The sequence below is a fragment of the Carcharodon carcharias genome, chromosome 5, assembly GCF_017639515.1.
Source record: "Carcharodon carcharias isolate sCarCar2 chromosome 5, sCarCar2.pri, whole genome shotgun sequence".
NCBI classification, from domain to species: Eukaryota; Metazoa; Chordata; class Chondrichthyes; order Lamniformes; family Lamnidae; genus Carcharodon; species Carcharodon carcharias.
Window position 1 is genome coordinate 34,859,718 of NC_054471.1, and position 144,179 is coordinate 35,003,896.

The window sequence follows — 144,179 nt, forward strand, 5'->3', positions numbered from 1 at the left end:
TGCCGGAAAAACTCAGCAGGTCTGGCAGCATCTGTAGAGAGAGAAACAGAGTTAACATTTCGAGTCCAGTCTGACCCTTCTTCAGGTAGAAGTGTGATAAGTGGTGGTGGCTCCAGGCTGCTTCTTGTGGTGATGGTGCTGGTTTCTTATTATTGTGTTTTACAACTGGGGCTTTTAAGGGTCAATCACATAACGTGAGACAAAAGCCAAATATAGACCGGGGTTGGCAGTTTCTCTTATCTAAAGGACGTTAGCGATGCAGTCAGGTTTTTACCAAGGCCTGGCTGCTTTTACAACCCTTTCTCCTGTAAATCGTAACATCAACTCAATTCAATTTGACTACGTCCCATGCAGAGATTTGAATACACCACCATCAACATCATCTGCATTATTAGCTTTTTGCACACATTTATGTGTCTGGGGAAGATTAGAAAAACCAGCATTGAGCCCCTTGGGATGGTTAAGGGGAGAGATTTTAGGCATTTAAAAAATTATGAGGGTAGAGTAAGCTGTAAGAACCTAGCCCCACTGGCAAGCAGGTTGGTAACCAAAGATCCATCGATTTAAAATAATTGGCTAAAGAACTAGAGAGGAAATGAGAAGAAATTATTTCACACAGACGGTTAAAATCTAGAACATTCTACCTGAAAAGGTAGTGAAATCAGATGCTATGAGAACTTTCAAAATGCTGTAACTGGAGAGAACTTATTTGCAGGATTGTGGGGAAAAAGCTGTGGTGTGGGACTAAGTTGGACAGCCCGTTCAAAGAGCTGGTACAAATATGATGGGCCGAACAGCCTCCTCTGTGCTGTAATATTCTATGATTCTATCTAACAGCAGCTGCTTTGAGCCCTAGGGCTAACCATGGCTCAGTTGGTAACCCTCTTACCTCTGAGCCTGAAGGTTGGGGGTCCCAAATCTTTGAATGATATAGCATGAGTGAGGCCATTCTGCCCATTGTGACTGTGTCAACCCTTTGGTGGGGGGTGGGTGGTGGGGGGAAACTATCCAATTAGTCTCTTTCCCCATACCTGTGCAAATTTCTCCAACTCCCTTTTAAAAGTTATGATTGCATCTGCTTCCACCACCTTTTCAGGCAGTGCATTCCAAGTCATAACAACTCGAACCATCAAAAACATTTTACTCATTTTGCCATTGGCTTTTTGCCTAGTCTATTGGATGGAGTGCTGCAATGTTGGAGGTGCTGTCATTCAGATTAAATTTTAAACCAAGGCCCCAGATACCCTCGCTGATGAACATAAACGATCCCATGGAGGCGATGGCATTGTGGTATTGTCACTGGACTACTATTTCAGAAGAGTAGGGATCTGGGTTTGAATCCCACCACAGCAGATGGTGAAATTTGAATTCAATAAAAATCTGGAATTAAGTCTGATGATGACCACGAAACTATCGCTAATTATTGTAAAAAAAACCCACCTAGTGCAAACTAATACCCTTTAGGGAAGGAAATCTGCCATCCTTACCTGGCCTGGCCTATATGCGACTCTAGGCCCACAGCAACCTGGTTGACTCTTAACTGCCCTCTGGACAAGGGCAATTAGGGGTAGGCAATAAATCTGGCCTATCCAGTGATGTCCACATCCAATGCATAAAAAAGTTTTTGTAGAAGAATGATATTTATCCCTCACTCAACGTCAATAAAACAGATTGAGTGTCTAGGGAACTTTGCTTTGCACATTCAGCTGCCACATGTCCTACACGACAACACTGACTGTATTTCCAAAGAATTTACATATGAATTAGAAGCAGGAGTAGGCCATTCTGCCCCTCAAGCCTGCTCTGCCATTCAATAAGATCATGGCTCATCCAGATGTAGCCTCAACTCCAATTTCCTATCTACCTTCATATCCCTTGATTTTCTTATCAAATAAGAATCTATCTAGGTCAGCCTTAAAGATATTGATTGACCTTGTTTGCACTGGTCTCTGGGGAAAGACTCAAGACACTGTGAAAGAAAAAAAATTGTCCTCATCTCTGTCTTAAATTGGAGACCCCTTATTTTTAAACTGTGTATCCTAGTTATAGTCCCTCCCACAACAGGAAACACCCTCTCAGCATCCACCCTGTCAAGTACCCTCGGGATCTTATATGTTTCATTAAGATCACCTCTCAGGCCTAACCTGTCCAACTTTTGCTCCTAAGATGACTCTCCCATCCCAGGTATCAGTCGAGTCTACCTTTTCTGAACTGCTTCTAATGCATTTATATCCTTTCTTAAACAAGCAGGCCAAAACTGTACTCAATACTAGTGATCTCACCAATGCCCTGTACAACTGCAGTAAAACATCCCTATTTTTATATTATGCTCCCCCTTGCAATAAATGACAACATTCCACCTGCCTTCTTAATCACTTGCTGAACCTGTATACTAACTTTTTGTGATTCATGTACCAGGACACCCAGATCCCTCTGTAATTCTCCAATCACTCAATCACTGCAATCACTCTCCATTTAAATAATATGCTGCTTCTCTATTCTTCCTGCCAAAGTGGACACATTCATTGACTGTGAAGTGCTTTTGGGTGTCCTGAGTTGGTGAAAGGTGTTATATAAATACAAGCTTTTGTTTTTGGCATCTCCTGTGCACTGTGCAATTTTCCCGTCGTTGAGATATTGTGCTTTAGGACAATGCAGGCATATAGTGCCACTGAGCCGTTTAGCGATCTGGCATCTGACACACACATATTTATTTTCCGACATGATTTCTGAGGGTGAATATTGATTTCATTTAAACACGTGAGGACAGTACAACCATACGTGTTAAAACACCTCTACAAATTCCAGGCTCAGGCTTCAAAGGTACCCAATAGGTTGGTAACCAGAGGTTGTTGGGCCTGATGTGCAATACCCTCAAAGGTGAGTTAGCGTCTCCAAAGAAAGTCTTCATAGTCACAGGGTTGGAGGCTTTGCATTGTAATATTGGTAATGAACACTTTTATGTGAAATTACTCTTCTGCGTTAGTTTAACCAAGGGCAGAATTTGCCACTGGCGAGCAAGGGGCGAGGCCTGCTCGCCAACGCATAAAATGACACAGGATGACATCGGGCAGGACCCCCGACGTCATTCCGCCCCCATTTAAATTTTCAGGAAGGCGGGGGCAGAGCCAAATCAGCCATGCGCCTGCCAACTTGTCAATGGCCAATTGAGGCCATTGACAGGATCATTAAAACAATTAAAGGACCTGCCCATCCAACCTTAAAGTAGGCGGGCAGGCCAGGAGCCCCAGCGGGGAATAGATAAAACATGAAACCTCGTCCAGCGGCGGGATGAGGTTTCATGCAGGGCTTTAAAATTTTTAATGAAGTTAGTATATAATTTATGAACATGTCCCATCTCATGTGACATTGTCATACGAGGGCAACATGTTAGGGAATTTTTTTTTTCTCTATTTTTAACATTTTTCAGAGTGTAAGTGATCTCCCTGAGGCAGCACTTAGCCTCAGGGAGACGTGAGCTCTTTCGTGCGCATGCGCAAAAGATCGCACTCTCGCTTTTGGGGAATCCCTCCCCGCCCGCACAGGGAACGCATAGCGCTTCCCCGGCGGACGTCATGCTGGGCGGGCCTTAATTGGCCCGCCCACTTAAAATGGCGGCAGGGCCCCCTTCTCCGGCGGGGATTGACTCGCCGCCGACCGGAGATTGGGTCGGACCCGCCCACCTGACAGGCAGAAAATTCTGCCCCAAAGCTTTAAATATTTAAAGTAAACAGGTTACATCCTTCACAGGCAGAGGAACTTCACATATGCTTTCGTTCCCAAGCTTAGTAATGTCATAATCATTTGGGAATCGGAGCTGAATCAAACTTCATTTCCAAACTGTACTGAACTCAAGCCTATATAAAGAGACAATTCACAAGTTAGGAAGAAAAAGCAGAATATAATCTCTACTGGCGCATGACCACAACTGACCTCTTAAAACAGCTACAGGCTCCTATCGTTGTGGCCTGCATTGGGAGTCATAGCAACTAGAGAAGGGAGTTTTTCATTATATTTTTATAAATCAAGACATCTGGCTCTTAGTCAAGCGGTGGAGCATGCATCCGTTTCCTATGTGGTTGTGAATGTGTGTGAGCGTGTGCATTCTTTCTACGTGTGTGTGTATGTGTCTGTGCGGGTACGAGTGTGGAGAGTTTCACATTGGATTTGATGCTGGACACCTCCTCAAGGAGAGGGAAAAATGGGTGTAAAGCTCTCACTCTTGCATCCTCAGGAAGGCAGTACAGAGTAATACTGACAGGACCCGAGAGCAGGCTGTTTACCTGTGACCTGACCTTGGTTTACTCTTCAACAGCAAGCTCTTCCTGCTCCATCATTAATGAAATAAAAGCAAAATATTGTGGATGCTGGAAATCTGAAATAAGAACAGAAAATGCTGGAAAAACTCAGCAGGTCTGGCAGCATCTGTGGAGAGAGAAACAGAGTCAACGTTTTGAGTCTGCGTGACTCTTCTTCAGAGCTAAAGAGTAGAAATGTGATGGCTTTTACACAGTTTAAGAGGGGGTGGAACAGGTGGAGCAAAATAGAAGGTCAGGGATAGGTGGGAGCTAAGGAGAAATTTGACAAAGGTGTCATGGACACAGGACAAAGGGAGTGTTAATGGTAATGTTAAAGAATAAAAAGGTGCTGATAGTGGCATAAAGGTAAGACAGCAGAATGTGTTAATGACAGAGCAAGGATCAACAGTCTGTGAAAGCACAAGAAGTGACAGATGACCCTGAATTGCAGCTCCTCACACCCTGTTGCCTATAAGGACCCCATTTTCTCAGTTCCTTTGCCTCCGTTGCATCTGTTCCGATGATGCCACCTTCCAAGATGGCGCTTCTGACACGCTTTCCTCTTTTCTCACCCGAGGTTTCCCCCACACTGTGGTTGAGAGGACTTTCAACCATGTCTGATCTGTCTCCCAAACCTCTGCCCTCACCCCTTCCCCTCCCTCCCAGAAGCATTGTAGGGTCCCCTTTGTCCTCACTTTTCACCCCACCAGCCCCTGCCATTTCTGCCAATTCCAGCATAAAGCCACCACCAAATGCATCTTCCCCTCACCAACCCCCGCCACCCCCCCGCTCCCCCCCCCCCCCCCCCCCCCCCCCCCCCCCATAAGCATTCCGTAGGGACTATTCCCTCTGTGACAACTTGGTCCACTCCTCCATCACTCCCAACTCCTCATCCCCTTGCCATGCAATCGCAGAAGGTGTAACGCCTGCCCCTTTACCTCCTCCCTTCTCACTGTCCAAGGTATCAAACACTCTTTTCAGGTGAAGCAACGCTCCACTTGCACCTCCTTCAAGTTGGTCTATTGCATTCGCTACTCCCAATGCGGTCTCCTCTACATTGGAGAGACCAAACACAGACTGGGTGACTACTTTGTGGAACACCTTCACTCGGTCCACAAGTGTGACCCAGGCCTTTCTGTCGCTTGCCATTTCAACACACCACCCTGCTCTCTTGCCCACATGTCTGTTCTTGGCCTGCTGCATTGTTCCAGTGAAGCCCAGTGCAAAGTGGAGGAACGGCACCTCATCTTCCGATTAGGCACTTTACAGCCTTCTGGACTTAACATTGCGTTCAACAACTTCAGACCATGAACTCTCTCCTCCATCTTTACCCCTGTTTTAATCTATTTATTTGTTTATTTTTTTAAATCTATTTTTTTTAAATTTCAAAATGTTAACTCTCTTTCCTCTCTCTGACATTAATGAAGATCATTATCAGTCGTTCCTTGGGCCTGAATATTCAGGCGTAGGGATCATACCTGCTTCCAAGGACCACTCCTGTGCTCATAAATGGACTTCCCTGAAATTCTAGGCCATGGACTCCTGCTGGAGGAGACCTCCAGGCTTTCATGTTCTTAGGAGGAAGGCTGTTGTAATTATGAGAATACATTGTACTGGAGAGTTCATTCTAACAAAGCACCAGGGAAAGAGTTTCTGGACGTTCTGAGGCTGCAATCTGAGAACTGGAATTCATAAGTGAGGCCTGCATTTAATGAAGGCAGCAATATTGTTGGGGAGGATAAATGGCAGCAGCCTGATAGTGGTGGGGGTGAGGGCAAGTTTTCAGCCAGGGTCTCTGATGATTGCTATCCAGAAAGGAAGGCTTAGATTTATATAGCATCATGTCCTAAAGTTTAAACAATTAAGAACGTATGGAGTATAGTCGCTGCTGTGGTGTAGGAAATAGCACAGCAAGATCCCAAAAACAACTATCAAATAATTGACCAGAAAATCTATTTTTGGTCATGCTGGTTGAGGGGTACTTGGTTGTAAAGTGCTCTGGGACATCCTGAGGTCACAAAAGGCACTATCTAAATGCAAAGCTTTCTTTCTCTCTTGCATGTTTATTCCTTATTTTCCCCATTCCCCCTTCTCTCCTGAAGATGCCACCTCAGGCTGTGACAGGGTTCCACTTGCGTCATTCACCTCTTGCCATCTTCCAAACCCCGCAGGGCATTTTTTATGTGCCAACTTAGTACAAATGTTAGTCAGCTGGGATGTGAGGGGGCAATCACATGGCATCGTAGTCTGAGCCCATGCTCGTGTGGCATCCACACCATAGTGAGCAGGCTGATTTCCTTACAATCTCTCTGAAGTAAAGTAGCAACTTGCCAAAATCAAGCGCTTTTTACCTATCAAAATGCCCAAGGCGCTTCACAGGAGTATAATCAAACAAAAATTGATGCCAAGCCTGAAAGGAGGAGACAGAGGTGGAGGGATTTAGGGAGGGAATTCCAGAACTTCGGGCCTAGGCAGCTGAAGGCACAGCCACCGATGGTGGAGCCAAAGTAATCAAGGATGTACAGGAGGCCAGAATTGGAAGAACTCAAGAGTTCTTGATTGTTGTAGGATTGGGGCAGGTGACAGAGGTGGAGTGCGCAAATAATTTTTATTAAAAAAAATTTGTAATTCAAATCCTCATCCACCTCTGGAGACGGTGGCCAGGAATTTTTTAAAATTCTTTCATGAGACATGGGCATCACTGGCTGGGCCAGCATTTATATTGCCCATCCCTAATTGAGCTTGAGAAGGTGTGCCTCACCGTTTCAACTATTAGTTAACAGTACAAACATATCGTGCCTGTGGGTGTCAAACCATCTTATAGCCTGTAGTTGAATAATGCAGATCTGGGAGGCCCCATAGCTCCAGACTTGGTCTGTGTCAAATAGCTTGATCTTAGCTGGGGGTGGCAGTCGAGATAGTCAAAACTGCTGGGAAAAGAGGAACTAATAAACAAAAACTAACCAACCTCCATCGAGTTCACCCTCTACCATCCTGGTAGTCGCATGATACAATAATATTGGAGTTGTTGACTAACCACAGCAACAATCTCTGTCAATTAAATCTACAACAGACCCAGACATGATGTGAGGAAACCCACAGCCAAGGAGAGCTTTCAGGACCATTGGTCTGAAATTATTTCTTCCTCCGCAAGCACATGTCTCTAAATCAGGATCAAGGAATGTTTAGATATTAAGGAATGTTTAGAAGAAACGTTAAATTCTCAGCCTACAGAAAGAAAGGAAATGGAAGGAAACCACCTACACAATATTACATGTGGTGGAAACAGGTGACCCAGAGCTCAATTTCAAGTTAAGCTCATATGACAAGGGGTCAATGGTACAAACTGGTAAAATTCAGGACTGATGCTGGGAAGGATTTCTTCACAAGAAGAATGATCAGATTTAGAGACAGTTGGATGTTGTGATTGTTAGAGCTCTGCTCAAACTAATTGAGCTGAATGGGTTATCCGTACCTATCTTTGCCATCTTCCTGCCAGGAGAGGCCACGGGTCAAGTGCATTCTTAGTCGAATGCCTTACTGGCACTTGATATCTAGACACACTCATAGGGAAAGGACAAGAGGATGATCATTGCTCCTGGAGGAGTTACCCCAGTGTGAACTGGTGCTTTTGGGCAAGATGGGGAGAAAATTAATAGAGGAACCATCAATTTTTGGCCACATCAGCTTGGTACTACCAACCTTGTTGTTGACTCAATGAGGACCCTGGTGGTGCTTCTCTCACACACACACACACACACACACACACACACACACACACACACACACACACACACACACACACATATATACAAAAGTGTTCTTTATTTAATATAACTATTCATACTAGTATAGCAATTTCAATGTCCACTGTCCTTCAATGGCTTTAGCACAGGCCTAGGAATGTTACAAAGCCCCAACTAGCAGCAAAGCTTCAGGCTTTTAGTCCACATCAGTCTATCAAAAATAATCAGCTCTTCAGGACTGCTCCAACAGGCAGGCCAGTTCCTTGTGGGAAATTTAAGTCCCAATGCTATATCACGGCTTTCCTCACAGCCAGGTCTCTGCAGTAAGGGGCAGCAGCTCCTTCAGTAGGCACAGGGTGGTTCTTCAACTGGAGCCATTGGACTCATGGGGGTCAAGGTGCTCAGGGAGCGGAATGCAAAGCTCGACGGGTCGTACAAATATCGTGGCGGGGGGCAGCTGCCGCTGATGCTCTGGGGAAAAGACAAAGTGAAGACACGGTCAGCAATGAAGTCCAAGATGCTGTTAGTTTGAAGAAAATAGGAAGATTTCACAAGCACCTTATCAGATCTCAGGTGCCCTCATACAATGAATTACTATGAAGTACAGGTATCTCTACAGGGTAAACATAGCAGCTATTTTGCACACATTAATAAAAGGAATCAATTCCTTGTTTTGCTGGTTGTGATAGCCAGAAAATACTCACATTTATATAGTGCTTTTCACGAGCATCAGGCATCTCAAAGCACTTTACAGCCAATGAAGTGTAGTCATTTTGAAGTGTAGTCATTTTGGTAATGTAGGAAACAGGGCTGTCAATTTGCACACAGCAAGCTCCCATAAACAGCAATGTGATTATGACCAGATAACGAGGGCTAAATATTGGTCAGGACACCTGAAATAACCTCCCTGCTCTTCTTCGAAATAGCGCCAAGGGATCTTTTATATCCACCCAAGTGAGCAAACTGGGCCTCAGTTTAACATCCCATCCAAAAGGTAGCACCTGTAGCACTGCCTGAGTACTGCACTGAAGTGCCAGCCTAATTATTGCATTCAAACTCTGGAGTGGTGTTGGAACCCAGACCCTTGTGATTCAGAGGAGAGTGCTACCAACTGAGCAACAAGATATCTGAACTAACTGATCTTCTTTAAATAAAGGCATGGGGTCTTTCCCAATCTTTAACATAGGTCAGATGTAGACTTAGTTTAATCTCAGCAGGATGGCAGCATCTGTGGAGAGAGAAACAGAGTTAACGTTTCGAGTCCGTCTGACCCTTCAACAAAGCTGAAGCGCAGTAGGAATGTGATGGGTTTTACACTTTTGAAGAGAGGGAGTGGAGCAGGTAGGGCAAATTAGATGGTCAGGGATAGCGCGGAGCTCAGGAGAGATTTGACAAAGATGTCATGGACACAAGACAAAGGGAGTGTGAATGATAGCCTTAAAGACTAGGCAGGTGCTAATAGTGGCATAAAGGTCAGATAGCAGAATGTATTAATAGCAGAACAACATTCTCTGAAAGGAAAACACAAGAACTAGTTACAGACTGGCCCTGTGTGGGGAGCGGGTTGGGGAAGATGAGGTGCTGTTCCTCCAGTTTGCATTGGGCTTCACTGGAACATTGTGGCATGCCAAGGGCAGAAATGTGAGCATGAGAGCAAATGGTGAATTGAAATGGAAAGCAGCAGGAAGGTCGGGGTCATTGCTTGCAGGCTGAGTGAAGGTGTTCCACAAAACAGTCACCCACTCTGCCTTTAGTCTCCCCAGTGTAGAGGAGACTGCATTGGGAGCAGCAAATACAGTAGGCTAAATTGAAAGAAATGCAAGTGAATCACTGCTTCAGCTGGAAGGTGATGTTTGGGGCCTTGGAAAGTAAGGAGGGAGGAGGTAAAGGGGTGGATGTTACACCTCCTGCGATTGCATGGGAAGGTGACAGGGGAAGGGGATGAGGTGATGGGAGTGATAGAGGAATGGACCAGAGTGTCATGGAGAGAACGGAATGCTGACAAGGGAGGGGATGGGAAGATGTGTTTGGTTTAATCTCTCATCTGATTCAGGAATACACCTAACATTACTCCATCAATATTGCACTGTAGAATCAGACTAGATGATAGATAACGGGACATGAATTCACAAACTTCTGATTCAGACATGGAAACAGAAAATTTATGGCAGAGAAGGAGGCCATTTGGTCTGTTATGTCTGTGCTGGAATATATATTGTGCAGCAGGACACAGGGTGAAGGAGTGGGCAAGGAAGGTGAGAGGGCATTCAAAGATAAAAGACAGTGTCAAAACAGCCTAGGAAGTGAGAACAATCAATGGCAATTAACCTCAACCTTTAGCTGACATCTGCAGTGCATGTTTGTGTGTGGTGTCCATGTGTATAAATGGTGTATGGATGTGTGTCCCTGGTATGCCATGGGGTTCCACTGGCCCCTCATCCCCCAATTTTCAGCCTCAGTCTCACGCTTAAATCTATCTATGGCCTCACCTCTCCCTGTATTAGTGGTTCACTAATGTCCTTACCTGGTCTAGCCTACATGTGACTGCAGACCTACAGCACTCTTAAATGCCTTCTGAAATGGCCAAGCAAGCCACACAGTTGTATCAAAACTGCTACAAAGCCTACAAAAAGGATCAAAAGTGTGCAGATCACCCCGCATCGACCTAGGCACCAGAAATAAGAACAAACCAGCCGCATCGATCCTGTAAAGTCCTCCTTACTAACATCTGGGGGCTTTTGCTAAAATTGGGAGAACTGTCTCGCAGACTAGTCAAGCAACAGTCTGACATAGTCATACTCACAGAATCATAGCTTACAGATAATGACCAGGCACCACCTGTTCACTGATGCTGTTTGGATCTGCCAAGGTCACTGTGCTCCTCACCTCATTACAGCCTTAGTTCAAACATGGTCAAAAGAGCTGAATCCTCAAGGTGAGGTGAGAGTGACTGCCCATGACATCAAAGCAGCATTTGACCGAGTGTGGCATCAAGGAGTCCCAGCAAAACTGAACTCAATGGGAATCAGGGTGAAAATTCTCTGCTAGTTGCAATCTTACCTAGCACAAAGGAAGATGGTTGTGGTTGTTGGAGGTCAATCATCTCCGTTCCAGGACATCACTGCAGGAGTTCCTCAGGGTAGTGTCCACAGCCCAACCATCTTCAGCTGCTTCATCAATGACCTTCCTTCCATCATAAGGTCAGAAGTGGGGATCATCCCTGATGATTGCACAATGTTCAGCACTATTTGTGACTCCTCAGATACTGAAGCTGTCCATGTCCAAATGCAGCAAGACCTGGACAATATCCAGGCTGACATTTTTCAAGTCACATTTGCGCCACACAAGTTCCAGGCAATGACCATCTCCAACAAAAGAGAACCTAACCATTGCTCCTCAAAATTCAATAGCATTACCATCACTGAATCCCCCACTATCAACATCCTGGGGGTTACCATTGATCAGAAACTAAACTGGACTAGCCATATAACTACTGTGGCTATAAAAGCAAGTCAGAGGCTAGGAATCCTGCAGCGAGTAACTCACCTCATGACTCCCCAAAGCATGTCCATCATCTACAAGGCACAAGTCAGGAGTGTGGTGGAATACAAGATGCACTGCAGGAACTCACCAGGACTCCTAGGACAACACCTTCCAAACCCACAACCACTACCATCTAGAAGGACAAGGGCAGAAGATGCATGGGAACAAAACCACCTGCAAGTTCCCCTCTAAACCACTCACCATGCTGACTTGGAAATATATCGTTGTTCCTTCACTGTCACTGGGTCAAAATATTGGAACTCCCTGCCTGACAGCACTGTGGGTGTACTTACATGACAAGGACTGCAACAGTTCAAGAAGGCAGCTCACCACCACCTTCTCAAGGGCAACTAGGGAATTGGCAATTAATGCTAACCCAGCCATCAATGCCCACATCCCATGAAGGAAAATTTAAAAAGTCTGTTCCTACCGACAACACAGACCCACCAGAGGTGGTGACACAGTGATATACAGTCAGGGGAAAATTGCCCTGGGAGCCCTTAACATCAACTCTGGACCCCATGAAATCACATGGTATCAGGTCAAGCATGGACAATGAAACCTCCTGCTGATTACCACCAACCGCCACCCCCTCAGCTGATGAATCAATGCTTCTCCATGTTGAAGACCATTTGGAGGAAGCACTGAGGGTTGCAAGAGCACAGAATATACTTTGAGCAGGGGACTTCAGTGTCCATCACCATGAGTGGCTCAATAGCACCACTGCTGGGTGATAAGGAAGAGCTAGCATGGATTTCTAAAGGGAAAATCATGTTTAATTAACTTACTGGAGTTTTTTGAAGAGGTAACTGTGAGGATCGATGAGGGCAATGCTGTTGATGTGGTGTACATGAACTTTCAAAAGGTATTTGACACAGTGCCACAGAAAAGACTTGTGAGAAAAGTTATTGCTCACGGAATAAAAGGGACAGTAGCAACGTGGGTACAAAATTGGCTGAAAAATAAGAAGCAGAGAATAATGGTCAATGGATATTTTTCGGGATGGAGGAAGATTTGTAGTGGAGTTCCCCAGGGGTTGGCATTATGACCCTTGCTTTTCCTGATATATATTAATGATCTAGATCTTGGCGTGCTTAGGAGTGCTGTAAACTGTGAGGAGGACTTCAAAAGGACATAGACATGTTGGTGGAGTGGGCAGATAGATAGCAGATGAAGTTCAATGCAGAGAAGTGTGAGGTGATGCATTTTGGTAGGAAGAACATGGACAGACAACATAAAATAAGGGGTGAAATTTTGAAGGGGGTGCAGGAGCAGAAAGACCTGGGTGTATAGGTGCATAGATCATTGAAGGTGGCAGGATAGGTGGAGAGAGCAGTTAATAAAGCATGTAGTATCCTGGGCTTTATTGATAGGGGCATTGAGTATAAGAGCAGGGAGGTTATGCTGAATTTATGTAAGACACTCATTAGACCTCAGCTGGAGTATTGTGCACTGTCCTGGGCATTACATTATAGGGAGGATGTGAACACATTGGAGACAGTGCAGAAGAGGTTTACAAGAATGGTTCCCAGGATAAGAAACTTCAGTTACGAAGATAGATTGAACAGATTGATAGAGATGGTCAAAATCATGAGGGGGCTGGACAGAGTAGATAGGGAGAAGCTGTTCCCGCTTGTAAAAGGATGAAGAATGAGAGGGCACAGATTTAATGCGATTTGCAAAAGAAGCAAATGTGTCGTGAGAAAAAACTTTTTCACACAACGAGTGGTTTGGGTCTGGAATGCACTGCCTGCAAATGTGGTGAAGGCAGTTTCAATCACGGCATTCAAGAGGGCACTAGATAATTATTTGAATAGAAACAATGTGCAGGGGTACAGGGGAAAAGGCAAGGCAATGGCACTAGGTCATAGTGCTCATTTGGAGGGTAGTGCAGACATAATGGGCCGAATGGCCCCCTTCCATGCCGTTAAGATTCTGTGATACGGTCTGAGCTGGCCAAGTCCTAAAAGAGATAGCTGCTAGACTGGGTCTATGGCAGGTAGTGAGGGAACCATAAAGAGGGAAAAACCTACTTCACATCAACCTCATCAATCTACCTGTTGCAGATGCATCTGTCCATGTCAGTATCGGTAGGATTGAACATCGCACAGTCCTTGTGGAGATGAAATCTCACCTTCACATTCTGGATACCCTCCATCATGTTGTGTGACACTACCACCATGCTAAATGGGATAGATTTTGAAGAGACCTAGCAACTCAAAACTGGGCATCCGTGAGGCACTGTAGACCATGAGCAGCAGCAGAGTTGTACTCAACCACAATCTGTAAGCTCATAGCCCGGCATATCCCCCACTCTACCATTACCATCAAACCAGGGGATCAACACTGGTTCAGGAGGGCATGCCAGGAGCACCAACAGGCATGCCTAAAAATGAGGTGTCAACCTGGTGAAGCTACAACACAGGATGACTTGCATGCTAAAGAGCTTAATCAGCAAGTGACAGACAGAGCTAAGCGATCCCACAGCCGATGGATCAGATCCAAGCTCTGCAGTCTTGCCACACCCAGTCATGAATGGTGGTGGACAATTAAACAATCCACTGGAGGAGGAGGCTCCACAAAATATCCCATTCTCAATAATGGGGGAGCCCAGCACATCAATGCAAAAGATAAGGCTGAAGCATTCGCAACAATCACAGAATCTTAACGGGCTTCAGCCAGAAGTGCCGAGTGGATGATCCATCTTGGCCTCCACCTGAGGTCCCCAGCAACACAGATGCCAGTCTTCAGCCAATTCGATTCATTCCACGTGATATCAAGAAATGGCTGAAGGCACTGGATACTGCAAAGGCTATGGGCCCTGATAACATTCCAGCAATAGTACTGAAGACTTGTGCTCCCTTAGTCAAGCTGTCCCAGTACAGCTGCAACATTGGCATCTACCCGGCAATTTGGAAAACTTCCCAGGTATGTCCTGTCCACAAAAGTCAGGACAAATCGAATCCAGCCAATTACCACCTCATCAGCCTACTCTCGATCATCAGTAAAGTGATAGAAGCGGTCATCAGCAGTGCTACCAAGCTCACTTACTCAGCAGTAACCTGCTCACTAATGCTCAGTTCAGGTTCCACAAGGGCCATTCAACTCCTGGCACTTGGGTGGCATGAATGTTATCTGCCACTTATCTGAATGTTGTCCAGGTATTGCTGCATTTTGACATGTACTGCTTCAGTATGAATGGTGCTAAACATCCCCACTTCTGAAGGAACGTCATTGATGAAGCAGCTGAAGATAGTTGGGCCAAGGACACGGCCCTCAGGAACTCCTGAAGCGATGCCCTTAGACCAAGATGGTTGACCTCCAACAACCACAACCATCTTTCCGTGTGCCAGGTATCACAACCAGCGGAGAGTTTTCCCCCTGATTCCCATTGACTCCAGTATTGCGAGGGCTCCTTGAAGCCACACACGGTCAAATGTTGCACTGATGTCAAGGGCAGTCACTCTCACCTCAATCTGGAATTTAGCTCTTCTTTTTTGTTTGGATCAATGCTGTATTGAGGTCAGGAGCTGAGTGACCCTGGCAGACCCCAAACTGAGCATCAGTGAGCAGGTTATTGCTAAATAGACTAAATGCTTTGGTGCTAAATAAACAGTGGGAAACATTTAAAGAAATAATTCAAAATGTTCAGTAAAAATACATTCCATTGAAAAACAAAAGCTCAATGAGAAAGATCCATCTGTGAAGAAGGCATATGGGATACTTGCCTTTATTAGCCACGGCATAGAATGTAAAGGCAGGGAGGTTATGTTGGAGCTGTATGAAATGCTAGTTCGGCCACAGCTGGAGTACAGTGTGCAGTTCTGGTCACCACACCATAGGATGTGATTGCAATTGAGAAGGTACAGAGGAGATTCACCAGGATGTTGCCTGGGCTAGAGCGTTTCAGCTATGAAGAGAGACTGGATAGGCTGGGGTTGTTTTCCTTAGAGCAGAGAAGGCTGAAGGGGGACCTGATAGGGGTATACTAAATTATGAGGGGCACAGATAGGGGAGATAGGAAGAAACTTTTCCCCTTAGTGGAGTTGTCAATAACCAGGGGGCATAGATTTAAGATAAGGGCAGGAGGTTTAGAGGGGATGGGAGGAAAAGCTTTTTCACCCAGAGGACGGTTGGAATCTGGAACATACACCTACTGAGGGGGTGGTAGGGGCAGGTACCCTCACAACATTTAAGAAGTATTTAGATGAGCACTTGAAACGCCATAGCATACAGGGCTACAGGCCAAGTGCTGGAAAATGGGAGTAGAATAGATAGGGGCTTGATGGCCGGCACAGATACGATGGGCTGAAGGGCCTGTTTCTGTGCTGTATAACTCTATGACTCCATGACTTACCAAGGAGGTTAAGGGTAGAATTAGTTTCAAAGAAGAGGCTTATAATATTGCAAAGAGTAGTAGTAAGCCTGAGAATTGGGAATGTTTTAGAAATCAGCAATGAGTCACCAAAATGTTCATAAAGGGGAAAAAAAGTAGAATATGAGAGTAAACTAACCTTGAATATAAAATGCAGATGATAAGAGCTTTTAAAAGTATATGAAAAGGAAGGCAGTAGTTGAAGTAAATGTTAGCCCCTTAGAAGCAGAGAAAGGAGAAATTATCAAAGGGAATGAGGAAACAGCAGACATTGAACAAACATTTTGTGTCTGTCCTCATAGTAGGAGATACAAGTTGTGTATCAGAAATAGAGGGTAAAAGGCTAATATGAGTAAGGAAATTAATGTAATTGATATCAGCAGAGAAAAAGTACTGGAGAAGCTCAAGGGGCTTAAATTTGACAAATATCCAGGGCTGAAAGGCCTGCAACCTCGAGTTCCAAAGGAAATAACTGCAAAGATAGCGGATGTGCTGGCTATGATTTTCCAAAATTCCCTAAATTCTAGGAAGGTCCCAAAAGATTGAAAGCTCGCAAATATGACACCGCTATTTAAAAGAGGAAGAATGAAGACAGAGAACTACAGACCAGCTAGCCTGACGTCAGGCATTGGGAAAGTGCTGGAATCGGTTATTAAGGAAGTCCTAACTATGCACTTAGAAAAGCATAGTATGATTAAAACAAGTCAACATGCTTTACGAAAGGGAAATCTGGTTTGACAAATTTATTGCCATTTTTGAGGATGTAACTAATAGGGTAGATGAAGGGGAACTAGTAGATATAGTATAATTGGATTTCTAAAAACCATTTGATAAGGTGCCACAGAAAAGGTTAATACATAAAATAAGGACTCATGGAGTTGGGGATGGCATATTAGCATGGACAGAGGATTGGTTTATGGTCAAGAAGCAAAGAGTAGGGATAAATGGGGCATTTTCATGTTGGCAGGCTGTAACTATTGGAATGCTGCAAAGATCAGTGTTGGGGCCTCAGCTATTTACAATCTATATTAATGACTTAGACAAAGAGATTGAGAGTAATGTATCTAAGTTTGCTGATGATACAAAGGTAGATGGGAAAAATCTGTAATTTTAAAAAGTCTAACGATGACCATGAAACCATTGTCGATTGTTGTAAAGTCCCATCTGGCTCACTAATGTCCTTTAGGGAAGGAAATCTGCTGTCCTTACCCGGTCTGGCCTACATGTGACCCCAGATCCACAGGAATATGGTTGACTCTAAAATGGCCTAGCATGCCACTCAGTTCTCATGGGCAATTAGGGATGGCAATAAATGCTGGCCCAGCCAGCGATGCCCACATCCTGTGAAAACAATTTTTTAAAAGCTGTGAGGAGGACACAAAGAGGCTGCAAAGAGATATAGACAGGTTAAGTGAGTGGGCAACAAGGTGGTAGATGGAGTATAATGTCGAGAGTGTGAGGTTATTCTCTTTGGTTGTAAGAATGCATGAAACTTCTAAACGTCAATGTTCAGAGGGACCTGATTACATTCGTACAAAGAACACAAAAAGTTAGCATGCAGGTACAGCAAGCAATTAGGAAAACAAATATCATATTGGCTTTTATTGCAAGGGGATTGGAGTACAAGAATTTAATCATACAGAGCTTTTGTGAGACCATACCTGGAAACATTGAGTGAACCTTAGCTGTACTGCCTCCGATTCAAGTATATCCTTTATTAAATATGCAGTCCAAAATTGCACACAATCAATCCCTGGGATGAGGGAGTTATCCTATGAAAGGCTGAGCAAATTGGTTCTATATTCTCTGGAGTTTCGAGACAGGTGATCTCACTGAAACATTCAAGATTGTGAAAGGGCTCGACAGGGCGCATTCTAAGAGGTTGTTTCCACTGGCTAGGGAATCTAGAACAAGAGGGCACAGTTTCATGATAAGGGGCCGGTCATGTAGGACCGAGATAAAGAGAAGTTAGTTCTTTCAAATGGTTGTGAACCTTTGGAATTCTGTGCCCCAGAGGGTTGCAGATGCTTCATCGTTGAATATCTTGAAGACAGATCTTTGGTCTCTCAGGGAATCAAGGGAAATAGGGAGTAGGCGGAGAATTGAAGCTGAAGATCAGAAATGATCATTTTGAATGCTGGAGCAGGCCCAATAGACCATATGATCTTCTCCTGCTCTAACTTCTTATGCTTTTATGCTCTTATGTTGAAGGCCGAGTCTTCAGCTGTTCAGATCCTACATTCTCGAATTCCTGCCCTAAACTTCTCTTCATCTCTCATTTCATCTGAAAATCCATCTTTTACTCAACCCCCGACTTTAATCTGATAAGATTCCTGTGAAGGGCCCTGGGATGTTTCTCTGAATTATGCCAGTCTCCTCAGAAAATAACTTCCAATTGGTGTTTACTTTATAGAAGGTGGGAATCCTTTAAAGATAAACCTCCTGTCACTCAAACTGGCCACAATATTGGCAACATAGGCAATGGAAAATGACACAGTGGCAATTAGCAACACTCAACTCCATAATTTCCAGACTTATTCTTTGTAGTAGAACATCTGTGATTCACTCAGGAACGCTCAGTAAAGCTTTCTACACATTTCGACACATGAATAATGAGCATTTAAAAAATGTTTACAAATCATGGGTCTCCCAAAGTGCCACAGTGCTGCATGAGGGTGAGCAATTGTTAAGTTAGGAACATAGGAACAAGAGAAGGCCATTCAACCCCTCAAAGTTGTTCCAACATTCACTTAAATCCACTTTGATTCTACAAGGAACCTCATGTAACAAAAAGCTGTTAATCTAAGTTTTGAAATTTTCAATTGACCCCACAGCCTCAACAGCTTTTTGCAAGAGGCAGTACCTGATTTTCGCTACCCTTTGCGTGAATCCAGCATTACCCCCCTACCCCCCCCCTCCCCCCCACCCCCCCCCCCCCACCCCGATTGGTCTAGCTCGAATTTTAAGGTGGTGTCCCCTTGCTGTGGGCTCCCCCCACCAAAGGAAATAGCTTCTCTCTATCTACCCCATCCACGTCCGTAATCAGCTCTAACACTTTGATTAGATCACCCCTTGAGAGTTGAGTCTTACTAGTGGAAACAGGCAAGCTTCACTCCACAGCTAACCCCGCTATGCCCGACCTGAGAATATCAGATCTGGGAAGGTGTTTCATTCCGCAGCACCCACGTGCCTCACAAAATTCACTTGAGAAAGAAAGTGCTTTACTGTTGCTAGGCTGCTGCTGCGAATCTACGTGGATGCCTGGATTATCTTGTTGCACAACAAAATGAGACCCACTCAATTAAGCAAAAGAACCCCCTCCCAGCACTGAGCCCGAACAAAATTAAATTTCACCAGCCTAAGCATTAGTAAAGCAGGAGGCAGGCCGCTTATTTTTTTTTATTTGGCTTTTGTGCTAATGGTTTACAAATGTTACAAGACTTGGTCAGCAGCCATCCCAGGCTTATTCACACGGTGATTTGATTACCAGAGTCATTGTGGCACAGGGAAGGGAGGGTGTGGAATTTGATCTTAAAGCTACAATATCACAGCTCATACTAATTTTTTAAAAAATCTCTTCAGTGCTGGCAGGAGCTAGGTGTCAACCATGTTATTTGGCAGTATGCTCATCTCTGAGTCAGAAGGTCATGGGTACAAGCCCTACTCCAGAGACTTGTGCAAAAATCTAGGTTGACACTCCAGTGTTGTACGGAGAGAGTGCTGCACTGCACTGCCAACAAACCCAGAGCTCCCAGGGATGACAAGAGAGATAGAGAATAAGGTGAAACACAGAAAGTGTGTTTGTGGCGGATGTCCGGTGGATAATACAATTGAGAAGTAGGCCAAATATCGAAGATTCAGAGGGTAAGTGCAAAAGCAAATAAGAGAAGCAAAGTGAGAGTATGAGAAGAGGCTGGCAGTTAACATAAAAGGGAATTCAAAAGTCTTCTATAGGTATATAAATAGTAAAAGGGTGGTATGAGGAGGATTGGGGCCAATGAGGGACAGAAAAGAGATTTACGAATGAAGGCGGGGGTCTTCAATGAGTACTTTGCATCTGTCTTTAATGAGGAAGAGCCTAAGTCATGGTGAAAGAGGAGGTAGTTCAGACACTTGAAGAGTTTAAAATTGATAAGGAGGAGGATTAGATAGATTGGCTGCACTTAGAAGTTGAGGATAAGGACTTCAAAGGACTGGATAAGATGCATCCAAGGATATTGAGGGAAGTGAGGGTGGAAATTGCAAAGACACTGGTCATAATTTTCTAATCTTCCTTAGACTCAGGGGTGGTGCCAGAGGACTGGATAATTGAAAATGTTACACCATGTTTAAGAAAAAAAATGTTCAAGGATAAACCCAGCAACTACAGGCCAATCAGTTTAACTACAATGGTGGGGAAGCTTTTAGAAACAATAATTCAGGACAAAATTAATAGTCACTTGGGCAAATGTGGGTCAATTGAGGAAAGCCAACAAGGATTTGTTAAGGCAAAATCTTGTTAATTTAACTTGCTTGAGTTTTTTCGATGAGGGTAATGCTGTTCATGTGGTGTACATGGACTTCCAAAAGGCATTTGATAAAGTGCCACACAACAGGCTTGTGAGTAAATGGAATAAAAAGGACAGTAACAACATAGATACAAAATTTTGCCAAGCGACAGGAAACAAGAGCAGTGGTGAACTGTTGTTTTTCGGACAGGAGGAAGTTTTATAGTGGAGTTCCCTAGCGGTCAGTGTTAGGACCCCTGCTTTTCCTGATATATATTAATGATCCATACCTTGGTATACAGGGCACAATTTCAAAATTTTCTAATGACAGGAGACTTGGAAATATTGTGAATTGTGAGGAAGATAGTGTAGAGCTTCAAAAGGACATAGACAGGCTGGTAGAATGGACAGACTAGTGACAGATTTAATGCAGAGAAGTGCGAAGTGATTCATTTTGGTAGAAAGAACGCAGAGAGACTGTTTAAAATAAAGGGTACAATTTTAAAGGGTACAATTTTAAAGGGGTGTAGGAGCACAGGGATCTGCATATTTATGTGTACTTTTTCACAGAGCGAGTGGTTAGGATCTGGAATGCACTGCCTGAAAGTGCAGTAGAGGCAGATTCAATCGGGGCATTCAAGAGGGAATTGGATCATTATCTGAAAAGGAAAAGTGATCGAGGCTACAGGGAGGTGGCAGGAGAGTCGCACTGGGTGGATTGCTCCTGTAGAAGGCCAGCAGAGACACCACAGGCGAATGGCCTCCTTCTGTGCTGTAACCCCACTCCCCCACCTTTTCCCCTTAGCCCTGCAAGTTGTCTCTCTTCAGATAATTTTCCAATGCATTTTGAAAGCCATAATTGAATATGCCTCCACCACAGTCTCAGGCAATGAAACTCTTGTTTCACTTTAAAAGTATGACATTAAAATCAAAACCTTACACGGTTAAAATGGGAAAATCTCATGAGGAATGTCTTCTCAAGCGAAGTGTCCTATCTTCCCCTTGCTATTGTCACTCATTCTTCCGACAAAGGTACTGTCCATCCTTTACCTTAACAGTGTGTGCGGGTGAGATAAGAGGCAGAAAGAGAGAGAGTGAGAGGCCATGACAGTCACAGGGAGTGAGCCAGACAGAGGATTAGGAAAAGATTGGAGAGACAGAGAGGCAGAGACAAGAATGAGCAAAGATTGAGAGAGAGATAGGAGAATATAAGACAGTGAAAGAGAGAGGGGAAAGAGAAATAAAGGAAGAGGAAAGGGAGAATAAGACTAGAAATTGAAAAAGATGGACAAGGAGATAGGGAGAAGTACAAGATACACAGGCAGATAAAATGATAAAGATAAAGGAATAAAAAAAAACAGAAAATGAGAGAGTTCAAAATTCAAAAGGAAGGATTATCAAAAGGTTCGATCTATTTGAGAATTCACCAGCTACAAAGGAACTTTGAGAAGCTCCAAGAAAGTACTGATTGGAATGAAAGATGATATCGAGTAGTGTTCAGCCGTGCAAAGCTAAAAAATCAAGCTCCATCTGGCTAGTTATTGAATGTTTGCTTAAAGCTGCAATGCATGCCCGGTGAATTTTAGGTCATTAACCCACAGAGGTTCCCTTTGTAAATTCATTGTACTTTCCACACAGCTCTCCTATTTGGAAAGTGAGGGAGGAAGAATTATCACATCAGAGATTCAACCCATGAAGAGAAAAAAGAAATAATAATCACCAAAGAAAGAGAAATTAAAGTGTGTCTTGCCTGCCTGAAGATGGCATAGAGAGCGGGGGAGAGAGTGAGAGCGTGGGAGCGCACAAGTGAGTGGGAGAGACCAAGTGAGCGTGAAAGAAAGCACAAGAGAGGGAACAAGAGAGAGCAAGAGAGGCAGTGAGAGAGTGAGCGAGCACAAGAGAGTGAGAGTGGGAACGAAAAAGAGCAAGGGAGACAGCAAGAGCAAGCGAGAACTAGAGTGGGAGAGAGAATGAGGAAGAGAACGAGTGCGTGCGTGGGAGCGAGAGGGACAGCATGAGTGAGAAGGAGTGAGAGTGAGAGAGGGCTAGAGTGCAAAAGAGACTGGAGAAAAGAGAAGCAGTGATGGTGAGCAATGGGAGAAAGGAAAAGGGCGAGAGGCAGAAGCAGGAGGAAGACACTGTGGAAGGAAAAAATCTGGGGGGAAGAATAAGAAAGCAGACAGAGAAGAGAAGCTAGGAAGAGGCAAAAAGAGACAAGGAAAAGAGGGAGAAGGGGAGAGAGAGTAAATGGGGAAGAAGTGGAGAGACAGAAAGAGGGAGGCAAAAAAGGAGAAAGGGAGACAAAGGATGAGAGAGGGAGATTTTGGGAAGAGATAAAAATGGAAAAGGAAAGAAAATATCAGGGAGAAAGACTAGGGACTGAAATAGAAATTAATGGACAGATAAGCTGAAGAGAGCTGAGGAATATAGTGAGTAATCGAAGTGGTGTGAGATCCTTCAGTCTATCTGCATCAATTAGGGCTGATTAGGGCTTTCCCCCACTGAATCCAGGCCAGGTTCAAAATTAAATTTGCCTTTTATACATAGATTTAGAAGTGGTAAACACTGAGTGACTCTTAAATTTATCGACAAAATTAAAATTGCTTTACATCAGCCAATTATAAATAGCATTTCAGTGTTATTAATTTGGAACTTTGTAACTGCTGTCTAAAGCTCAACACCACATCAAACACTTTAAACTTTTCTACTCGTGTTATTTTTATTTGTTGACAGGTTCTGATGAAGTGCCACTGCCCTCCCTCTCCTCTGAAAAGTTGAGGTCATCCAAAACTCTGCTGCCTAAATCCTAACACAACAAGTTCCGTTTACCCATCACACCTGTGCTCGCTGACCTATGTTGGTTCCTGGTTGAGCCACACCTCAATTTTAAAATTCTCATCTTCGTTTTCAAATCCCCACCATGGCCTCATTCCTCCCTAACCTTTGTAACCCCCTCTTAACCCTCCAAGATACCTGTGTCTCTTCAATTCTGGTCTCTTCAGCACCAACACCTCCGATTTTACTTGCTGCACCATTGGTGGCCATGCCTTCAGCTGCCTGAGCACTAAAACTCCGGCACTCCTTTCCTGAACATCGCCTCTCTTTCCTCTTTTAAGTTGCTCCTCAAACCTTGCCTCTTTAACCAAGCTCTTGGTCTTTGGCACTTTATGTGGCTCTGTGCCAAATTTTGCTTTATCATGCTCCAGTGCAGTACCTTGGGACATTTTATGGTGAAGAAGTTATATGAATTTAAATTGCTGTTGTTGATCATGACTAACAGTTCCCCTTCCTGATCCATACTTTCCTTGAAGTGATTTCACGATTTCCTGTCAGGGATTGAGAGTCGAAGAGACAACAAAACTGCGTGGCAAAGAGGAAGATATTGAGAAAGTAGTAATAGTGGAACATACTGCAGTCTATCAGGACCAATTAGGACTAATGGTTTGCTCCTTGCTTTCCCTCACTGAATCCAGGCACTGACCCAGACAAGATTTACAAGTGCAGAATGGCAGATGAAATTCAATATAAATTAAGTGCTCATTGGAGGAAATAATGGCAATGTCGGAGCTCTTTATCCAACTGCACAGACACACACACGCACACAGCGATTCTCCACAGCATCTGCACAATTCGCAATTTCTGCTTTTACCCCGCAATAAATGGAACCAAACTCGATAAAGAAGGGGCTAAAAGAGAACATAAGAATACAAGAAATAGGAGCAAGATTTGCCTTTCAGCCAATCGAGTCCACTTTGCCATTCGGTAAGATCATGGCTGATATTCTCCTTCAACACCTGCACTATCCCCGTATCCCTTATGTTTTTAATAAGTAGGAATCTATCGATCTCATTCCTGAACATGCTCAATTACTGAACCTCCACAGTCCTCTGGGGTAGAGAATTCCAAAGATTCGCCACCCTTTTGAATGAAGAAATCCCTCCTCAACGCAGTCCTAAATGACCTGTCCCTTACTCTAAGACTTTGCCCCCTGGTTTTAGACCCCCCTCAGCCAGAGGAAACATGTCGAGCCCTGTAAGAATTTTGTATGTTTGAATGAAATCACTTCTCATTCTTCTAAACTCCCAAGAATGAAGGCCCAGTCTATTTAATTTTTCCTCTTAGGACAATCCCTCCATCCCAGAGATTAGTTTGGTGAACATTCCCTGCACTCCCTCTATGGCAAGTATATCTTTTCTTAGGTAAGATGACCTAAACTGCACACAATGCTCCAAAGCTCTATATAATTGCAGTAAGACATCTTTACTCCTATACTCAAATCCTCTTGTAAGAAAGGCCTACGGTTTGCCTTCTTAATTGCTTGCTATACCTGCATGTTAGCTTTCAGTGACTCATGAACAAGGACACCCAAGTCCCTTTGGAGTTCAACACTTCCCAGCCTCTCACCATTGAAGAAATACTCTATTTATGTTTATCCTTCCAAAGTGGTTAACCTCACCATTTCACCACATTGTATTCCATCTGCCAAATATGGCTCTCTAAGCCTCTTCAAATCCCCTTGAAGTGTCTTTGCATCCTCCTCACAACTCATACTTCCAGCTAGTTTGTCATCTGCAAACGTGGAAATATTACATTTAATTCACACATCCAAATCATTGATATATATAATGAATAGCTAGGGCCCAAGCACTGATCCTTGCAGCCCCCCACTAGTCACATGCCAATCTGAAGATGATGACCCATTTATTCCTACTCTCTGTTTATTTGAATAGAAACAATGTGTAGCCATACGGGGAAAAGGCAGGCCAATGGCACTAGGTCATAATGCTCATTTGGAGAGCCGGTGCAGACACGGTGGGCAGGATGGCCTCCTTCTGTGCCGTTAAAATCCTGTGATTCTGTGAACTAGTTCTCAATCCATGCCAGTATATCCCCCCCAATCCCACATGCTCTAATTTTGTTTAATAACTTCTTATGTGAGACCTTATCAAAAGCTTTCTGAAAATCTAAATATACACATCCACCAGTTCTCCCTTATCTATTCTGCTAGTTACATCCTCAAAAGACCCCAACAAGTTTGTTAAACATGTTATAAATCCATGTTGCCTCTGCCCGATCCTACCATTATTTTCTAAGTGTCCTGTTATCATATCGTTTACTATAGATTCTAGCATTTTCCTTACCACTGATGTCAGAAGACGATACTGCAGAAGAGAACAAGTTAACCTAGAGCACTCATTCAAGTTAAACTACCAGGTGCAGGGCAAGGGGCCTTAGGTACACTTAGAATGTAAGTCAAGTACTGATGGCAGGAAACATTTCTTCAGGCCGAGTGATCAACCTCTGGAGTGCTGGTCCAAAAACAGCAATTCTCAGATGGACAGGGAAGATTCCACTGCAATATTCGAAGACAATTACTTGCCTAGCTAACACTCTTCCCACAGCCAACATTTCCAAAAACATTAACTGCTTACTGTCAGTGGGAACTTGCCATAACACGTTGGTTACTATACATTTGCCTATATAACAATAGTGGCTGCAGTTGAGAATTAATTCATCAGATGGGAAACATTTTGGAATGTTCTGTGGATGTGATGAGGTACTATATAAATTATTTATCTTTTATGATCTGTAATCCTAGACACTCTGCGAATATACCCTCTCATACTCTGCCTTTGAAAACTGAAAAGCTAACCGTTCCTCATAAGGAGTTCCCCTGAAACCAAGAACCGGCAAGTGGCTGTTCTCCAGAATATCTCCAGTGTTCATTTCCTCTCCCTGTGCTTATTTCCTCTCCCTGTGCTTATTTCCTTTCCCTGTGTTTGAGTAAAAGTACTGGCCACAGTCTGATCTGAACACTGTTTAGTTTTGACATGACATCCTTTGACTTGAACACCACTGATTTAACAATGTAATTCCAAGTCTATTTTGATTTGTTGGTAACTCCTCTATAGCGACTGGAAGTCTATGAACACCACAGATTATCTGGTCAATTGTCTATTTGTTGTTTTGTGGGGCTTTGCAGGGTGGAGATCGGCTGCTGTGTTGGCCTCCAAATCAAAAGTGACTGCACTTCGAAGATAAACCATCAGCTGTAAAACATTTTATGATGTCCCAAGTTGAGAAAAGGTGCTTTATAAAATGCACGTTCTTTCTTCGGATATCTCAACATCATCTTCAGCTGGATGAATGCCGAAAGTATGTAAACCAGTCCATTAATTGCTCTCATGTGTAAAACCTTGTACTTATTATTAAATTTCATCCACCAGTTTCACCCATTCAGCCATCTGTTTGTTATTTAATCATTGTTGGGATGAGGGTATCACTGGCAAAGCCAGTGGTTATTGCCCATCTCTAACTGGCTAAAGAAGGTGCTGGTGCTAAGCGCTCTGATTGGGATCATTATACTGTTCTCGCCTGCCAAATTAACTTGACTGTCCCCAGCAGTTCTTCATCTGAGAGTCTGACCAGCTTAAACTGAGAAGTTCAGGGTGAGATCACTTTTCTGTTCTCGCCTGCCAAATTAACTTGACTGTCCCCAGCAGTTCTTCATCTGTGAAGCTGCCCAACTTAAACTGAGAGGTTCAGGGTAGGTTGTTGGTATAAATTAGAAATATCAGCACCAATTGCTGGCATACACCATTCTCCACAACCTCATTCCCTTTATAGCTTCATTGCTTCAGCCAACTTCTTATCTGGTTTCACCTCCAGTCTCCACTACTCTAAGAAAACATCACAAATTTATCAGAGGTTATAGAAAAGTCCAGGAAGTTCATTGAGCTCTTTCCGGATCCATGTTGATGGATATTTACTACAACACAGAGTCCTCAGGTTTATTCCTGATCATTAATTCTATTTTATCGGGTACTGATGTCTGCAGCTGTCTATTTCTTTTTAAAACCTTTGTTTGAATGCAAGCTCTGCTATAGCTGGTTTCTAATCTAGTAGAGTCCCCTCAACATTCATCAAATTTCTCATGGTGATCATCAGAACCTCACAAATCTCATCCTAATTCTTTTACTCATCTCGAAGGATTTGTTCATCTTAAGCCCCTTTAGCTTGACTAGCACCTCATTGATGGGGGTGTTATCAAAGCTACTTAGATTATCTAAATTAATGATGGGGATGCTACTAAGTGAATCTTGAAGGAAATAATCAATAAGTACTTTAACCGTTCTATGCCTTGTCCTTAGCTTCAGTCCTGTTAGCAACCTCTAATGTTTTAAACACATCTCTAACAGCTTTCACATTTGTAAATTTGGTTCGGTTTAACATCTCTAGACACACTCCTTTCAAATTCCTCTTTGCCCCTTTTAGCCATGTTGCAGGAGCTATCCGTACCCATCCGAATGGTTTTTCTTGCCTTACCCGGGAGTTTTGAGAGCTTGTTTTACATTAAACTGCGTTGGCGATTCATTTAGAATTGTACTCGCTGTGTCTTGCTGATGCCGTTACGTTTACCATCCTCTGGGTTAAGTAAACTAAACCATTTTCTGTCGAATTGCTTTCCTTCCTCATTCGCACCAACTTAGCAAAACTTAGAAAACCAGCAAGAGAGTTGATGCAGCACTCAAAAAGCTGACAACTCAAAAGCAGCTCAAGTAGACTGTTCCTTCCACTTCCTGGGCCCTAAGCTCTGGAATTCCCACCCTAAACCTCTCAACTCCCCTCTTTCAGGATACTCCTTAAAACCAACCTGTTTGACCAAGCTTTTTGTCGCCTGGCCAAATATCACCTTATGTGGCTCAATGTCAAATTTTGTTTGATAACACTGTCTTGGGACTCCTCATTATGTTCAGGGTCTTCAAAAAATGGAAGTTGTTGTTGGATCTGGCTGCTTTTGTGATTGTTTCCTTCTGATGCCAGCCCGCAATAACCACATTCATTAAATTCAATTTGCCAACTTGATGGGGCTTGAACTCACAACCTTCAGTTTACTAGTTCACCAGTATGAGCAATGTATTACCGTACCCATTACACTCAAAATATTCATTCACACCAAGGTTAATGTGCAAAGTAGAAGCTTGTGCCTGTGACAAGAGCAAAGTCGGGCAGAATCATCCCTGATTTGCACTAAGTGCGGCAGCGGATGGAAAAAAGGACATTTTACAAAGGCGGCTTCACACGCTGAATTGTCCCGCCTCATTAATCATGCATTCCCAGAAAACATGCTGTTTCGATGGTAGGCGGGCTCTCATTTGCCCACCATGCCATCACGTCGCTGCTTCCTCATGCCAGGTGCCATATTTAAAGTGCAGCTGCACACACGCCTCTCAGTGCTTCCAGCCCAGGACCGTTGTACAGAAGACATGGCCTGAAAGGCAAGAAGACTGCAGCTCCCCAATTCAGTGACACATCCCTGGGACGCCATTTGGATGCTGTGGAGGCATCACATCCTCTACCCCCGCTCTGGCTGCAGGAGGTGCAGCAGTCTCACCACTCCGGCTTGGTATGCGATGGCAGTGGTGATCAGTGCCAATGCAACACAGAAGACGCTGGCCATCCTTGCAGATAGAGGATGAATGATTTCATCCGTGCTGCCAGGGTATCGCAACCATCCCATTACTCTAAACTCACGCACATTCACTGGCATTTCACTCACTGCCAGCTCAAGGGACATTACCACTCACTCTCTCACACATGCCCTCACATCTCCATCTGGCTCCATCTCCTCTGGAGGCTGCCTCTCCTCAGTCCTCATCACCTTGAGGCCACTTACACAGATCAACATGTGCCCCCACACAACCCTTGGGATATCCTCCTTCCCCAGTAATGTACTAGCCCTGCAGCCTCTTCCCTTGCCTGAGGCCATCTCTTCCCTTTCCCAAAGCAAGCCCTAGCCCTGCAGCCATTGAAAAACCACACCCGCCTTATGGCTGGTCTGGTAAATAGAGACCTGCCTGTGAACCCCCCCTAAAAGTGACGTGGTGCTGCCTGCAAAGCCTGGTGCTGATGGCCAAAAGTGCAGCCCGAAGCAAGGTAGGCAAACAAACTTCGAAGTCCTAAGCGAAGTGCAGCTTTGCCAGGTGCATGTCGCTTATGTACAGTTGTGAAACATATCGGCGAGCAATCACACCGATGTGCTCAGATGATCCAGTGTGGTTGGGGGGGGCGGGGGATGATTCCAGCGAGCAGGGCCTATAATAATGTGCAGATGTATTACAATGAAATTCCCGTTGTCTGACAATGGGAAATACAGCCGGCCATTAACAGGCAGAGTGAAGGATTGTAAACTGGTTTTACAATGTCGTCAAACCAACTTTTGGTCTTCTCGCCATATTGTCCACTCACACTGCCCAAATACGCCCGACGCCAGCGGGCACGGAGAATGCTGTCCATTATTTCCATGGACATGGTGCAGTTTGATCCCATATTTGTTTCCCCGAATTTAACCAGTATTCCTAAGGTAGATATCTGAAGAAAGAAGTCAAACAAAAGCCAAGGGTGTTCCTCGGACCCTTTCTGAATCAATGTCGATGGCTACTTACTATGAGACTGCTACAGAGCCCTCTACCCGACCAACACAGATAGATGGAGAAAGAGAGAGAGAGAGAAAGTGGGAAAGGGGTTTGGGATTGTTGTTATTGAGTTTAGGCCTGCGATGTCTAACCTGTATGCTGAGTAATACGCCTTCAGAGTCATTCCATTTCTCATCAACAGCAATGTTAACAGAAACATTTTAGATGTATTTATTTCCACACCTCCAACAATTAGGATGTCACCAGCTAAGGATACGGAACAGAATGCGCATAAACACCAATTTGAAAAAAGGAATAATTGTTCAACATGAGGATTAGTTTTTTTTAAAAAAACAGGATACTGAGTGGGATGGCTGTGAAAAAAAATTATATTCTCAAGGGATTGACACAAGCTTACACGCTAAGGCAACACTCACAAGTCGTTAGGTCACTGCATCAGATAAAGTACTCTTTGTGTTTAACACCTCCCACTCCAGCAGTATTCTGAAAATACCCGAGTCCTATTATCTACTGCTTGTAACAAATCCTGCAGGAAGTTTCTCGGTCTTTGCTGCAAATTAATTTGACCAGAAGTTAATGGGTTGCAGCTGTTGCATCTAAAATTTAGAGTATGTCTCGTTAAAGGGAAAGTGTGCTCCAATAAATTGTTCCTTTTTAAAAAAAAATCATTTTCAGGATGTGGGTGGTGCCCCACAAGGCCCATCACAATTGCCACCCTTCCCCCACCCCCCCCACCCCGGAGAAGGTTTTGTTGAGCCGTCTCCTTAAACCCTTGCATTCCATGTGGTGTAGGTACACCCACAGTGCTGTTAGGAAGGGAGTTCCAGGATTTTGACTCGGCAGCAGTGAAGGAACGGAGATATATTTCCGAGTCAGGATGGTGAGTGACTTGGAGGGGAACCTGCAGGTGGTGGTGATCCCATCTACCTGCTGCCCTTGTCCTTCTAGGTAGTAAAGGTCGTGGCTCTGGAAAGCGCTGTCGAAGGAGCCTTGGCGAGCTGCATCTTGTAGATGGTACACACTGCTGCTACTGTGCGTCAGTGGTGGAGGGAGTGAATGTTAAGCTAGCTTATGGTCTGCTAATCAGGCAGGCTGCTTTGTAAAGTGTTTGGCCTTCAACTATCATAACTAACTTCTTATGTGAGACTTTATCAAAAGCTTTCTGAAAATCCGAATACACCACATCCACTGGTTCTCCATTATCTATCCTTCTAGTTACATCCTCAAAGAACTCCAGTAGGTTGTCAAACATGATTTCCCTTTCATAGATCCATGTTGACATTGTCTAATGCCATTGATATTTTCGAAGTGTCCTGTTATCACATCCTTGAAGGTGGACTGCATGGATTTACTCACTCACAGCTGATAACTGAAGTTAGCTGGACAATCCAGGATGTAGCAAGGTATGGGAGTTCATGTTAAGAAAGAAACTACATTTCTTTTCCAAGGCAAAGGGATGTTTAAAATTAATCATTTATTTTTCCCAACCATAAAGGGCAGGATTGTGCTGTAACACATGCATCTGGGTACATGTTGGCATGGCCATATTAACTTTGCCCAATATACTTTTAAAAGTTCCTAGATACTTTATCTTTTTTTTGCATCCTGATTTATTGGTCCTGTTCAGTCACCACCAAGTCGCAAGTCTTTTGCCCAATTATTCGTTATATACATGAAATACGAATGCTCAAATGTTTCTGCAAGCAAATCAATACGTGGATTGTAGTTTAGCCAGTCAGAAATTGAGTGAGCCCAGTATAGTTGAGCGTTAAATTTAACAGCTCCTTTGCTTAGAGTCAAGATATGCCTCGAAGAAAAAGTCAAACAACGTGGTGTGCAAGCAACAGGAGGCCACTGTACTTGTACAGCAACATTGGCCTCAAATTCCAACTTGTGATGCATCAGCTGAAATGTCTATTGGTTTTCAAGGTTCAAAGAGTTTCTGGATCAGCTCCTGGATGAGTTTTCCTCATTTTCCTGCCCGTGATTCCAGTTCCATCGAACGGACTTTTCCAATGGTCCCTTAGGGGAGATCACTTTACTAAAACACTTGGTGTGATTTTATCCAGGTCACATGTGGGAATTCTACAGCCTTCCCTGCACTGTGGATTCGGAACAAGTTCAATATTTGAGACACTCTAATGCTAACCATCACCAAACACCAGTACAATGGCTCCAAATACAGATTTGTCAGCATTAAGCTTTAGATTGATTCTTCTTGTAGCTTCAAGTACTTTCCAAAGTCTGTCACGTCACTCTTTAAAAAAAAGTGATCTGTTAACAAATTTGCATGATCAATGCTCTCACAAAGTGAATCTTTCTCCCATATATTTCCAAAGCAAATGGAACATCCAAAAGAGAAGCCATAAGAATCTGTACCTTCCACAAACAGTATTGAATATGCAAATCTTGGAAGTTCCTTCATTCATTTTGAGCTGCCAGGGATCTCATTACACACTATACTGGTTCAGCTTTTACTTTGGCAAATTTTTGTTTTGTTGAGCCTGTGTCGCTGGCTATCCAAAACACAGGAGTCTCCAACTCACTTAATTTCCCTAGCAGGAAGTGTCCAAAGGGCACTGCACCACTTTCACTTGATCTTGTATTGCTTCTGATGCCCTGTGGTTTGTCAGAGATCAGATCCTGGTCCCTCAGCAGCTCAATGCTGCAGAATGACATCTGGTATCCCAGGCATCTGCCCTTCATTAACTGACTTACCAAACGCACAGGTCTTACTGAGTTACGTGTTTTTTTTTGCTTTACGCATGTGCTGCATTTTTCTCTAAAGGCATAAAACAGACAAGTCCGCTCCACCCCTAGCCCACCAGCCCACCCCCCCCCCTCCAAAGCTCTCCAAGTTTCTCCTCATAACTAGGCTCCAAGTGCTACAATATCCTCAATGAAAACAGTAAATGCTGGAAATACTCAATATGACACGCAGCAGATGTAGAGAGAAAAACAGGTACCAAGTTAGGGCTATCTGTACCTTGCTCATCCTGCTTTCTACACTTAATTAGCACATTCCTTTAGAAAATATCACCACCTTCAACACCTCTTTGTCCTTTTGTCTGTGACATCTTTTGCTTATCTCCACCTATCACTGGCCCTCTATCCAGCTTTTCTTGTCCCAACACCCGTCCCCCCCACCTTAAACCAGCTTATATTTTACCTCTTTTCTATTTTTCCTTAGTTCTGTTGAAGGGTCATTCGGACTTGAAACGTTAACTGTGTTCCTCTCCGCAGATGCTGCCAGACCGGCTGAGTTTTTCCAGGTATTTTTGTTTTTATTTTGGATTTCCAGTGTCCGCAGTTTTTTGCTTTTACCAAGTTAGAAATCTGTTTTGATTTGGTTTCTCGTCTCTTATGGGGAGGGAGTGATGCACGCGACGTTGCAACTCTGCATGCTAGCTTCTTTCCATTGGATCAATTTTTATGTTTTCGTAAAATGGAAATGACCTCTGCTGACTCATAATCAGATGTCCCTGGCCTGCTTAATAGCTTGATTAGCTGCATCAACAGATGAATGCTCCATAAAATGCCACAAATACTTAACCCTCTCCACTTTTATTGACTGGCACCCCTTGAGCATGTGGCTGATTTATATGCTTCCTTTACTGGCATGCCTTGCCGTTCATGAATTTGCATTACTAATGCGCGCAAAAAAACTGAGGTGGATAATTGAAAGGCAATCACTCCCGCTACAAGTTGCCGCATAAACAGCATACCGGATCCTCACTCAACAAGGAGCATGGCAATAGGGTTTGTGTCTCGTACCCACACGACACCATTTTACCTCTGCATAAAATAGAGTCAGCAGCCAGCTCGCCCTGACAGGTAGGGGACCTACCTAAAATGTGGAAGACACAGCCCAATGAGGTCATTGGCATTATATCACTGGAACAAGAGGAGGTCACTTAGCCCCTCCAGGCTGTTCCACACAATTCCATGAGATCATGGCTGATCTGTGACCTAACTCAACATATCTGCCTTCATCCTACATCATTTAGTTTTTTGTTAGTCAAAAATATTATCAATCTCAGTTTTAAGATTAACAATTGACCTAGCATCAAGCACCTTTTGTGGAAGAGAGTTCTGAACTTCTACCAACATTTGTGCATAGAAGGGCTTCCTAACTTCACTTAGAGTCTGGCTCTAATTTTTAGGTTATGCCTCTAATCCTAATGTCACTAGCCAGCAGAAGTATGTTCTCTCTATCTGTGCTATCTGTTTCCCCTTAATATCTTGGCAACTTTGATCACATCACCATTCACCTTCTAAATTCCAGGAAATACAATCCTTTGTGTAATCATTCCTCATAATTTAAATCTTAGAGTCCATGTTTCATTCTGGTGAAGCTTATAGCTCCCAATACAATTCCCACTCCAGCTCACCAACAATGACCTCATTCCCTAAACCTCAACCTCTTAGTTTAGGGTGGGTTACAGATCCAAAATATTAAAATAAGGCTCCAGAGTTAAAATAGCCCAGGGAGTTACATTGAAACCTTCAAAGGGGCGTTGTGTGTCCAGATGTGTCCAAAGTTAAAATTAGGCCAACAGTGAGGCACTAAAGGTATGGGGAAGATAGGAGCGACTGCACATTTAAACATAGCTTGGCATACTCACTCGAATTTTAATAATTCTTGTTTTAGCTCCACAGCTTTTCTTCAGTAACATCTTCTAAGAAAAATAAAATCAGATATTAAAAATTGAGTTTAAGAAAACCCACCTAGATCATTTTCAGAGATACAGAGCATAGGCCAGCACAGAATGGCACAATGCCAGACAGTATAGCACATCATAATACTGTGTTACATGCTGTATATTGCTGCATGTGGTACAATAGGAACATTAAGGAGCAGTAAATAGAATTAAGGAAAGAACTTGCCTTTCTGAAGCACCTTTCGCAGCCTCATGATGTTGCAATGTGCTTTACAGTCTATAAAGTACATCTGAAGTGTAGTCACTGTTGTCTTGTAGGAAACATGACAGCCAATTCGAATGCAGCAAAATCCCACAAACAGCAAAGTGATAATGGCCAGATAATCTGTTCTAGCAATGCTTCTTAAGGGATAAAAATCGGCCAGGACACAAGGGAGACGTGGTGCCAAGGGATCTTGATCTAAGAGAGCAGATGGGGGCCTGAGTTTAATATCTCAACCAAAAAACTTGGTGGTCCCTGGTGAAGCCGCACCTAGAGCACTACGTACAGTTTTGGTCTCCTTACTTAAGGAGGGAGATACTTGCATTGGAAGCAGTTCAGAGAAGGTTCACTCGGCTGAATCCTGGGACAAGGGGCTGGTCTTTTGAGGAAAGGCTAAGCAGACTGGGCCTCTACTCATTGGAGTTTAGAAGAATGAGAGGTGATCTTACTGAATCATTTAAGTCCTGGAAAATTAAATCAGAATGGGAAAAATAGGGACAAAAACAGAAAATGCTGGAAAACCTCCGCAGGCCTAACAGCATCTGTGAAAAGAAAGACAGAGTTAACATTTTGAGTCCGTGTGACTCTTCTTCAGAGGTCTGAAGAGCCATACAGACTCGAAATGTTAACTCTGTCTTTCTCTCCACAGATGCTATTAGACCTTCTGAGTTTTTCCAGCATTTGCCGATTTTGTTTCAGATTTCTAGCATCTGCAGTATTTTGCTTTTATCTGGGAAAAATAGGGGGCTGAGTAGAGCCAGGAAAGGTAAGCAGACAAGTGGGGGAAGAGACCTATATGTAAAGGCAGTTTTATGGTGCCCTCAAGCATTTTACTGCTCTTATAGCTCCAGATCGTCCATCCATGGCCTTCCTGGCTGTGAAATATTGAACAATAAAAATTCTTTTCCAGGAGTTCTGATGAAACGTCATCAATTTGCAATGTCAACCCTGTTTCTCTCTCTCTCTCCACAGATGCTTCCAAACCTTTTGAGTATTTCCAGCCTTTTCTGTTTATATTTTAGCTTTCCAACATCTGCGGTATTCTGCTTTCGTTCTTACTCTTGTCTCTCGTTGTGAAGGAAAGGTAGGCAATGGGAATGCTGTTAGGTGTCAGGGCAGCTCTCCTAGCTTGTGTACAGATAGTCAAAGGCAACTGCCTATTGGAAGGTGTTATTTTCCTCTTCCTCTGTAAACATCACAATGGGATGATTGAAATCATTGTGGTGCCTGGTGAGACCACACCTAAAGTGCTGTGTGTATTTGTGGTCACCTGACTAAAGGGGGGATATACTTGCATTGGGAGCGTTCAGAGGAATTTCACTGAGCTGAATCCTGGGATGAGGAGGTTTGTCTTATGAAGAATGTTTGAGCAGGTTGGGCCTATACTCATTGGAGTTTAGAAGAATGAGAGGTGATCTTATTGAAATTTCTAAGACTCTGAGGTGGCTTGACAGGGTAGATGCTGACAGAATGTTTCCCCTCGTGGGGGAATCTAGGAGCAGAGGGTGCCGTTTCAAAATAAGGCGTTTCCAATTTATGACAGAGACAAGGAGGAATTTCTTTTCTCAGAGGGTCCTGAGTCCTTGGAATTCTCATCCACAGAGAGCAGAGGAGGCTGGGTCATTGAAGGCTGAGTTAAGACAAATGTTTTGTCCACAAGGGAATCACGGGTTACGGGAAAGTGGGGTTTGGGCCATAATCAGATCAGCCGTAATCTTGTCAATTGGTGGAGTAGGATCAAACGGCCTTTTCCAGCTCCAGTTTCTTATGCTCTTATGATAGGAATTGCAGACGCAGGCATGTCCCCTCAGTCCCTCATGTGACATCCCTGAGAGTGACTCAAAAGATATTGGTTGGACTGCAGCCCTCAATAGGGGTATCAGTGAGTGATGCAGGGCGTCACATTGTGATCAGCATGTTGCCAACAAAAAGATGGCTGAGGGCAGCACCTTTAAGGAGCGGCTCACCTCTGCATTGGGAAGATGCCAGTGATCAGGAAGAACGAGATAAAATTGGAATCATACATTTGAAGTGCGGAAGGAAACTGCTTGGCCCCTAATGCTTATGTTGTCTCTTTGAGAGAGCTAACCAGTTATTCCCCTGCTCTTTCCGCATAGCCCTGCAGATTTTTTCCTTTCCAAATCTCAATGAGTAGGCCCCAACTTAAGAAACATGTCAGTACCAAATATTCCACAAAATTTAATCTTGGGAAGCACTAGTGCCTTCAACAGAACACAGGGTATGGCCTCATCCTTTTCTAACTTTCCTCTCACTCCTCCCACACCCTCTGTCTTTTTAAAAAATAAGTATCCTGGACAAAATGCTCTCATTAATTCACTCATGCACCACACAGGTTTGGGGGCTTCAAGGAAACTGGGGTGTGCTGCAGGGGAGGGGTCCTTATATAGCAGGTATTTAATGCTTTGTCAACCCTTCAAGGAGTAAAAGGTCAGAAAGGTTGATCTAAAATCTCAAGATATCTACAGTAGAATTTTTCTCTTCCCTCTCCTATTTTGTAAATAATTGCCTCAGTATCTTTTGGGATTCTGCCACCGAGTACATTGGTTAGGAGCCTCGGCCTGAATTAGCCGTCTCTCAGTTACCACGGTAACCGAATACCACAAAAGCAATCAACCCAGAAGCAGAAAATGGGTGATGAACGGGTTAAAAGGGTGAGTTTTTTCTTAATCCTTGAGCAAAATGAAAGTGTCGGTGTTGAGACTGAAGACAGAGCCTGACAGGGAGAATGACCCATTTCAACACAATAGAGTCTCGAGTAGTCTAGGCCTGGCTCTTTGTGCGAGGGAAAAACATCAACGTAGTGATGTCTGGTCTATTGTTGTATGTTTTCACCTTTACAGAAGTATATTTTCCATCAATTAAGATGATATTATGTGTCTGGAGGAGCGTGGACAAGAGAGGCCATCCCTTTCAGCTGCTTGTTCTACAGCTCACTTAGGATCCTGGCACCACAAAAGCTGCAAACAATATAAAAGCTGTCACAGTCAGAAACACAAGTTCTCCATGACACATTTCCAATAGTCTCTGATGTGGCTGCTCTGTGACCTGCTACCCAATCATACTGAAATCTAAGAAAGAAAGAAGAGGGGCTCCCAAGGGTTGAACGTGGCCTTGGACCTATCCTTGATCCCCTCCCTACCTACGTGTTGTCCCTCACACATCATCCACGGGCATGGTCAGCTTAGGCATGTATGCTAATGCTTCCAAAAGTCTACTACTCCAAAACTCCCCTTGATCTCTGCACTGCCCCTGTCTCACCAGAATGTTTGCCTTATTCGGATGAACCACAAACCCAACATTGGAAAGGCTGAAGTCATCGCCTGCAAACAAATTCCACACCAATGCCATTGACTCCAGCCCCTCCTTCAGGCCGTCACACCGAAGCAGACCATTCACTATCCTGGCTCTCTATTCAACACAGAGATTTCAATGCCGTGACCAGTCCAAGGCCACTTACCTCCGCAAAACTGACCGTGCTTGCCCGACAGCAACGCTTTTTAAAAATGTGTTCATTGATGGGGTATGAGCATGGCTGGCTAGGCCAACATTTATTACCCATCCATGTGCCTTATGCTGCCCACAGACTCAATGAGTGCTATGGTCTTTTTAATATCCTCCTTTCCTCCCAAAACTGCACTCTATGCAATCTGTCCCCCACGGTGTCCCGTTTGACTATCGCCCCTGTCCTAGGGTTGCCAACCCTCCAGGATTGCCCTGGAGTCTTCAGGAATTGAAGGTCAATCTCCAGGACACAGCTGTGTGCAACCCTGGAGAAAAATCATAAAGACATTAAAAAAAATTGGGTTTTTTTTTTTGGTCATTTTCTTTGAACATTTCCCTTTAACCGGGTATAAAAATATTGAAAATGGGAAATAAAGGCCGTTCAGCTGACAGTCATGTGTCATCCAATTGGGTAATGAGTCCTTTTGCTTTCCGATTGGCATAGGAAGGCAGCACGACTCAAGGATGGATGTGTTGGTCGACTAACGGCTGGAGGGTGGGGGCAGGTTGTAACAAACCCTCCAGGAATACATTTAATCGCAGTTGGCAGCCCTACCCTGTCTGAAATAAGCATATCCTAAATGACAAAGTTCTTGAGAATCTAGGGGGTGCTGATTTTAAGGGTTGGGGGTGCAGCGAAAAGGATCATAATGGGATTCTGAGTTTTACACATTAGGGGAAGTGAATGTGCAAAATAAGGAAGTGAAGCTGAATTTGTACATCGCATTGGTTAAACCCAAAATAGAGCACTGCATGCAGTTCTGGGGTTGCCATTGTAGGAAGGAATGGTGCTGTCAATGAGGAGGTGACAGTTATAAAGAGAGACTTAAACACTCGAGGCTATTTTCACTGGGACAGATGGATGGGGTGAGGGGAGCAGGGGAAATTCCTAAAATATAAGCTAAAAATGGCAAATATTTTGAGAGGGCAAAAATACTGAATGTAAAATTGTTTCCACTGGTCAGAAAATCAGTAACAAGGGGACAGAGGGTGAGCATTAGAACACAGGAGCAAATATGAAAAAAATTCCATGGGGAAGGTTCGGGGGAATATTAGAACATGGTGTGTTTTACCGTGGCTATGGGTATAAGAAATAGGTGCAGGAGTAGGCCATTCAGCCCATGGAACCTGCACCTATCCTGTCCTGGATGGTGTCATGCTTCTTGAGTGCTGTTGGAGCTGCACCCATCCAGGCGAGTGGAGAGTATTCCATCAATCTCCTGACTTGTGCCATGTAGATGGTGAACAGGCTTTGGAAAGTCAGGAGGTGAGTTACTCTCCACAGAATACCCAGCTTCTGACATGATTTTTTATTTTATTCATTCATGGGATGTGGGCGTGGCTGGCTGGGCCAGCGTTTATTGCCCATGCCTAGTTGCCCTTGAGAAGGTGGTGGTGAGCTGCCTTTTTGAACTGCTGCAGTCCCTGTGGTATAGGTACACCCTCAGTGCTGTTAGGAAGGGAGTTCCAGGATTTTGACCCAGCAACAGTGAAGGAACAGCGATATATTTCCAAGTCAGAGAGGTGAGTGAATTGGAGGGGAACTTCCAGGTGGTGATGTTCCCATCTATCTACTGCCCTTGTCCTTCTAGATGGTAGTGGTTGTGGGTTTGGAAGGTGCTGTCGAAGGAGCCTTGGTGAATTCCTGCAATACATCTTGTAAATGGTACACACTGCTGCTACTGTGCGTTGGTGGTGGAGAGAGTGAATGTTTGTGGATAAGGAGCCAACGAAGCAAGCTTGTTTGTCTTTTGACTGTTTCCAGCTTTTTGAGTGTTGTTGGAGCTGCACTCATCCAGGCAAGTGGGGAGTGTTCCATTACACTCCTGACTTGTGCCTTTGAGTTACTCACTGCAGGATTCCTAGCCTCTGACCTGCTCTTATAGCCACAGTATTTATATGGCTAGGCCAGTTCAGTTTCTGGTCAATGGTAACCCCCAGGATGTTGATCGTGGGGGATTCAGTGATGGTAATGCCATTGAACATCAAGGAGCGATGGTTGGATTCTCTCTTGTTGGAGATAGTCATTGCCTGACGCTTGTGTGGCGTGAATGTTTCTTGCCACTTGTCAGCCTAAGCCTGCTTATCATCCAGGTCTTGCTGCATTTGGACAAGGACTGCTTCAGTATCTGAGGAGTCACAAATGGTGCTGAACATTGTGCAATCATCAGCAAACATTCCCACTTCCGACCTTATGATGCAAGGAAGGTCATTGATGAAGCAGCTGAAGATGGTTGGGCCAAGGACACTACCCTGAGGAACTCCTGTAGTGATGTCCTGGAGCTGAGATGACTGACCTCCAACAGCCACAATCATCTTCCTTTGCACTAGGTATGACTCCAAGCAGCGGATAATTTTCCCCAGTTCCCATTGACTCCAGTTTTGCTAGGGCTCCTTGATGCCACACTTGATCAAATGCCTTGATTTCAAGAGCAGTCACTCTCACCTCACCTCTGGAGTTCAGCTCCTTTGTACAGTTGATCCTTAAATTTCATCTAAACTGCATTCACTTGCCAGGCTCAGCACAGTGCAAAGGAGAGACTCATAATCCAGATTTCCTCCTCTTTGATATTGCCCAGGCATAGAACATTAAAATCAAAAGTCCGAGATGGAAATCACCTAACCATTTTGCCTCGAGGCTCTGAGCAACATTGACACAATCCCGGAAGTAGATTGTCTATCCTACTCTTTCATGGGCTGGGGATAGCAGAGAGGACTAAGTTAAAGGAAGAAAAGTACATCTGGCTGCATGTGTTTCAATCCCACTGCTTAATTACAATATCCAGCCTAGTCAGGGGTCTATTAATTCATAACAAGGTCCCAGAAAAACAATAACATGTTTCATTTATTGAAAAACAAATGATGAAGAATTGGAAGAAAAAAAAAGGCATTAATTTCAAGTCTCATCAACTCAACTTAAGGCCAACCCAGTCTGACAGGGCTGCAGATCTGTACGTCTTGAACTAGTTAACGGCAGCGTGCCTCCAAACAGGGAGAACAATGGGGCAGAGGGGACGTCTGATGCAGCAGATGACAGGAGCACAAGGAGAGGAAGGAGGGGGTGCTGTGATGGGGGCAGGGAGAGGGGTTGGCGTGAGGAGGGGTTTCGTGTCTGAGTAAAGTTCAACTGCACGGAAGCAGCAGTGGATAGGTGTGGGTGGCCGAAAGCGGTGGGGTGGAGAGTGGGAGTTTATTCTGGGGCATGGAACAATAGGAATTGTGTCTTTGCCGCCCTATCATCAGCCAAGACATCTGCTCTCGAGCTATTTGTCCTCTCTCTCTCTCTCTCTCTCACTCAATCCCAGACTTTACCCCCTTTCTAATCAGCAGTGGTCTGAAGGGCCTTGCACTTCAGCAGTAATCCTTCTGAGCTGTAGCTGAATATAATAGCTGCTCTGTGACTCGACAGCCTGCACAGAATGCAGCCAAACCATGTAAAGAAGCAGGAGCGACTATGTTAATCTGTATAATCTACACGTTAAAACTCTTAATTCTGTCTCTCAGCCTTCCATTTCAAACACACTCAAGACAAAAGATGCAGCAAACACTTAAGACATATAAACACTTTGCAAATCCCAACAGAGGAGCCTAGTGTCTGTAGACTGACTGAGTGACAGTACATGTTAGATCCCTTGAGAAATGTATTAAACTGAGTTTGCATATTTGTCTTTTATTATACCTTTCCCTCTCCCCCACCCCAACCCCACTCTATCCCAGTTCCAAAAGGCACTGACTCCTTGCGGAGTTACTGTTTCAAAGGCAGTGGGGTTTACACTCTGTTAATTTGCCCAAAAGTGGCCATTATTTATATATATGCCTCAACCCTGATGCCAAAAGTTTTCTCCTGCAATAATTCTCACCCAACGTCCAGCAAGGGTGGCTGGGTGACTATCAGGAGTTTCCCCTTCCTAACCCAGACATCTCAGCTAACCTTAGCACACATTCCTATTAAGTCAGCACAGATCCTGATCTCAGCATTGAAACACTTCCACTCCAGTTTACTTATTGCCTGGTTACAAAACAGGGGGCTGCCCCCACCACCCCCACCCCATAACCCTTCCTGTATCCATTAACTCTGGGGAATTCAAGTCTTTACATCATTGCACTCAATGGAATTTCTCTCCCCAATTTGGTCTCTCAGATTCTCGCCAGGCTATAATTCCTCCTGTACTCAACCGTAATTCACTGGTCTCATGAAAGGCCTCAAGTCTAGTGGCAGAATTCTCTTTGTTTCTCCCCCAAGGCCACCTGGAAGAGGAATGGGAAAGGTGATCCGACCTGGATTAGCCAGTGTTCCCTCCCTGGTGCGGTGAATGGGGAACAAGGGAATGCAGTTAAGGATTGGGGTTAACCCAGTTTTCTTGCATCCAGCAACACTTGGCTTGGGCTACAGGTGAGAGCAAAGCTGGGCAACAAAGAAGTCCCATCAAAACTTGCATTGCCCCTTTCTTGAACCAAGGACATCGCAAGTGCTTTACAGCCAACGAAGTGCCTTTTTAAAATGTAGTTCATGGTTCCAATAGGAAGCGCAGCAGGCCATTTGCACACATCAAGATCCCACAAAGAGCAATGAGATAACAATCAAATAATCTGTTTTCCTGATGTTGGTTGAAGGATTGATATTGGTCAGAAACTCCACTGTGCAGATGCTTACCGGCAATGAAAGGTGCATAACTTCCACTGAGCTCCCCTGCACCATCTTCAAAATAGTGCCATGAGATCTTTTACATCCATCCAATAGGGCAGATGGGCCTTCGAGTTTACCGCCATTTAACGATGTAGACTTAGACGTATCCATGGTAGGGGAATGGAGGGGGAAGGTTGATGTAAGCGTGCAATTTGAAACTATTTGAGTGAGTTACTACAGCAGGAGGTGAAAAGTCAAACATGAATTTTCATGTTCAATAATGTAAGCACCAAAGACAAACGAGCTGTTCAGAGAGATCGAACAAGCAGCGTCTTTGAGAGGTTAAAGTCCTTGATCCGAAGGGGTTCAGTGTGTCGCAGATGGTCCATCACTGTGGAAGGAGACTGGCTGCTCTGCATGTTTATTCGTCAATCCCTCTAACGGGCCTTTGTGGCCATAGGATTAGAAGCTCAATCCCTGCAAATAGGGATTTGCTGTTCTCAAGTACATGTCCAAACCCTGTAAACAGGGATGCTATTCTGGAATTAGGATCCCAATCCCTGTAAACGGGGATTAGTGGCTAAGGGAGTTAGCATCTTCAAATCCTGTTTTACAAGGAACTCCCTCCCTAACAGCACTGTGGGTGTGCCTACACCCCAGGGACTGCAGTGTTCAAAAAGGTGGCTCACCACCACCTTCTCAAGGGCAATTAGTTTCAGGCAATCAAGGTAGGTCTTGCCAGCAACACCCACATCCCCAGAATGTTTTTTTAAACCATGTTGCTAACATGGAGTGATATCATCTACAGTAGGCGGAATATAGTATAATAGGGTGCATGGCCAAACTTGACACTCCTAGTGTCTCGCCCTCAAACAAAAAGGGACAGACAATTCCAATCCCCTCCCCCAGCTGCAACACAACAGGTTGGCAAAACACAGGAACTCACCCAAACAAACCAGGACCCAGACACTTGAGAACTGAGCCCTTAATCTGCAGACTGGATGATGATGAAAACAGCATCTGTTTGAAACAATCATTAAGTATCCACAGGACTCTCCGGCCCTGATCACACCACAACAATAGAGCTCTTGTGTCAGGGCCACAGCAACACGCTTGCAGTGCTTTTTTTTAAGCTGGTGACAGTGCACAATGGGTTCTTGAGACAGGGGCACATTCGCAATGTTGCTTTAACCTTGTCTTACTGTCCTAAAAGGATCTAATTTTGTGAGAAGTGCCAATACTTCATACACACTCATCAATCAGGACTCCAAAAGGGACCTATGGTAAAGAAGAATGTGCATTTATATAGCACTTTTTCACTATTTCAGGACATTGCAAAGCGTTTAACGGACAATGAAGTACTTTTGAAAAGCAGTCACTGTTGTAATATGGCAGCCAATTTGTACAAAGTGAGCTCTCACAAACAACAATATGACAAGCACCAAATAAGCTTCTTTTTTAAATAAATTGACTTGTTCTAGGGATAAATATTGGCCGGGACATCAGGGAGAACACCCTTGCTCTTTTTTGAAATAGTGCCATTTTACTTCCAGCTAAGAGTGCAGACAGGGCCTCGGCTTAACGTCTCATCTGAAAGATGGTCCCTCCTGGAGCAGCAATCCCTCCAGTCAGCACTGGAATCTAGATTTTGTGCACAAGTGTCTACAGCAGGACTTGAACCCACAACGTCTTGACTCAGAAACAAGTGTGTTACCAGCTGAGAAATCACAGAAAATTTACAACGCAGGAGGCCATTCAGCCCAGCGTGTCGATGCCGGTCATCAAAGAGCCACCCGGCCTAAGCTCCAGCCCCCGGCACTAGGTCCATAGACCTGCAAGTCACCATTAGTAAACATGAAGCCAGAAGTACAACAGGGCAAAGTTTAATCCACAGACTATGAGCCAAGGTCAAAAGTTTTGCTGCCACCCTCGTAATGCATCTGCGCTGGTTGCTGTGGATCGCCCTGTGTATTCCTGGACTTGTTCTTCCCTCCAGTAGAATCCAACCTAGGGCACCTGTGCTTTAAAAGCAGTCAAAACAACAAAGGATGTCTTCAACATCTTCCTATTTCAGAAATATAGGAACAGGAGGAGGCCATACAGCACAACAAGCCTGTCCCACCATCAAATAAGATCATGGCTGGTGTGTGACCTAACTCCAAACATCCATCTTTGCCCCATCACCATTAATACCTTTGGTTAACAGAAATCTATCAACCTTAAGAGCTAAAATAGTTTCCAAATTTCACTCCTGAAAAATCTGGCTCTAAATTTTAGACTGTGTTGCCAGGCCCAGACTCCCCAACCAGCAGAAATATGGACTTCGGGACCAAAAGTAGGTCCTGAGCGCACACTTACAGGCAGTGCAGCCTCCTCACTGGCCACCTCCGCACTCAGCATCCTATTAAGAATGGCGGGTGGGCTTTCGATGCTGCCTGCCCAGAGCTCCAGCAGCTCTGGAGTCTCAGCAGGCCACTGGAGGGGTGGGACCTGCTAAGACAGACCAGAGGCTGAATGTGCCCGAGCTTGGAGGGGCTCTCAGAGGCACATATTTAAAGTTAGTGATTAAGGATGAAGCGGTTAAGCCCCTTGAAGTGGAGGGGAAAACTCCTCTGGGTGGATCATTTGGGCCCGTGCGTGTGGCCTTTCTTGATGGCGGCCCCCTCTTTCAGGGATAGCTCCGATGGCACCCTGCCTCCCCCCCAGCGCAGGGAAGGCGCCTCCATGGTCTCCACATAGGGTGGGGAACTGCTGCCATTTTATCCCCAAGATTGAGCCTAGATAGGTCCAAAATCACATTAATTGGACACTTGCCTCTTTGCTGCAGGCATTTAATCCGGTTCCCCAACCACCCATAGAAAACTTCCCTGGAGACTTCCCCACCCCACAGACTCCAAGTCCACCATTGCAGGGTTAGGAAAATTCACCCCAGCTTCTTTCCATCTATCCTGTCTATTCTCCTTAATATCTTGAAAGACTTATCAAATCACCCCTTCACCTTCTGAGCTGCGGGGAATACAACCCAGGTTTGTATTATCGCTCCTTGTAATTTAACCCTTAGAATTGAGGCATCATTGCCTCCAAGACCAATTTATTCTTCCAAAGGTGCAGAATCCAGAACTGCTCGCAGTACTTCAGGGCTTTGTACAGCTGAAACATGACCACAACCAGCAAAGGAGAACGACCAACAATGTTTTCAAAAACAACATGATGCACTGGCTTCACTTGATCTATGTTAGGATTCTAGCCCATCTCACCAACGACTGCACAAGAAAGGGTGCTGTGAGTGAAGTAAAATATGTAAATTCAGGTCAAATCCCTCCACAACTGATTCAGTATTGTCGCTTAATAGCCAGGAAAAAGCTCCTTGTTCAAATGGCCTTAGCAACTCACTTGGCTAACTTGAGCTGCCATGGTGTTAATCCCCCCTCACTCAATGGTAAACTCATTCACAAGAAGACAGATCCAACAGCTCATCGAAAATTTTGATGGCTCACTCACAGGGCTTGGCAGCTCATATGTTTAGCAGGGAACCTGCGCATGGAAAGCCAGGGTCAGAACAATAAATGAAGACTTGAGAATCGCAAGCCAATCTGTTCTTCTGAATAATTCCAGATTAGAGTCCAATGTTCATTTGTCTTCTTGCCAATTTTCTCTGCTTTCCTGATGGTGTTGGCTTCTGGTTAGGGCTTGGTTCCACAGATGTCAAGCGTCCTTCGCTTGTTGGAGGTCAATCATCTCAGTCCCAGGACATCACTGCAGGAGGTCTTCAGTGTAGTGCCCGAGGCTCAACAATCTTCAGCTGCTTCATCAGTGACATTTCCTCCATCATAAATTCAGAAGTGAGGATGTTCATTGATGATTGCACAATGTTCAGCACCGTTCATGACTCCTCAGATACTGAAGCAGTCCATGTCCAAATGCAGCAAGACCTGAACAATATCCAGGCTTGGGCTGACAAGTGGCAAGTAATATTCGCACCACACAAGTGACAGGCAATGACCATCTCCAACAAGAGAGAATCCAACCATCGCCCCTTGATGTCCAATGGTATTACCATCACTGAATCCCCCACTATCAACATCCTGGGGATTACTATTGACCGGAACCTGAACTGGACTAGCCATTCAAATACTGTGGCTAAAAGCAGGTCACAGGCTAGGAATCGTGCAACGAGTAACTCATCTCATGACTCCCAAAGCCTGTACACCATCTACAAGATTCAAGTCAGGAATATTCCCCATTTTCCTGGATGAATGCAGCACCAACAACACTCAAGAAGCTCAACACCATCCAGAATAAAGCAGTTCATTTAATCGTCACACTTTCCACAATCTTAAACATTCAATCCCTCCACCACCAGCACGCAGTGCTGTACGTTGCACAAAATTTCCAATGCTTGTTCAGCAGCACCTCCCAGACCCAAACCCACGACCTCTGACCTCTACCACCAAGATGGACAAGGGCAGCAGATGCATGGGAACACCACCACCTGCAAGTTCCCTCCAAGCCACTCACCATCCTGATTTGGATATTCACTGTTCCTTCATCAGCGGGACAAAATTCTGGAACTCCCCATCTGACAGCATTGCAGTCGCATGGAGAGTAGTGGTTCAAGAAGGCAGCCCATCACTAGTTTCTCAACGACAACTAGAGTTAGTCAATAAATGTTAGCCTTGCCAGTGACATCCACATTTCAAAGAATAATAATATAAAGTGTAGCGTACAAGCATAGAGCCTTATTTTATATACTTTTTAGTACATCTGATATGTGGCCTCTACACCTGAGGCGTGGCTAATGGCCAGCGCTGTTCCAAGGGTGAGTTTGAGGGGGTGGGCTGAGGGGCTTAGATTTTCATGAGTAATTTGCACAGCAGCATCATTGCCAACACACTGCACGTGTTGAGGAAACAGACAACAGTAACCTCTTCCCCCGTCCAAAATTATATCTTCTTTCCATTCACACCCACTGCAATTTACCATCAAACAAATAGAAAACCAATAGCAACATGACAGTGTTGATAAAATTGGAGAACTTTCTTTTTAAACAACCTTCACATCCTGTGGAATAAAAGCAAAAGCTTTAACTTATGACTACGCATGTGTATATATAATCTAATATATATATACACATATATATAATATGTGTATATATATTTTTACACACACTGTACGTACACACTCGCACAACAATGTGAGTATGTTTTCGAAGGAGAGGGATCAGAAAGCAAATCTGTGAACAAATCTGGCTGCAGAATCTCGTGTGTTTTTCCCCTCCGTTTCTCTTCCTCTCTCTGTCTTTCACCTCAACACTCACTGGCCTGTCTTGAACACTTGTTCCATTCACACCAGCCTCTCCATGCCTGTTTCCTGCCTCATCCTCCCACCACTGGCTGCCTGCCCTCCCCCCACCCCCTTGGCACTGACTGATCTGCCCTGGGCACTTGTTCCAGCCTCATCTTGCAGCAGCATCTCCCGTGCCCTAATAGAAACCAGCTCTAAAGTATCAGCTGCCAGCTTTGGGAGGGTGGGAGGGGGAGGATTTCCTCAAAATTCCACCAGAGTATGAATCTGTCAGTCTCTTTTAAATCCTTCTTTCTTCTGCCTGCCAAGCTGGAGAGCAGATATCAAAGAAAGAAGAAAAAAAATAAGCCCTTCTCGGCAAGGAGAAAGCATCATTCATGGTGGAAATGCAAGCAGTCTTGGCTTCCACACACAATGTCTCCTGTATAAGTCAAGCTTTGAAAAATATATTTTGGTCCTGGGATACTGCTGTGGTGCGGCGGTGGTGGAGAGGGCATTAGAACCCTTGACCATGCGCAAGCGCCTCTTATGAAACAAGAGCAGAAAACGCTGACAACTCCATGGAAGAGAAGAGACAGGTTAACGCATCGGATAGGTGCCCTTTGCTATAGCAGAGGGATAAAAGCCGAAGGGTTTTCACCCGAAAACGTTAATAGCCTGCCTTACCACTTTTCTGTTTTTGTTTAATAGTCTGGCGATCCTCCGACCTCCCGGTGACCCCGTCCCCCCCCCAGCCACCGAGAAGTCAGAAGTTTACATCTCAGATTCCGTGTAGAAGTACACAGAAGTCACAAGACGAAAACAGGCCTTTCAGCCTGGTCTGTTACCATGTTACCTTTCCACATCGCCAAATAGGCCAAACCATATTTACTCACATTATTCCCATATAGTTTTAAACTCTTTTCCTTCATCCACCTATCCAATCTAATCTAGAACATTGACATTGTTTCGGCCTTAAACACTAACCCTGAAGTAAATGCCACATCATCAGACCTCTGTGTGATGCTGTGTCTCCAGCCCTTCATTTTAAATCCCTTAACATTTTAACTTGTGTCTACGCCCCAACATTTACAATCTTTCAACTACTAGAGATAGATTACTTTTATCTGCTCTGACCCATACTTTCATAAGTTTTAAACATTTTTATTGTACCATTCCATAATCTGCATTATCCTAACAAATAAAAACACCTCTTTCTTTAAAATCTTTCCTTATTTTTGCAGTCACCCAAATCTTCCAATTATTGTGGCCTATCTCCTTCCAGTTATCCACTGTCATTTCAATCTTTGCCTTCAAAAAGAATTTGGAAATATACTTGAAAAGAAGGGATTTGCAGGACAAGAGGAGGGAACTGGGACTAATTGGACATTTCTTTCAAACAGCTGGCTCAGGCATGATGGGCCGAATGATGTCCCTCTGTGCTGTTAAGACTCTTACCTGACTTCTTAAATTGTAATGGCATGAAAATTCAGGGTTTGCGCATTTTACCCAATGTGGGCTTCCAGGGGGTGAAGAATTTACCATTTCCCCTAATCTCCTGAGCCTTTTGTGTGAAATTGTGTTCATTAGAAATAAAACCAATTTCAAGTGCTCCCAGCTCAGGCATGGCTTGATACTCAAAAGAGCACACACTGCTCTACCCCAACAATGCACATTAGACACATCGACACAAGGACTGAACACCTATTAATACCCCAGTGTCACCTTCTCAGTGTCACGTCCTGCAGCCTATCATAGTCAGATGTGAAGTGAGAGTGAATACTGTTGACATCAAGCAGCGTTTAACTGAATGTAACGTCAAGAGTCCTAGCAAAACTGGAGTCAATGTGAATCAGGGGGTAAACTCTCCACTGTCTGGAGTCATACCTAGCACAAAGGAAGATGGTTGTGGTTACTGGAGGCCAATCATCTCAGTCCCAGGACATCACTGCAGGAGTTCCTCAGGGTAGTGTCCTAGGCCCACCCATCTTCAGCTGCTTCATCACTGACATGCCCTCCATCATAAGGTCAGAAGTGGGGATGTTCGCTGATGGTTACACAATGTTCAGAACCATTCGCGACTCCTCAGATACTGAAGCAGTCCACGCCCAAATGCAGCAAGAGCTGAACAATATTCAGACTTGAGCTGATGAGTGGCAAATAACATTCATGCCACACAAGTGCCTGGCAGTGACCATCTCCAATAAGAGAGAATCTAACTATTGCCCCTTGACATTCAATCGCATTTGCATCACTGAATCCCCACTATCAACATCCAAGGGGTTATCTTTGACCAGAAACTCTGCCATTGGTCAGATTCTGGGAACTCTGTGGTGAGTAACTCTGTCTCTGGTCAGTCCACACGTGTGAGAGGCTGAAAGAACGCACAGTAATGATGCTGCTATGGGTCTGTCCTTGCAATTCGGGCCGGATGGTTTAGCCCACCCTATCGATCAGTTGGCAAATAAACAAAAGCACCAAACCTCACAGCCCAGCAACCAAAGATCATAGCTCCCAGGAGAGCCTCTCGATTCCCGCTTGACCTACTGGCCATACCAGGATTGCAACAGGAGCGGGAGCATGCAGTGTTTGCTAGTATACCTGGGGCCTTCTGTGACCAGTGAACACACTGGTTGGGAATGTGTAAAGGAGACAGAAAATAATATTACGACTTTGATTATGCTTTGCCTTTTGTTTTGTTCAAATTAAACTTATGTCTAAATTATCCAATTAGTTGTGCCTTCTGACCATAAAGCGGCACCTGCAAAATCGTTCTTTATTCAGTGGTAGCGCTGGGGCAGCTCAGTGTCACTCTTACTGGCCAGGCAAAATTAGAATTTCAAAAAGCAATCTAATTTTCCATGCACATGAGCTTCCACATGCTCTGGAGTGGTTTTTTATTCTTTCATGGGATGTGGGTGTCATTGGCTAGGTCATCATTTTTATTGCCCATTCTTATTAGCACTTGAAAAGGTGGTGGTGAGCCATCTTCTTGAATCACTTCAGTCCATGTGGTGTAAGTACACCCACTGTGCTATTCAGAAGGGACTTCCAGGATTTTGACCCAATGTAAGTAAAGGAGCAGTGATATAGTTCCAAGTCAAGATGGTGAGTGGCTTGGAGGGGAACTTGCAGGTTGTGGTGTTCCCATGCATCTGCTGCTCTCCCCCTTCTAGGTGGTAGAGATCACTGTTTTGGAAGGTACGGTCGAAGGACGCTTGGTTGCTGCAGTGCATCTAGTAGATTATACCACTGCTGCCAATGTGCTTCGATGGTGGAGGAAGTGAATGTTTGTAGATGTGGTGCCAATCAAGAGGCTGTTTTGTCTTGGATGGTGTCGAGCTTCCTGAGTATTGTTGGAGCTGCACTCATCCAGGCAAGTGGAGAATATTCCATCACACTCCTGACTTATGCCTTTAGATGGTGGACAGGCTCTGGGGAGTCAGGAGGTGAGTTACTCGCTGCAGAATTCCCAGCCTCCGACCTGCTGTTGTAGCCACAGTATTTATATGGCTGGTCCAGTTCAGATTCTGTTCAATAGTAACTCATCAGGATGTTGATAGTGGTAATGCCATTGAATGTCAAGGGGATATGGTTGGATTCTCTCTTGTTGGAGATGGTCACTGCCTGACATTTGTGTGGCGCAAATGTTACTTTCTACTTGTCAACGCAAACCTGAATGTTGTCCAAGTCTTGCTGCATATGGGCACAGACTGCTTCAGTATCTGAGGAGTCGCAAATGGTGCTGAACATTGTGCAATCATCAGTGAATCATCAGTGAACATCCCCAACTTCTGACCTTATGAAGGATGGAAGTTCATCGATGAAGCAGCTAAAGATGGTTGGGCCTAGGACACTACCCTGAGGAACTCCCCCAGTGATGTCCTGGAACTGAGATGATTAACCTCCAAAAACCACAACCATCTTCCTTTGTGCTAGGTATGACTCCAACCAGTGGAGAGTTTTCCCATTGATTCCTGTTGACTCCAGTTTTGCTTGGGCTCCTTGAGGCCATATTTGGGCAAATGCTGCTTGGTTATCAAGGGCAGTCACTCTCACCTCATCTCAAGTTCAGCTCTTTTATCCATGTTTGAATCAAAGCTATAATGAGGTCAGGAGTGGATTTGTCCTCCTTTTTGTATACAGAACATTCCTGGGCAATTTTCCAATTGTCAGGTAGATACCACTGTTGTGGCTGTACTGGAACAGCTTGGCTAGAGGCACGGCAAGTTCTGGAGCACAAGTCTGCAGTACTATTGCTGGAATGTTATCAGGGCCCATAGCCTTTGCAGTATCCAGTGCCTTCAGTTCTTTCTTGATATCACATAGAGTGAATCAAATTGGCTGAAGACTGGCATCTGTGATGCTGGGGCCCTCAGGAGGAAGCCAAGATGGATTATCCAACTCGTCACTTCGGGCTGAAGATTGTTGCAAATGCTTTGGACTTATCTTTTGCACTGATGTGCTGGGCTCCCCCATCACTGAGGATGGGGATATTTGCAGAGCCTCCTCCTCCAATGAGTTGTTTAACTGTCCACCACCATTCATGACTGGATGTGGCAAGGCTGCAGAGCTTGGATCTGATCCATTTGTTGTGGGTTTACTTAGCTCTGTCTATCACATGCTGCTTCCGCAGTTTGGCATGCAAGTAGTCCTGTGTTGTAGCTTTACGAAGTTGACACCTCATTTTTAGGTATGCCTGCTGCTGCTCCTGGTATGCTCTCCTGCACTTTTCATTGAACCAGGGCTGATCCCCTGGCTTGATGGTACTGGCAGGATATGCTGGGCCTGAGGTTACAGATTGTGGTTATATACAATTCTGCTGCTGTAGATGGCCCCAGCTTTGAGCTGCTAGATCTGCTCAAAATCAATCCCATTTAGCACAGTGGTAGTGCCACACCACAGAATGGAGGGTATCCTCAATGTGAGGACAGGACTTCCACTCCACAAAGACTGAGGAGGTAACTCCTACCAATAATGTCATGGACAAATTCATCTGAGACAGGTAGCTTGGTGAGGACGAGGTCAAATATGTTTTTTCCTCCTGTTGGTTCCCCCACCACTGCAGCAAACCCAGTCTACCAGCTATGTCTTTTCGGAGTCGGCCAGCTCGGTCAGTATTGGTGCTACCGAGCCACTCTTGGTGATCAGAACTGAAGTCCCCCACCCAGAGTATATTCTATGCCCTTGCCACCCTCAGTGCTTCCTCCAAGTGGTGTCCAATGTGGAGGAATACTGATTCATTAATTGATGGGGGGGTGAGGGTTGGGGTGCGGGGTGTGACAGGTGGAAATCAGCAGGAAGTTTCCTTGCCCATGTCTGACCTGATGCCATGAGACTTCATGGGGGTCCAGAGTCTCTGGACAAGCTTCAACCTTCACCAACCAACACCACGAAAGAAAAAGAGATTATCTGCTCAGTAGCTCATTGCTGTTTGTGGGAGCTTGCTATGCCCATGTCTGACTGTCACATTTCCTCCAATACATTCTCCATATTTTGGGAGCTTCCTTTCGATGAAGGCAGACATAGACGACAATTTTATCATCACTTGCAATGTGCCAGCAACTGAGGAAAAGAGTATTTGAGGACCAGGAACTTAAAGCTGGGATTAAGGTCATGATTTGCTGGGCAGCAGTGATCCCCATATATGCTTTGGGGACTTGGACAAGCTGTGGCAGCCACCTCCAAACTTTGGAGAAGTACCAGCAGCGGTCCCTTCGCAAGATCCTCCAAATCTCGTGGCAAGAAAGGCGATCCGACAGCAGTGCCTGCTCCCAAAACAACATGCCCAGCATTGAGGCTCCAATCACTGTGCTGGCTGGGACATGTCGTTCATATGCCTGATACCAGGCTCACAAAATAACCGCTCTACTCGGAAGTTTGTTGCGGCAGCAGACTCCGAGGAGAACTGTGTAAAGGCTTTAGGGATGTCCTCAAAGCCAACCAAAATGAACAAGGTTCATTCGGGAAGGCAGCGAACACAATGAAAGACTGCAGCAGGAACAAGCAGAGGCAAAGTCGAGGCATCAGAGGGAGCCCACAAACCTCCCGATAACTCTACCCAACCCTCCAAACACTCCCTGCCCTGCACATGGTAGGGTCTGCAAGTCACACATTGGACACACACATACAGACACACACAGGCGCAGGCACAGACATGCACACACACAGAGACACGCACAGACTCTCATACCCCACAAACCATCCTAATCTATGCCCATTTGCATCTAAGGGATGACTTGAATGCTACCAGTGATAATGCTTAATAGAATTAGCCATACAGGGTAAAAATTCCCTCCATGCAGTTATACCACAAATAGCAAACAGGAAATCTTTCATGAACACAGGCCACATTCATGTGCTCATGTCCTAACCGTCGAGAGAGGAGGGAAATGGGGGTTTGCTTCAAGGGTCCGGACTTGAGCACAAAAATCAAAGCTGACACTCTGTGGCAGTACTGGAAGAACGCTGCCTTTTGGATGAGACATTAAACCGAAGCCCATCTGCCCTCTCAGGTGGGCACAAAAGATCGCACGGCACTATTTCGAAGATGTGTAAGGGAGTTATCCCCGGTGTGCTGACCAATATTCATGCCTCAATCAACATCACAAAAAACAGGTTATCTGGTCATTATCACATTGCTGCATGTGGGAGCTTGCTGTGTGCAAATTGGCTGACACGTTTCCTACATAAGAGCAGTGACTATACTTCAAATTAACTCATTGGCTGAAGAAACAGCCACCAGTGGAGTGATGACAACTGAGAGTGACCAAGGGGCCAGAATCGAAGCATGGGATGTGGCATTGGTTCCCCACCCCTAATTGCCCTTGAATTGAGTGGCTTGCTAGGCCAATTCAGAGCACAGTTAAGACTCAGCCACATTGCTGTGGGTCTGGAGTAACATGTAGGCCAGACCGGGTAATGATGGCAGATTTCCTTCCCTAAAGGACATTAGTGAGTCAGATGGGTTTTTACAACAATCGATAATAGCTGCCATGGTCACCATTACTGAGACTACCTTTATACTTCAGATTGAATAATTGAATTTAAATTCCACCAGCTGCCTTGGTGGGATTTGAACCCATGTCCCCAAAGCAATAGCCTGGACCTCTGGGGTTATTGACCCAGTGATACTACCACTGCACCACCATCATAATTACAGAGAACAGAGCACCTTATATAGCACCTTAAACACCACAAGAAGTCCCAAAGCACTCCTAAGAAGAACAAAATTGGACATGGTCCACATAAGGAGATAGTAGGTCAGCATCTTCCAAACCCACAACCACTACTACCTAGAAGGACAAGGGCAGCAGACACATGGGAACACAACCACCGGGAAGTTCCCCTCCAAGCCACTCGCCATCCTGACTTAGAAATATATCGCCGTTCCTTCACTGTTGTTGAGTCAACATCCTGGAACTCCATTCCTAACAGCACTTTGGGTGTGCCTACACCATTTGGACTACAGCTCACCGCCACCTTCTCAAGGGCAACTAGGGATGGGCGATAAATGCTGGCCTAGCCAGCGACGTCCTCATCCCATGTAAGAATTTGAAAAAGGGTAACCAAAAGCCTGGTGAAAAAGGAGGTTTTAAAGAGAGATTTGAAGGAGGAAAGAAAAAGGTGCATAGGTTTAAGAAGGAAATTTGTGAGCTTAGGGCCTAGATGGTTGAAGGGATGGCCACCAAGGGAGAGGTGAAGAAAGTAGGGAATACACAAAGAGCCAGAGTCACAGAGTCGTAGGACTGGAGTGGGCCACAGAGATAGCAATGAACCTGGGGATGAGAATTTAATCAGGGTATTGTTAAACAGACTTGAATGTACAGGAAGATAAAGCTGTAAATTAATAAAAGGTAACAGGGGCAGCATAGCTCTTTCAAGCAGCAGTTGAAAATTCTGAACAATACACTGGAGACCAGCTGTCTGGAGTTGTTGAAAACTGCCATGTTTGTAGTTCTCCCTGCCGAAATAGGGCTGAGCCTCACCAGAGCTTCTGTTAAGGCTTATCATTTGGTTATCTTAGTTTAAAGAAAAAAAGGAAATTTTATAAAATTTCACCCATTGTTTGCCATTGCGGTTTTAACTGGAGCCAAAGTATACTAAAAACACACACAGAGAAACTGATGCATACAAACAAACTCATGCAGGCGCATATAAGCAAAAAGGCTAAGGAACGGCATATCAGAAGATATCCATCTTAAACTCACCAGTGAATTCTAAACGTTCAGTCACCCATCGAAAATAAATTGCATACACTTCCTGTGGTCATTTGGGCATTCCTTGCTGCAACATAGCCACGGAATGATTTATGATCTGAACTTGCACTTAGACATCCTTAGAAAGTGGAAGGGGAGGTGGGGAGGGGGGCGGGGACTGAAGATTGACCTTTGACCTCCTCCCCACCCCCTCCACAGTTGAGCCTGTAGAACAGAATCGTTTAAGGTGGGGGGGGAAAAAAAGGATAACTTGCCATACCCACCATCCTGGATAACAACAACAACAACTTATATTTAAGGCCTTGACCTGGAGGCAGTGGAAGGACGTTAAGTCAGAAGTCTTGTGGCCAGTGGGCACAAAGAAGTGTTGCCTCACATCTCTTATTGCCATTCACTGAGCTGGTCCTCCTCCTTCCTGGCCTTCCACGTCCGATGACAACTGCTCTTCTCCCCATGACAAACACCGTCCTCTCTGTTATATCGAGGGTGTGCAGGATTCAGCTTGTCACTCCGATGCAGGAGAATCCTAGGTTGTGTCATGATTCCTGGTACCTCTGCTTCAGCATCTCATCCAGCCTCTCATTTGGATGTCAACTGATACTGTGGTATTATATTGAAGAGGGGGGGGAATGTTCTCCCCAGCATTCGGGCCAATTCCTAGCACTCAAACCACAACTAAAACAGACTACTTGTTTGTGGGAGCTTCCTGAGTGCAAATTACCTGCCACAACAGTGGCTACACTTCAAGCAAAAAGGTGCTTCAATGGCTGTAAGGTGCTTTGGGACATGAGGAAATGAAAGGCACAATAAAAATGCAAGTTATTTCTTTCTTTATGTTCAGTTATGTCCCTGGTGGTCCCTTTGGCTTCGACTGTAGTCATCAGGGGTGATGGTGTTGAGGGGAGGGCTGTCATGAGCCATGTTCGTAGGGGGAAATCCTCATCACCCAGCAGCCATCCTACCACATTCTTGGGGAGGATCATTTTGGGAGGGTCAATTATTGGCGGGTAGACTGGCACAGGATACAGTGTTGTGGCAGCTGCCAGGGTAACTTGCATGATTCTGTTTCTGTGATCAAACACTGACTGAAGAGTCTGAAGAAGAGTCATATGGACTCGAAAGGTTAACTCTGTTTTTCTCTCCACAGACGCTGTTAGACCTGCTGAGCTTTTCCAGCATTTTCTGTTTTTGTCTCCAGTTTCCAGCATCGGCAGTATTTTGCTTTTAACAGACTGAACATTATTGGGGAGGATGTTCACGGATGCTACTAGCCTGAGATGGCAACATGCGGGCAGCCAGTGATGTCCCGCATACAAGGGAAGCTGACCATAGCTGCAAATCCACAAACTCACCCATGTCGGGCATTGAGATCAACAGGGGAGGTGGTGATGTCTAGGTCAGTCCAGGCAAAAAGGGCACCTGGGGGCTGCATAATACAGCTGGCTGCTGCAGGCTGAGAGACGTGAGAGATGTCCACTGTAACAGACTGGAAGGAGCCAGAGAAGAAAAGGAGAAGGGCTGTGGTGACCCTGACACCTACTGACAAATGATGGCCCACCATGGCAGCACATTCTGTAACTGGAAACTGAAGAGATCTGCAATAGCCCACCTGGAGAAGCACAGCCTCCTGACAGAGTGGTTTGCAGGTAGATCCAACAAAGTGCCAATTGGCCTGTACACCCTTCTACTTCTGGTCTCTCCCACAAATGGAAACATCTACCCCATATGAGAATGGATGGGTTTTTTTATTGCGTTATTTTGTGAAGAAGGCTGTGTGTGTGTGTGTGTGTGTGTGTGTGTGTGTGTGTCTCTCTAAATGATTTAATTAAGCTGGTGGAAGGTTACCAGATGGCAGATTGTCTGAGGGGTTTAAAACATAAAGATAGAGGTGTTAGGTTCAAGGTATAAGTGAATAGGTTGGACCTAACATTTGCACTTTTAGTTAAGTTGAGAGTTTGCTTGAATATCAAAGGGAAGGCAGAGGTAAAAAGAAACATGTTTGCATCTTCCAGGAGTTCCATAGGTAAACAGCAGAGGATATCCTACATTTTATTGACCCAAAAGCAGACAAAATTGAAACATGGAAGATTTTATGCTTGGAAGGATTTGAGTTTCAAAGAGATGCGAGAACAATGGAACCTGAGATGACAAGGAGAAAAAGGTATTTTAAGAGTTACTGTGGAAAGTTTAAGATAGCTGTTAACTGTAGTTGTGGGCTATTGGCTGTGTGAGGAAGGTCTCATGAAAACAGCTCTAGGCTAGGAGAAGGTGCAGCTTGAATCAACCATCCAGTCAAGCCAGAAAAGTCTTGGGCTGCAAAAAGCCATCCTGTTCTAAAGTCTTGGATTTTCACAGCAGAGCGGGGGAAGAGTTTAAGAGGTCATGTGGTATGCCTCTATTAAAGTTATAGCAGTTTGCCTTGGGCAATATTACTGGATTTTTATAGTTAAACATCTATGCGGGACCATTGACCGGAAGTTGTTTACTTGCGTCTCTGACCAAGTAGGGAGTCCTTTTGGGGAATGGTTTGTAAGACTAATTTTTACTGTGCAACTGTAATCTTGTACGCTCAAATTTTCTTTTATTCTTGTTAATAAAACCTTCAATTTTTAAAATCCCAAAAGCGTTACTAAACTTCTTGCTGCTGAAATCAGTATGTTTTCTTCTCATTCTCAGATTATAAAAAAGGGATATGGCTCATAAGTCAGCTTTCAATCTGGGACTCGGTTTGCACAGCAAATAACATCTGCCGTGGTCATAACACCCATCAAACCCCTTTCAAAACCTTAAAGACCTCCATCAGATCACCCCTCAGTCTTCTCCTTTCCAGAGACCCAGCCTTTTTTTTATCTTCCCTTATGGAATAACCTCTCAGGTTTGTAATTATTCTGGGAAATCATTTTTGTACCTTCTCCAGTGCCTCTGATATCCTTTTCATTATATAAAGAACTGAACTGTTCACAGCACTTCAAATATAGTCTAACTAAAGACAAATACAAGTTTAACATAACCATGTGCTGGGTATGACCACCTACAAGCAATAGTCACCCTTCCCCCACCCCTAATCTGTTGTCTTCCGAGAGAGACAGAGCTCCTCCAAACAGTCCTCAACCAAATTAAATTACCAATAAAAGCACTCATGGTCAACACACAAAGTTATGCAGATTGAAAAGGCAACAAGACAAATTGCAAAAGACGCAAACTGGAAACTGGGTGTCTTGGCAAACCTGACAGCAAATTGCTTCTACGATCTAGTTACCGCTCAGGGTTTCTTTCAGGGACTCGGTAGGGCTTTCCCTTTTTCTTTTGTGAAGTAAAATGAATTCTGGATCCCAACTGCGTCATAGAACTCTGATTTTAACATGTTCTTGGGATTGACATCTGCCTGTGATAACTGAGTGCCTTTCCCGAATCTAAATGCTACACAGTTAAAATGGCATTAGGTAAAAGAATGGTGCAAAAAGAGTGGTAAGTATGCTATCTCTATGTTAACCACCTATGTACCATGTTTCTCTCAGGCAGGCAGGGGTAAAATTGGGCCCTGGATGTCAGGCAAGCCGCATCTTCATCCATCCTGGGCTACATTTGTTTATTCTTGAGCATGTTCATTTTAGAAATTAATTCAGACATAAGGCGGCTACAAAGTGACATAGCTAGGTTAAGTGAATGGACAAAGACCTGGCAGATGGAGTATAATGTTAGAAAATGTGAAATTGTCCATTTTGGCAGGAAGAATAAAAAAGCATATTATCTAAATGATGAGGGATTACAGAGCTCTGAGATTCAGAGGGATCTGGGTGTCCTAGTACAAGAATCACTAATGGCTAGTACGCAGGAACAGCAGGTAATTAGGAAAGCTAATAAAATGTTATAATTTATTATGAAGGGAACTGAGTACAAAAGTTGGGAGGTTATGATTCCGTTATACAGGGCACTGGTAAAACAACATCTGGAGTACTGTGTACAATATTGGTCTCCTTATTTAAGGAAAGATGTACATGAGTTAGAAGCAGTTCAGAGAAGGTTCACTAAACTAATACCAGGAATGGGCGGCTTTGTCTTATGAGGAAAGATGGGACAGGTTAGGCTTGTATCCGCTGAAGTTTAGAAGAGTAAGAGGCGGCTTGATTGAAACATATAAGGTTCTGCAGGGCCTTGACAGGGTGGACATGGAGAGGGTGTTTCCTCTTGAGGAAGAATCTAGAACTAGGAGTCATGGTTTAAAAATAAGGGGCTTAATAAATCAGAGATGAGGAGAAATTTTGTCTCTCAGAGGGTTTGGAACTCTCATCTTCAAAAGGCGGTGGAAGCAGGGTCTTTGAATATTTTTAAGGCAGAGCTAGATAGATTCTTGATAAACAAGGAAGTGAAAGGTTATCGGGGGAAGGCAGGGATGTGGAGTGGAGGTAACAATCAGATCAGCCATGATCTTATTGAATGGCTGAGCAGGCTCAAGGGGCCTGCTCCTGCTCCTAATTTGTAAGTTCCTATGTACCCTCATGCTTGACATTAAATGCATAATATTTGAAAGATATTACATAAAACGTACAGCCAAGAAAAAGGCCATTTGGCTCAACTGGGGTCTATGCCATTATTTATGTTCCACATAAGCCTCCTCCCAACCACTAACCCTATCAGTAAATCCTTCTATCCTGTCTCCTTCATGTGTTTATCTAGCTTCTCCTCAAACACATCGATGATGTCTTCATCATAGTTGCCTCAATTATTTCTTATGATGGCGAGTTTCACATTCTAACCACTCTCTGGGTAAAAAAGTTTCTCCCGAATTCCTTACTGAATTTATTATCGACCAGCTTATGTATCTAACTTTGACGATCAAAACATCTTCTGTATGTCTACCCTATTAAATCCCTTCAGTCTTGAGACCTCTATCAGATGACTCCCTCAGCCTCTCTTTTCTAATTTTCCCAGTAAGTATAACCTATCAGTTCTGGTATCATCCTTGGAAATATTTTTTACCTTCTCCAGTGCATCTAGATAACATGGAGATCAAAACTGTGCACAGTACTCAAAGTACAGTCTAACCAAACTTTGATACAAGTTTAAGGTAACTTCTCTGCTTTTCAATTCTCTACCTCTAAGAATGAAGTCTGTTTTGTGGCCTTCTTAACCCGTATTGCACATGTCCTCTACGTTTATTGTACACCTATCTCAATCCATTTGCCTTAGTTAGTTCTGAAGAAAAGTCATAGGACTCGAAATGTTAACTCTGTCTTTTTCTCCACAGATGCTGTCAGACCTGCTGAGTTTTTCCAGCAATTTTTGTTTTTGTTTCAGTTTCAGATTTCCAGCATCCGCAGTATTTTGCTTTTATTTTTGCTTCAGTTAGTCCCTCATTTCTTTGAAGTGCACCCTTTTCATATTAAGTCCAACTCTCAGATCATATTGAAATGGATTGTTCTGTGACTGTTACTCCCCCTGCCTCCCCACATAATGCAGTGCTCATTTCCAGGACATTGGCCAGTTCAGTAATGGATCTCAGGTTGAGATGAGCACTTCCTCATGCAGCTTCCATAATGGGACGGGTTATGAAGCAGTCATGGGTTGAATTTGACAATTTTGACTCTAAACCACTTGGATTGCCCCCAGTTTACATTTGGTTAATTGAAGCCATCCAGTAAATAACTCTCTACTTTTCGCATTCCCTTCCTATTGCTTTGTGAAGCAATTGCCTTCCACCTTACTATCTTATGTAGCAATTCTAGTTGCATTTTTTAATATTTGGATGTGTCTAACAAGAGTGGTTGATATTTTAAGCTTTCCTTCCAAAGGCTCAGGTGCAGTATGGCTGCAACAGCTTGTTTCCTTTCTACTCATTTAATCTGAGCACTCCATGGCCTTGAATATTAAAATTTGTGATGGTTCTCTTATTCTCACTACATCATCAGTCCATCATAGTGGCCATGTTTTCAGCTGCTTAGGCCCTAAGCTCTGGAATTCCCTCCCAAAACCTCTCTTCCTCCTTTAAGAACATGTAACTATTTGACCAAGCTTTTAGTCAACTATCCTAGTATCTCACAGTGTCAAATTTTGTTTGGCAATACCTCCTGTGAAGTGCCTTGGGATGTTAACTACGTTAACACCGCCATGTCAGCCAGGGTTCAGTACGTAGCATTCTTGCCTTGGAGTCAGAAGGTTGCGGGTTCAAATCTCATTACAGAGATCTGAACACAAAAATCAAAGCTATCATCATTTAGATGAGATACTAAACGAGGACCCATCTACCTTCTCAGATGGACATGAAAGATTCAATGGCAGTACTCTGAAGAAGAGTAGGTGCTATTCCTGGTGCCCTGGACAATATTTACCCCTCAAATATCACAAAAACAGATTAATCTGATCATTATTACATTTGTGGCAGCTTGCTGAGTGCAAGTTGGCTACTACATTTCCTACATTACAGCAGTGACATTTCATTGGTTGTAAAGCACTTTAGGGCACTGAGGTCATGAAAGGCAGTAAAAGCAAGTCTACATAAATACTAGTTATTGTTATTCTCTTGCCTTTTGTTAACAAATTTCTAACGAGACACTTTTGGATTTATAACCGTCTTCTAATTAAATGAGGGATCTCCAAACACAATTACTCCTTTATCAAAATACCTCCACTCTAATTATACTTTTACTAGTTCCAATGCCAATCAAGGAAGGGGACAGCTTTAAGTGAGCAAGACAAGCAGATTCAAAATGCCAACCAGCAGCAGCAGTCATGAGACTCAAACACAGCGTATAGGTGTCTGAAGCCCTCCAGCAGCTAGACTTGACATTCCCAAAATACCTTTCTATATTAATTTTCACATTCAGGATGGCAGATAATCACTAAGGAGTAGCAGGATACTGAGAAATCATGGGTTTATTGTCCTAGGTATTGTTAATCCATAAATCTTGAATTCAAGCTGAGAACATCATGGAATTTAAGCTTCAGAAAAAGGAGCAGGCCTAATCGCCAACTTGGACACGTTCAACACTCTCATGATAAGCACCTTATACTCTGGCAATGATAACACCCTGCCTTCCTCCCCCACAGAACGCAGAAGAGGATTGAGGTGACAGAGATGGCTGAGCAAATTTGACCATTTACTGCTAAAACTAAAATACACTAAAAAAACTTACACTTACATAAACTCTTTTAGTATAAAGAAAATGTCCCATGGAACTTCAGAGGCATAGAAAAAAAGAGCTGATCTCAAACCAAAGGGTGAGGATTACGGTGACATGAGGGAGAGTAAAAATGCCTACTCTATTATACCACTCCAAGTCTGACTGTAACATTGTTTTTTGTGAATTTAGCGAGGATGTACTTTGCCAATAGTGCAGGAGTCCCACTGTGTACACTTTGATATAAAGACTTAACCAGACAGGGTTTCTGAGTTTAAACAAAGAACAAAACAAGTTTATTGACCCAACTTCGCAAATCAAAAAAAAAACTCCAAAGAAAATCGCAACCACCATTCATACTTCACACACATTCCCTGGGCTCACACACACTAGTATAGATGGTAGAATAAAAGAATAGTCTCAAAAATGTTTTACAGTTTGTGAAGAAAATAAACAATCAAAGACAGATCTGGGTAACTGTCCTTTGGCTGCTCTCGATGTGGTGATTCCATGTTCTGGCTGTTTTGTTCAATTGTCTCCCCGAATGTAGTTGTAAGGGGCAGATTTTCATATTTTAATCCCAAAAGATGTCAGTTTGCAGTAGGTTCCCCTTACCAGGATGGCTACTTCGCAAATCCGGGTGCTATAACTTCAAGAGAGGGAGAGAGAGAAACAGTTTCCTTGCAGCTTTTCAGTGCAGCATTCTGATCTCAGTTTGTGTTCTCTCTGGCTTCGTAAATAAGTTCTTGAAAATCCTGCTGGCTGTATATTCCAGAGGAATTCAGTTACCATGACTGCTGCGGTCATTGTTCTGTAGAGCAGGTAACTGCATTCTGATGTCTCATCTCAGAAATTTTTGAAGAGCTTCAAGATAGTGTGAAAGCCAACAGGAAACGGGGGTTGGGATTCTCCAGCCCCGCCATAGGCGAGGTGGCCCCCCCAGCCAGAATTCCATTGACTTGCAGCGAGACCGGAAGATTGCGGCGGTGGGTGGGTGCGGAAAATCCCGGTGGGGATCTTTCACATTCCTCAGGTAGGGTTTGGGTGTCTGTTCCCTTTTCATCCCACTTGGGTGGAATGCAAGTTGTATATTCTGGTTGGCTAGCAGTCCTCCATTGTCTAAATAGGATTACAGTTTATTGTTTTTTTTAAATCCAGCCAGAAAAAAGAGAATTAGAAATTGTCTACTTTTTAAAAAATCCTCATAACCATGATCAAAAAATACTAGTGATGGAGGTGGGTTTTAAGGATGGTCTTTAAAACCTGAGCTAGAGATGGATGGGTTTCCAAGAATTGAAGCCTAGGCAGCTGAAGATACAGCCACCTACTGTTGGGCAAAAGAGGGGAAGTGCACAGGTCGTGTGAGTTACAGAAACAGTGAGTATGGTGAGATGGGGGTAATTGTATAGATGGAGGACATTACAGAGCAGGGTAAATCCATAGAGGCATTTAAACACAAGAAATAAATATTATAATCTTGCAGGGCTAAGAGGGCCAGGAACCAATTTCCACCTGCAAGCACAGGAGTGATGAGTGAACAGGAATTGGTACTGAATAGAGTCTCAGATAATCAATCAGAGAGTCAGGTGTGGTAGCACTCACCTCCGAGTCACAAGGTTCTGGGTTCAAGTCCCACTCCAAGGTTTGAGCACAAAAATCAAGGCTGACACTCCTGTGCATTCCTAAGGGAGTGCTGCACTGTCAGCGGTGCTGCCTTTCAGATGAGATGTTAAACCGAGGCCCCGTCTGGCTGCTCCGCAAACGTAAAAGATCCCTTGGCATTATTTCAAAGAAGAGCAGGGGAGTTCCACCCGATGTCTGAGCCAATAGTTATCCCTCAATTGAGATCACAAAAGCAAATTATCTGGTCATTATTACGTTGCTGCTTGTAGAAGCTTGCTGTGTGCAAAATTGCTACCACGTTTCCTACATTATAACAGTGGTTACATTTCAAAAGTACTTCACTAGATGTAAAGTTCTAGGAGATGCCCAGTAGTCATGAAAAGCGCTATGTAAATGCAAGCCTTTCTTAATAGGATATGGGCAGCAGAGTTTTGGATGAGTTGAAGTTCATGGTGCTTTGAGAATGGGAGGCCAGCCAGGGCCGATGTTACAAAGGCAAGTGAGTTTATGGAAGTGAAAGTACACAGTCTTTCTGCTCGAGAACATAGCGGCCAGAAACTCAGCTAAGGTCGAATGGGGAACTGTGTATGCAAATAGTAAGGTTCAATTTAAGACAGTGACCAGGAGGAAAATGGAATCAGTGCCAAGGGTAAGAGGATCCTGGTGGTAGCCAAAGGAGGTTTTGATCAGGGAAGTGATCTGAAATTAACAGGGATATATGGTTATTTTAAATTTATTTTATTTTTCATCAAAATCGAAGATTGAAAGGGGAAAAAAAAAACTTGCATTTACACCCTCTATGACCCATCCCCAAGCAGTTTACAGCCAATGAAGTACTTTTGAAGTGTGGTCATTGGTGTAGGAAACGCAGCAGCCAATTTACACACAGCAAGCTCCCACCAATGGCAACAAAACAATGAACACGTAATCCGTTTTTGTGACGTTGATCAATTGATAATTATTAGCCAAGGCACCAGGGGGAATACACCTGCTTATTTTCAGAATATCACTACGGAATCTTTATCAGATAGGGAAGACAGGGCCGGAATTTTCCAGCCCCCCCCTAGCGAGTTGGTTTCCCCTGTGGCAGCACTGGCAAGCCATTGAAATCTCCATTCACATCGGCAGGACTGGAAGATCCCGCCGACCTGAGGGGCTGGAAAATTCCGACCGTGGTCTCAGTTTAAGTTTTCATCGGAAAAAGGGCACCCCTGACAATGCAGCACTCTCATAGAGCACTGGAGCGCCGACCTAGACTTTGTGCTCATGTCTCTGAAGTGGGACTTGCGCCCACAATCCTCCAACTCTAGCGGCAAAAGTGTTACCAACTGAGCCATGGCTGAAACCATGGTTTACAATTATATTTAGTAAGGCTTTGAACAAGCTGACATACAAATGTGCCTTTTAGCTTAGAAATTCCATCTGGCAGACTTCTTGACTTGCATAAATTGATAAACTATCAGGCTGTTCAAAAACTGTTTATAAATGCTCACCCCAGACTGATAGTGAAACAATGATAGTTCCTGAAGTAAGGGGCTATCTTTAAAATCTGGGGAGGGAGCAAAAGGCAGGATGAAAACGCTTTAACTAGCAAAGCGTTGTTGGATTGTAGTCACCAGTTTGTTGGGACATATGGATCTGGGTTGTATGCTTGTTTTGGGATGGCCGAGTTGGTACAATAAACAGAGCTGATCAGCAGACAGTCCTTAGGTGGAACACATTCTGTTTATTTATAAAGTTATTCAGCAGTTACAATTGTGAGCTTTCAGCTCAAACTATGTCAAATATTATCGCCCTTTCACCGAAGAGCATTTTCCAAGATAGTTTTACGTTTACTCCAATAAATTTAACCTGCTTCCTCTTCCCCTACTGACTTATCCGAAAGAGGAGAGGGCAATCTGCAAATCGCTTTATCTACAGCTTCTAATAGTTGATCGGGACCCTCCTTTAGCCTCTTCTCTAACTGCCAGTATTAGGTTTCTTTATTCTTTACTTTCAGCTCATTGCGTTTACTTTTGAGGTCAAGCTTGTTGCTTCTCTCTGCATGTATGCCCTTTTAGAAGTGTGGTGACCAAATGTGTATATAGCATAAAGCCTCAGATAACCTTGGTAGATCATTACACTGCTCTTATATAACCAAATAATCATTGCTTCTCCACATTGTCATGGCATTGAAAGTAACAGGTGCACTGTTATTCAGATTGTTTTCAGAGCTTCCATTCCCTGCACTATGGTTCCATTTGCTTTCACCTAATTTGCAATACTTTCTATCTATTCTTGTTAAATGTAATTTGTCATTTGTCTTCCTAAGCTGATCAAAATCCTTCTATCCCAAGCTGCACTCCCTATTTTAGTACTGTACACAAATCTACAACGTTACATTTGGTTTCAAACAGGAGGGGTCCAAGCACCAAGCTGTCTGGTACTGCGGTCAACATCTTCAGTCTGGCATTAAATCCATACACTTGGTTAAAATCTAGCCCTAGGCCGCTAAAGAGCACTCAGGATAAAAACAGCTTCTTATCCAGTCCAACATTTTGGATTTCCAATGTTTTTAGTTTTATTATGAGCTTTTCACCGACGCCCTTTAATCAGAGCGATTTCGTCCATCTTCTCCTCCAACTCCAGTCTCTTGTCCATTTCCCACTTCCTTTGTCTCAACATTGACGACCCTGCCTTCAATCATTCAGGCTTCAAGCCCTTGAATTCCTTCCCTAAACCTCACTGGCTCCCTACCCCTCTCTTCCTTTAGAATCTATCCCTCAAATAATTGGTTCTTTGGCTCGGTGTCACTTTTTATCTTGACTAGACACCAGTGAAATGCCTCTGGATTTTTCATACATCAAATGTATTTTGCAAATGCAGGCTGTTGTTCAACACGCAAACGTTCTGTGCAATACAATGCCCATCTGAAGTGAGAAAGCATCCAGCAATTACAGATGCTGCCTTTCAATACATGTCATAGCTGGAGAGAGCATCAATGGGCTGCAAAATGCTACAATGAAGTACTGATAGTTACAAGTCTCTCACTATTATGGGAGCAATTTAACATGGTGAATTCAAGAGATTTCTTCCAGGTAATAAGCTTTCAAACTAACTTTTAAAAGGCAGCTTTATAATTTCATTGTACAGGGAGCAGATCTTCTCCTGTCACCAGACCCCAAAAGAAGATTGGCACAACATGGATGAAAACTCTAGTAGTTTTCCCTGTAGCCTTTTTTTATTCATTTATGGGACGTGGACATCGCTGGCTAAGCCAGCATTTATTGCCCATCCCTAATTACCCTTGAGAAGGTGGTGGTGAGCTGCCTTGTTGAACCGCTGCAGTCCATTTGGTGTAGGTATACCCACAGTGCTGTTAGGGAGGGAATTCCAGGGTTTTGACACAGTGACAGTGTAGGAACAGCAATACGTTTCCAAGTCAAGATGGTGAGTGGCTTGGGGGGAAACTTCCAGGTGGTGGAGTTCCCATATATCTGCTGCCTTTGTCCTTCTAGATGGTAGTGGTCATGGGTTTGGAAGGTGCTGCCTAAGGAATCTTGGTGAGTTTCTGCAGTGCATCTTGTAGATGGTACACACTGCTGCCACTGTGTGTCGGTGATGGAGGAAGTAAATGTTTGTGGAAGTGGTGCCAATCAAGCGGGCTGCTTTGTCCTGGATGATGCTAAGCTTCTTGAGTGTTGTTGAAGCTGCACTCATCCAGGCAAGTGGACAGTATTCCATCACACTCCTGACTTGCACCTTGCAGATGGTGGACAGACTTTGGGGAGATAGAAGGCGAGTTACTTACCACAGGATTCCAAGCCTCTGACCTGCTCTTATAGCCATACTGCTTACGTGGCTAGTCCAGCCCAGATTCTGGTCAATGGTAACCTCCAGGATGTTGATCAGCGATGGTAATGCCAGTGAATGTCAAGGAGCGATGGTTAGATTCTCTCTTGTTGGAGATGGTCATCACCTGGCATTTGTGTGGAACGAATGTTACTTGCTACTTGTCAGCCCAAGCCTGGATATTGTCCAGGTCTTTCTGCATTTGAGCATGGACTGCTTCAGTTCTCAAATAGTTTTCCCTGTAACTTATTACAGAATAAACTTGCTACTGGTATAGAGTTTGTGGCAGGGGCTGAAATCAATGGCTTCAACCTTCTTAATGTTGGAACTGGATGAAATTGTGGTTCAACCAGGAGCGAATGTCAGATAATCACCATCACACTCCTTGCTCTGGCCCAGGGCACGTAACATTTTCAGTGAAAAGGTTTAATGAGTTTCACCAGTGGCCCCTCAACTCGTGACTGAATTTGCATTCAACAGCATAAAAATGACTTCATCATCCCTTTCCTTGGCCCCAGGGTCAAGGCCCCCCACATGGTGTGCACGGTGCCATAGGCTTCATTGCTCAGCAACAGCTTCTGAGTCACCTTCATCAGGACATCTCGCGAGGTGAACCCTTCCACAGAGACAAGGACCAACGGCACATACTCGCTGCAGTTTGACGTCGGCCCAGCTTGCGAAGCTGTTACAAGATTAATGGCCAGGCTTTTCACCCAATTAATTTTCTGTGAAGCAAGGGGGTAATAATTCAGATTAAGGAGCCAGCCCTCCGTCTGTCTGAGTGGATTACAGGCCCCATTTAAATCACCCAAGCCCCCTCAGCTACTGTGCCAATTGCCATATTAAAGCATTTTTAAAAAATACAAAAATAGGGATGGCTCATATGGAGATTATCCAACCCATCAGAATTTAAAACATACATTGTAAACGCTGTCCACTATAACCTGAGATAAATGGCAGTATGACCCTTGAAAGGATTCTATTGTATTTTAAACTCAAGTGAGCCAGTTTACCAGAACGACTTCAGTCAAGGGAGTGAAGGCGAGCATGTGACCTGTGTATTTACTAGATACAAAAACATTATGACACTAACTAGCTTTATTCCCAGGCCTCAGATGTAAGTGAACGTGCATTGCGTGTGCGCCTACCTAATGGAGGTAAACCTGGGTGAACATATCTAGCAACTTTCTTCCATTCTCCCATGAGCTGTGAAACACTGCCCATCAGTGCTCCAGATATTTAAAGCTCTGGATACATCCCCCTACCCCCCCTCCCCCTCCCCCCTCCTTCATTTGTTGTGGACTCCACCCATCCAGCTGACTCAACAATTCATTTGTATACTGCTTTTAATGCAGAAAAACATCCAAAGTCTCCCCACATCCAGCAGTTTTGTAGAACAGCCCTGACGTAAACAAGAATAACGCAGTCTTGCCTCTCGCTCCTCAAGCTCTCGAGCTGATGTGGTATGCAATAGTTGCTTTTATTTCAGAAACTTTGTACATTCTCCCTAGCTATAACAAATAATGCAGGAGGGAATGTTGGCATGTAACAGCCACATTATACTTGCTGCCAGTGAGTTCAGTTTACAACATAAAATAGCAGCACATTTCACCCTCCAATTTCAGAACATCAAACTGACAATCACCCTCAAGCCTGCTTAACAGCGACTATGCCATGTAATGAAGTGATTTAAAACAAATCGTAGGACTTTCCTGATAATACACATGGAAGACAGGACATGCCAACACTAGAACCTTAATGGCTACAATCATAACTATTTACAAGTCCAAACGAGTTAGAGGTTTCCTTGATCTTTGAGGAGATCCTCGAGTAAGTTTGACAAGTTGAAACTAATAAGAGGAGGGGTCCATGGGAACCTCTCATGAAAATAAGCGAATTTCTTTGGAGACTATCCCAGGGCGCTCACGCTAGAGGCAAGACAATGTCCTGGGGATGAAACTGAGGTTGTTCTTCTTGAAGCAAAGGAAGTTGTGGGGAGACTCGATAAAGGTGTACAAGATTATGACAGGCTTAGAGAAAAGCTCTAGCTTATGGTACAAGGACCAGGAGACACAGAGATGCAGGGGATGGATGTGAGAAAGAACCTTTTTTTTAAGTGCAGTGATTGCTAATGGCCTGAAGCTTGTTGCTTATGAGTGCGACAGAAATGGATGAATGATCTCAAAAGGAAATTGGATGGGCACTTGAGGGAAATAAACTTGCAGAGCCACAGGGATAGAGCGGGGGAATGGACTGACTGGATTGTTCTACAGAGAGCTGGCATGCACTCAGTGGGCAGAATGGCCTCCTTATGTGCTGAAATGACTATGATTCCATGGTTAGCTTATGCCATATGGGAATAGGCAAACTATCTGCAACGTTGTACAGAGCTGTAGCAGTTACTTAGTTGGGTAGAAAACGTGCCAATGTTAGGTTTTAAACAGTGGCATCACTTAGTATAACAGAGATAGATGATCAATGCCTTTTCATATTTTATCTTTCTTACACATCCACAGAAAACCATCCATTGAAGCTATAAACTCCAATCTGTTCAGCAACAATCCATTTGTTGACATTCCCATGGAAATCATATATTATATTTCTCTCCACCAATATTGCTGCGAAGTTGGTGTCACAGTATGACAAAGCTTTCTTCTCAACACTGAGGAGAGGCTTAACTATAATTGGCCTTTCCCAGTTGTTGTCTATTTTCTCAGTTACACCCTCATGCTCCATGCAAACCTAATCCACTAATATTCTTTCCTGTAGATCCACAGGAACAGCTATGAGTACACATTAAGGCGTACTTGAATGCTCTCTGTTGTATCAAGTTTCAGACTCAACAAGGATTTGTACTTTTCCACAAGTACAGCTACAGGCCTAGGATAGGCAACTTTCTTCATATTGGTCCATTTCAATTTGAAGCTACCTTTGCCCTTTAACCCCAATTACAGTCAACTGCTTCACTGATCAATTGGTCAATCACCTCAAAAGGGCTGGCAATGGGTGTCCAGAATAACATTTTAAGCCAGGTGTCAATGTTTAGCAGAAATTTTCCAGACTCTTCTTATACATTTGATGATATAAAAATTCTCCCAGTCCCTGTAGCCAAGCCCAATCCAATCTAACTCTAACTTCCATTCTAACCTGACAGGGAGCACAATTTCACATCACCCCTTTTCCTGTTCTGCAACATTCAGGAAGACACTGTGGTGGAGGTCATGAGATCCTCAGGCTCCTCATCATAATTAGCAGAATGGATGCTGCATTTTTCTTTTAACAGCCCCAATTCTCAGCTCAAAGTCCCAATTCCAAGCATTTATAGCACTTGACCATCTTAATAAGTGTTAATCTAGATGATGAATGGTTTTAGTACATCTCCAGCAAGGTGGAGTGTCTCTGTTCATTCAGGAGAAGTTGGGCCATCCCAGTGTCCTGAAACTCGCTGGCTTGGCAGCATTCTCCATTCCAATTACTACATCAAAAGCTGCAGCCCACATTTTTGTTTTATTCTTTCATGGGATATGGGTGTCGCTGGCTAGGCCAGCATTTATTGCCCTTGAGAAGGTGGTGGGGAGCTGCCTTCTTGAACCGCTGCAGTCCATGTGGTGTAGGTACACCCATAGTGCTGTAAGGGAGGGAGTTCCAGGATTTTGATCCAGTTACAGTGGAGGAACAGCGATATATTTCCAAGTCAGGATGGTGAGTGGCTTGGAGGGGAACTTCTAGGTGGCGGTGTTCCCATGTGTCTGTTGCCCTTGTCCTTCTTGATGGTAGAGGTTGCAGTACTGTCTAAGGAGCCTTGGTGAGCCTGTCTTCCACTAAAAGTTTCCTTTGTGTCAGCCTTTTCATCACACCACATATCTAGTTGTCAAGAAACTCACTCAAAAGCACATGCTTTGGACGGCAACCCTCAGCTCTATCATGAGCCAAGAAACATGCTTATCCTCTATTTGCCTCCTCTGGTTAAACTTGAACCATTCCACAGTTAACCAATGGCCTCGAGCTTAAGATGTCCTTTGAGTACCTAGACTAGCTCCTTTCTTATTCGGGCTGGGCAGGTAACGATTAGATTCGTAATTGATGTATTTGTTGCAGCTTCACAGATAACAAACAAAACTGGTCCTTTTTTTCTTGCTGTCTATTTTAAGTTTATTTTCCTCATGTGAAATGTGAACAGGATCATTTTAATCTAACTCGCTGGACAAAATACCTAAGGGATCGAGCGGAATGCCAATTTTACATCCCAACCATTGACTTCAAAAGAGAATAACATTGAATGGGATATAAAACTAGCAGTGCACCAATCCTGTCAAATCCCAGACAGGCAGCTGAGGTTAAATTGGCCTCTAAGGCTTTTTACATACTCACTCAAGCTAGATCTGGTTTAATGCACCATGATTATTTCAATGCTGACAGGCATTGTCAAGGTTGGGCCCTAACTAAATATTAGACATCCATTTTACTTAATCTTCATAACATTATCCATTATACTTGTTGTTAACTGTTACACGTTACAACTCAAGTCGCTATGGTAATGTAATGGCTGCTTTTATTTCAAACACACAAACATTACCCTTAAATATAACAATCTGTAAAAGAGAAAACCCTGGAGTGAAAGTCTGCTTTCTCCCACCAGAATGCCTTCTACTGTTCAATTTATAATATACAGCACTGATCACCCTCCATCCAGGTTCCTCTCCTGCTTTGCCCATAATCCAGTGACAGGCCTCAAGCCTGATCATCAATCCTCGTCTCCTTGTAAAGCGACCAATAGCACTGTCTTTGAGTCATGGAAATCACTTATAGCCAACTCGTGTATCTCTATTCCCAAACTGCCCACCCCAAAACAACAACCACTTCCGTGAGGTTCCTTCCCCATGTCTGATCTGCTTTGGACCACAGACCAATCTCCTGCTTTGCCACAAATAAAGCCAACCCTGCCCCAGTAGCATTATGTAGCAAGGCTGTTTGTCCATTATACGAGCATCATCCTCCCCTCTTACAGAGCTTGTTCTCTCAATTCAATGACTATTGAATTACTTAAACTGTGATTGTGACCAGCAGACAGGTCTGCAAAACAAAAACAAAAATACCTGGAAAAACTCAGCAGGTCTGGCAGCATCTGTGGAGAGGAACACAGTTAACGTTTTGAGTCCGAATGACCCTTCAACAGAACTAAGCAAAAATAGAAGAGAGGTCAAATATAAGCTGGTTTAGAGGGGAAGGGGGGGGGGGACAAGAAGAGCTGGATAGAGGGCCCGTGATAGGTGGAGATAACCAAAAGATGTCACAGACAAAAGGACAAAGAGGTGTTGAAGGTGGTGATATTATCTCAGGAATGTGCTAATTAAGGGTAGAAAGCAGGACGAGCAAGGTACAGATAGCCCTAGTGGGAGTGGGGTGGGGTGAAGAAATTGAAAAAGGCTAAAAGGTAGAGATAAAACAATGGATAGAAATACACTTAAAAATAATGGAAATAGGTGGGAAAAGAAAAATCTATAAATTGTTGGAAAAAACAAAAAGGAGGGGGAAAATCAGAAAGGGGGTGGGGATGGAGGAGAGTGATCATGATCTAAAATTGTTGAACTCAATATTCATTCTGCCTAAACAAAAACAGAATTACCTGGAAAAACTCAGCAGGTCTGGCAGCATCGGCGGAGAAGAAAAGAGTTGACGTTTCGAGTCCTCATGACCCTTCGACAGAACTTGAGTTCGAGTCCAGGAAAGAGCTGAAATATAAGCTGGTTTAAGGTGTGTGTGTGGGGGGCGGAGAGATAGAGAGACAGAGAGGTGGAGGGGGTTGGTGTGGTTGTAGCGACAAACAAGCAGTGATAGAAGCAGATCATCAAAAGATGTCAACAACAATAGTACAATAGAACACATAGGTGTTAAAGTTAAAGTTGGTGATATTATCTAAACGAATGTGCTAATTAAGAATGGATGGTAGGGCACTCAAGGTATAGCTCTAGTGGGTTTTTTTTTTATATAATGGAAATAGGTGGGAAAAGGAAAATCTTTATAATTTATTGGAAAAAAAAAAGAAGGGGGAAACAGAAAGGGGGTGGGGATGGGGGAGGGGACTCACGACCTAAAGTTGTTGAATTCAATATTCAGTCCGGAAGGCTGTAAAGTCCCTAGTCGGAAGATGAGGTGTTGTTCCTCCAGTTTGCGTTGGGCTTCACTGGAACAATGCAGCAAGCCAAGGACAGACATGTGGGCAAGAGAGCAGGGTGGAGTGTTAAAATGGCAAGCGACAGGGAGGTTTGGGTCATTCTTGCGGACAGACCGCAGGTGTTCTGCAAAGCGGTCGCCCAGTTTACGTTTGGTCTCTCCAATGTAGAGGAGACCACATTGGGAGCAACGAATGCAGTAGACTAAGTTGGGGGAAATGCAAGTGAAATGCTGCTTCACTTGAAAGGAGTGTTTGGGTCCTTGGACGGTGAGGAGAGAGGAAGTGAAGGGGCAGGTGTTGCATCTTTTGCGTGGGCAAGGGGTTGTGCCATAGGAGGGGGTTGAGGAGTAGGGGGTGATGGAGGAGTGGACCAGGGTGTCCCGGAGGGAGCGATCCCTACGGAATGCCGATAAGGGGGGTGAAGGGAAGATGTGTTTGGTAGTGGCATCATGCTGGAGTTGGCGGAAATGGCGGAGGATGATCCTTTGAATGCGGAGGCTGGTGGGGTGATAAGTGAGGACAAGGGGGACCCTATCATCCAACCCTGACATTGTCATCAAACCCGCTGACAAGGGTGGTGCTGTTGTTGTCTGGCGCCCTGACCTCTACCACGCGGAGGCTGAGCGTCAACTCGCAGACACTTCCTCCTACCTCTCCCTGGACCATGACCCCACCACTGAACATCAAGCCATTGTTTCCAGGACTGTCACTGACCTCATCTCCTCTGGGGATCTCCCTCCCACAGCTTCCAACCTGATAGTTGCCCAACCTCGGACGGCCCGCTTCTATCTCCTACCCAAAATCCACAAACAGAACTGCCCCGGTAGACCGATCGTCTCAGCTTGCTCCTGCCCCACAGAACTCATTTCTCGTTATCTTGACTCCCTTCTCTCTCCCCTTGTCCAGTCCCTTCCCACCTACATCCGTGATTCCTCTGACACCTTACGTCACATCAACAATTTCCAGTTCCCTGGCCCCTACCGCTTCCTCTTCACCATGGACGTCCAATCCCTCTACACCTCCATCCCCCACCAGGATGGTCTGAGGGCCCTTAGCTTCTTCCTCGAACAGAGGCCCGAACAATCCCCATCCACCACTACTCTCCTCCGTCTGGCTGAACTTGTTCTCACGCTGAACAATTTCTCCTTCAACTCCTCTCACTTCCTCCAAATAAAAGGTGTGGCTATGGGTACCCGCATGGGCCCCAGCTATGCCTGTCTCTTTATGGGGTATGTGGAACATTCCTTGTTGCAGTCCTACTCCGGCCCCCTTCCACAACTCTTTCTCCGGTACATCGATGATTATTTCGGTGCTGCTTCATGCTCTCGTCAGGACTTGGAAAAATTTATTAATTTTGCTTCCAATCTCCACCCCTCCATCATTTTCACGTGGTCCATCTCTGACACTTCCCTTCCCTTCCTTGACCTCTCTGTCTCAATCTCTGGTGATAGACTGTCCACCAATATCCATTACAAACCCACCGACACCCACAGCTATCTCGACTACAGCTCCTCACACCCCACTTCCTGTAAGGACTCCATCCCATTCTCTCAGTTCCTTCGCCTCCGTCGCATCTGTTCCGATGATGCTACATTCAAAAACAGTTCCTCTGACATGTCCTCCTTCTTCCTTAACCGAGGTTTTCCACCCACGGTCGTTGACAGGGCCCTCAACCGTGTCCGGCCCATCTCCCGCGCATCCGCCCTCACTCCTTCTCCTCCCTCCCAGAAACATGATAGGGTCCCCCTTGTCCTCACTTATCACCCCACCAGCCTCCGCATTCAAAGGATCATCCTCCGCCATTTCCGCCAACTCCAGCATGATGCCACTACCAAACACATCTTCCCTTCACCCCCCTTATCGGCATTCCGTAGGGATCGCTCCCTCCGGGACACCCTGGTCCACTCCTCCATCACCCCCTACTCCTCAACCCCCTCCTATGGCACAACCCCTTGCCCACGCAAAAGATGCAACACCTGCCCCTTCACTTCCTCTCTCCTCACCGTCCAAGGACCCAAACACTCCTTTCAAGTGAAGCAGCATTTCACTTGCATTTCCCCCAACTTAGTCTACTGCATTCGTTGCTCCCAATGTGGTCTCCTCTACATTGGAGAGACCAAACGTAAACTGGGCGACCGCTTTGCAGAACACCTGCGGTCTGTCCGCAAGAATGACCCAAACCTCCCTGTCGCTTGCCATTTTAACACTCCACCCTGCTCTCTTGCCCACATGTCTGTCCTTGGCTTGCTGCATTGTTCCAGTGAAGCCCAACGCAAACTGGAGGAACAACACCTCATCTTCCGACTAGGGACTTTACAGCCTTCCGGACTGAATATTGAATTCAACAACTTTAGGTCGTGAGTCCCCTCCCCCATCCCCACCCCCTTTCTGTTTCCCCCTTCTTTTTTTTTTCCCAATAAATTATAAAGATTTTCCTTTTCCCACCTATTTCCATTATATAAAAAAAAAACCCACTAGAGCTATACCTTGAGTGCCCTACCATCCATTCTTAATTAGCACATTCGTTTAGATAATATCACCAACTTTAACTTTAACACCTATGTGTTCTATTGTACTATTGTTGTTGACATCTTTTGATGATCTGCTTCTATCACTGCTTGTTTGTCGCTACAACCACACCAACCCCCTCCACCTCTCTGTCTCTCTATCTCTCCGCCCCCCACACACACACCTTAAACCAGCTTATATTTCAGCTCTTTCCTGGACTCGAACTCAAGTTCTGTCGAAGGGTCATGAGGACTCGAAACGTCAACTCTTTTCTTCTCCGCCGATGCTGCCAGACCTGCTGAGTTTTTCCAGGTAATTCTGTTTTTGTTTTGGATTTCCAGCATCCGCAGTTTTTTTGTTTTCATTCTGCCTAAAGTGCCTAGTTGGAAGTTGAGCTTCACTGGAACATTGCAGCAGGCCAAGGACAGACATGTGGGCATGAGAGCAGGGTGGAGTGTTGAAATGGCAAGCGACAGGAAGGTCTGGGTAATGATTGCGGACACCCCCTTTCCGATTTCCCCCCCCCCCCAAACCCCGCTTTTTTTCCAATAATTTACATAGATTTTTCTTTTCCCACCGATTTCCATTATTTTGAAATGTATTTCCATCCATTATTTTATCTCTACCTTTTAGCCTTTTTCGATTCCTTCACCACACTCCACCCCCACTAGGGCTATCTGTACCTTGCTCATCCTGCTTTCTACCCTTAATTAGCACATTCCTTAGATAATATCACCACCTTCAACACATCTTTGTCCTTTTGTCTGTGACATCTTTTGGTTATCTCCACCTATCACTGGCCCTCTATCCAGCTCTACCCTCCCCCCTCCCCCCTCTTAAACCAGCTTATTTTTCACCTCTTTTCTATTTTTACTTAGTTCTGGTGAAGGCTCATTCGGACTCGAAACGTTAACTGTGTTCCTCTCCGCAGATGCTGCCAGACCTGCTGAACTTTTCCAGGTATTTTTGTTTTTGTTTTGGATTCCCAGTATCTGCAGTTTTTTGCTTTTATCAGAGAACTCTGCAATCCTGATCATTGGGAGTTTGGAGACCAGTAACGAAAATGTAGGGTCTTTAGAGTTCCTTCGATATCCCCCAATGACTCAGCTGGTTACAGTAGTGACTAGTTGAGGTACGCAGACCAGAATGGTCTCCCGGATTTGATTTCAGTTGCTCCCGACTCAGTCAATATCAGCCAGGGGTTGTGATATAATTGGCCCTTGTTTACCAGGGTAGGTGAAGGGCATTTAACCAAGGCTCCCATTTTTTTGTTTAAAACCATTATATAGATGGACGCATGTACAGGCGCTGGGTAAAGAAAGGGTTTTGTCCAACTGTGGTGCCAATAATCACCATTTCGGTTCCCCGGTCATTGGATAAGATACTAAACATTGTAAAGGTCATAAAATAAAAACAAAGTGCTGGAAAAACTGAGCAGATCACTAAGCCACATCAGTGGAGTGAAAAACAGAGTTAACAGTTTCAAGTCCAATATGACTCTTCTTTGGAACAGCTTTATGATATGGTCATGCACTTTGCTTTCATTATATGGTCATGTACTGGGTTATGACACTGGGCTAGCAGACTGAGGGTCGTGAAGTCAAATCCCACCATGGCAAGTTACGAAACAGAATTTGATATATTTGGCAAGATAGGAGCGTAAAGTTAGATTTATTTCGGTTTAATCTAGTTAACATGGTTGTGGACTTTAGTGCAAGCGGGGTTTAAAATTGGGGCGTTAAAGCTGAGGGTTAAAATGGACCCCCCCCACCCCATACAACAAGAGAAGACACCTGGGAAGAAGTAGGCAAATGCTCTGATATTCAGTGCCTGAAATGGGATGAAAAAAAAGGGGATCAATGATGCCAGGCCTTTATATGTTGGGTACTGGATGTCACTAATCATCAACTTCAAGTCACAGATACTGAGCTAACAAGTGCAATTCCCCTGTCACCACAGCAAACACAAGAGTGCAACTGAAAAACAAATCGCCCCTTCCATTCCCCCCCAATCACACCTCACCCAATCTCCACCCCTTCCCCTCGCCCATCCAGAACCATTAAGCTCAGGTGTCAGTTCTCGCTGTGTAGGCACGTAGGAGGGCGGCCAATTTTAAACCCTGCATGCTTTAATGTCCATAACTATTCTAATTAGGTCGAACCATAATAAAATCAGCAAATCTAACCTCTCTCTTCTAGCTTGCCAAATTTATCGAATTCAGCTTCATTACATGCCATGATTTCATGACCTTTGGGTCTGCTGGACCAGTGCCATAACCAATTCATTTTTTTTAAAAACATATGTCACCCATTTTAATGTAACTCATTAAAATTAAACATAGTTTTACGTGTTTAAATCAGTCTCACTTTTCTGGATCATAAAACCGCATTCTAAAATTACCCCTAAGCTTGGCAGCTCTGCCCCAGTTCTGTTCCTTTGCTGCAAAGTAAAAGGAGGTTGACAGCACGATGGAGAAGGGGAACATTTTACAATGAAACACTCGTTTATTGACCATTTTTTGTTCACCGGTAGGCTGAAGTTTGTAAAACTATCAGATAGTCCAGCATTTACTACAGGCAATTTAGTTCCATCTGATCCCACTTTCCATCCTCCAGCCCCATCCCCCAGCCACCCAAAGGTCATTGGTGGAAGAGAAGGAGAGTGAGACCAATAAAAGCCCAGTTATCATACCCACACCCCAACTTCACGCACACGCCATTAAAATCCCTCAGGACTTGGCAAAGCATCTTACAGCCAGTAGACTACTTTCTATTGAAAGCACAGCCGCTATTGTAAAGTCAGGGCAACTCTTGTCCTCTTGGCCCAAAGACCTGTGGCTCCAGGGTTGGCCTGCCAAGACACCCAAGGCCATACAAATCATGAAACGAGGATGGTGTCTGCCAGGCTTCGAGGGACTGACAATGACGGTTGTAATGTAGACAAGCACAGTAGTCGATTTGCATACAGCAAGTTCACACAAACAACGAGTTAATGATCAGATTATCTGCTTTAGGGATATCTCTCTCTCTCTCTCTCACGGCAGTCCCTCAGAATCGTAAATGGCGTCCGTCAGGCTGGGTGAGACTTCAGATGACTGAGGAGCCCAATTCTGGAGAAGCCCAGTTCTTCCACAGTGGGAGCACATTGCTGCGCAGGAGACTAGAAATCGCAGCCTTGGGTTGGGCTTCCTTCTCCTTCCTCTGCTGTCGCTGTTCCGCCTCACTGTCGAGTCGCTGAACCTCAGTTGAGCCTGCGCCTTGATTGCCCAGGTGGTGCCATGCTGAGCGATTGGCAGCGTACTCCTCCCAGTCAGTGGTATTAATGTCTCTGTGCATTATGGCAATCCTGAGCGTATCCTTATACCTTTTCCTTTGCCCCCCCCTTTTGAGTGTTGGCCAACGGAAAGCTGTGAGAAGAGAACCTGCCAAGGGAGGCAGTTTTTGGGAATCCGAATGCAAAGGCCCATTCATCAGAGTTGGTTCTGCAGGAGCAGGCCTTCAATGCTGGCAGACACAGCTTCATGTGGGACAATCGTGTTAGTCTGGCGGTCCTCCCATTTGATCCCCAGGATTCGACGCAAGCACTGCTGATGGTAGCTCCCCAGGATCTTAATGTGGACTGTCTACCGACACCACATTTCGCTGCAGTAGGGGAGGGTCGTCAACACAATGATCTTATAAGCCAGAACCTTTGTTGCCTTCCAAAGATCCAGAGACACGTTGGAGCAACTTGAAGAAGGCAGCGCTGGCACAGTTGACTTGATGTTGGACTTCCTCACCGATGGCAGCCCCTTGGGAGAGGTAGCTGCCGAGATAAGGGAAGTGTTGCACCAACTCCAGAGCCACCCCATTTACGTGGATGGTGCAGGGGATGCTCAAATGGCCCGGGGAAGGTTGGTGAAGGACTTTCACCTTGGCGATGTTTAAGCTCAGGCCAGGCCTCTTATAAATATCGTTAAAGAGGTCACGCATCCTTTGCGTGTTCTGTACAGAGTGAGCCATCACACAACAGACATCCTCAAACTGAAGGTCGTGGACGTCATGGTTTTGTTTTTGCCCAGAAGTGACCAAGGTTGAAGTGCTTCCCGTCCAGACGGTACTGAATGCTGACACCAGGTGGTAGCTCATCTCGGATGAGGTGGACGATGACAGTCAGATAAATGGTGAACAAGGTGGGGGCGATCATGCAGCTTTGTATGACCCTGGTCCGGATGTGAAAGGTGTCAGTTTCGGGTTCGCCACTCAGGGCAGTGGCAGCCATGTTGTCCTGCAGGAGTCTCAGGACAGTGGCAAACTTCAATGGGCAACCAAAGCGTTGGTGGACGATCCATAGAGTTTCACGATTTAAAGAATCAAACGCCTTGGTCTGGTCGACAAAGGCGAGGGACAATTCTTGGTTTTGCTCCCGACATTTTTCCTGGATCTGTCTAGCCACAAAGACCACGTCCGCAGTGCCCCGGGATGGTCAGAAGCCAAACTGGGTTTCCAGGAGGATCTCCTCAGTGACCAGACGAAGGCAGTTCAGGAGGATGCGAGCCAGGATCTTACCCACAATAGACAGGAGGGAAATCCCCCTGTAGCTTTCACAATTAGATTTGTCCCACTTCTTGTGGATAATAATGATGGTCGCATTCTTGAGATCCTGGGGGATGTCCTCTTCATCCCAGAGGCGGAGGATGAACTGGTGGAGTCGTGACGTGAGCTGCTACCTCTGCAGGTATATCATCTGGCCCACAAGCATTGTTGGTTTTCATCTGTTGGATGGCCCACCTAAGCTCATCGATGGTTGGTGGATCACCAAGGGAATCCTCCATAGGGCGTTGTGATGGCTTGGATGGTCTCCTCTGATACGGTGGATTGAGGAGCAGTTCAGGTGACTGATGGCGCAATCTTCCTCAAGGAGCCAGGAGCCATCCTGTGATCGGAGAGGGTTTTGTCTGGTCAAGCAGGGTCCATAGATTGTCTTGGTAGCCTGGAAGAAGTTGCACGTTATGCTGGCCTGCGTACTGAAGGTCGGGGATGTCCAAGGTGCTGAGTTTCGTTTTTGCTCGGAAGCGACCAAGGTTGAAGAGCTTCCAGTCCAGGCGATAAGGAAAGCCGACACGGGGTGGTAGGTCATCTCGTGCATCTTCTCCACCAACCAGTTGTTCTTCACGTCTTGGATGCATCGCTCGATCTCAGCTTTCAGCTGGTGGTACACTGCTGCCATTCACCGAGTACACGGGAGATTTCGCCAGGCGATAAAGGATGCCCCACTTCCGCTTGAGGAGATTGCGGAGCGCTGTGTCATTGGCATCAAGCCAGTCCTGGCTCCATTATGGCACGAACCCACTAGTCTGTGCGCAGGTGTCCAGGACGGTGGACTGGAGTTGCTCCCAGCATGCCTGGATTGAAACGGCACCAGTGGTGGGTACTTGTTCCAGTGCACTGTGCAACAGGGCCTGCAATTCTTCCAGCAGTCTCAGGTCCTTCACAGCTGCAACATCCAGCTTTCTCCGGGTGGCTTTTTAGGTCCTCTGGTGTCTTAGCACCGGGCAGATGTTCATCACTGAGCGCACAAGTCGATGACCCGTCGAGCAATATTCAGAACCCTCTACAGCCCTCATGACAAGCATGTCCCTTGGGTCTCTGCCTCGGACAATGATGCAGTCCAGGAGGTGCCAATGCCCCGAGCTCGGGTACCCCCCATGTGGTCTTGAGCTGCCTCTTCTGGCAGAAGGCCGTTGGCATTGACCATCCCCATGCCATTCTTGCTGATAATTCCACTCCAGATTTCATGGCCACGTCCAATTCGGGCAATAAAGTCACCTAGGAGGATGACCTCATCATTCCTGGGAATGGAAGCCAAGGAAAATATTGGTTATGGGAGAAAAACATTGTTCTTCTTCTAGCGTAGAGTTTTCACTCTCCATCCAAGGGGGCAAACAGGGCTTAGGTTTTGGCATCTTGTTTGAAAGATGGCACTTCTGACAATGCAACACTCCGTCAGTAGGGCCAACGTAGATTGCACAATCAAGCGCTGAAGTGGGGTTTGAATGAACAATCATCTGTCTTGTAGGGGAGGGTGCTACTGCTGAGCTGCGGGTGACACCACCAGTTCTGTGGCTGAGGTTCTAACCCTCAGTGTGGGCTCGCTTGGGCACTCCTGGCTTGAACTTGATGCTGCGATGGGAGGACCGGCCTTTGCTTTGGCTGGAAATTCTTCTGGAGTTTTTGCGGAATCAGGAATCCCGCCCAGAGTTGCATGTTCCAGAGCAACAAATACCACCGAGACTCTCGGAGCACAATTTTACTAGAGAGCAGGCCACACCGTTATAATGGAGCGGTGTTACATCTAGCTTTGTTCATCAGGTAGTACAGATTGTGATCCTTGATCTCCTTATCTCAGGTGTAAAGTTATACATTGCTTATGAGACTTGTTATCACAGTTAGTGTCCTCTATCACATGAACTGTAACCAGTGAAACATTTAGTGGCTGCAAATTATTATTCATGATCCAATATAGCATACTGATGATTCAGTTATTGACGTAGTGTTTAGATGAGAAGTCGTGTGAATTGGACAAGGCAAGCCATGACAGCATTGAAAATAGTGAGAACAGGCACAAGACTGAATTTGTAATTTGGGTATATGAATAGCATTAAATAGGGAGCTGGAACAGATCCTTGCTGCTCAGCACTAACCAAGTGCCAATCCAATAGAAAGGGAACTTGAGAGAGTTCTCAGCTTTAGTGAAGCTGCTGATCAGCTTCTGGAGGTTTCCTGGGTTGACATATAGGCTGCATGCAACATCATTCTCACTGACATGTATACACCCATCACATTGAATACCACTCACATCTACACATGTACATTTGTACATACAAAGCATCAAAATTGGATTCAAACAAATAGAAACAGAGGCCACATGGTGGAAATGGTCTCCCACCACCGAATACGGCTTTTCCTATTTTCGGGGGGGCCGGACTAGGGTTGGGCCAGGGCTCACAAATGTGCAGTTTAGGCAAACAAGCGACCATTTAAATCATCAGCTGCCTCGACCAAGTGAGATTGTGGTAGCCCAGGAGTGTGAAACCTGGTCTAATCTGCACACACCGGTAAGAACTGGTCCGAATTTGGTGAATTTGTTTGGGTAGCCAGAGTACCTCTTTTGGCGAGGCAAGGTACCCCCTGGGCAAATCACAGTGGGGTGCCTGAAAAGTATATCTCCCCTTTGGGAGAGGTAAAGCACCCCTTTGGGATTGTTAAAAGTAAACATTATTATACACTTTTTATGCACAAGCTCATTAGAATTGTCAAAGAACTGTCAAAGCTCATTGGGACTGCTAAAACTCATTGGAAATTGTCAAAGCCATCAATGGATTTAACTCTGCTGGGCTTTAAATTTAAATAAAACAGTCTGGAGTTCAAAAAAGAGTGCTTGATATTTCATTGTCTGTTGGCATAAGCTTGAGGGTTATCATTATAGGATTTGTGCTGCAATGGCTGATTTTACAAACTAACATCATCACAGTGGGGTGCCTGAAAAGTGAGCAGTTTGATAGCCAGCTCCAAGTGGTTATAGAACAAAAATGTTTGTTTTCATAAGAGAATAGTTGAAGGGTTTCTATGTATTGAATATATTTTTAGTCTATAAAATTGTTTGTTTAAAATTGTGATGTCATCAATAGACACAAAGCTTTATTTTATGTCAGCATGGGTCCTGAGGTTTGCCTATAGTGGATACTAGGTAAACTGGCATGGAGGCACTAAGGGCAAAGGGTGGTGCATGGGAGGGGCATGGGTTGGGATGAGTTGGCACTAAGTTGGCACAGCTATGAGGGGCCATGAGAGATGGGTAGAGGGGGCATGTTTTGGTATAGGGGGTATGAGCAGCCATGAGGGTGGGTAGAAGCATGAGGTGGCATAAGTTGATATGGATGGGGCATGGGGAGTATGTGGGGAGTGTAAGGAGGTTGGGGGTGGGGATTGAGGGGTGAGGGCTGTTTTTTATTTTAGTTTCAAACATTTTTTTTATTGAATTTAAAAACAATTGTCAGAGCACAGACACAGGGCTTCTGTCCAGCCCACCTCCGCACCTGACAGCCTCTGCACCTTTACAAGGGGCGGTGGGCCTGACTTCTAATCCAGCCACTGCCCGCCACCCCTCCATCACAGGAATGAAACTCAAGACTGCAGGCATCCATCTTAAATGTCAGGTTTGCAGGGCTAGGAATCCTCCTGTCTCTGCGCACCCGACTGGGGAGTGAGAATCTGGGCCAGAGCCACAAAGGACTTCTGCAAAGCAACTAAATTAAGCATATGCACAAACCGTTTCTGTTTCAGTAGTGTCAGCATCACAGACTAGTATCCGTATTCCACCAACGTTTATATGGGTAGCACTAGCTGAAGCAGGCACGACCTGCTGAGATGGTAGTTCTGATGAAGAAAACTTATAAATGGGAATAACTCAAAGATGGGTCTTGAAGGTTTCAAGTAATGGGGCTGTCACTATTTCCTTTGGCAGATTGTTCCATTGTGGGATTGTTCTTGGGAAGAAAAATGATTGATGCACTGTCTTGGAAACAAATAGTTAGGTGCTCAGGGCCTCCATATCAAACACTGGTAAGATGGTAGGATCTTCCAGCTTCTTTCTAGAACATCCCAAACCACTCCAACTCGTGTCTCCTCCTTTAAGAATGGCCTCAAACCTACCCCTCAAGCTAAGCTTTTCCTCAACTATCCTAAGCTTTCCTAGCTCCAATTCTGTTTTCCATGGGCCTCCCTGTAGTGTTTAGGTTTTTTTAATGTTTAAAAGGTACTATATAAATGCAAGTTTCTGTTGTTGAAAGTCTGACACTGAAATATTTACCTAGTTATTGTAAGTTTTGTACGTGGGCAGAATCTTGAACTGTTCAACACTAGAGCAGTTACAGGACCGGTGGCAGTAATTTGATGTTATGAATTTAGAAGATTACACTCGGCAAGATCAAGTATAATTTTTGCTGCCAATAAGGTAAATATAACCAAAACAACATTGATATCCCTCTTCCATCCCAGGGTCTTGCTTATCACCACTGATGCTTTCTCGTTCCATTCATTTGGACAAAACACCATACCAATGTACCACAATGTCTTCTCCACAGCAACTGGTAGAACTTAAGTGTAATTATTATTTATTAATTTAAATAAAATCTGAAATTGAAAGCTGGTCTCAGTAGTGGTGACCACCAAACCATCAATTGTTATAAAAACCCATCTGGTTTGCTAATGGCCACTAGGGAAGGAAATCTGCTGCCCTTACCCAGTCTGGCCTATATGTGACTCCAGACCCACAGCGGTGTGGTTGACTCCTATCTGCCCACTGAAATGGCAAAGCAAGCCACTTTCAAGAACAATTAGGGATGAGTAACAAATTCTGGCCATGCCAGGGTCATCTACATCCCATAAAAGAATTACATATATATATATATATATATATATACACACACACACACATATATATATATATATATACACCATAAATATACACACACACACATATATATATATATACCATAAATATACACACACACATATATATATACACACCATAAATATACACACACACACATATATATATACACACCATAAATATACACACACACATATATATACACACCATAAATATACACACACATATATATATATACACACCATAAATATATACACACACACACATATATATACACACCATAAATATATACACACACACATATATATATATACCATAAATATACACACACATATATATGTATACACACCATAAATATACACACACCATAAATATACACACCATAAATATACACACACACATATATATACACACCATAAATATACACACACACATATATATACACACCATAAATATACACTCACATATATATATACACACCATAAATATATACACACACACATATATATACACACCATAAATATATACACACACACACACACACACATATATACCATAAATATACACACACACATATATATATATACACACCAAAAATATACACACACACATATATATACACACACACACACACATGTACATATATATATATATATATAATATAAAAAGGAACAGCAGTGTCTCAAAGTTCTTCTCCAAGTCTCTCACACATTAACACATATCGTCATCCCCTCAAAGTCCTCTGCATACCCATTGTGACACCTTTTATTGACTGACATTCCATCCCTACACACCTATTCCTGCACCCGTTATCATAAATCAAACCCCAGTCTAACACATACTGGTGGAAATGCCATTTTGGAGGTAACTCATGGAAATGGGAGAGGGATTTTTCCAAAAAGTAATGCCCTTCCAAGGCCCAGGACTTCATATGGGCATCCTAGATAGAAAGATAAATGTTCACAAAGTACTTCACTCTCCAATTTCCATTCTGTAATTCAGGCTACTCCACACAAGTGTGTACTTGTATTAAGTGGGTAAAAGACAATTGGTTGCTACTCAGTTAAGTGAGACCTGTTTGATATAATATAATAGGAGGGAAAAGGTCAGCACTAGATAAAGGAAGCCATCTTGATTATCAGATTTTAAAAGGTTACCATCAACAGCACGATACATTCTGCATAAAAAGACCCAGTAGAGAATGAGACAGCCTACACCAAACTGCAAAAGAGAAGCGACCAAACCAATACCATTGATAGAAGGTGGAATGAGGAGAGAAAAAGCACGGACAGGGCTCCCCCGATTCAGATGAGAGAGAGTAGATAGGCTTGTCAGAGAAAGGCCCATGAAGAGAGGTCAGACAGATCAGCATGCAAGCACAATTGTTCGACTCAGCAGTATTCAGGCGACCCTTGCAGTTTTAATCTTCATTAAAAGTTGACAGAATAATCAGCTCTTTATCAATGATAAAAAGTATTGAGAGTTTTCAAAAGGAAGCCACTGCTATGAAATGGGGCCAGTGCATGACCCCAATCTTCTACTTGGAACCATTATGTGGGTCATCGGCTTGGCAAGGTCACTCTCCCAGTTATGGTGTGGTCAGCATGGCACATTATTTGACACACAGTGAGCGTGGCATTCACATTCCTCCCTTTCTTGCGCACTCTCTGTCTCTCCCTTCTCACACTTGTTCTGTTCCTTTCTCCTGTCTGTGAAAACTTTAGTCATGAGTTCCAAACAATCACTCAACATATTGCATCCTTCAGGCAACATCAGAGTGCATCACAAGGAGCAAAGGATGACAGCAAGCATGAGGCAGAAAGGATAAGAGAAGGAGGCACCATGACTGAAGGGTCATTTAATTTTTACAGAAATTTGAAAGAAGGCAAGCTGATTTTGCCAGTATTCCAAAATTGGTTACAAAAAGTTTCTCACATTACAAATGGTGACGACATTTCAAAAAATTACTATATTAGCTCTCAAGCACTTTTGGGGCATCCGGAGGCTGTAAGGATAGGAACACGAGGAAGCCATTTAGCCCCCTGAACCTGTTCCACCATTCAACGAGATAATGGTTGGATTTATGCCTTAACACCACCTGTTTATGCACCATCATTTTATACCTTCGCCTAGCAAAAATCTATCAAGCTCGGATTTAAAAATCATCAACTGAGCGAGCATCTACTGCTTTTAATTGGAGAGATCCATTCATCTAACACTCTTTGCGTGAAGTAGCGTTTCCTAACTTTGCTCCATAATAGCCTTCCTCTGATTTTAAGGCTATGTTCCCTCAGCCCCGACTCCTCACCAGTGAAAACGGTTTCTCCATCTACCTATAATTCCTTTCAAAATTCTAAAAGCCTCAATCAAAATCACCCGGTAACCTTGTACCTTCCAGGAAAAACAAACCTAGTTTATATAATCTCTTCTCATAATCTAACCCTTGGAACTCTGGTAACGTTGTGGTGAGTCTGCGCTGTACTCCCTTCAAGGCCAATACATCCCTTCTAATTGCGGTGCCAGAGTCATTCAGTGTAGAGTAATGGGTTAATTGATATGTTAATGAGACCATGAAGATATTAGTGATGCAAGTGTGACATCAGTAGTCAGATGACCGAGAGGCTCCAAGAGGGCGAGGTATGGCACAGACTGTTAGATAGGTTCTTGATTGGTAAGAGGATCAAAGGTTACGGAGCAAAGGCGGGAGAATGGGGTTGGGAAACTTAGCCATGATTGAATGGTGGAGCAGACTCGATGGGCCGAATGGCCTAATTTCTGCTCCTATGTCTTATGGTGTCCTGTATACCTTGTGCATACGCTGAGATCTTTGTAAATAGTTTGTAATATGAGGTTTGAAGTTAAACCACTAGCCAACTATCTCAAGTTACTAACATGCCCAACCTCACCCCTCCCACTGCTCCACCATCCCTCAGTGCCCCCAGAATCATTTCTTACTATCATCTAATTAGCTTAATCTATACCACCTTCCTTTCCAAAAAGTTGCTGAATTGCGTACCATCTACAAGATACACTGTAGCAACTCACCAAGGCTCCTTTGACAGCAGCTTCCAAACCTGCGATCTCTACCACCTAGAAGGACGAGGGCAGCAGATGCATGGGAACACCACCGGTGGCAAGTTCATCTCCAAGCCAAACACCACTCTGACTTGGAACTATATCACCGTTCCTTCACTGCCACTGGGTCAAAATCCTGGAATTCCCTCCCTAACAGCACTATGGGTGGACCTACACCACATGGACTGCAGTGGTTCAAGAAGGCGGCTCACCACCACCTTCTCAAGAACAACTAGGGATGGGCAATAAATGCTGGCCCAGCCAGCGATGCCCACATCCCAGAAATAAATAAAAAGTGAAATGTGTCCAAAACTGGACGTGTTATTTTAACAGCAGCTGAATAAAAAGATAAAGAAAATTATTACATCTTTGCTTTTGTAGTCTATGCCCATATTTTCTAAAACTTAGAAGACCCTACGTGCTTTTAAAAACATATCATGAAAACCTTCCCACTTTTAAAAACGCAGTACAAGGCCAGAACATTGGCATGCTGGTGCTGTGTGGGGAGGGCATGGTGAAGGGAAAAGCTACCCTTCAAGTAAGATGGTAAGTCGAAGTCTGTCTACCGGTCGTGCTGCCATGTTTCTGGGTATCAAATGTCCACAACTTACATTTGCCCACTTTAAAACAAAAAGTAACAAATCGTGCATTTTGCAGTCAACAGTGGGAAAAAGAGGCCGGCGGTCACGTGTTTACTAGACCTTGAGAAAGAATTTGAGCAGATAATTCTCAGGAGTCTAATAGACCTTTCTGGCATCTCTGTGCTGCTGGCAGACAGTTCACAGGCCTTTCTGAGCGGAATATGTGATGTGCACCAAGGGACTCTATCCTTAAAAGGCCTCTTAGCTAGACCTTTACTCGCCTCTGTCCCTCCTGGGTCTTGTTAAAGGAAACCTGAGTTTAACATTGAAGAGTCTTCAGGCCCCCAGTTCTCCACCATTACCCCAGGTTAGCAGATACGAGCTGAGAGGGTCGGGGATCTGCTCAGGAATCCAACCCTTCACAGATCTGAATTGAAATAGCATCTTATTACAGTGAGCCTGTTCATCGTAAATCACTGTCGCTATGGCTTCCGTTGTTACAAGCAAACAGACTCTGCCTTTATCGCTGACTTTCTCATCCACACCATCACCATGGATTCACCTGGTCTCCTCCTACCATCAGTTCTACCTAGGAAGACGCATTACACTCCTGTGCAGTACTGAGGGGGTGCTGTCTTTTGGAGGCCCTGTCTGCTCTCGGCTAAGAAATCCCATGCATTATTTTGAAAAAGTGCGGGGGTGCTTTCCCCTCGGTATCCTGGTCAATATTTATTCCTCAAGCAACATAGTTTAAGACAGAGGATCTGATCGTTGTTGCATTGCTGTTTGTGGGAGTTTTCTCTGAACAAATTATCCCTACATTACAACAGTGGCTACACTTCAAAAGTACTTCATTAGCTGCAAGGTGCTTTGGGGATCTAGGTAGTGAAAGATACTATACAAATTCCAGTGGGGATGGTAGTGTAGTGGTAATGTTACCAGATTAGTGATTCAGAGACCTGGACTAATACTCCTGAGACACAAGTTCAAATCCCACCATGGCAGCTATAAGAATTGAAATACGATTAATAATAATAATCTGAAATAAAATGCTACCCTCATTATTAATGGTTGTGAAATTACTTTAAAACTCATCTGATTGTACCTTCCAGAGCAGGAAATCTGCCAGTCCACAGCAAAGTGGTTGTCCACTAAAATGGCTGAGCAAGCATCTCAGTTGTATCAAACTGCTGCAGGAAAGAAGCAATGTGTCTGTCCACACCAGATGGACTGCAGCCATTCAAGAAGGCAACTAACCACCACCTTCTTATGGGCAATTAATGCAGGCCTTGCTTGCAATGCACGTGTCCCAAGGGCAAATTTTTTTTAAATTCTTTTACCTGCCTTTGGAACCCATATTAAATATGGTTTACCATTCCTCTGGGCTGTTGGGCAATCCTGTTCTGAGGAACTGGGCTAAACTGAACCTTCCTAACTCGAGTGGCTTTTTCCACGTAGAACTCTTGAGGATCAACAGGCCCCATCACCTCCCGAAGAGCGGAGCTCAGGAGTTGCTTCCCGTGGGGTCTATTTGTAATGCAGATCCTCAGAGCAGCAGGCCACATGTAGCAGGAGCGGTATTACATCAGGCCTACCAGTCCTCAGGGACTGGACAATGATCCATTTTTAAACCATGGAAGTAGCACCCACAGAAGTTAGATTCACAGCCAACTTTGCACCAACCTGTTGCATTTTCTCCAAGTCCAGGCTTGGCCTGCTGAAGTCTTGGCCCTGCCTGTGCCTTTTGCACGGGGTCGCCTGGTCAACCGAGGTGCCAACACTAGTCAGTATGATCTGTCCCGAGGGCCTTCGGACCAAGGGGTGGAGTCTCTTGGGAGGGGAGGCACTAAAGGGCACAGGGCTGCTGCAGCTGTACTTCTGTTCGGCCTGTTGTACAGGCTTGAAGGACATGCCACACAAGTCTTTGACTTCTTCGTCACTGGAGGATGTACTGTCGCTGTAGCAACTGAGTCTGTTCACCTGAGACCACTTGCGCTTCTCCCTTCCAAACTCTCGGTTGATGCGTTCAAGTTCCTCCTCGGAGCTATCGCAGTCCAGGGGGTCAAATATTGTCCGTACTTTGCAAAGGTGCTCCTGATTATGTAGATGGCTTGGAGACAATGGTGACAAGCAGCAATTGCTTTGACTTTCTGCAAAGAATTTAGAAAAACGAAATCACATTTCATGCAGCACATCTTCAATTAACAAAAAAAAAAGCCACTGAATGACACAGCACAAAATGAGGCCATTCAGCCCATCATGTCCATGCCATCTAAAATAAGCCGCATCGCGATTTGGATTCAGAATGAGGTTGCTGCGTAAAGCATACATTTAACAATCCCCAGTACATGTTTATCACAGCTTGAGAAAGATATCGGCCAGATAATTCTCAAGAGTTCTATCAAACATTTTCAAGAATCTAATAAGATGTTCTATTTAGTATGTTTACAGCAACTATGGGATAAAAGCTGAAAATTTGTTAATTGAAAGTCCAAACACATTGCATTGACTCCAACATTAACTCATTCTGTTGCAAACAGCATAGAACCCCAGCTACTAGTATTGTGGCCATGTCACTACAAAGTAATCCAAAAATTAACGACTCAGGGACGAGTTCAAACCTCACCATGGCAGCTGGGGACTTTAAATTCCGTAAATTAGATGAATCACGAACACAGAGTCAGTAATAGTGATCATGAAGCCGTTGTAAAAATGCACCTCATTCATTTTAGGAAACAAAATCTGCCAACCAACCTTAATCTGGTCTGGCCCTATAGGTGCCTCAAGGCCCACAGCAATATGGTTGACTTTTAACTGCCCTCTGAAATGGTTAAGGTGGGAGGCTCACTGCCACTTACTCAGGGACAGTTAGGGATGGGCAATAAATGCTAGACTTGACAGTGACACCCACATCCCATGAGCGAGTTTACAAACAAAACCTCCCTCACTCTCCACCCAACATTTCCATATCCTTAAAAAAGCCGCGTTGAACACCATCTGAACATTAAACCACGATTTTCCTCATCATCCCTCCTCTTCCCAATTTTGGCAACAGTCCTTCCTGGAGGAGTAAAGAACTCCTGCAGCGCATGTTTCACCAAGTGATTTTTTTAAAAAAAATTAATTCAGCAGCATTTATTGCCCATCCCTAATTGCCCTTGAGAAGGTGGTGGTGAGCTGCCTTCTTGATAAACTGCGGTCCATGTAGTGTAGGTACTCCTGTAGGAAGGGAGTTCCAGGATTTTGACCCAGTGACAGTGAAGGAACGATGATATATTTCCAAGTCCGGGTGGTGAGTGACTTGGAGGGGAACTTCCAGGTGGTGGTGTTCCCATCTATCTGCTGCCCTTGTCCTTCTAGATGATAGTGCTCATGGGTTTGGAAGCTCCTGTCTAAAGAGCCTTGGTGAATTCCTGCAGTACATCTTGTAGATGGTACACACTGATGCTACTGTGTGTCAGTGTGTGAGGGAGTGAATGTTTGTGGACATGGTGCCAATCAAGCGGGCTGCTTTGTCCTGGATGGTGTCAAGCTTCTTGAGTCTTGTGGGAGCTGCACTCATCCAGGCAAGTGGACAGTATTCCATCACACTCCTGAATTGTGCCTTGAAGATGGTGGACAGGCTTTGGGGAGTCAGGAAGCCAGTTACTCGTCACAGGGTTCCTAGCCCCTGACCTGCTCTTGTAGTCACAGTATTTATATGGCTCGCCTAGTTCAGTTTCTGGCCAATGCTGATAGTGGGGGATTCAGTGATGGTAATGCCATTGAATGTCAAGGGGCAATGGTTAGATTCTCCCTTATTGGAGATGGTCACTGCCTGACACTTGTGTGGCATGAATGTTACTTGCCACTTGTGAGCCCAAACCTGGATATTGTCCAGGTCTTGCTGCATTTGGACATGGACTGTTTCAGTATCTGAGTCGTCATGAATGGTGAACATAGTGCAATCATCAGCAAACATCCCCATTCTGACCTTATGATGGAAGGAACGTTATTGATGAAGCAGCTGAAGATGGTTGGGCTGAGGACACTACCCTGAGGAACTCCCCCAGTGATGTCCTGCAGCTGAGACGACTGACCTCCAACAACCACAACCATCTTCCTTTGTGCTGGGTATTTCCCCCGATTCCCATCAACTCCAGTTTTGTTAGGGCTCCTTGGTGCCAAACTCGGTCAACCGCTGCTTTAATGTCAAGGGCAGTCACTCTCACCTCACCTTGGGAGTTCAGCTCTTTTGTCCATGTTTGAACCAAGGCTGCAATGAGGTCAGGAGCTGAGCAGTCCTGGCAGAACCCAAACTGGACATCAATGAGCAGGTTATTGCTGAGCAAGTGCCGCTTGATAGCACTGTTGATGTCCCTTCCAATACCTTACTGGTGATGGAGAGTAGCCTGATGGCGCAGTAATTGGCCGGGTTGGATTTGTCCTGCTTTTTGTGTACAGGACATAGCTGGGCAGTTTTCTGCACTGATGACACAATTACCCACAGCTTGCGTTTTGGAGGAATAGTGAGACAGAGGAGGGGACGCATCCTAAAAAAAATTGAAGGGGGAGAAAAAGGTGCTGAGGTTTAAATGAAGGAATTCCAGAGTTTACAGCCTAGACAGCTGAAGGCACGACCGCTAACAGCACAGCGAAGGAAATCAAGGATGTGCAAGAGACCTGAAATGGAGGAACACAGAGATATTGGCAGATCGTAGGGCTCCAACAGTGCCTTCACCCATTCCCAACACCCCACCTGCCGCATGTTTAAACGTCTTCCAGAATAAGCTCAAGAGATAACCAGGGACTGGGGATGCAATTTGAAAACAGCTATTGGCAGTTACTAATGGAAGGAGGTCTACTGATAAATTATAAACAGCAATCAAAACTTAGGTGGGTGGGTGAAGGTAAAACAGCTGAGGGATACACTGATGTATCAATGTACCAAGTAGGTAGAACATGAAGAATTCTCAACTTAAAAAGGAAAAGTATTTAACTAAAATGTAACCTAACCCTCGATACTGTGAATGGGATCTCAGTGTTCCCTAGGTTACTGAAGCTCACTAAGCAGTTACCTGGTTACGGTAACCCAGAGCAGCCTCAGTGCCAGGTGAGGTGTAATTCTCTTGCGGTGTGCATGTACACCAAGGGAGGGCAACTTTAAAACTTAGCGGTGAATGAAAGCATACACTCCATGCGATCTGAAGTGGGTCATCGGTCCGGGGGAGGGGGTGGGGTGGGGGGGCTGAATTATTAGCCAAAGGGAGAAAAGGGGTTGGAGAGGGAGAAATAAAACCAACCAAGGTTCCCACCCGATGACCTATGAGTCCAAATATAAAGTGAAAGTGGTGAAGCGGTTGGGGAGAGGGGAAGGGGAGAAAAGACTGTGATGCTCTTTGTGGTCAAATAGTGCAACACTCACTGCCTTCCCCCACATATTAGTCATCGCCACTTGAACAAACTACCAGATGGTTCACCTATGCTCACAGAAGAAGTGTTGATGTCCATTATTTGACAACAAAAATGGGGCACTTGCAAGTGAAAGGCTCCTGAAAACAGCACTTTGCCTCAATTAGAGTGAGTGGGTCTGGGGGGGTCAAAGGGCAGCGAGGGCTAAAAGGTCATTAAAAGTACAAATATATTGCCCACCACATCCATTTTTAAATGTAGGCTTTAAGTCATTTCCCTAACAGTTTACATATTGTGCGTTTAGATGTGCCCATGCACAGTTGGTTCCAATTTTACTGAGAATGGTTAACAATGCAGGACTGACCAGGCCTTCATTCCCCACCTTGGTCGATCAGTGCCAGTTCCTGATTCTCTCCTTCGGAGTCGTCGCTGTTGTCCTCATCTCTTGGTGAGTAGGATATCTACGGAGACAAGTTTGCAAGATGAGGCACATTACTGAAAGGGATAAAAAGAGAAGCAGGTGATGTGGTCAGTGAGCACTCCAGCCACACCGCCATATTGGAGGCATGGCATGGCAGGAATGGTGCCATCTAGGGAACAAGGAGAGGATGTGCAGGGTTGCCAATTCTGGTTGGGCACATTTCTGGAGCTTTCATTGTATAGCCTTTCACCTGCCATCAAATACATCCATCATCAATTGTTTAAAGATGTTCACCCTCATAGTTTGCCAGCTCCCCCAATCAATTTGAAGGCAAACAGTCTCTTCTTGGCCTTACTGAGTGAGTGATGCAGGCCCAAAGTCAGGAGTGCATCTTTTCCAATGCTTCACCCACTCCAGACTGATCTATTATATTCCAAGTACCCACACACACATGCAAAATTCATTTACTGAAGAAATTTAAAGAAAAAAAGCATAATAAAGACATTTTTTAACCTAGTCCAGTTGAGCAGAGCTGTGTCAATGACTCTGCTCCATAATAGTGATTTGGCTGAACATACTTTGGCTTTTCTTTGGGTTGAGAAAAGACCTGTCTATTGCTCGCTCACATTTTCACCCTGAGCTAGAGCGGGTCCACCTGTGGGCCAGGGACAGCCTTCTAAAGGTGCATCCTAACGTGTGAGATTCATCTTAAGCTGACGCCACGATACTCACTACCACACAGAGAGACACAGACACAGTCGCCCCTGGCCATTCTGAAATAAAACATTTCCTCCTGGTCATTTAATTTTCTGCAGTTATTTTTTTCAAATTCATTCTTAGGACAAGGGCAACATCAGCAAGGCCAGCACTTATTGCCTATACCCAGATGACCATTGAAAAGGTGGTGGTGAGTTGCCTTCAACCGCTGCAGGCTGCATATTGAAGATATGCCCTCCCTGCCAGTCACTTGGCCAATTCAGAATTTTGATTCAGCAATGATGAAGGAACAGTGATACATGCCCAGGTCAGGGTGGCGATTGACTTGGAGGGGGAACCTGGAGATGGTGGTCTTCCCATCCGCCTGCGGCCCCTGTCCTTTTAAGAGGTCAGCGTTGGGAAGTGCTGGAAAGCGTGGCACAGAATCTGCCTATATAGCAACAGTATCCACCTTTCAACAATTCACTATGTGAAACAGTTTGAAACATTTCAACAACACTAATGCTTTTCTATTGACCAAGATGAGCCAACAGTTTATTTCAAACACTTAATATCACTCTCAGTAAGGAAGGTCGTCCTCATGCCCAGTTTAATTTACCTTCCACTAATTGTAATTCAGCTTATAAGTATTAACCTGGATTTACTTTATCTATATATAAATACCATTTAACATATTATACTTTAATGAGGTTCTATTTTAAACATGTAATTCCTCGATCTCAAGCTGTACATTATATCAATGTAAGACAAAAAGGTTATGACTAAACATGATTATTGCACTCACAAGAATCTCAGAGCACTTAGCATACAATGAGATACTTTGAATACACCAACCCACAGTTGTGTAGGCAAATGCAGCAGCTAATCTGCATACAGCAACATCCCACAAAGAGCAGCAATATGAACAACCAGTCCTGTTTTTTTTAAACCGATTTTGGTTAAAGGATGGATTTTGAGCAGAGGGTTATCCTCCTCAATGGCCCTGGAGTATCCAAAAATTAAAATATGAATTACCAGGGAGACAGTGGCAAATGGTAATGTCACTGGGCTAGTAATCCAGAAGCCCAGACAAATGCTCCGGGGACACATGTTTGAATCCCACCACAGCAGCTGGTGGAATTTAAATTCAATGAATGAAAACTGGAATCAAAAGCTAGTCCCAGTAATGGTGACCATGCAACTATAATCGATTACTGTAAAAACCCATTTGATTCATGAATGTTCCTTAGGGTAGGAAATCTGCCATCCTTACCTGATCTGGCCTACATGTGACTCCAGACCCACAGCAATGTGATTAACTCTTAACTGCCCTCCAAAATGGCCCGGCAAGCCACTCAGTTCAAGAACAATCCAAGGTGGGCAACAAATACTGGCCTTGCCTGCGATGCCCACATCCCATGAAAGAATAAATGTTAAAGAACCTAGCCAATACCCAAAGACGTGTATGTTGGGATTTGGTCTGTTCAGCCACATGAAGACCCATGGAAGAAACTCACAAATCTGAGTCAAAGTCATCCTCGAATCGAGGGACAGCCAACAACGACTAAAAAACCTGAGAGAACAAAATCGCACAGCTATTTTTTTTTTTAAGAAATGTGTTTTCCACTTTTTTTAAACACTCACTTATTAGTTATGAAATATTGGAGATGGGAAAAAGAAATGGCTCTTTGAGGGGGTGGTGTAGATGGAGGCGGGGGATTGCATGATAAAAAACCTCCGGAATACATCTAATCAGATTTGGTAAATTTATCTAAAAACGTCAATCTCTAAGACTGGCTGCAGGAGTCTCTGCCAACCAGAGCACCTGTGACTAGCAACTTGTGGGGTACAGCACCAGCAAGTGTTGAACAGGCTAATCTCTACACAGTGAATGATAGCAGAGACTCACTGTGGATCATTCCTTAGAGCAGAGAGTTAACGAAAGACTTGAATTTCTATAAGCACCTTTCATGGCCACTGGACATCCCAAAGCACCTTTCAGCCAATGAAGTAATTTTAGACTACAATTATTGTTGTAACTTTGGTTAACACAGTAGCCAATTTGCACATCTATTGCTACGATGTTGGCTAAGGGATAAATATTGGCCAAGACAGCAGGGAAAACGCCCCTGCTCTTCTTCAAAATAGTGTCTCACAATCTCTTACATCCACCCAAGAGCATGGACAGAGCCTCCACTCATCATCTAATCTGAAAGATGGCACCTCCGACATTAAAGAGCTCCCTCAGTACTGCACTGGAGTAGTGAATCAGTCTAGATTTTTGTGAGCTAGTTCTAGAGTGGGGCTTAAAACCACAATCTTCTGTCTTAAGGGAATATTTAATAGATGCATTCAAAATTATGAAGGGTTTACATAGACTAAATGAGGAGAAACTATTTCCACTGCAAAGAGAGTTGGTAACTAAAGGATACAGATTTAAGATAGGTTGCAGAAGAAGCAGATGGTGAGGTGAGGAAAATTCTTCAAAAAAAAAGTTAAGTGTTATGATCTGCAATGCACTGCCTGAAATGGTGTGGAAGCAGATTCAAACATGAAAGGGAATAGGATAAGTACTGAGAAACAGGGCTATGGGGAAAGAAGTTGGACTAATTGGATAGCTCTTTCAAAGTGTTAACATAGGCACAATGGGCTGAATGGCCTCAACCTGTGCTGTATGGAATTCTACAAATTTCCACTGGTTCCAAGGCTTCCTCCTCTCATCAGCTAATTACAGTCAGCCAGCTTCAAGAAACAGCATACGCACAAAGTGCAAAATCGCAGTGTGACACAAAGATGCCCCTTATTTGAATCTCCCAAACCCAGCACCCTTTCCCCCAGGGAACCCACCACATGCAGTCACATCAAAAAGAGGTAGAAAGGAGAAACTATTTCTTCTGGTAAGGGAGTCCAGAACATGATCTCTTAAAATTAGAGTTAACTGTTCCAGAGTGAAATCCAGAAATACATTTTCACAAAAAGGGTTGTGAAAATCTGGAACTCTCCCTCTAAAACCTGCAAATGTTAAGCAACAGTTGACATTTTCAAGGCTGAAGGAGATAGTCTATTACTGTTCCAATGTTCCCAGCATCAACTACTTCCATAGTTTTTGTGTACACTACACTATCTTGATCCAATTTCACGTATTGATCAGGGCTTCCCGATGTCAGTCCGAAGGCATGGAGCCCGTTTACATCTACACCCATCTTGCCCTACTCAGAGTGCTTAGAACTGACAGCTTTGGAACAGGCTATTTGCCACAGGTCTATGCCTGTGTTGACACTCCACACAAGCCTCCTCCCACTGACCCCATATCTTTCTTTCCCCTCTCTCTCATGTCTGCATCAAACCTCTCACTGGTTTCCCCTCTCTCTCTGTGTCAGCAAATTTCGAATATAACACGAGAAAAAGGATCAGGAGTAAACCATTCATCCCATCAAGCCTGGGCCATCATTAATAATGGTGATCTTCTACTTCAAACTTATTTCCCACCCTTGATTGCTCCACTGTCCAAAAATCTATCAACCTCATTCTTGAACATACTCAACAACTGAGCATTTACGGCCCTCTAGGTGAAGAAAGTTCTCATCTCAATCCTAAATACCCAACATCTGATCCCAAGATTATGATACTCGGTCATTGTATTTGTAGACTCTCAGGTGTTTTATGAATTTACTACATCTCAATGGGATCACTTTTGAAATTCTAGAGAATATAGATCCAATCTACTCAACCTCTCCTCACAGGACAACCCTCACATCCTCAGGCAACCCTCACATCCTCGGAATAAATCTACTGAACTTACTTGCTTCACAGGCAGCAGTGTATGTCCTTCCTAAGGTTTAGAGACCATGCACACTGTAGAGCAGTTCTGGTTCCAATTGCTACAAGATTTCTTTAATTTTATACTCCAATGCCTTTGCAACAAAAAGACAACTCAAGTTGCCTTCCTAATTGCTTGCTGCATCTGCATGTTAACTTTCTATGATTTGTGTACAAGGACACACATCCCTTCTAAATACCAATGCCCAACAGTCTCCATCTTTTTTAAAAGATTCTACTTCCAGCTGCCAGTTGTGACTCAGTTGGCACCACACTTGCCTCCAAGTCAGAAAGTTGGTCCCACTCCAGGACTTCAGCCTCAAAACTAGACTGACTAACAAAACTGCAGTACTGAGGGAGTGCTGCACTGTCAGTCAGAAGTGCCATCTTCCCAATGAAATGTTAAACTCAGGCCGTCCATCCTTTCAAGTGATTACAAAAGATTCCACAACATGATTTTGAAGAAGAGCAGGGGAGTTATCCCTAGTGTCCTGGCCCTTAGTCAGCATTGCAAAAAACAGATTACCTGGTCATTATCACATTAGCGTTTGTGGGAGTTTGCTGAGCGCAAATTGACTGCTCCATTTCCTCTATTACAACAATGACTTGCACTGTGAAGCACTTTGGAATGTCTTGATATCATGAAAGGTGCTAAACAAATGCAAACTTTTCTTTCTTTTCTGTTCTTCCTACCACAGCAATTAATCTCACATTATCCCATTATACTCCATCTGCCACCTTCTTCCCCACTCAATTAACCTCTCTATATTTTCCTTTGCAGTCTCTTTGCATTCTCCTCATAGCTTAGTTTCCCACCTCCCTCTGTATAATCCGTAAACTTTGATAAATTGCACTACATGTGCTCACTACTCATAAATTCTTTATTTAATCTGATAGTACTGAAGATAGAAAGTAAAGATATAGAAATAAGAGGCACCTTCATTATAATTCTAAGGTGCCCCCTTGTTTGAAGCCCAAGTGAATTAAAATGCACCAGCCATTCTCAGGGTATGGCTGCAAGGCTGGTATTTTTTTTACTCAGGGTGAGAACAGGGTGGCTTGCTCAGCAGCTTTAAAGAGCAGTTCTCAATCACATTGATGTGGAACTGGACTCACAAGTAAATCAAATCAGGTATAAGGATAAAAACAAAAAAGTGCAGATGCTGGAAATCCAAAACAAAAACAGAATTACCTGGAAAAACTCAGCAGGTCTGGCAGCATCGGCGGAGAAGAAAAGAGTTGATGTTTCGAGTCCTCATGACCCTTCCACAGAACTGAGTGAATATAAGGAGAGGGGTGAAATATAAGCTGGTTTAAGGTTGTGGCGGGAGGGGGGAGAAGTGGGGGGGTGGTGTGGTTGTAGGGACAAGCAAGCAGTGATAGGAGCAGATAATCAAAAGAACAAAAGAACACAGAGGTGTTGAAGGTGGTGATATTATCTAAACGAATGTGCTAATTAAGAATGGATGGTAGGGCACTCAAGGTACAGCTCTAGTGGGGGTGGGGTGCAAAGACTAGCAGGGCATAAAAGATTTAAAAATAATGGAAATAGGTGGGAAAAGAAAAATCTATATAAATTATTGGAAAAAACAAAAGGAAGGGGGAAGAAACAGAAAGGGGGTGGGGATGGAGGAGGGAGTTCAAGGTCTAAAGTTGTTGAACTCAATATTCAGTCCGGAAGGCTGTAAAGTGCCTAGTCCGAAGATGAGGTGCTGTTCCTCCAGTTTGCGTTGGGCTTCACTGGAACAATGCAGCAAGCCAAGGACAGACATGTGGGCAAGAGAGCAGGGTGGAGTGTTAAAATGGCAAGCGACAGGGAGGTTTGAGTCATTCTTGCGGACAGACCACAGGTGTTCTGCAAAGCAGTCGCCCAGTCTGCGTTTGGTCTCTCCAATGTAGAGGAGACCGCATTGGGAGCAACTAATGCAGTAGACTAAGTTGGGGGAAATGCTGCTTCACTTGAAAGGAGTGTTTGAGCCCTTGGACGGTGAGGAGAGAGGAAGTGAAGGGGCAGGTGTTGCATCTTTTGCGTGGGCATTGGGAGGTGCCATAGGTGGGGTTTGAGGAGTAGGGGGGTGATGGAGGAGTGGACCAGGGTGTCCCGGAGGGAACGATCCTTACGGAATGCCGCCGGGGGGAGTGAAGGGAAGATGTATAAGGATGGCAGCTTTCCTCCCCAAAAAGATATTAGTGAACAAGTTTAATCTTTTTTGCAACTATCTGACAACTTCATCGTCACCTTTACAGATGCCAGCCACTTTTTTTCCAGGTTTTTTTTTAAATGTAATTAAATTCTCAAATTGCCATGGTGGAGTCAAATTCCTACTCACTGCAGTATGAGTCTAGGCCTTTCGATTACTGGTCCAGTAACAAAACTATGACCAAATTTAAGTGGAAAAACTCAGCAAGTCTGGCAGCATCTGCGGAAAGGAACACAGTTAATGTTTCGAGTCCGCATGACCCTTCAACAGAACTAAGTAAAAATAGAAGAGAGGTGAAATATAAGCTGGTTTAATGGGGGTGGGACAAGTAGAGCTGGATAGCGGGCCAGTGATAGGTGGAGATAGCCAAAAGATGTCATAGACAAAAGGACAAAGAGGTGTTGAAGGTGGTGATATTATCTAAGGAATGTGCTAATTAAGGTAGAAAGCAGAACAAGCAAGGTACAGATAGCCCTAGTAGGGATGGGGTGGGGTTAAGGAATCGAAAAAGGCTAAAAGGTAGAGATAAAATCTTTTAGTCTTATTCGATTCCTTTATCCCACCCCACCCCCACTAGGGCTATCTGTACCGTGCTTTTCCTGCATTCTACCCTTAATTAGCACATTCCTTAGATAATATCACCAACTTCAACACCTCTTTGTCCTTTTGTCTATGACATTTTTTGGCTATCTCCACCTATCACTGGTCCTCTATCCAGCTCTACTTGTCCACCCCCCCCCACCTCCCCCCTTAAACCAGCTTATATTTCACGTCTCTTCTATTTTTACTTAGCTCTGTTGAAGAGACACAAGGACTCGAAACGTTAACTGTGTTCCTCTTCACAGATGCTGCCAGACCTGCTGAGTTTTTCCAGGTATTTTTATTTTTGTTTTGGATTTCCAGCATTTGCAGTTTTTTGCTTTTATTTGACCAAATTTAAGTGTTTCCTCCTTTGGGGCCTAATGAGGAAAGGTCACGAGGATTACTGGTAAGTTCACAAAACAATCTCTGGTACAGTTTGTTTCGTAAACAGGTCCATTTTAATTCTGCTGTGGGGGAGGGAAAAAAACCGCTCCCCAAGCTCCCATCAATCAACAGCATTTTGCTTTGCAACCATGTGGGCAACACAAAAGCCTCTTTATTCTCATCGAATCGCAGGTCAGGTGAAGACCAACCAACCGCTGACATGCGGGAGGCTAACAGCTTATTCACATTGTGTTCTTTATTTCTAGCCTTGATTGTGCTTTTTCTCTGTCACTGGAAACAAGGAGTAACAAAGGGACATCATGGAAGTGGAGATATCCCAGAATCCTTTGCATGACTGAAAGCCCTTTATTCCAACTAGAGGCTCTACATTTAATAGGGGGCATCCACTGCCACTAGGAATGCTGGGATATTTCATGTCCATAAGCAAGTCTTGTTTTCTCCTTATTTTCAAAGGGGAGAAAACACACGTAAACCCTGTAATACAGCCGCAGAAGGCATGCAAACACACTGGCAAATATTCATAGTCAAAAAAACAATAAAGAGAAACAGGCAAAAAGAGGGACCAAGAGGATTAAGGGAAAACACAGAAGAATGCATAATACCATCTAACTATAACAAAAGCAAAATCATGGAAATCTGAAATATAAACAAGAAATACGGGAGTTACTCAGTGGAGGGTCAGATAGCATCTGTGACAAGATAAACAGTGTTAAAAGTTTCAGGTTATGATCTGAAACCCATTCTGGCAAAAGGTCATTCGAAGAAGGCTCTCTTCCTACTGAGGCTGCCTGACCTGCCAAGTGCTTCCAGCATTTTCTGTTTTTATGCATGGCAACAAAAGGTCACTGAATACCAATCAGGAGGTGAAAGAACCAGGACAATTTTCACTTCTTTAATCCAGCAAGTACTCGGACTATAGCATCAAAAAATCATACAGCAGAGAACGAGGTCATTTGGCCCATTGTACCTGTGCTGATCTTTGAAGAGTGCCATCCAATTAACCCCAGCCCACCCCTGCAATATTTTCTTTTTCAAGCGCACATCCAAATGTAGCACTTTTATTGCTCCCCTGACCAAAATCAGCTCAAATCAAGAACTAATCCTTTACTGACCTGAACCATCTGATCACATAATCACCTAATTGAACTGCAGGATGACATGGATTGGGACCTGAATATTGAAGGGTACATGACATTCAGGAAAGACAGGAAGCTAGGAAAAGGTGGAGAGGTGGCTCAGTTAATTAATGATGGTATTAGCACAATAGAGAGGGATGACCCAAGTTCGGGAAACCAGGTTGTAGAAGCAGTTCGGGTTGAGATGAGAAATGATAAAGGCAAGTAGTCACTTGTGGGACTGATGCACAGGCTCCCTAACAGTAACTGCATGGTAGGACATAGTATAAAGGAAGAGATAATGGGAGCTTGTCAGAAAGCTACAGCGATAACCATGGGGGATTTTAATCTGCATATTGACCAGAAAAATCAGATGCGAAAAGGTAGCCTAGATAAGCAGTTCATGGAATGTTTTCCGAATAGTCTCTTAGAATAGCACGTTCTGGAGCCAACCAAAAGGCAGGGTATACCTGACAGGCTGCAACATGACAGGATTAAGTGATGATCCCATGTTGAAGGTGCCCCTAGGTAGCAATGATCATAATATGATTAAGTTTTACATTCATTTTGAGGGAGACAAGAGTGGGTCCAAGATTAGTATTTTAAACTTAAGTAAGGGCAATTACGAAGGCATGAAAGTTGAGCTAGCTAAAGTGAATTGGCAAATTAGATTAAAGGGATAGGTCAATAGAGATGCAGTGGCCAAGATACTATGTTCAGAAAACACAGAATAGGTACATTCCAACAAGAAAGAAAAATTCCAAAGGGAGGACCCAGCATCTGTGCTTAACTAAAAAGAAAAAGTAGTGTCAAAGAAAAAACATATATTTGTGCAAAATGGGTGGCAGGTCAGAAGATTGGACAGAATATAAACACTGCAAAGAAGAACTAAAAAATTGATAAGGAGGAAAAAATCAGTACAAGAGAAAGCTAGCTAGAAATATAAAGTAAGAGTTTATAAAGATATATTTTTTTAATTAACAAAGGTCCTTTAGAAAGTGACTCTGGCGAATTAATAATGAAAAACAGAAATGGTAGATGAATAGAACAAGGTATTTTGCATCAATCTTCACTATAGAGGATACAAGTGACATCCATGAAATAGCTGTAAATCAGGAGATGGAAGGGAGGGAGGAACTCAAGAAAATTACAATCACCCAGGAAGTGGTACTGAGCAAACTGGTGGAACTGAGGGCTGATAAGTCCCCAAGTCCTGATGGGCTTCATCTGAGGGTCTTAAAAGAAGTGGCTAGTGAGATAGCTGATGTGTTGCTTTTGATTTTCCGAAACTCCCTAGATTCGGGAAGGTTCCATTCGATTGGAAAATAGCAAATGTAATGAACTCCTTTTATTCAAAAAGGAGGGAGACAGAAAGCAGGAAACTACAAGCCTGTTAGCTTAATGCCTGTCTTATGTAAAATGCTAGAAGTTGTTATTAAGGATATTATAAAGGGAATCAGGTAGGGTAAACATGGGTTCATGAAAGGGAATTTATGTTTAACCAATTTATTGGAGTTCTTTGAAGTAACAAAATGTGCTGTGGATAAAGGGGAACTGGTAGATGTACTATACTTAGATTTCCAGACAGGTTATTGCGGAAAGTAAAAGCGCAAGTTGAAGTGAGTTACATATTGGCATGGATAGAAGATTGGCTAGCTAACAGGAAGTATAAATGGGTCATTTTCAGGTTGGCAAGATGTAACAAGTGGTGTTCCACAGGGATCAGTGCCGAGGCCTCGACTTCTTATAATTTATATAAATGACTTTGATGAAGGGACCACAGGAACGATTGGTAAATTTGCTGACTATTCAAAGATAAGTAGGAAAATGAGTTGTGAAAAGGACAAAGAGGCTACAAATGGATATAGATAGGTTAGGTAAGTGGGCAAAGATCTGGCAAATGGAGTATCGTGTGGGCAAATGTAAAATTGTCCATTTTGGCAGGAAGAATAAAAAAAGAAGCTTATTATCTAAATGGTGAGAGATTGCAGAGCTCAGATTCAGAGGGATCTGGGTGTCCTAGTGCGTGAATCACAAAAGACTGGTTTGCAGGTAAAGCAAGTAATCAGGAAAGCTAATAGAATGTTGTTGTTTATTACGATGGGAATTGAACACAAAAGTAGGGAGGTTATGCTTCAGTTATACAGGGCATTTGTGAAACCACATCTGCAATACTGTGTACAGTATTGGCCTCCTTATTTAAGGAAGGTTGTAAATGCCTTGGAAGCAGTTCAGTGAAGGTTTACTAGACTAATAACTGGCCACAGGCAGGTTGTCTTGAGGAATTGTTGGACAGGTTAGGCTTGTATCCGCTGAAATTTAGAAGAGAAAGAGGCAACTTGATTGAAACATAAGATCCTGAGGGGTCTTGACAGGGTGGATGTGGAAGGGATGCTTCCCCTTCTGGGTGAATCTAGAACTAGGGGTCACTGTTTAAAAATAAGGGGTTGACGATTTAAGACAGAGATGAGGAGAAATTGTTTTCTCTCAGAGGTTTGAGCATCTTTGGAACTCTCTTCCTGAAAAGGCGATGAAAGGCTATCAGGGGTAGACAGGAATGTGGAGTTGAGGTTACAATCAGATCCGCCATGCTCTTATTGAATGATGGAGCAGGCTCGAGGGACCGAGTGGCCTACACCTGTTCCTAATTCATATGTTTGTATGCAATAAAAATGACCTTCCACTGTCCTCACATATATTCTGCTTTCAGGCCTTTTGAGAGTCATAAGGGAATGATTATTTGTGATAGCGATGGCCAATGGCTTTAATGTATGGCTTTCCAGTTGGTGCTATGATGTTCACAGCATGTTAACAAGGCCCATTCTTACACTGAAGCACTAATCTGCTTGCAGTTGACCTAACACTGTCAACCTTTGTCATCTTGACATCCTCCAAACCTAGCCTTTGGCAAGTATTACACTTCACACTCCCTTAAGCAATCCTTATCCCTGTTACTCTTACAAGGCATGATTGTGAAGCCAATTAAGCTGCATTTTCATTCTGTACGTGTAGTGCCTCAGTCCCCTGTTCACAGCTATGAGATTGGAGAGATGGCAAGACATGGTCTCTCCTGATTCACTCAATATCGTCCCTTGTGAAGTCAAGAGCCAGGAAGAGGTCCAAGTGACAACTGAATGTAATACCAACTCTGTGTTTGCAGTATGTGGGAAACAACAACAACTTGCATTTACATAGATCTCTCAACATCAAAAAACATTACAAGGCAATATGCAGGGGCAAAAACAAAATCAAACACTAAGCTACTTAAGGAAATATTAGATAATGGTGATTTTAAAAAGCACCTTAAATCGGGAAAAAGAGAGACAAAGAGATAGAATTTGCTCTTAAAAGCCATTTAAGAGCAGTAAACTTCAAAAACATTCTTTCTTTCTTTCATTCCATTACACCCTCCAATTTCAAAGTTATTGATTCCCTTCTATTCTCTAGCATCAGGCCTGATCCCAAATGTTAACAGAAAATGGTCTGTTCCCTAACATCCGTCCACACCAATCTAGCTGCATAGCACCCTGGTATAACTTGGCATCTGGCCTTCCCCACCTCAATGGGGAAATGGAGCCACTTTAGTTGAGACTGGAAACTTAGTTACACAGGGTTTTTCTTTTTTTAAAACCTTATTTTCTTGTTATTTTGTTCTTCACAGCAATTCCCAGACTAAACATCTATTGACTCCGGCTACACTGCCATCTGGAGCAGAGGCTGGTCAATCACCTGCAGGCCTGTGAAAATTACCAAACACTGCGGGAACATTACCTGGTCATTTATTTATCTGTTCTTTGCGGGAGCTCGTTGTGTGCAAGCTGCCTGCTGCATTTCCAATATTACAAATTGGCTGTAAAGCACCTTGGGACATCCTGAGGTGACGATAAGGTGCTATACAAATGCAAGCAATTAAAAAAACATAGATTATATATCCACATCCATTCACAGAAGCAGAGAGGTATCACACAACATAAGAAATGGGCACTTGGAATGACAGGAACAATTTGTATTTATATAGCTCCTTTAATGTATCAGAACGTCCCAACATGCTCTTCAGAATTGTAATTAAACAAGATTTGACACTGTGCCACATATTACAGATGATCAAAAGTTCAATCAAAAAAAAGATTTTAAGCAGCATGTTAAAGAGAGGTAAGAGAGATACAGAGGCAGAGAGGTTTAGGGAGAGATTTTCCAGAGTGCAGGGCCGAGGTAGGTGAAGGCATGACCAATAAGTGTGGATCAATTAAAAACCGGTGCAAGAGGCCAGAATTGGGGGTGCAGAGATCTCGGAAGGTTGTGGGGCTGGTAGAGGTTACAGAGGTGGGGAGGGGCAAGGCCATGGAGGGATTTGAAAACAAGGATGAGAATTTTAAAATTGTCCTTAGTCCGTGGAAATCCCTACCCCAGAGAGCCGTGGAGGCAGAGCCACTGAATATTTTTAAGGCTCAGTTTGACTCTACTTTCCTGTCTGCCCCTATATGCTTTGGCTCCCTTTTCAGAGTTGGGGCCGAAATCAGGTCAGCTATGATTTTACCAAATGGCGGAGCAGGCTCTCAAGGGGTCGAATGGCCTACTCCTGTTCCTAATTCATGTGTTGATATGTATGAGGTGTCACTTAATAGGAATTATGAAACATCAACGAAAACAGAGGTAATGGGTGAACAGGACAGGGTGCCAGTTAAGAGGACAACAAACACCAGAGAGCTGCCAGCACCTGAGGACTTGTGGCCCAGTTGATGCCTTCAGAAACAAGGGGAGAAATCTGCATGGGAGGAGGGGCAATTGTAAACTTCCCAGGCTGGACACAATCCCCAATTTGTTGATACAAGTGTGCCCCTGTCACTTTAAATCTGATGAAGCTTAACAGAATTCCTGCGTGCTACAAGTATGCTGGTGGGCCCCTCTTGTCAGAACAAAGCATTTGTTGTTGCTACTGCATCAATACAGAAAGCAGACAATCATCTAAGTAAACTGTGAAATCATATCTAACTCAACCAGCAACAATCAAGTAACCGCACATTGTCTTGACTATAGCAACATTACCCTAAGAAGGCTCAATCCATCAACTCACCTCTGAAGACCTTGTTTTGCTGAAGGCTATTGATGATTCAGCATATTATTTTTTTCCCTCTACAGATTAATATTAATTGTAGAGATAGAGAGATACAAGATGCACTGCAACAACTTGCCAAGGCCCCTTTGACAGCATCTTCCAAACTCATGACTTCTACCACCCAGAAGAACAAGGACAGCAGGCCACATCATCCTTAGAAATATAATCGCTGGGTCGAAATCCTGGAATTCCCTGGTAACAACACTGAGGGTGTACCTGCATCACACCGACTGCAGCGGTTCAAGAAGGCAGCTCACTACCACCTTCTCAAGGGCAATTAGACATGGACAATAAATAAATACTGCTCATGCCACAGTGGCCACATTAAAAACACAGAGACAAACATATTGCCTTCTCTACTCTGGGGATTAGTATAGGTTGACAAACACAATTCCTCACACAGTCCATTTACAATTAGACACATACTGTAATGGAAGGAAATGATAGTAAAGGCTGGGAAAGGGGGAAGAGTGGGGTGTGGTGGAATTCCTCTTTTAGTGATTAAAGAGGCATTGCCTGTTTCTCCCCTACATAAGTAGCCCACTCGGAAAACACACCTTGGTCGCGTTGCCAAATCCAGGAACCCAGGAAATTTTGTCAGGGTCACCTGCCAACGACCCCGACCCCAGGCTCCCATCATTGGTTATCCGATATGTCTAGCATCTTGGAACGCCACCTTCCCAAACCAACTGGAAGCCCCACAGACTGATCATTAGCTGGTTGGCAGTCAAGAATCATCCAATTAAACAACACTTCATTATCCACAATTTTATTTTAAGTAAATAAAATTATTCAAAAGATGATGGCAAAAAAGAATTTTGTTTAATGCTCCTAGGAATTATCTCCTGGATTATTCACAGCTGGTGTCCTGGAGATTAATCTTTAATTGGACTCCAGGATTAATCCTGGAGAGTAAGCAACTCCACAGGTTTGGAATGGCTGAAATGCACAGGATTGTGTCCATTGAACATTACCTCCCTCAAACTGGTTGTCAGGGGGCTAGAAATCTAGATCAGTCAAGCAATGGCCAATGTTGAGCAAGATAAGTTAACACTGGGTGTTGTGTCCCTTCCCAAAAACATTTGGGGACAGAAACAAGCCATTCGGCCCAACAGAGCCATGCCAGTCACATGAGCTTCCTTCAGCCCTACCTCATCTAACTCCATCAACAAATCCATCTAGTTCTTGCCCTCTCATGTGTTCAATGCATCAATGCTATTCACCTCAACTACTCCTTGGAGGTAGCAAGTAATCATCTAAATCAACGTTTCCAGTACCAGCAAGTCATCATTATTTACATTATCTAAGGGTTCAGTTATCAGACCGATCAGTTTGGGCCACAGTTTCGATAAACACATTTTATGCCCTACTCATGCTCCCCGCTATCCTGTGCCATGTCAGGCCTCACCCAGCAGCAGGAAGAACAGGAGCAGCGCAGACTGCTTCACGTGCCAGTCTTTTTCAAGACCATCACTCAGTGCCTCCTGGCAGAAGTGAAAAACTGCTTCCCAGAATCACCAGCAGTCGATGGGAATGTGGGGGGTGGAGGACAGGTGGAGAATGGGTAAGCAGGTTCACTCCAACCAACCACTCTGTGGCACCGCAAGTGGGCATATGTTACCAGCTGACTAACTGCCAGTTCAATGTATTCAGCAGCTTCCAAAGAGGTCAACACCTTCTCTGCACATTAAGCTGCATATACCTCTCCAGTGTCCCTCGGCTCACTCCCTCACATATCCAAGAGCCCCTTGTAACTCAGGGAATCACCACAACTTCCCAAGGGCAGCAAAAAATCATTGTTTGAGATATCGGGCTGTAAATGGGGCATGTATGTGAGGCACAGGAAGGGAAACAAGTGAGGCAGCCCTTTTTACACAAAATATTAAGCAATATGGCATTTTATCAAACTGTGTGAACATACACACACACACACACAACTGAAATGTGTAACATCTATCGACAGATAGCTAAATGCTAATATGTCAAGTTAAGCCAGGGATCGATTTTTAAGAAACGGGCTTAAAGTATCACTTTTTTTTTAAACTCCTCTGGTTTAATGGATAACTCGTATTAACTCGTATTAAACATCTCAAGATAATCGAATAATTAACTAACTCTCAATGTTCAGCGAGCCCATGAAACGGGCTTCTTTCTTCACGTGTCAGATGGTCCATTCATAAACTGACAAGGTTATTCACACGCTCCTGCGATATATATTTATAAAAAAAAGTTGGAAACACGAGCCCTACTCACCTTAACTTGAACGGGCTGGATCTCATTTAGCGTCTGCGCTCTGAGCTTTTTGGTCAGGACCTTCAGCATTGTGTCAAAAGCAACAGAGAAAAAAAAACCAAAGGTTTATAAGATTCGAAACATTTAAAAAAAAAACAAGAAGTTGGAAGTAGGTATGTTAAATATCAGTCAGTTAAGGCAGGACAGAGGGGGATCCCGAGAGATGCCAATAGCTGCGAGGGAACTTGTTGATTCTGCGGACGCTACCAATACTAAAAGCCTTCCTCCTGACCGCCTCCTTTGAGTCCGATCTCCTCTATTAAACGATGCAATGGGTTTTGTTGGAGGGAGGTAGGGGGATAAGAATGATCCGCAGCTTAACGATAACCAAGATCCGCTGCTCATAAGATCCCAGGACCTACACACACATACACACACTCTCTCTCTCTCTCTCTGCTCGCACAAGCTGTTGAAGCTTTTAATGATGTTTGAATGGGGGAGGGTCGATGAGGAAGCAGCCTTTACGCAGAAAGCGTGGAGCCCACCCCCCTCTCTCTCCCCCTGATGTTAGGACGTTACCATCTCTCCTCAGCCACCGACCTTCCAGCACCCGACACCAGCACTGACCTGAAACTTAACGGATAAAACGGAGAGAACCCCCGCCCGCCCCGGCTCAGTGACAGCTAAAGTGGCCGAAGATAAAAATATGAGAAAAGGGCTGGCATCAGCTCGAAGGGGCGGAGTTAAACCTGAAAGAAGCTCTCTATTTCCCTTAAATCTTGTACTTTTGACACCCCCTGTTGGTAATTGTAACACATTAGCTGTCTGGGGCTGTCTGCAAGTTAAAGGTGTTAATTGTAATGAGAGGTTTGCACGGCAATATTCCAGTTTGTATTTATGATGCTGTAACTGATGTAGTAATTCTTGTGAAAAGCATGCTGACGTGCAGATAGATAACTTTATGCAAATATGTCTGTCTGTGTGTGTTTGCCCGCCCAGACTTAATAAAGGGAATTGGGTTAATTTAATTTAAAATTTAATTTGATTCAGTTTAAAACGAAAAAGGATGGCATGGTTGGAGAAGGGAGGGCAGTGGGACTAATCATTCAAAGAGCCAGCACAGGCAAAATGGGCTGAATGGTCTCCTTCCATGCCTTATAATTCGATTTCTGCACACACTTTCAGTTAGAGAATCACAGAATTGTTGCAGTGCAGGAAGAGGCCACTCGGCCCATCGTGTCTGCACCGGCTCTCTCTGGGCATTTTAACTTAGTGCCAATCTCCTGCCTTTTCCCCGTAACCCTGCACGTTGTAGTTACATTCAGAATAGATCCAGCAGCTCAAAACTGGGCATCCATGAGTTGCTGTCGTCCGTCAGTAACAGCAGCATTCAGCCTCACGGCCTGGAAAATCCCTCACTCTATCATCACCATCAAGCAAGGGAACTTCTAGAGGGGCGCAGAGGAGCATACAAGAGCACAGCACAAGAACGCAAGAAATAGGAGCAGGAGTAGGCCGTTCAGCCCCTCGAGCTTGCTCTGCTATCCATCCATTTTCACACCGCCTCTCCTAGTGAGGGTCGTGGTGGCAGTAAGCTGAGCAGGGACAGCCAGACTTCCCTTTACTCAGCCACAGATTCCAGCTCCTCCTGGGGGATTGCCAGGTGTTCCCAGGCCATGCCGAGAGATGTAATCACTCCAGCGTGTCCTAGGTCGGCCTCAAGGTCTCGCCCAGTGGGGTACAGCTCCAGCAGGTACCTACCAGGGGGCATCCCTATCAGGTGCCCGAACCACCTCAACTGCCCCCCCCCCCCCCGATCCGGAGGAGCAGCGACTGTACTCCGAGGCTTTCCCAGATTGCCGAACTCCTCACCCTGTCCCAGTGCAACCCCATGGAGAAACCTCATTTCCGCCGCCTACACCCACAACTTTATCCCTTCAGTCATTACCCACAGTTCATGACCATAGGCGAGGACGGGGACGTAGATCGACCGGTAAACCGAGAGCTTCAACCCTAAAACTCAGCTCTTGCTTCACCACCGCGGATCGGTAAGGTGCCTGCAGAAGTGCGGCCACTGCACCGATCCACTGGTCAGTCTCCCACTCCCCCCGCCATCACTAGCGAACAAGATCCCGAGATAGTTGAACTCTTCCACTAAGGAAAGCTGTTTCCACCGCCACCACCCCACCCCCCACCCCCCACCACCTCCCCTCCCACCCTCACCTGGAGATAGCAACCCACTCCTTTCCAGGAGAGAACTGCGACCTCAGATTTGGAGGTGCTGATCCACATCCCAGCTGCATCGCACTGGGCAGGGAAACAATCGATCACAGCAGAGATGTCACTCTCAAGCCCCCAAACTGGATGTTCTCCGTACCTCGGCTGCACCTTGATATCCCGTCCGTGAAAATCACGAACAGGAGTGGAGACAAGATGCACCCTCAGCGGAGTCCAACGCCCACCTTGAATGTATTCGACAACACCGGGGATGTGGACACAACTCTCACGCTGTGTCTAGAGGAACCTGATAGCACACAGAAGCCGCCCCAGCACCTCATATTCCTGCAGCACCTCCCATAAAATATCCTGAGGAACACAGTCGTACGCCTTCTCCAGCTCCACAAAACAGAGGTGGACTGGATTAGCAAACTCCCACAAACCCTCAAATATCCATGAAAGGGCAAAGAGCTGGTCCACTGTCCCAAGGCCCGGGCGAAATCCGCATTGTTTCTCCTGAATCTGAGGTTTGACTATAATGGACAGAGCCCCCTCTCCAGCACTCTGGCACAGGCTTTTCCAGGGAGGCTGAGGAGTGTGATCCCTCTGTAATTGGAACACACCCTCTGGTCCCCTTCCTTAAAGATGGGGACCACCACCCTCGTTTGCCAATCCAGCGGTACTGTCCCTGCCTTCCATGCGACATTGCAGAGGCGTATTAACCACAAGACACCAACGTTGCCAGCACCTGCAACATCTCCGGATGAATCTCATCCACCCCTTCTGCCTTACCGCCACAGAGGCCCCTGACCACCACAGAGGCCCCTGACCACCACAGCGACCTCAGTAACAGCAATAGATCCGATCTCGCTGGAGGGTTCTGGCACTGCCTCCTGTCAGGAGGATGGATCCACCAGGTTGAGGAGTTCCCCAAAGTTTTCCTTCCACCTCTTGGCGATCTCCCCAGTTGTGGTCAGTATTTCCCCACCTTTGCTGAGAACAGCTTGGGTGACCTCTCCTACGGTGTCGAATGGTTTGCCAGAACAACTTTGATGCCATAAAATAGTCAGTCTCCATGGCCTCTCTGAGCTTTCACTGCAGCGGCTGCTGCTGCTGTAGTCCTCCTGGCCTGCCGGTACCTCTCAACCGAATCAGGAGACCTCTCCGCCAGCATTGCCCGGGAAGCCTCCTCCTTCGATTTGACAGCCTCCCTCACCACCGGTGTCCTAGGGTTGCCACCATGACGGCACCGACGGCCTTCAAGCCACAGCTTTTCAAGGATTGAAGTCTTGCACATGGTCCATTCGAACTCAATGTCCTCGACCTCACCCGGGATGCAAGAGTAATTCTTCCGGAGGCGGGAGTTGAAATTATTTCACGCAGAAACGTCCGCCAGACTTTCCCAGGCGACCCTCTCAGCATGTTTGGGTCTCCCGTGGCTGTCTAGCCCAAGTCCTACTGTCAATCATCAGCAAAGTGATGGAATGTGTCATTGACAGTGCTATCAAGCAACACCAATTCAGCAATAACCCACTTACTAATGTACAGTTTGACTTCATTGTAGCCTTGGTCCAAACATGGATAAAAGAGCTCAACTCAAAAAGTGAGGTGAACTCAAAAGGTGAGGTGAGAGCGACTGCTCTTGACATCAACACAGCATTTGATTTGACCGAGTGTGACATCAAGGAGCTCCAGTAAAGCTGAGGACAATGAGAGTCAGGAGGTAAATTCTCCATTGGTTGGAATCATGCCTAGTTCAAGCACAGATGATTGTGGTTCTTGAAGTCTAATCATCTCAGTTCCAGGACATCACCACAGGAGTTCCTAAGGGCAATGTTCTAGGCCCAACCATTTTCAGCTGCTTCATCAATGACCTTCCCTCCATCATAAGGTCAGAAGCAGGATATCACTGTTGATTGCATCGTGTTGAGTACTACTTGCAAATTCTCTGACAGTGAAGCAGTCTGTGTCCACATGCAGCAAGACCTGGACCACAATCAGGCTTGGGCTGATAAGCAGCGCATAACATTTGGATCACAAGTGCCAGACAATGACCTTCTCCCACAAGAGAGAATCTAACCATCTCCCCTTGATGTTCATCAGCATTATAATTGCCAAATCCCCCACCAATAACATCATGAAGGTCACCATTTGACAGAAACTTGACTGGGCGAGTCACATAAATACTGTGGCTATAAGAGTTGGTGGGTACTCTGTGGCGATTGACTTAACCTCCTGACTCTGCAAAGTCTCTCTCCAACCTACAAGGCACAAGTCAGGACTGTGTTGGAATACTCTGCACTTGCCTGGATGAGTGCAGGTCCAACAACACACAGGAAAACCAACGCCATCCAGGATGAAGCAGTCAGTTTGATCGACAGCCCAGCTACTACCTTTAATGTCAATTCTCTCCACGACCAATGCACGGTAGCTGTAGTGTGTACTACCTGTAGGTTGCACTGCAGCAACTCACCAAGGTTTCTTCTACAACACCTCCCAAACCTGTGACTTCTACCACCCAGAACGACAAGGGCAGCAGATGCATGGGAACACTATCACCACGTAGTTTTCTTCCAAGTCACACATCATCCTACCACGGAAATATATCACCCTTGCTTCATCGGCACTGAATTAAAATCCTGGGACTCCCTACGTAACAATATTTTGACAGCAGCTTCACCACATGGATTACAACAGTTCAACAAGAAGGCTCACCACCACCTCATGGAACAACTGGGGATGACTAATAAATGGCAGACTTGCCAGCAATGCACATATCCAAAGAATGAATAAAATAAATATTCCATTCAGGCTTAGTACATTCCTAACAGATTCCTATTTCCCAATATTATATTGTCATTATGTTGAGACTCAGTAGAGTCTCTTGCCTTCATGTTTTTGACCAATGGAAGAATTTGACATTAAGTGATCTTAACAGATGCACCTAAGTATGGCACTTGGACCACATAAATGGATCTGAATTTCAAAACTGGCCACCCTGTAATTATCTTGATTTAAAAAACACAGCGCTCAGCCTCTGCAGTTAATTTAAACCTTACTGAAAATGAACTGGTTACAATGACTGTACGCGAGTAACCACATGAGTCTTAACCACCCGGATCCATGTGCAATGGAAAGGGGCCCACCATCTTTCATGTGTCGAATCAAGGCACACAGTGCATGGCTGCACTGGTTTAAGGAATAAAGAGTGGGAGAGAAGGCAGAGTAAATCAATATGGAGAAATAATGTGACATGAAATTTAAATTTTAAAGGGCTGAAGATTATAAGAGGGAGGGAAGGGATCTCACAGCTCTGAATATCTGAGAATAAATCAGGTTAGGAGGTGGTGTAGTGATTTTTAATTTCAATAAAGTGAAGATGTAGAAAGGTGGGGAGAGTATTGCATAGCATACTGAAAGATTAGATAGAACAAGGGAAGAATCTGAGGATGAAACTGGCAAAATGGTACCAAGGGCAAACATGTGGCAGATGAACTTTAATGCACAGAAGTGTGAAGTGATGCATTTTGGTAGGAAGAATGAGGATAAGCAATATAACATAAAGGGTTTAATTCCAAATAACCACAACATATATTTACATAATACATTTAATGTAATAAAATGTCCCAAGGTGCTTCACTGTAGCACTATAAAACAAAGGTTGACACCAAGTCACATGAGGCGATATTAGGGCAGATGGCCAAAAGCAGCAGATGAGCTGAGGCAGGGGCTGAGTTGGCATATGTTGCAGGGGAGGAAATACACAATCTTAGCGATAGTGTGGAAATGTGTTCAGCAGCTTATCTCATGGTCAAATATGGCACCAAGGTTGCAAACAGTCTGGTTCAATTTCAGACAGTCACCAAGGAGAGGGATGGAATTGGTAGTGAGGGAAAGGAGTTTGAGGCAGGGTCCAAAGACAATGGATTCAGTCTTCTCAATATTAGAGGAAATTCCCACTCATGCAGCATGATAATTTAGCAAAAGTGGAAGATCGCTTAAAAAAAAGAATCACGTTGTCGAAGCTTTCCATCTTGCATTCATCACAACAGGTTCACAAGAATACCATCTGTAAAGGGAACAACAATTTATACTGCATGAGAAGTGTGCGCTGATTGGTTGGCAAGTGGACTCTGATCGGTAGAGGCATTGCCATGGAGAATGCGCTAGGAACAGTTAACTGCCAAGCTTCTGTTTAAATTCAAACCAGGCAGGTGGATTCTGATTGGTCATTGCATTGCCATGGAGAATGAACCAGGGAATAGCTGTCCCCCAAACTTTTGTTTAGTTGAGAAAGGCACAATGCATGGACATGTTCCTTCTGTCTGAAAAGGACAGGGCCCTGTATGTGAATATCTGTAGCTTCTAGCACATGTAAGTGAGCCACACTACAAGCCCGACTGATAATCTTAAATTGTTTGTCAATGTAAGTCTTGGCACAATCAGGATTGTTTAGCAAGTGTTGTTCAATCATGGAATCACGTCTAATGTTGGACACTATGGATGGAATTTTCCATTCCCGCTGGCGTCAGGTGTCATGGTGGGAGTGAGTGGGCAATATGGCAAGAAGGCCAAAAATCGGTTTCACGCCATCATGAAACCAGTTTGTGATCGTCTGCTCCACCTGTCAATGGTGAACAGCGTTTCCCAGCGCTGCACATCAGGAACACCATTTAAATACATCTGCGTATAATTATAAACCCTGCTCACCATAATCATTCTCCCATGCTGGATCATCCAGGCATGTCAGTGTGATTGCATGCCAACCTGTTTCACAACAGCCTTTAAAAGGCGTGCACCTGGCGAGCTGAACTTCAAGGGGAACTTGGAGGTGAGTGCACACTAATGATGTTCAGCGCTCGCGAGGGTCGCCCGTTCAACCTCAAGGAAGAGGCGCCACGCATTCAGACAAAGACAAAGGCAAGTCACTTTTACCCGGCTGGCTGACAGTGCAGTTGGTGGGGGCAACGCCATGCAGTCTGATGGAAGTGCACTAGCACATGCTGCGGTGGGGGAGGGAAGTGGCCACGCATTAGAGAAACCTTGCATAAATTGACCATTCCTCTGCAGCTGAGACAGTTCAGGCTCAGCCACACTGACGTGCATGGAGTTGGGCCTCTAGATTATCTGCCCACTCAAGCAACACAGAGGCATGAAAGTGCCACAAAACGCTTCTGAACTTTACACCTCTCGAGCACAGACTGCAAACTAATGAGCTTTCTAGAGGACTACAGAACAGTTGGATAGCACACGTTGTACAATCTCCTTACTAACGCTGGCCTTGGAGCAGTCACTGGTGGAGGCGCTCACAGCCCCTTGCAATGTCAGCATCCTGGTTTGGACCAGTCCCCTCCATGGTTCAAGCTAACAGCGCAGCCTTGCAGCACAGGGTAGGAGAATGCCTGCGCCTGAGCTGAGAGCACAGCATGCAGTCCAGTGGGCAAAGCTGCTGCCAATCGGTCAGGTGGTGCGGGGCAGAGGTGGGTGGGGTTTCAGGCAGCCATGCAGCGCACTAAACTCTGGCCATCCAAGTGGTGACCAGCACTCTCCAGAACGCTTTAAGGGGCCTTCAGACTTAACCAAGAGAGGTCCTTAATACACCCATGCTAACCCACACGTCTCTCTCTTTCATCTTGCAGGAGGGGTATCAGGAAAATGGAGCCTGGTGACCTAGCTGTATGCTTCATGGCTTACATGGGGTCATGCTGTGTGGTGGTGGTACCGCCCTTGGCCTGTGGAAATGGAGCTGTTGGCGTCACAGGAAGAGGGGATTCGGATGGGCTGGACACTCGCAGAGTCACCTGGGTGGATGGCCCCAGGGTGTGCACCTACTGATCTGCCTCCCTATAGGTGCACGAGGGCCCTTCACTGACTCCTTGAGGAGAAGGAGAAACTAGAGTGAGATCATGCTGCCCCGCACCCCCCTCACGTTGATGCTATTGGAGGCCAACTATGGCTTCAGCAATGGAGTTCAGCCCATGCAGCAGTGCAGGACCAATGCCCTGCACCAAGGTCACCATGGCAGCCGCCATCTTACCAGGGTTGACCTCAGTTTGTTAGCATGCCAGCTCTATCACCTCAGCCTGAAGGCAGACGGACTCCTCCATCATGCCTCGCAATCTGAGGAGTGCAGCAGACATTCCTTCCTGATGTTCCCGAGCTTGCCTTTGCCGCTCTAGCAACTATTTTTTGTATTCATTTTATGGGAAGTGGGCATCACTGGCAAGGCCAGCATTTATTGCCCATCTCTAATTGCCCTTGAGAAGGTACACCCACAGTGCTGTTAGGGAAGGAGTTTCCAGGATTTTGACCCAGCAACTGCGAAGGAACGTTGATATATTTCCAAGTCAGGACGGTGAGTGACTTGGAGGGGAACTTGCAGGTGGTGGTGTTCCCATCTATCTGCTGCCCATGTCCTTCTAGATGATAGTGGTCATGGGTTTGGAAGGTGCTGTCTAAGGAGCCTTGGTGAGTTTCTGCAGTGCATCTTGTAGATGGTGCACACTGCTGCTACTGTGCATGGTGGAGGGAGTGAATGTTTGTGGATGTGGTGCCAATCAAGTAGGCTGCTTTGTCCTGGATGATGTCAAGCTTCTTGAGTGTTGTGGGAGATGCAGTCATCCAGGCAAGTGGGGAGTATTCCATCACGCTCTTGATTTGTGCCTTGTAGATGGTGGACAGGTTTTGGGGAGCAGGAGGTGAGTTACTTGCTGCAAGATTCCTAGTCTCTGACCTGCTCTTGTAGCCACAGTGTTTATATGGCTAGTCCAGTTCAGTTTCTGGTCAATGGTAACCCCCAGGATGTTAATAGTGGGGGATTCAGTGATAATAATGCCATTGAAAGTCAAGGGGCGATTGTTAGATTCTCTCTTGTTGGAGATGGTCATTGCCTGGCACTCATGTGGCGCAAATGTTACTTGCCACTTGTCAGTCCAAGCCTGGATATTGTCCAGGTCTTGCTGCATTTGGACATGGAGTGCTTCAGTATCTGAGGATTCGTAAATGGTGCTGAACATTGTGCAATCATCAGGGAACATCCCCACTTCTGACCTTATGATGGAAGGAAGGTCAGTGATGAAGCAGCTGAAGATGGTCGGGCTGAGAACACTACCCTAAGGAATTCCTGCAGTGATGTCCTGGAACTGAGATGACTGACCTCCAACAACCACAACTGTCTTTATTTGTGCTAGGTATGAATCCAACCAGCGGAGAGTTTCCCCCCGATTCCCATTGACCCCAGTTTTGCTAGGGCTCCTTGATGCCACACTCAGTCTAATGCTGCCTTGATGTCAAGGGCAGTCACTCTCACCTCACCTGAGGTATGACCGAGTCCAGAGGCTCCTCGTCTGACTTGGACTCAGCAGATTTCTGGCACCCAGCAGCTTTCCTAGTGCTGGAGACCTGGGAAGTCCCTGCTGTCTTCTGCTGTGGATCAGACAATGCTATGTCCTCACCTGAGGCTACTGTAGAACTAGGCCCCACCGAGCCTAGTTGTTGGAGGGCGTGGGTGAGCGCTGTGACGGGTCTTCAATAAGGGTGTCATCAAATTCTGCTTCTGAGGTTCCTTTGGGGTTTGGCTCAAGGACGCAGACCCCTCTTGCTGCTTCCCAGATGTGCCTGTGAAAGCAAGGGGAGATAATTACTGCATGACAGGGGACTATGGAACAGGGGAACTGACTCACAGCATTGTTGTCCAATCGATGTTGCACCGCTGGATCCTCACTTGGTTGAGCACTGCCAACCTCACCATCAGCACAGGAATGGTCCAGATCATTGCCAGCCAGCTGGATGACTCTATTTTTAGGCATTCCTCCACCAGTCTGTGACTTCTCCCTTTTGTTGTGTGCCAACTTGTCCTCTTATGAATACAAGTGAAGAGATTGTAAGCAGGATGCCTGCCAGGCCAGAGAACAAGGATGCTTGGCATGTGTGTGGGTGGTAAGTGGTACCATGGATGGGATGAGGACACGATCCACAGGGCAGATGAAGGTGTGTGTGAGAGAGCGAATGGTGATGTCCCTTGCACTGGCAGTGAATGAGATCCCTGTAGATGTGTGATGGGTTTGTGAGCGTGTGAGTTGAGAGTGATGAGAAGAGTGACTTACCCTGGCGGAATGGACGTCATTCATCCTCCTTCGGCACTGGGCAGCTGTCCTCTTTTGCAGGGCGTTGGCGTTGACCACCACTGCCACCACCTCCCATGCTGGATTTGTCACCTTGCTTTCTGGCCTTGGCCCAGAGTGGGGGTAGAGGATATCGCGGCGAGCCTCCACTGTGTCCAGTAGGCCCTCAAGGGAGACGTCACTAAATCTCCAGGCAGCCTGTTTCCTCCCTTTGGCAGCCATCAGTTCCCAGCAGCTTCCTATCCCTTCAAGAGCACTAGCTCTTTGCAGGGCGGCTTTTAAATATGGTGCCGGGGTGACTGAAGGCCTGGGGTGATAGCGAGGAGAGTGAATCAGAGGCCGACCCGCCAGCGACCCGGCGTGTTCCCCGGGAATGAATTATTAATGAGGCGGGACACGCCAGGAGCGGGACGATGCAGCATGAAAAGCCACCATTTTTCTCGCCCGCTATCGCGCTTAGTTCAAATCTGGGACAATTGTGCCTTATGTTTTGAGTTTTGCAAGCGCAGGCTGGTTGGGTACAGTCAGTACTTCGTCTGTTGTGAACAGCTGAAGGAACGTGATGTTTGATATAATCTGCCAGTCTTTGGGATTACACCAAAGGCCCCTGCCTTTCCAAATTACCTTCAGCTACCATGAGATATCCCTTACACTGGCACCAGGTAGGCAACATAGTCACATCTCCCTGCTGAATTCTCATTCGTGGCTGCTACCTACTGTCCTTATTAGAGAATCACTGTCACATTTCTATCCTGCTCTTCTCTACCTGAGGCAGGGTGTAAACCATGGTGCCGTAGGCTACATTTGAGGGTGATGGAAGGATGGTGGTGGAGTCACTGGGGTAATAATCCAGAAGCCAAGGCTAATGCTCTGGAGACACTGGTTCAAATCCCACCATGGCAGCTGGTAGAATTTAAATTCAATTAATAAAATCTGAAGTTGAAAGTTAGTCTCAGTGATGGTGACCATGAAACTCTCGTTAATTGTTGTAAAAACCCATCTGGTTCACATCTACTGCCCTTACCTGGTTTGACCTACATGTGACTCCAGGCCCACAGTGATATAACGGCTCTCTAAAATGGTCTAGCAAGCCACTCAGTTCAAGGGCAAATAGGGATGATAAATAAATGCTGGCTTTGTCAGTGACACACACACATTTCATGAAAGAATAAATAATGAACTTATGAACCCCAGCAACTTGTACAGTTGAGTTCAGTTTTAATGACACCATATATGCCCAAATAAGTGGTGTTGCCTTGGAATCCCCTCCAGGCCCAATTCTTGCAAACATCTTTATTGGTTTCCACGAGAAACATGTCTTCGTGTCCCCAGACCATTAGCCTGACTCTCTGGATTATTACCCCAGTGACACTACCAGCTAACCTCCTACCCCTCGCACATTTCCAATACACCACCATCTAGATCGACAAGGGCAGCAGACACATGGGAACACCACCTCCTGGAACTTCTCCTCCAAATCACTCACCATCCTGACTTGGAAATATATCGCCGTTCCTTCACTGTTGCTGGGTCAAAATCTTGGAACTCCCTCTTCTACAGCACTCTGGGTGTACCTACACCACATGGACTGCAGCGATTCAAGAAGGCAGCTCACCACCACCTTCTCAAGGGCAACAAGGGAGAAGCAATAAATGCTGGCCCAGCCAGCAAAGCCCTCATCCCGTGAATGAATTTAAAAATTGATACATTTGTTATATTTGAATCAGCAGCTGTTACGTAAGAATTTCTTTACATGCCTTAAGGGCTCCATCCTGTGCTCAAATTCAACTTTGAAATGGAGCAGTCAAATGAAATCCCTCTCTTCAATGTGCTAGTTGAGAAATCTGCCAATGGGTTCAAGGCTTCAGGTGGAATGCCATTGACTCCTTCATCTAAAAGTCCAACAATGCAGCACTAGTTCAGGAACCTTACTGAACGGAGTACGGGTCAGAGATGGGGACTGCACCAAAGTGATGGCCTTAAACGATATGCAGGAATCCTGGAGTATGTAGAGCTTCAGCCATAGCTTTTTAACTCAAAGGCATGAGCACTCCCATCCAGCTAAGCTGACATTTAACATTCTGGGCTCACTTGATTTCTATTTCTTAATATTTAATATATATCTCAATACCTCAGTCATACTCTGCCCCATCCACCCCACCACCTTTTCCTAATCCATGAACTTCAAATTCTCTAACTCTTCCTTTGTAAGTAACTAACATTGGCAAACATGTCAATGAGACAAACTGTGCCATCGTTCTTTAGTCAGAGCTCCATCATCTCAAATTACTGGTGCATTTCTAACTTCCTACCCCTCTAAGGCTATAGCAAATGTCACCAATAACCAACTTTGGCCACCTCTCTCATTAACCCCTTAAGGGGAGGTGGTGGCACAGTGGTATTGTCACTGGACTAATACTCCAGAGACTCAGGATATTGCTCTGGGGACCTGGGTTTGAATCCCACTTGGAATTTGAATTCAACAAAAAAAATCTAATGATGACCACAAAACCATTGCCCATTGCTGTAAAAACCCATCTGGTTCACCCTGGAAGGAAATCTGCTGACCTTACCTGGCCTGGCCTACATGTGACTCTAGACCCTCCACAATGTGGTTGGCTCTTAAAATGCCCTCTGAACCAGGGCAGTCAGGGATGGGCAATAAATGCTGGCCTAGCCAGTGATGCCCACATCCTGTGAAAGAATTAAAATCCTCGTCTTTGTCATTTCCAAACCTGGTTACGCCAACATTCCCTCTCCACCACGCTCACACTCCATTCCGTTGAAGCTACAGGTGAGGCAAGGCGTAATCTCAATTCTCATCATATTCAAACAGGATGGTAATAATTGTCCAAACATAAATTCCACTGCCATGCTGCTGGCATTGAACCCCCTGCTCAGTGATTTTTGTTAGTGCAAACCAAAGCCAGGAAAAATGACCAGGCGCTTAAATCCTTTAAATTTATACACTTGTCTCTTCCATTGAATTTTTGCTGTCAATTTTATACAAAAAATCCCAGACATACGGAAGTGATGGTTTCTGTAAAGACCTGAGGGATGACAAGATTAGACAGTCGACGGAGTAGATAGGAAGAGACTGTTCTCATTGGTGGAAGGATCGAGGAGACGAGGGCACAGACTTAAGGTAATGGGCAAAAGAAACAATGGAGACATGAGGGAAAATATTTTCATGCAGTGAGTGTTTAGGGTCTAGAATGCACTGTCTGAGTGTGTGATGGAGGCAGGTTCAATTAAGGCATTCAAGAGTGAATTGGATTATTATCTTTAGAGGAAGAATGTAGAGTTACAGGGAGAAGGTTGGGGAGCGGCACTAGGTAAGTTGCTCCTTTGGAGACCCAGCATTAACAAGAAGGGCCAAATGGCCTCCATTTATTCTCTAACCATTCTGTGACAAGTTTCTTAAAATTATAAGATCTTACAGCTCAACGGGAGGCTTTTCATTCCATTGTGTCTGTGCTGGCTCTTTGAAAAAGCTATCCAATTAATCCTCTTGCTCTAGTGTTGTCCCCTTTAAGGAGACTGAAGTTTCACCATAGTGAATGCCAAAGAGAATGATGATAATGCCCTTTGTTATCCTGGTTTGGTCAAATGCTAGAATACTTGGCGATCCTTGGAGTAATGGAAAAAGAAACAATGCCCTCGAGTGGCTGAGTTGGGAAGTGTAGCTAGGGAGAATGAGGTCAAACTTCCACAGCAGTTCCTCCTGATCGCCCTCCAAATCTTCAGCAGAAACCCCAGAGAGTTTCTCCAGAGTTCCAGATGAAAACCAGATGGGTCTTTAAACGATGATCTGGTTGTTTCATGATCGTTATTTCAGGGACTGGTGAACCTTCAGAAACCTGTACAGATGTGAGATCGAGTGAGGCGAGGGCTGTTCACATTCCAAAATGGGTTGACCCAGAGTTTAAAGTAACCTCGCCTCGGAAAGCTTAGGCTTGCGCATGTGGAATAGACAGCCAAGTGGGCGAGGTGCTGGAGGACTGCTGGCACCTATGGAACTTCACCGCAAGAAAAGAGGGAAAAGGATAAATTTGTCAGTGGGAGTTGAGTGTATATTGTTTAAGGAAGTGGGGTTCTATTGTATTGCAACTGTATTGCATGGCATTCTAGAGGGAATTAGACTTGTTATCTGAAAAGAAAGAACGTGCAGGGTTACAGGGAGGTTATTCGGATAGCCGGTGCAGACAAGATGGGTCGAATGGCCTCCTTCTGCGCTGTAACAATTCTTTCAACAGTGCAACTTGCTGATAGAAACAGTCGACTGCAGCACCCCCTTCTGGTCATGCAAGTGCATTACACCACAGTGCTTATAGAAACTTCAGCTGCAGCACCATCTCCTGGTCTTATCAGCTCATTACATTACACCACGAACCTGGGCTGTAACTGCACCTTACAGTCCAAACGTCAGGCTTTACTGTCCTATATCAGCCGGAGTCCTTGGGTACCTTCATCTGTTGTCCTTCACCTGTACCCAATCACTGCCACAGACCTTACAAGATGTGTGTTCACAGCACCATTGCCCTTACAACAACAACTGGCATTTATTTTGCACCTTTAACACAATAACACGCCCCAAGGTGCAATCCTCAAGAACGTTTAACACTGAACCACATAAGGTGATATTATATCAGGTGAGGTAGATTTTTTAAGGAGCAACTTCAAATGAAGAAGTAGAGAGGATTAGGGAGGAAAATCCCGAGCTTAGGGCTTAGCCACCTGAGTGCAGCTGCCAATCATGGAATAATTAATGAAGAGTCATAAGGACTCGAAACATTAACCGTGTTCCTCTCTCAGATGCTGTCAGACCTGCTGAGTTTTTCCAGCTATTTTTGTTTTTGTTTGTGATGGAATAATTAAAATTGGGGATGCACAAGAGTCCAGAATTGGAGGAGCACAGAGGTCTCGGAGGGTTGTAGGAGTGAAATAGCCAAGGCTAAAGGTAGCAATGTCACGGATGAGGGCTTCAGCAGCAGATCAGTGAAAGCAGAGGCAGACACAGGCAGTGTTATCAAGAAGTCACATCTTGTTCTCTTTTCCCGATTCCTCTACCCCACCCTGTTTCAACTCTGTCTTTCCCCTCCTCGAATTTCTCCCCAAGATATCTTCCCTATTGACCTCCATTAGCCTCCACATTAAGAGGCATCAGTGTTCATCTCAATCTTCCTTGTTCTTTACCCTCCAAATTCACCACCGTCCTGTTCCTCCCTAAGCCATGGCCTAGATGCCATCTCCCCGGCCTTACAGTCTCACAAGGACTCTCCTCTCCTGTATAGCCAGGTCATGTTGACATCATCAGAGCAGGACTTGCACACAATAAAATGGACCCCGCGGGTGTCCTTATTGCCTGCTCGGTGGAGCCAGTTAAAATCTCAACTGGTGGCTCGAGGGTGGGTGAGTAACCTGTGGAATTTTAACTGTTTCCCCACCCAATTTCTGCCAGGCTAGTCAGATGAAAATTGTCCTACTCATGGGTGAGCCATAATTTCCTCCCACTAAGCATTGAAAAGCCATAGCCATCGCCTTTGGCCTGATCAGAAACTTCGGATTCATGCCATGAATTGTACCTCACCACCAGTCAATGTGTAATGCTGAACAAGATTGCTCTCAATTTTAGTATCTTATTTGACCTGGAGCTGAGATTCCAACCCAAGATCCCTTCCATTGTAGAGGCTGCTAACGCTCATCTCCATAACATCTCTATTTTAATCTTACTTTAGCCTTTTGTCACTGAAACACTGGTCCATGTCTTTGCCAGCCCTGGAATTGACTATTGCAATACCCTCCGAGCCAGTGCTTGGGCCCCAGCCCTTCACAACATATATCAATGATTTAGATGGGGTAACCAAATGTAATATTCCCAAGTTTTCTGACAACACGAAACTTGGTGGGAATGTGAGTGATGAGGAAGGTGTGAAGAGGCTTCAAGTCAATTTAGACAGGTTGAGTGAGTGGGTAAATACATGGCAGGTGCAGTATAATGTGAAGTTATCCACTTCAGTAGGAAAAACAGAATGGCAGAGTATTATTTAAATTGTGAGAGATCGGGAAATGGACAAAGGGACCTGGGTGTCCTTGTACACTGAAAGCAAGCACGCAGGTGCAGCAAGCAGTTAAGAAGGCAAATTGGCCTTCATTGCAAGAGGACTTGAGTACAGGAACAAGGATGTCTTACTGCAGCTGTGCAAGGCCTTGGTGAGACCACACCTGGAGTATTGTGTGCAGTTTTGGTCTCCTTACCTAAGAAAGGATATGCTTGTCAGAGACTGAGTGCAGTGAAGGTTCACCAGATTGATTCCTGGATTGTCGTATGAGGAGAGGTTAGGCCGTCTAGGGCTGTATTCACTGGAGTTTAGAAGAATGAGAGGGGATCTCATGGAAACGTATAAAATTCTGACAGGGCTAGACAGACAGGATGCAGGGATGATGTTTCCTCTGGATGGGGGGAGTCTAGAACAAGAGGTCACAGTCTCAGGATATGGGGTAGACCATTTAGGACTGAGATGAGGAGAAAATTCTTCACTCAGAGGGTGGTGAACCTGTGGAATTCTCTACCACAGAGGGCTGGGGAGGCCAAGTCACTGAATATATTTAAGAAGAAAATAGATAGATTTCTGGGGTATGGGGAGTGCAAGGGATGACGGCGTTGTGATAGAGGATCAGCCATGATCATATTGAAAGGCAGAGCAGGCCTACTCCTATTTTCCATGTTTCTATTTACATTACATTGGCTCTGCCTCCCCCCCCACCCCACCCCCGGCAAGAGTCCACCGGTTAGAAGTTAAGTCTCTGCGGAGCCTACACCACCCTCCCAGGCCGTGTTGTTGTGACTGCCACGCGGGGCTGGTGGTCTGAAGGTGGTTCGTGGGCTAGGTCCGTATCTCACAAGGTGCTCGAAGCATTCTTAGGATCTTCATCCCACATTGTGTGGTATCAAAGACCTGTGGTCTGGTGGGTACTAGTGAAGTGAGGGCTCTCCTGTTGTGTCGGAAAGTACCAGATGATGTCTGGACCAGGGTTTATCACCGGTGTTCTGTTCTGGTAAAGACTGCCTTACCATCACGGATCCAATTTCCCTGGCCTAGTGTTAAGGGTGGTAGTATCTTGACTGTATATCTGGAATTATACCACTGTTGTTGTTTCTCATGGAGACTCCTCTCCTTATTTCTCACCCTCATGTGGTCAGCAGGGGTAACAGTTTGGAGGTTCCTTGCGAGTAGGGGAACAAGCGTCTTTAGACATCAGCCCAATAGCAATTCAACTGGGGAGAATCCATTAGCTAGAGGCATGGCTCGATAATGCAGCAGGGCTGAATGCCAGTCGGGATTCTTAGACATCAGGGTCTTGCTGGTCCTGATCGCTCGTTCAGCCTCCTTCTTAGCTTGAGGATGAAGAGGGGAGCTGGTGACATGGGTGGTCCCATTATCAGCAGTGAATTTCCAGAAGTAGGTCCTTGGCAAATTATGGACTGTTATCATTGACGATTTTATCCCGGAAGCCATGGGTATAGAAGTTATTCTGCAGCCCCCCCCACCCCACCCCGATCACCAACTCAGCGTGTGGAGTCTGAATACCTCCAGAAATCTAGAGTCACCTACGGCAACGAGGTACGTCTTGCCTTGACGGGTCAAAGAGGTGGAACCCCAATTTCTGCTGAGGTCGGTGTGGAAAACTGGGAATGGCACCAGGCATTCCATGGGTGCCTGGCTGTTAATGCAGCGAGTGTGGAGGGCAGAATCTCAAACAGGCTGTGAGATGCCCGGCCACCACACAAACTGCAGTGCGCATGCTCTGTACTTTGCAATCCCCAGGTGGGGTCCCTGGAGCCTGTGGAGGATCTCCTTTCACTCGGGCTGAGGAATTACCAGGCGGTGATCAAGAACGAAGAGGTCATCTACAATGGCCGAGTGGCTGCGTCGCTTGTGGGATTTATGGATGAGCTGGTCGGCAGCGTTATTTTGAGAACACACTTGGAGGCCAAACTCTTGTACTGGAGCATATTCCATGTCCTCTTTCTGTGCTCGTCAGCTATCCTGGAGCTTCGTGGCAGAGATGGGCAATAGATTCACGACAGTCAAAGTCAAACTTCTGAGACGTCCAAAGCAATAGTTTGGTCTACTGTAGCTCTGGAGAGAGCATCAGCCGTGGGTTGCAACTTTCCTGGGATGTAGTTGCCCATGTGTTGATAATGCATCAGGTGAAGGTGAAACCACTGAATGCATAGGGGCATCTTAATGGTCTCCGTGGAATTCAAGAAGGTTTCTTTTTTCATGGGACGTGGGTATCGCTGGCAAGGCCAGCATTTGTTACCCAAACCTTACTGCTCTTGAAATGAATAGCTTGCTTGGCCATTTTGGAGGGCAGTTAAGAGTCAACCACATTGCTGTGGGTCTGGACTCACATGTAGACCAGACCCGGGTAAGAATGGCAGATTCCCTCCCCTAAGGGGCATTAGTGGAACAGATGGATTTTTACGACAATCAATGATAGTTTCATGGTCATCATTACTGAGACCAACTTTTAATATTAGATTTATTAAAATTAAATTCCACCAGCTGCCATGGTAGGATTTGAACACATGCTATTAGCCTAGGCCTCTGGATTACTAGTCTAGTGACATTATCTCTATACCACCATCTCCACTGTGATGAGGGGTTTGTGGTCTGTCTCTAAGTGGAAGGGCAAACCCATCAGGTAATCTGGGAACCTCTCAACAGCCCATGTGACAGCCAGTACTTCCTCCTCGACAGTAGCATAACGTCATTCAGTTTCTGTTAACACTCTGGATACAACGTATACTAGCTTCCTGCCATCATTTTTCTGGAGTTGGATAAGAACAGTGCCAAGGCCAGTGGAGGAAGCATCAGCTGCCACTACGGTGGGCAATGTGGGATCGTAATATGCCAGCACATCAGAAGAGACTAGCCTGTCTTCATTACATTGAAAGTGTTATGAACTAGGGATAGTTTAAGTAAGTTATATTTGTATTTCACAGAATCACAGAATCACACAGTGCAGAAGAGGCCCTTTGGCCCATCGAGTCTGCACCGACATGTGAGAAACACCCAACCTACCTACCTACGTAATCCCATTTACCAGCACTTGGCCCATAGCCTTGAATGTTATGACGTGTCAAGTGCTCATCCAAGTACTTTTTAAAGGATGTGAGGCCTCCACCACCCTCCCAGGCAGTGCATTCCAGATCGTCACCACCCTCTGGGTAAAAAAGTTTTTTCTCACATCCACCCCTAAACCTCCTGCCCCTCACCTTGAACTTATGTGCCCTCGTGACCGACCCTTCAACTATGGGGAACAGCTGCTCCCTATCCACCCTGTCCATGCCCCTCATAATCTTGTACACCTTGATCAGGTCGCCTCTCAGTCTTCTCTGCTCCAACGAAAACAACCCAAGTCTATCCAACCTCTTTTCATAAATTACATGTTTCATCCCAGGTAACATCCTGGTGAATCTCCTCTGCGCCCCCTCCAGTGCGATCACATCCTTCCTATAATGTAGCAACGAGAACCGCACACAGTACTCCAGCTGTGGCCTCACCAAGGTTCTATACAACTCCAACATGACCTCCCTACTTTTGTAATCTATGCCTCGATTGATAAAGGCAAGTGTCCCATATGCCTTTTTCACCACCCCACTAACAAGCCCCTCTGCTTTCATAGATCTATGGACACACACGCCAAGGTCCCTTTGTTCCTTAGAACTTACTAGTGCCATGCCATTCATTGAATACTTCTTTGTCAAATTACTCCTTCCAAAGTGTATCACCCCTCACTTTTCAGGGTTAAATTCCATCTGCCACTTATCTGCCTTTTTGACCATCCTGTCTATATCTTCCTGTAGCCCAAGACACTCAACCTCACTGTTAACCACCCGGCCAATCTTTGCGTCATCCACAAACTTACTAATCCTACCCCCCACATAGTCATCTATGTTGTTTATATAAATGACGAATAATAGGGGACCCAGCACAGATACCTGTGGTACGCCACTGGACACTGGCTTCCACTCACTAAAGCATCCTTCTGTCATCACCCTCTGTCTCCAACAACTAACCCAATGTTAAATCCAGGTTATCAAATTACCCTGTATCCCATGTGCATTTGTCTTCTTTATAAGTCTCCCATGTGGGACCTTGTCAAAGGCTTTCTGAAATCCATATAAACTACATCAACTGCACTACCCTCATCTACACACCTGGTCATCTCCTCAAAAAATTCAATCAAATTTGTTAGGCATGACCTCCCTCTGACAAAGCCATGCTGACTATCCCTGATCAAATCTTGCCTCTCCAAGTGGAGATAGATTCTCTCCTTCAGAATTTTCTCCAATAGTTTCCCTACCACTGACGTGAGACTCACTGGCCTGTAGTTCCCCGGCTTATCTCCCTTCTTAAGTAGCGGAATCACATTAGCTGTTCTCCAGTCCTCTGGCACCTCCCCCATTGCTAGAGAGAAATTTAAAAATTGGGTCAGAGCCCTTGCGATCTCCTCCCTTGCCTCCCTCAGTAGACTGGGACACAAATCATCAGGACCTGGAGATTTGTCCACTTTTAAGCCTGCCAACATCTCCAATATCTTGTCACTCCCTATATCAATTTGCTTAAGAACCTTGCAGTCTCTCTCCCCGAGTTCGATACTTTCAGCCTCATTCTCTTGGGTGAAGACAGATTGTGAAGTATTCATTCAACACTCTAGCGATGTCCTCTGCTCCGCCCATAGATTGCCCCCTTGATTCCTTATGGGCCCTACTCTTTCCCTGGTCATCCTCTTCTCATTGATACACTTATAGAATATCTTGGGATTTTCCCTACTTTTACCAGCGAGACCTTTCTCATATCCCCTCTTTGCTCTCCTAATTGCTTTCTTAAGCTCCACCCTGCACTGTCTATGCTCCACTAATGCCTCTGCTGATTTGCTTCCCTTGTACCTGCTAAAAGCCTCTCTTTCCCTTCTCATCGTAACCTGAATATCTCTGATCATCCATGGTTCTCTGGGCTTGTTACTCCTTCCTATCATCCTAGAGGGAACATGTTGAGCCTGTACCCTCCCCATTTCCTTTTTGAACACCCCCCACTGCTCTTATGTAGATTTCCCCACAAATAGCTGTTCCCAGTCTACCTTGGCCAGATCCTGCCTTTTTTTTACTAAAATCCACTCTCCCCAATCCAAAACATTTTTTTGCAACTTGTCTATTTCTTTTTCCAAAACAAGCTTAAACTGTACCATGTTGTGGTCGCTATCACTAAAATGCTCCCCCATCACCTCAGCCACCTGTCCGGCTTCATTCCCCAGAATTAGGTCCAGCACTGTGCCGTCCCTTGTTGGATCCTCTACATATTGACCTAAAAAATTCTCCTGTACACATTTCAAGAAATCCACTCCATTCATATGTCTATCCCAATTAATGTTGGGAAAGTTGAAATCACCTAATATAATTACCCTATTGTTATTGTTTTTACACACCTCTGCAAATTGTGCAAATATTTGCATCTCAATTTCCCACTGACTATCTGGGGGTCTATAATAAACACCTAACAACGTGGCTGCCCCTTTTTTATTCCTAAACTCTACCAACAAAGCTTCATTTGATGCCCCCTCCAAAATATCATCTCTCCTTACTGCAGTAACTGACTCCTTAACTAATAATTCAATTATTCCTCCTCTTTTACCCCTTTCCCTGTCTCGCCTGAAGATTCTATATCCCGGAATGTTGAGCTGCCAATCCTGCCCCTCCCTCAACCATGTCTCAGTGATGGCTACTATATCACAATTCCACGTGTCAATCCTCACCCTTAACTCATCCGTTTTACCTGTAATACTCCTGGCATTAAAGTAGAGACCATCCAGCCTTGCCTTACTCCCTTGAAACTTAATGCAGCTGTATTCCCTCTGACTTGATTGTTTTACTGTATTATGATGTGTCCCTATTCTGCTAACATTCTGTGTCCCCTCCACCTGCTGAATTAGTTTAAAGTCCTCCCAACAGCACTAGCAAACATGCCCGCAAGGTTGTTCGTCCCGCTCTGGTTCAGATATAGACCGTTCCGCTTGTACAGGTCCCACCTTCCCCAGAAACGGTCCCAGTGATCCAGGAATCTAAAACCCTCCCTCCTGCACCAATTCTTAAGCCACGTATTCATCTGCGCTATTCTCATATTTCTGAGCTCGCTAGCACATGGCACCAGAGATTACAACCCGAGAGGTCTTGCTTTTCAGTTTACTGCCAAACTCCCTGAATTCTTGATGCAAGACCTCATCCCTCTTTCTACTATGTCATTGGTACCAACATGTACCATGACCTCTGCCTTATCACCCTCCCCATTCAGAATGCCCTGCAGCCGCTCAGTGACATCCTGGACCCTGGCACCAGGGAGGCAACACACCATCCTGGAGTCACATTGACGGCCACAATAGCGCCTATCTGTTCCCCTGACTATATAATCTCCTATCACTATTGCTCTTCCTCCCCTCCTGTACAGTCACATTTGTGGCTGTTAAGAATTAGTTTTAGCTTTAAGTTTAATTTTCATTTGTATTTTTGTATTGGTGTGTTAAGAAAGAACTTGAGTTTTGGTTTCACATTAAAAGATGCCTGCATTTTCAATGAGGTTTTTTGACTTTTGGGGTGGAATTTTGACCTCAGAGGGAGGGCTCGGCAGGGGCAGGCAGTCGAGGTTGGGAAGCCAACCCTCACCCGCGATCGAGTCCGGAAGGCAACTTTACGCAGTTAAGGCCTGCCCAGCATGAAACGCGACCAGCAGCACTCAGCACTGCCTATGGTGGGGGGTGGGGGGGGGGCGAGGAGGGTAAACTTCGCACAAGCGTGTGAGTGCGCGCTTGAGAATCTCCCTGGGGCGCAGAGCTGCATCAGGGAGATGAAAAGTTTTCAAAATAATAATAAAGATTTGAAAAATGTTATAAAACATGTCCCCTCATATGGCTCTGTCACGTGAGTAGGGACATGTTATAAGTGAAATTTAAAAAACATTCCCCATGGATGAGGTTTCCAAAAGATGCAAAAGGCCTTTTCACCTGCCCGCCAACTGTAAGGTTGGATGAACGGTGAAAAATGTAAGTTGATTGATAATTTAAAGGCCCTAATGGGCCTTTTAATTGTCGGCAGGCGCACTGCCGATTCCCATGTGTACCCGCCAACTGAACTACTGTGCCACTGTGCGCTGACGTCGTGACACTCACCCAACGTCAATGCTCGTCATTTCACGCTCGAGGGGTCAGGTGCGCACCCACCGGCCAAGGTGAAAATTCTGCCCTTGAAGTAGAAAACTATGCTGTTGCCTAGCAACCGGAGGCCCGCACAGAGAGACAGAGAAAAACAGAAAAGCAGTTTGAGTTCAGTCGGTCATTTTGGTGACCTTAAGGTGAAGGAAGCAGTTTAAGTCTCTCTCTAGCTGGATGTACTAGCAGATTGCTGAGAAAAATAAGTCTAAGAATCTTAGAGGAGTTGCTCTGAAGTTAAAGCAACAATGAATTTCGAGTGAGTTCTCTTGATTTTAGGGAGATACCAAGTTGTCAGCAGAGGGAGCTGCAGGAAGCAGATCCTGAAGGGATAAGAAAAAGGTCCCAAGAAGATCTTTACATTAGAAGGAGCAGAGAAGAAAGTTCCAGCTTAAAGGAAGAAAGCTGCAGGACACAGAGTTAAAGCAAAATAGGCTTGCAAGAAGCCATAAGATGGAAGGAGACTGCCAAAGGTCTGTGACTCTTTACTATAGGCATGTGAAGCAATGGTGTTCTGTTGGCATGGTTGAGTACCTGAGAGAGAGTGCGTAGAAGAAAGCTTGAATGCACGTGGTGATCCAGGGGAGAGGAACATGGGAAGGAGAGTTCGAAAGCCTAGAGGTGGACCCCTTGTGGGAGGTGCCTGAGAAAAAGCGTCATTTGGGAGAAGATTCCAAAATGAGTTCTTCGAGAGTGGAGATTGGGAATCCTCGTGTGAAAGCTCTCAACATGACAAGTGCCTGTGGGGAGTTGATGAGGGATCCATAGCATCTGTTTGGGTGGCGTCTGTCACTCGGTTTCAGAGGCCAGGATTTTGCCCGCATCGGGCAGGCTCGACATGGGCGAGGAGGAGCTGCCAGGAATCCAATGACCGCCCGTGATCGGGGCGCGACCACGATTTCATGCTGACGGGTCACTTTAGGCCCGCCCAGCGTGAAATGCATGCTGCAGTGCTCAGCGCCCCCTGTGTCAGGGTGGTGGAGAAGGGCGAGAGCACTAGCTTAGGAAATGCAGATGGCCTTTGTATAACTCCCTTTGAATTTCATCTCTGCAGCCACAGGGGTCATTGGTGTCTCTTCAGAGATAATGAGGTGTCAGCTTCTTGGATATTGCCAGAAAGTTCCTTTTGCTCAGGGTTACAGGCAGACATCGCTTCAGCCTTTTTTAAATTTTTGTTCAGCTTTTAAAATTTTAGGAAGTAGTCATATTGATATATATATATATTTCATAAAAATATTGTGTGAGGTCTTAGCTCCTTAACGTAGTTTATTTACACTATGTCCAATATATACAAGGTGGATTACTGAGTAGGCACATCTCCCCTGAGTGCTGCCTGTCTGCTGTACAGAGTCTCTAGGACATGACTGCTGATGTCACAGATACATCATACTCTGCATCACTCTTTAAAATATGTATTCTAAAAGCTCATTACACTGCACCAAGCACCCTTCCCTAGCGCTGGGACCGTTCTAGTAAATCTCTTCTGTACCGCCTCAAGAACCCTCACATCCTCCCTAAAGTGTGGCGACCAGAACTGGATGCAATACTCCAGGTAAGGCGTGACCAAGGCTTCATAAATGTTCAGCATAACTTCCCTGCTTTTGTACTGGTTGCCTCTATTTATAGCTTCATAAATAGAGATTTTGAGTTCAAATCCCACCATGGCACTTTGAGAATTTGAATTCAATTCAAAAGTTCTGGAGGGAAATAGCTGGTGTCAATAAAAAGGATCATGAAGTTGTCAGGTTGTATTGTAAATCCATATGGTTCTTTAGGGAAGGCAACTGCTGTCTTGACCTGGTCTGACTTCTACGTGACTCCAGTCACACACCAATGCAGTTGACTCTTAACTGTCCCCAAAGTTGCTTGGCAAACCCACTCATACATACATATGGACATGCGTATTAGGAACAGGAGCAAGCCATTTGGCCCCTTGAGCCTGTTCCACCACATGATAAATAATGGCTGATCTGGCCGTGGCCTCAATTCTACATTCCACCTACCTCTGATAACCTTTGACTTCTCTATTAGTCAAGAATCTATCTACCTCTGCCTTAAAAATATTTATTGACCCCGCCTCCACTGCTCTCTGAGTAAGAGTTCCAAAGATTCAAAACACTCAGAGAGAAAATGTCTTCTCATCTCCATCTTAAAAGGGGACCTCTTATTTTAAAACTGTGTCCCCTAATTTTAGTCTCTCCCACAAAGGGAAACATCCTTTAATCCTTGACTCCCTTGCCGAACAAAAATCTGTCTAACTTTGGCTCGATTAAATTCAAAGATCCAGCCTCCACTACTCTCTGGGGAAGAGAATTCCACACACCAATGGCCCTTTGGGAGAAAAAGTTTCTCCTGACCTGTCTTAGAAGGGAGACCTCTTATTTTTAAACTATGTTCCCTAGTTTTAGTCTCCACCACAACATATAAGATCCTGAGAGGACTTGATAGGGTAGATATCTTCCCTGTATCCACCCTGTCAAGTCCTCTCAGATCTTATACATTCAAATAAGATCACCTCTCATTCTTCTCAACACCAATGAGCATAGGCCCAACCTGTTCAACCTTTCTTCATAAGACAACCCCTTCATCCCAGGAATGAGTTGAATAAACCTTCTGAAATTCTTCTAAAGCAATTATACCTTTTGTTAAACAAGGAGACCAAAACTGCACATAGTACTCCAGATGTGATCTCACTAAGGCCCTGTACAGCTGTAGTAAAACTTCCCTACGTTTATATTCAATGCCCATTGTAATAAATGCCAACATTCCATTTGCCTTCCTAATCATTTGTTGTACCTGCACACTAACTTTAGGGGCAGGATTTTACACGTCGGTGAGCAGGGGGCGGGGCCTGCTCGCCGACGCGTAAAATGACACACGGTGGTGTCAGGGGGAACACCCGACGTCACCGCACCCTATTTAAATTTCCAGATAGGCAGGGGGGAGCGAAATTAGCTGCGCGCCCGCCGACCTGTCAATGGCCAATTGTGGCCATTGACAAAGTCATTGAACTAATTAATGGACTTGCCCGTCCAACCTTAAGGTTAGCTGGCAGGTCAGGAGCCCCGGCACAAATTAGAAAAAGCATGAAACCTCATCCACGGGTGGAATGAGGTTTCATGTAGGTTTTTTAAAATTTTAATAAAGTTTTTGTGAAAATTATGGACATGTCCCAACTCAAAGGACATTGTCACATGAGGGGACATGTTAGGGAAATTTTATTTTTCTATTTTTAGGTTTTGTACATTTTGAGCCGATCTCCCTGAGGCTGCACTTAGCCTCAGGGATATGAGTGTGCTTTATCGAGCGCATGCGCGAAGGAGCGCACTCTCGATTTTGGGATTCCGCCCCCCACCCCCCCCCACCCCTGCCCACACAGGAAGTGCGTAGCGCTTCTGTGCGGACGTCACGCTGGGTGGACCTTAACTGGCCTGCCCATGTAAAATGGCAGCATGCCCCCAACCAGGGGCACCAATCAGAAGCATGCCTGTGCCCCACCCGCCCTTCAACTTCGCCACCGACGGGGTGAAAATTCAGCCCCTATGTGATTCATGTACCAGGACACCTCGTTCCCACTGTACAACTGAGTTCTGCAATCTTTCTCCATTTAAATAGTTTACTGCTTTTCTCTTCTTCCTGCCTAATGGAACAAGTTCACATTTCCACATGTTATACTCCATCTGCCAAATTTTATACATCCTTCCCAAAGAGTCTTTCTTTCTCACTGGGATAAATCTTTTCTGAGCGCTATTAAACGCCTCCTTAAAAGTCTGTAAACACGCCCCAAGGTGCTTCTGCAAAGAATGGGCTACAGCCATTCAAGAAGACGGGCCCCTGCCAACTCCTCAGGGCAACTAGAGATGGACAATAAATGCCAGTCTTGCCAATGATGCCTCTGGCTGAATCTTCAGTATGCCACTCCAGGAATGCTATATTACCAGCAGTGCTGCCTTTCAGATGAACTAGTCAGTATTTGACCTTCAGCCATCCAACACCACCAAATAAAGAGTATCTGGTCAATCACCTCAACTTCCGCTAAGCCTAAGATCCCCAAGATCTCTGCATTCCTTCATTTCTGGCCTCTTGAGCATCCCCGATTTTAATTGCTCCACCATTGGCAGGCATGCCTTCAGCTACCAAGGGCCCCGAGCTCTGCAACACCCTTCCTAAACCTCTCTGCCTCTCTATCTCTCTCTCCTTTCTGACGTTTGTAAAAACCTACCTCCTTGTCCATGCTTCTTGTCACCTGTCCCAAAATCTCCTTATTTTTGTTTGATTACCTTCCTGTGAAGCACCTTGGGGTGTGTTTTATAGGGACATAGGAACATAGGACTTAGGAGCAGGAATGGGCCACCCTGCATTTCAAACCTGCTCCGCCATTTAATAAAATCATGGCTGATCTGGTTGTGGTCTCAATTCCACTTTCCTGTCTACCCCTCCCCAAGCCATAACCTTTGACTCCCATATCTATCAAAAATATATCTAATTCAGCCTTGAATACTTTGGGTTCCTAAGATGCAGAAAGAAGCCAAATACTGCATATTCAAAACTTTATCCTTATTGCTAACTTTTTAAAAACTGGGCTTTTTCTGCTAAGCAAAGAAGATTAAAATGGCTGCTACAAGGTCACCCAATCATGGGCTTGGCCCTCTGTCCGGGAGTTATCCCCAGCAATTTCAAGAACAAAAGGATTCTTTTCCTTAGCTTCTGGAATTTAACACGTCATTGTACAAACCCCATTGTACAAACCCCTTGAAATCAACAAAAGCAGAGGAAGTGCAGATGAATTGGCTCCCCCATCCTGAACTAATCACAAAAGAGAAAGATTGAAACACATTATACTGGAAGGGATGCTCCTAACCCATTTTGTCTCTCTCCTAAGCAGCAACAATGGAATCCTGGCCAGAAGCACAGAAACTAATTGTTATGCAGCAATTAACCGTTAATAGGCCACATCACATGAGCCAAGCCTCTGGCCTTTTGGACAGTTTTAACATTGCAGCTTTGGACCTCACTGTCAGGTCATTGTTTTAACATCAACTGGTCAGAACTCCAGCAGCCAGGCTGTGTAAGCAGCCTGTTCCATCTCTCGACTCCACAAAGCCTGCTAGATTTTGAAAGTCTCTGATCAACGCCTGCCAAACGGTCCAAACACAGAAAAGCCCATCGTGCAGCAGCATCATTCATTTCAAGGATTTTCGTAACCAACCCAAAACTCATTGGAACTCAACTCCACAATGAAAGAAACAGTCTCGGGACTCTGGCTTCAGGCTCCAGATTTCATGCGAACTAATATTCCTTTTTTGCTGTGGTCCTTGTACTGTAAAACTCCTTTTCTCTATCCCACCATCACCAACCTTTACTGAATGTGTGTGAGTGTATGCGTCTGTGTGTGTGTCTGTGCATGTGTGTGTGTGCATGTGTGTGTGTGTGTCTGTCTGTCTGTGCACGTGTGTCTGTGCATCTGTGCATGTGTGTCTGTCTGTCTGTGCATGTGTGTGTGTGCATGTGTGTGTGTGCATGTGTGTATGTCTGTCTGTGCATGTGTGTGTCTGTGCATGTGTCTGTGCATGTGTGTGTGTGTATCTGTCTGTGTGTTTGTCTGTGCATCTGTGTGTGTGTCTGTGGATGTATGTGTGTGTCTGTGTGAGCACACAGAGTGGGAAGTTGTTAATACTCCTTTTTCTGGGTTTTGAATGTGAAAAATAAACAAACCTTCTGAGTTAATCCTAACTCGAGTTTGCTGTGGATTATTAGTAAAATTGGATCACAAAAACTGGGGGATTGGGAAAACATGCCATCACCTATTCTTTTAAAAACTAATTCAAACCATCTTCTGTTTCCAGACAGGAGGGGAGAGGAAGTCAGTGCAGGTTGTCTGTGTCTCTCCTGTCCATAACAAATAGATTCAATGACCCAGCCTCCACTGCTTTCTGGGGAAGAAAATTCCACAGACTAATGACCATCTGAAAGAAAACATTTCCTCTCATCTCCGTCTTAAAAGGAAGATCTCTTATTCTTAAACTGTGTCCCTTAGTTCTAGTCTCCCCCACTAAAGAAAACACACTGCTGGTACCCACCCTGTCAAGTCCCTTCAGGATCTTCTATGTTTCAATAAGAACACCTCTCATTCTTTGAAACTGCAATAGGTATAGGCCCAACCTGTTCAACCTTTCTTCACAGGAAAAGCCCTTCAACCCAGGAATGAGTTGAGTGAACCTTCTCTGAACTGCTTCTAATGCAATTATATCTTTTTTTCAAATAAGGAGACCAAAACTGTACACAGTAATCCAGACGTGGTCCCACCAAGAGCCTGTACAGCTGTAATAATAATTTCCCTACTTTTATATTCCATTCCCCTTTGCAATAAACGCCAACATTCCATTTGCCTATCTGTATACTAACTTCTTGTGATTCATGTAGCAGGACACCCAGATCCCTCTGCACCACTGAGTTCCGCTTTCTCTCTCCATTTACATAATATTATGCTTTTCTATTCTTTCTGCCAAAATGGACAAGTTCACATTTTCCCACATTTTACTCCATCTGCCAAAGTAAATAGTTTTGCAGGTGCTATATTACAGGTGCCATTACGGGTGCTGTGTGAGTGAAGTCAGAAGCTCAGTTCACCCACTCCAGTTGTGAGGTGTCCTCGGTTGCTGAGGGAAGCTAGTGTGGAGATAGCAGGAGCTCTGACTACAGCCTTTCGATCCATTTTGAATGTGGGAGCGGTAGCAGAGAACTGAAGGGTTGCAAATGTTCGCTAAAGGGGGAGGGAAGAACTTGGTAATTACAGGCTGATCGGTCTAACATCAGTAGTGGGGAATCCATTAGAAACTATTGTCAAGGAAAAGATTAATTATCACTTGAAGCATGGGTTATTAGGAAGCAGCCAGCATGGATTTGTTAGAGGAAAATTGTGTCTGATTGATGAAGTAACAGAGCGGGTTAGTGAAGGTAGATGTCATACATATGGGCTTTATAGGTTAAGTACTAAAATAGCAGAGTTATTTAGGGGAAAAACACACATCCGTGGTGATAACTTGGGGACATAATTATCTAAGGAATACGAAGCAGAGAGAAATGGTGACCAGATCCTTTTCTGCCTGAGTCTGCTCCAGGGTTCGGTATTAGAATCACGGGCAGGATCTTTCGGATGACGGGGTTTCCTGCCCCAGCACCTGAAGAATTGGCAGGGAACACAGCCCTGCCGATACTGGCTTCCCCGCAGCTATTTAAAGCTCATGACTTCCACCCCGCTCCCCCCCCCCCCCCCCCCCACCCCGCCCCCACCAACCCCCCACTGACTGGGGAGGAGGTCCCGCCTTAGAGAGCTGCCAGGCTCAAGCAGCAGTTGCTGCCGGAAGTACAAGAGCTAATGAAGGCCCGGCTGAAGGACTAAGTCCGGGCTAACTGCGGGGCCTGGCTAGCAGGCCCCAGCCAGGGGAGGGAGGAGGTCGATGGGGGGGGGGGGGGGGGTGTGGTTTTGAGAGGCCGATGGTGGGGAGGGTTAATGGGTCTATGACCTTGGGGACCGGTGCCTCCAATGGGCACACTGGAGCCGCAAAGGAGGTCCTTCCCCCTGCCCAACACCAGCCCATGCAGCTAAAGCTGCTGGGCTATCTACTTGGTGGGGGTCTCCACCCGCCACAGGTAAAAATAGCAGCGGGGTGGGATGAGGCATTAAATAGGCCCAAGATCGGGCAAGCCGTCTGAAACCTTCACTGCCCCCAGTATAATGGGAGATTGGTCGGTGCGATGAGGTAGGTGGCTGGCAGGCTAGGTG

The 144,179-nt window shown here is 44.8% G+C and overlaps 1 protein-coding gene across 1 annotated transcript; it reads right to left on the bottom strand.

The window, feature by feature from the left end:
• Window positions 1-8,142: 8,142 nt before the first annotated feature.
• Window positions 8,143-113,199, bottom strand: si:dkey-16j16.4. Its single transcript, XM_041188551.1, has 5 exons — window positions 112,803-113,199; window positions 96,577-96,655; window positions 92,487-92,953; window positions 34,512-34,565; window positions 8,143-8,515 (listed from the first exon to the last, which is right to left on the bottom strand). Exons 1-5 carry the CDS (start codon window positions 112,869-112,871, stop codon window positions 8,387-8,389), a joined length of 798 nt encoding a protein of 265 aa, XP_041044485.1. The 5' UTR covers window positions 112,872-113,199; the 3' UTR covers window positions 8,143-8,386.
• Between the last annotated feature and the right edge of the window lie 30,980 nt (window positions 113,200-144,179).

Excerpts from the sequence above, each read along its gene's own strand:
- si:dkey-16j16.4 (XM_041188551.1), bottom strand. The coding sequence starts at position 112,871 with ATGCTGAAGGTCCTGACCAAAAAGCTCAGAGCGCAGACGCTAAATGAG. Across the intron at positions 92,954-96,576 it reads ACTGGCACTGATCGACCAAG|AAAGTCAAAGCAATTGCTGC; the intron begins GTGGGGAATGAA and ends AATTCTTTGCAG. Across the intron at positions 34,566-92,486 it reads ACTTGGAGAAAATGCAACAG|AAGATGTTACTGAAGAAAAG; the intron begins GTTGGTGCAAAG and ends TATTTTTCTTAG.